Source organism: Cimex lectularius, unplaced genomic scaffold (genome assembly GCF_000648675.2).
Source record: "Cimex lectularius strain Harlan isolate CLEC.00 unplaced genomic scaffold, Clec_2.1 scaffold223, whole genome shotgun sequence".
Lineage (NCBI taxonomy): Eukaryota > Metazoa > Arthropoda > Insecta > Hemiptera > Cimicidae > Cimex > Cimex lectularius.
The window spans coordinates 257,158-401,336 of NW_019392771.1; the positions used below are offsets into that span (position 1 = coordinate 257,158).

The 144,179-nt window shown below is 35.2% G+C and overlaps 5 protein-coding genes across 15 annotated transcripts in view; 3 read left to right on the forward strand and 2 right to left on the reverse strand.

The window, feature by feature from the left end:
• Positions 1-56,678: 56,678 nt before the first annotated feature.
• LOC106666696 (trypsin V-B-like) lies at positions 56,679-58,184 on the forward strand. 4 transcript variants are annotated; one of them, XM_014394054.2, is made up of 5 exons: positions 56,679-56,849; positions 56,964-57,163; positions 57,221-57,361; positions 57,527-57,729; positions 57,793-58,184. In XM_014394054.2, the coding sequence occupies exons 2-5, from the start codon at positions 57,047-57,049 to the stop codon at positions 58,124-58,126; spliced, it is 795 nt and encodes a 264-aa protein (XP_014249540.1). In that variant the 5' UTR covers positions 56,679-56,849; positions 56,964-57,046; the 3' UTR covers positions 58,127-58,184. The 4 variants fall into 4 exon arrangements, with proteins under 4 accessions (XP_014249540.1, XP_014249538.1, XP_014249542.1 ...); XM_014394052.2 differs by lacking the exon at positions 56,679-56,849 and having other exon boundaries at positions 56,864-57,163; XM_014394053.2 differs by lacking the exon at positions 56,679-56,849 and having other exon boundaries at positions 56,866-57,163; positions 57,221-57,343.
• A 440-nt stretch (positions 58,185-58,624) lies between these two features.
• Positions 58,625-62,978, reverse strand: LOC106666828 (COP9 signalosome complex subunit 8). Of its 2 annotated transcripts, XM_014394305.2 has the most exons (5): positions 62,605-62,978; positions 62,464-62,534; positions 59,427-59,608; positions 59,100-59,370; positions 58,625-58,766 (listed from the first exon to the last, which is right to left on the reverse strand). In XM_014394305.2, exons 1-4 carry the CDS (start codon positions 62,662-62,664, stop codon positions 59,126-59,128), a joined length of 558 nt encoding a protein of 185 aa, XP_014249791.1. In that variant the 5' UTR covers positions 62,665-62,978; the 3' UTR covers positions 58,625-58,766; positions 59,100-59,125. The 2 variants fall into 2 exon arrangements, with proteins under 2 accessions (XP_014249791.1, XP_024083345.1); XM_024227577.1 differs by lacking the exon at positions 58,625-58,766 and having other exon boundaries at positions 58,857-59,370.
• Positions 62,979-64,534: 1,556 nt separating this feature from the next.
• On the forward strand, positions 64,535-71,013 carry LOC106666807 (retinoblastoma-like protein 2). Its single transcript, XM_014394269.2, has 2 exons — positions 64,535-64,839; positions 68,333-71,013. Exons 1-2 carry the CDS (start codon positions 64,792-64,794, stop codon positions 71,000-71,002), a joined length of 2,718 nt encoding a protein of 905 aa, XP_014249755.1. The 5' UTR covers positions 64,535-64,791; the 3' UTR covers positions 71,003-71,013.
• A 7,237-nt stretch (positions 71,014-78,250) lies between these two features.
• Positions 78,251-111,813, reverse strand: LOC106666765 (protein abrupt-like). 3 transcript variants are annotated; one of them, XM_014394186.2, is made up of 8 exons: positions 111,622-111,813; positions 103,051-103,413; positions 102,716-102,913; positions 87,495-87,773; positions 87,161-87,419; positions 86,663-86,725; positions 80,779-81,080; positions 78,251-80,413 (listed from the first exon to the last, which is right to left on the reverse strand). In XM_014394186.2, exons 2-8 carry the CDS (start codon positions 103,249-103,251, stop codon positions 79,943-79,945), a joined length of 1,773 nt encoding a protein of 590 aa, XP_014249672.1. In that variant the 5' UTR covers positions 103,252-103,413; positions 111,622-111,813; the 3' UTR covers positions 78,251-79,942. The 3 variants fall into 3 exon arrangements, with proteins under 3 accessions (XP_014249672.1, XP_014249673.1, XP_014249671.1); XM_014394187.2 differs by lacking the exon at positions 111,622-111,813 and adding an exon at positions 103,573-103,920 and having other exon boundaries at positions 87,164-87,419; XM_014394185.2 differs by lacking the exon at positions 111,622-111,813 and adding an exon at positions 103,573-103,918.
• Positions 111,814-129,288: 17,475 nt separating this feature from the next.
• The window catches only part of LOC106666769 (voltage-dependent L-type calcium channel subunit beta-1), a 218,199-nt gene continuing 203,308 nt past the window's right edge, over positions 129,289-144,179 (forward strand). Inside the window, exon 1 of one of the 5 annotated variants that reach the window (XM_014394201.2) lies at positions 129,289-129,706. In XM_014394201.2, the coding sequence (XP_014249687.1) occupies positions 129,617-129,706 (90 nt within the window). In that variant the 5' untranslated portion in view covers positions 129,289-129,616. The remainder of the gene's footprint in view (positions 129,707-144,179) is intronic. The other 4 variants (XM_014394195.2, XM_014394193.2, XM_014394194.2 and 1 more) reach the window with 4 other exon arrangements.

The window sequence follows — 144,179 nt, forward strand, 5'->3', positions numbered from 1 at the left end:
GGCAGTCGAAGGTTTTACTTAGTCTTTAAGACTTAGTATTAAGACTTAGATAGGATAAAAGCTGTCGTTTATTTCCTCCACTAATCATTCTGTTCGATATTTTCAAATTCCTTATACGTGTAATGAATGCGCTTTGCCTTATCTGCCCTTGAAATGAAATGCTATTCGCTTACCTTACTACAACTTTGTTCGGTTTGGATTGCTTTCAAGAGAACGAATACGGTAAGGAGAAGAGTCTTTACGATCGCCCGTCAGCATTGATTCTGCTATCTCCTCAGAAGGAATCGCATGGGTATCCGAATATGCTAAGTTACTTGAGCCTTCTGTGATCAAATCGGAAAATAATTAAAATAAGCAAAATGTTCATAAACACACAGACCAACTACCAAAGATGGCGAAACGCCGAAATATATCTGACAGACATACCGATGGCGAGGTGTTCATCAAGCAGACGTCCTTTTACTATATCGTAATCAAAGAATATATATCACCTATATTTTGAAAGTAGTCTATTTTTTCTGAGATTTAATTGAGTTCACAAAGTGCTTTATTTTCACGAAACCTAGTTTCTACAAACATTTAAAACCTCACCTACTTCTCCAGTTGTCAGACATGGATTTTCTTCAAATTTATGAATTCATTTCCTTTATTCTGAATACTTTATTTTTATTCCCACCTTGGATTTTTGTGCTTTTATATGCTTTAATGTGCTTGAAATATCATCTTTGTTGTTTGATTTGTACTACATAACTAAAGATTTACAAAGAATTATAAAGCCTGAGTGTACACCAACAGAACCTCCTTTTTGACCAAAGAAATATACCCAAGTACTGTAAATAAAGAGTAAATTGTACGTTTAAAAAGTGTCATTGCTTTATCTGAATAGTTAATGCAGCATAGAATCATTGCTTTCCATCGACTGCATAGATTCAGGCTCACTCAATGCTGTCCGAAATTTACGAAATGAGAGAAAAGAGGATTAACTCATTATCATTGATATAAGCATTGGACAATACGCCAGTGCCTTTTAGGAAAGACTTTGGCTATTAAACACTGTGATGGAGTGATTAAAAGGCTGGGCATTATCAACAAAAGAATAGTCATCTGACCAGACCTCCAGGCGGCACTAGAGTTAACCTCTTTATCGGTAGGAAAGTCCGGCTTTCGGAATTGTATAACGAACCTGTGAGACCTTCAAAAGACATTGCCGTTGTTTGATGCCATGGTATAACGAGCAGAGGAGTAACGAGAAGGCCATTATTTTACTTGATGAAGGATGTTCGATGAGGACAGTGTCTGCCCTGAACCTTTTTGTGACCTATCAAATTGCCAAAAACGTAGATCCATCAAACAAACAGTCCTCCGTTCAATGGGAATGTACTATTTCTGAACAGAAGCATTCGAAATAATTCGTTAAAGAACCATCGCAAAACTTAGCGGCATAATTAGTAAATCAAGGTCGCATTAGAATGATAGTAGGTCTGCTGTCTGAACATTGCAGACTCTCTCTCTCTCTCTCTTTTTTTTTTTTTTTTTCTCTCTCTCTCTCTCTCTCTCTCTCTCTCTCTCTCTCTCTCTTTCTACATCATTCTGTCTTTATCTCTTTGGGTGGATTTGCTTATAAGCATACGGCCAGTGTCCCGTGTTGCCAGCGACACCACCCGCCCGACCCGCGCGAGCCGACCAAAGCCACCCCCGAGAAGAGACCTAGAGCGCCCACCCTGACTTCTTTTTTTTACAATTGGGAACTCCGCCCTCTCTTACGGGTGCATTGGGAGGTTATAGATAAAAACCACTTACATCGCTTTACAGCACTGTGGAAAAGTCCACATCCTCCCCGCAACCCGGGGCAAAAGGCGCCCTGAGCACTCCACTCCTCCCCCCGACGGCCGCCCGGCCGGCCCGCCCCTCTGGAGGCATTTGTACAGATGCGTAGTAGCAGAAAGAAACAAGCCTTAACACATAAACAGTGGAACAGGATTCCTTGTCCGGTCTGCTGTCAGGACACTGCACACTCCAGATGGACGCCATCCACTCAGTAAATATATATACTCGGAGCAACAGAAACAAGCCTGTGCAGATATTTCCAGGAAGAAGTACAATAAAGAAGAGGAACATGTTTTCTATTGGTGCAAAAAAGGTTTTTCCTTCGCCTGGGAGTGTACCAACTATGGCACATGGAAGCCCTTAAAAAGCTTTGGGTTCTGGCAGTCGAAGGCCTCCCTACCACCTTGCAAACCGCGATCAATATTGGTGTAACTAAACCTTGGGTCGCAGAATTCTTAAGTCTAGATGAAACGTGTGGAAAAGTGGTAATGAGTGTAGCATAGGAAAATATCATTATGGGAAGATTACGTCAAAAAGCTGTTCAAACAAGAATAACGTTCTGATGATTGTGACGAGAAATCTTGTAGATTGGTAGGCTCAGACAACAAACACATCACTATCAGTTTAGGATTAAAGTTGTTCTGCAGGTAATTACTTTCACGCCCGCATTATTTTAAGTTAATTTAGTTTTCGTTTTAAATTAATGCCTATATTATTAACAATTCATTCAAATAGTTTAACATTTTATGCCTGAACTACCGTAGCATTTCATAAAGCCAACGTGTATTGAGAAATAAATGAGAAATCCTGTTTTTATACGCATAATATAATAAACAATAACGGCAGATCATAGACGTAAATAATATCCTAAAGAAAAGAAAATAAATTTCAAATAAGAATAAAGTTGTCTAAAAGACCATTATTACAATAACAGTGAGTCAGATAAAATCCCTTGCAATAATTTTTTCATTTATTCAGGTTTGTTTTAAACTGACAATAAAAAAGGTATTATGACTAGTATAAATCAACTAATGGTTAAAAGCTAATTTAATTACTTTTTGTAAATTATTGCCAGTGAAAAAGTAAGTTTAAAAAGTTGTTTGTTCTCAACTCTATGCTTTGCGTTGTTTGTTATGATTGAATTCCAAATTGAAGTTAAATCATATTTATTGTTTCTTTATGATCGTTCATTAAAGATGTAACAGGAATATAAGGTTTGTTAGGCAATGATCCATAAATATATGCATACGACTTTGTTTTGATTTTTATTTGTGTTAGTTTAGTTTAGATTTAGATCATACGTGGCGTGACCGTATTAATTTTCCTTTTCTAACTTTCCTTTCGCAAAAGAAACAGTTCTGCAGTAATTTGATACCTATTTCGATTGTTAGGTCTAAAACATAACGCAGATTGATCTGCTGTGGTGGAGGTGGATGGAAATACCGGAGTATTAACATCAGGATTATCCGGATTTTTCGAAACTGGAGAAATGATAGGAAATGGAAAATGATGCGACAGCAGTGTTGAATTGGAAAGGTGAATCGCATAAATATAGCTACACCTATATGGTTAAAGGCTTCCGCAACTAGACCCGCACACATGCTGTAAAATGAAACTCGAAGCCCGTTTTAAATATTTACTTTAAAAGGCCTGGCAGAATCCATTTGAATGTGTGTGTGTGTGTGTGTTTTTTTTCTCGTGTAGACTTGTCTCGGCGGATTTCATTCTAAATTTTTACTACACGAAGAACCTGATCCGTTAAACTGGGTCTGGCTCATCCTCCGCCGTTTTATATAAGGGCCAACTTCGGCGGTGTAATGGGTGAAATCTGCTGGAGAGGAGCCACATCCTGCCGTAACTCATCAGGATCCACCTGACACCTTTTTTAGAAATTCTACTCATCCCGTTTCGGGTCCCAGTTCCTCTCAGACAATAGGCATATTTATGAGCTGTTCTAAACCGGACCATATTATCTACCCATTGGACAAACAAACAAAAATATTTATTCGTTTTCTATTTACTATGACTATTAGCCCATTTTTATCTTTGACCATTTTTTAAGGGACAAATTTTACGGATGGGGTTTTCAATGTTCCAAACCCGTTCTAATTAGGTTAAAAATTAAGTAATTTAACCATTTTGGTGTGCATGCTGTTTTGGTCTGCCAGGCCTTTTCGTAGTTCACTTGTTCTCGAAAAACAGTGAAGTGAGTAAAGGCAGTACGATCCACCTTTTACGAACTTACTGCCTGGAACCTGATTAAACTCAAAATCACACAAGAGAAATTATACTTATTTACGATTATTATCATCTGCTCAGTTCGGATTGTAATGGATTACTATTTTCAGTTTTAAAAATAGATAGTTCAATTTTTTAAATATATACAACTAAAAAAATAGAGAAATTGAGAACTTTCATTTATATAAAAGGAGGACTTAACCAATTTATCCGGTTATAAATTTTGCTTGATATCCAATAGACAATGCAAGGCAACAAACCACACTACACGGAGGCTAAAGAAGATAGATAGACCTGGCAAAATCGGCAACAACCAACGGATGAATTTTCTTATACAGAAAATGGATATTCTGTTTATAAGAAAAATGTACTGGTTTTTCTGTTGTCCTTCTTTAAAACGAAATGCACTATAACGCGTTTGATATGCTCAACTTTCTACAATCCTCTTCCTAGACCACAGTAGTAAATATAATAATAAAAATGTGTATTTTGGCCTTTTGGGCCAGCTCTAGAAAGTCTAAACCCATTGTGGAGAGTTGGAATGATTCTCAGAATACCTTTTAACAACTATTGATTACACCTATTAATAGTTCGATTGATCAGGGATACGTGAAGCAAGAAAACAAAACACAACAGATGGTGACCAAAATAGCGAAGATAAGAAAGATCAGGATATCGGAAACAACAAAACTGCATGAATTTCATGTTGTAGTGCAATTATTTGGTGTAATTTTCGTATCTCGATAAGCATACTTTTTCTTATTTTCATTTTCAAGGAGAATATACCAGCTTTTTCTATTAATTTTAAAAATTGCGCCAAAACGAGTATTGCAGGCCAAAGCTCCACCCCGCACACCTCAGCACAAACTTGCACATTAGCCTTTAAAAACTAGTTATTACTATAGCAACTATTAGTATCATTATTTTGAGATAAGGTATAAAAGTAAAGTGAGGCCAGACAAAAAACAGCTTTGTATTGTACAACATCTGCAAATGTGAATTTTCACGTTCTGTTTCCGGAATATCTTTGGATATATGATTATTTGGAGGTCGTGAGATGCGGTCTGGTGTGACGTAGGTTTTAGAAAACCATTTTCTTTATCGTGCCAACATTTCGATCTTGGGCACTTTCAACACGACAGACAAGAATGACACGTGTACACGGAAAACAAATACTTTGAGCGCTGAAGATAATCTCAATAAAGATCAAAATACAGATATCGTGAGATGCGGTCGGGTCTCACGATATCTGAATAACTATAGATTAACGGTCACTAACCTCTACATAAAGATCAAAATGTTGGCACGATAAAGAAAATGTTTTTCTAAAACCTAGGTCACACCAGACCGCATTTCACGACCTCCAAATAATCATCAAGTAATGGTCACAAAACACCACACATTTGGATGTGTGGTTATTGCTAATTCTGGAGTCTAGCCATGCCATAATTTTCGATTTCCTGTTACTCAATTATATGGAAACGTTCTTTTTGTAATTTATAACGTCAGTTGTAACGAAATTTATTAGATTTTTCACACTCGCACAATATGATGATTAGAAACGTCCTTACTAAAGGTTCATACCTAACACACCTAAATGCAAATTCTAACAATAACCTTCCTTGACCCTTCATTAATGTAGGCAGTCATTTGATTGGTCAGAGATGTAAGAAGGGCGAGGCAACCAAACATTAAACAGGGTGAAATACCGGAAAGGAGATTACAGAATCGGAGCCAAATCGGAAATGAACAATTACAAGAAGTTTTCCAAGCTTAAAATATAAAGTGTTTTCTCAAGTAAATCTGTTAAACTAAATAATTCAAATTCCTCCTCTCAGGAAAACTTTTATTTCAATTTTGTTCTACACCGTAAAGAAACTATGTATCAAGCATCTTCCCACGATCCGGGTGAATTAAGTCAAACAGACCCCGGTATCGGATTTATGCAACTCCTCGTAGGCTGATTTGTACCGCTTTGCCGTATATAAATCGTCGAGTGACTTGTAGCGAGAAGAGGATACAAAAAGGGGGAAAAATGTTGCCCGGAACGGCCAAGTGTGAAAAGTTCTCAAGAGGCCAACGTTATCTGTACGATGAGAAAGATCTGTTAATTTGTTGGCCGGATTCCTAGGGTCACAACTCTCTCGCATCGATCCGACGCACCAACTTGTAAATCTAATTAAATTCCTACGGTCGTCGACATAATTTTCATCCTCCAGGTCAGACAGATGGGTCAAAAAGAATATAGACATCGACTTTGATTCTGTGTTTAATAATTCATCAACTTTCGTCCTTCTTCCATTAACATGTTATTGTTCTTCTTGTTTAGGTTTAGACGTTTAATAATTTGATCTTACGATAGTGCTTTTAAAAATACAAAATTATATTTGTCAATTGATAAGGTAAACAAATTGAATGGTTACGTATTATTTATTCCCAAATTATTTTTTCTTGTTATTTTTTGATTTTTTTTTTAAAGTACATCACGTGTTTTTCGATTCCGTTACAATATAGCACAATTTAATATATGGAAGGAGAATATAATTTGGAATCAACCGGTTTCGAAATTTATGGGTGGTGTGAAATATGGCTGTATTTCTAATTTGGAGTCGCGATAAATAAAACAAAACAATTCGGACGATGTCAATTCCTAATAATTGTAAAAATTCAAATGACAAACACGTTCATAAAACCTAATTTTAGTTTTTACGCTTTTTAAAATAATTGTCTGATCAATATCACAGATAATTTATGACTAGAGAAAGTATTTTAATTATTTTATTCGATTAAAAGTCTTAACTGTTCGTTTAAATCAAAGGACAATATTTTTTTAATTGTTATACACAACAGCAATCCAGTACAAATATCGTGATTTTATTTTTAATCAGTTATTCGTCAATATTAAAAAGGCATTAATAAAATTTTGTTTAATTTTAGAACTTATTCATTCAAACTGTAAACGGTTCAAAAACTAGCACACGTTTGTACTGAGATTATGATAATAACTGTAGATCAATCTGGCCTTGTACCATGGTAATTTCTCAGCGAATTAATTTAATTTCACAAACTACGCTTATAAACGGTTCTCATCGTAGGCCTGATTATATATAAGTTGGTAATGCCTTGTTTTTCATGGTCTCTTATGTTATAAACGTTAGTACGCAATGCGCTATTAATAAAAAGGAACTTTTCTTTCGGATCGCTCTCACTTGAAAAGCCCGGTTTAGGATGAGAAAGTCTTGTTTTGTCGGATCGACGATCTAATCGATGGGCGAATCTCCGAGGAAATTTCCTACAGTTGATTTTTTTTCTTTAATTTATTGCCATAGAAATGGCATTCCGACGTGATGTGGGTACCGCACCTTGGGGGGGGGGACAAAATCGGTTAATAATTATATCGATTAGCGGCCAGATAATAAAATGTTGGGGTATTAAAGTAAGATATGAATGTTATAAATTCAATGCTTTACTCGTTACTCGCACAGCGACATTAAAATTCTCTTAAAATGGAGTTCCGCAATTTTCTGTAGAGAACTCGGAATTACAACCCACGGATTTCCGGAATCTTATGAATTTTATATGTAGAAATCAAATCTACTACTAGAAAAGTCAATTCTATTAAATCAGAGTACATCTACATATTTCATCATTTGTTATTTATTATTTTATCATAAAGTACTGTTTTATTTCAGTTGAGTTTACGTCCATTCGAATGGTCAACTCCTTTGAGGACCCTTAAATGGAGGGTTTTATTTTTGCACTTCATGAACTTCTTTTGTAAAAAGTTTCTCATGTGGTCTGCGGGTGATGAACCAGCAGTCTATCGAGGCTATCCTTCCTGGTTTGATTTGTCAGACGCGTTTCGGAATAATGCCATCTTCAGTGGTTCGTCAGGGATGTAAGCAAGCAGACTCAATACTGTACAGTATATAACAGCTCTGTAAAAGGCAATACCAGAATGATTGGATAGGATCAAAATACAATTGTGATATCTTCTGTGTTTGCTGTCCGACTAAAGAAAAATCTACTTACAATTTAATGATTTACACTTCACTATTCACAAAAATTTTAAATACTCTAGTTCATTCGGTTTTTTTTTCCCAACCTTCTGATGGTGTTTCCATTGTGTACGAGTTTGGTCGCTTTCACATTTCTGTGCTGGCTGAGGCGAGACTTCTGTTTAGCGGCAAATCTTTGTATTTCCGCCGAGACCTCAGAGATCTTAAGATCACTATGTTAATTCTTTATATTCATATTATATTATTATTATTATTTTATATTATTATTCTTATCTTAGGTGCATTGACCATCTTACGTCAGTATTCTTGAGTGTTTGTATAATTTTGGTATTGCTGTGTTAGGTATATCCCCATAGATGAATGTCCACATGGTCTACAGGACTTGTTCGTACAATAATATTTTATTTGTAACATCACTGAAACAAGTAGACTCCACAAAATTCTTGCCAAAGACCATGAACCTAGGCGAATCTTGGGGACTAAAACCGAAAATGGCCCACAGACTGTACACGGCAGTATAAGTCCCAAAGTAACCATGGAACATTAATCTGGTAGAACAAAGCTCAGCAAAAACAAGCTACCCAAAAAGAAAGCAGAAATAGCAAACCTATGTATCACGGAGGCAATGAGAAGAACCCTCTAGAAACTCCGCTAAACCTTCACTTGAAACATTCATACAAGGATAAGCTAGGAAAATTTCATTTATACTCCAAAAATAAACAAATTTGATGGGAACTAAACAATTCGGACACATAACCGTAATACATAAAATCAGACACCCATTCGTAGAAATGGGAAATGAAGATTATAGGAGGACTATAGGATCCCGGAAACATTCTTTACAACATCCTAACCAAAAATCCTCAACAGACTATAAAAGAGAGGAAGAACGCAGGAAAGCATCAGATACAATGATGTGGTAAATAGATGGCCCATTATTGCCAATTACCTTTAATTACCTTTGGAAATATACATAGTTTTACAAGATAATAGGCAGGGTAAAAATAAAATGCCGTATCTTTTGTATGCATACACACACCACACACACACACAACTCTCTCTTTCTTTCTCTCTCTCTCTCTCTCTCTCTCTCTCTCTCTCTCTCTCTCAAGCCAATTAGGCCAATTAGGTCGAATTTAATGTATATATATTTATGTTTGTAAGCATATATGTATGTTCTGAGTTAGAATGCATAAGTTTTTAATAGAGAGAAATATGAAAAAATATTGTAAAGTAGCTTGACCCCGTTCGCGCAGCCAACGTGCAGTTGAACAGTTGAACAGTTCTCATAATGACAGGAATTACTGCTATTACTACTTTACTTTTTTATTGTGTATATATTTTGTAATTGAGTATCTAACTACTGATCCTATCGAAAGCTTTAGTACGTACATTCTGGTTTACGTTTTCTAATTCTTTGGATTCGTTTTAAATTATTTTAGATGAAAATATAACTTTTCCTATCTTTGTAACGATGAACTAGATTATCGACCTGCTGGATACAAGAAGTCTTTTAAGAGGATCTTCCGAAGATCCTCTGAAAAGACTTCTTTTCCTATCTTATTCCTATCTAATATAAATGAAACTCCGATATATTAGAAATGTATTCAAACACGCGACATACTTTTTAGTTTGGAGTTTTGGACTGGTGGCAATAGTTACAAGTTTATCCGAGGAAAATCAAAATAATGTCCAGTGTTTTGATAGGCTAAATAATTTTTCGTCTTTGAAGAGAGGTCGAACCAGGGTTTTAACCAGTTTGTCTCTGTCCGACTCGTCTAATAGCCACGAACCTCCCAATTACACAATCCCGACATTTGATCGATGGACTCAACAACTTTAATCCCCTTCCCCACTATACTGAGGGGGAACCCATGTGGGTCGTTTTCTTACAAACAACCACTATTTTAAGTTTTGACAGCTGTTCGCAACGTAAACTCGAAAAAAACTCAGAACTACTTTCGTTCACTTAGTAGTAATCTTGTATTAATTAGACTGGGCACATACATAGACAAACATTTAGACAGATAGATGAGGAGAGACATAATATATTGAACAGGAATAGAGAAATAGGAATATAAAATATTTTTTTGGTTATTATCATAAAACATAGTATAATACAACATGATATAAAACATATCACAATACAATTTTTATCTCTTTCTACCCACTAATAATCTCTGGACAGTGTAGCTTTAGGCCAGTCGCCATATCAGTGGTTGGTTAGGGTTATAAACAGGGTGAGGCATGACATCCTAACTTAACATGGTGTTGAAGCGGGACGACTCCAACAGACGGACCCAGCGAGGATAGGCCTGCCAAAATGATGATAAACGACGCATCTACAAGTTTATGTTTTAAGGGATGAAACAGTTGTTGAATTGTTAATTTAACAAATTTCAATTAACATGGGCCGTTTGCTATGACTCTCACTGACGTTGTATCGCCTCATTCTCCTTCCCCAACAAGCAGTATTAGAATAAGATGTATTATATAATTTTTGGATGTCTTTATATATTCATAACTGCACGTGTTTTTAAAATCTTTCGAAAAACATGAACAAATTAAGTGTCAAAAAAGAAGGAAAACTAATACCCGACCATCAATTAGGTTGACAGTATTTTACTTACACCAAATCACCATAGTCATTACAAAAACGTCTTGAAAAATTGTTAGGCTGTCATCCTTAATGCGGTCCTAGAAAAACGATGTGTTAATTTATAAACATGTAGAAAAAAACTTTTAATCTGTCTCTATCCATTTTTATTCGGATATCTTTAATTAACTACACTTGTGTTACATCCGAATAGCAATGTCAGAACTACCTAATGGATATTTTTGGATATATTTTGAAAGATTCTTATGATGTATTTAAGATAAGATGTAATTAATCAAACAATCATAAATTAAATTATTTATTAAAGATTACCGATTACTGTTTGATATATAAGCACAGATGTACAGAGTTAAGCCTATCTAACACTTCTCGCAGTTTCCTGGCAATTCTAGGTTTTGCGTAATTTACGCATCGAGAACCACGGGGTGTTGGTAGTTCGGAGTCAGACCTCGGTCTAATCGATCCAGCTACCCAGGTTGGGCTACAGGGGTTATCAACCGCTAGGTAGCTTCTAGACCTAGATCCAAACCTACTCACTCTTAAATTTTTTTTCCTATTTACATACCTACATTCCTATTCTACTAAGTTAGGGTGGTATTCCTTCATCACCCTTTAACTAATCTAATTGAGGACGATGGTGTTCAACATTCCGCCATCAGCCTTCCCATACTACTCATTCACGCTAATAAATACATTCAGGCTCAATATAAGCAAAGAGAAACAAGACGAAATTCTACAAAGTACTATTCACAGTAAAACAGTCCTGTTTCCTCTAAATAGCGAAACAGGGGACCCAAATGCAAGCTGTCGTGCACAATCCCTTATATTAGTTGATATACATTAAGGTGCTCCTACACTATCAAGCGGCTTGATCAAATGCTTGAGTAAATCGATTGTATCAAGCGTGGTTGATGGTGTAGAAACATGATTGACGCTTGAAGCAAGCATTGACGGTGATTGATAGGAAGTTTGAATGTCTCAAGCAGATGATCAAGCGGCTTGATAGTGTAGGGCAATTTTCATCAAGCATTGCGTCAGTCACTCGGTGGAAGTAGATAATCAAAACTTTCTTCGTCCATTCTCAAAAAGTTCCTGTAGTCCTCTGGTTCCGATTCACACAGAAAGTTTAGTAGATGTTCATGAGTGAAGCGGTTTCTCAGTTTGTACCACTCCATAGCCCATCGTCGTTTTTTCTTTTGCTGTTTTTTCTGCTTCAGGGCAACCAATGTTAAGACTAGGAAGCCCAAATTTGTATTTGAAACCATTCAGCACCGAAACAAAACAAAAAATCAAACAGCGAAACGCACTGCTCCACTTCACGGCTTCTACTGATGAGGGTCGAGGGAGTTTTGACCGAAAGATTGAAGGGTTGATTGAAGCACGCTTGAAGCTCCCATCAATCGGAGATTCAAGCATTTGATCAAGCCGCTTGATAGTGTAGGGGCACCTTTACTTGTCCTTTATCTACAGCCAAAGAGTGGCACCCTTCGATTAAGTGGGACACATCAAGTACCCATTCCTTACATGTCGTATGATCCCATCGTAATTTACAGCTAGCCATAGCAAGTCGGTCGTCCGATATTGGAATGCAACAGTCCATACTTTGTATCTGGTGTTTAGTGACCTTTATTGGAGATCGTGAGATGCGGTCTGGTGTGGCGTAGGGTTGGAAAAACATTTTCTTTGTGATGCCAACGTTTCGATCTTTCGATCTTTATTGATTATCTGATCTTTATTGATTTATAGATGATATCAATAAAGATCGAAACATTGGCACGATAAAGAAAATGATTTTCTAAACCTACGTCACACCAGACCGCATCTCACGATCTCCAAATAACCAATACATACTTTGTTAGCTTTGAATAAAGTGATATTCGTTTTTGCACACACACATACGCGGGCTTTGGTCCAAAAGTATGTTTCCTGTGTCAACCTCGCATAGCCGATCATTAATGACGTAACCCTTCTTCTACAAATCAGATCGTCCTAGGACCACCTATCAGCAGTGCTCTTGATATGTGAAATCTTAATCATAAAGACTTTCAATAATAGTGCAATTTATGAAACACTCGTCTTAGAATTTAAAACAGAAAAGATCGGAAAAATTATATTTTTAAACCCCTATTCTATCAGTAAAAACTACTTGCCAATATAAGCACATAATGTTCAAAATACAACATCTTAAAACTTCCTAAAAAATTAACCACTTGTGTCGTGTAAAGTTTAAATCTATCTGGTCTCTAATAAAAGTGAAACAAATGTTTCTAAAAAGGGAAGGGAATATTTTATATTATGGCCGCAAGATCAGATTGTTGCAAACGGGATGGAACTTTAGTGGGTCAGACCGCTCCTCGGAAAGTGACGCCACCCAACTCTGTTACGTATTTGAATATAAATACTTATTGATAACCCCGCACCACATTTCCAATAAATAAAAAGCGAGTTTCGACTAATCTTTGACGTAAATTAAACTTTAAACTAATTGAAAACAAGGAGGGGCCAAGCCATTAATAACTCCCGCTCGATCCTACGAAAAAGACTTCATCAAACATCCCCGTCCCAGATAAGCTCTCGTCGCTTTTTTGACCATTGAGCAAGAGTTATTTTTCATTAACTTCCCTTGGCAGGTAAAATAAATCTTAACCGATTAACGTCTCATTCCGCTAATTTAAATAAATTGCACTTTCGTTTTCACTTAATGCAAACTAAATTCCAAAACCATATATTATTTGTATGTCTTGTAAAGATAGTTTATATATACGTTATACTCCCCTATAGCAATATTGCAACACGTTGAAATATTTATGCCAAAGTGGTAATAAAATCATAAGTACATGCGTGCGTGTTTTTAGTAGGGTATTTCTACCAAAAGGTGCATAATAAACGACATATACAATTAATTAGGCAGCAGACATACTAACTAAAAACTCGAAGCAGCATACGGGCAAATCTGTTTTATGGCATAAATTACATTATCAAAGATTTAGAATCTTGTGCAACTATGGTGCACAGCAAATACTGGGAATATACCAGGCATGAGGTAAGGAAAACGACTACCCGAAAAAACATACCCTAGTGGAGTAAGTATTAATCCTATCCAGCCAAACTAAAAGCTCTGATGGCTTAAAAGGTGGCCATTCACGATCGCTCCTAGCAGTCCAAACGGAGCGACGCCCTTCCAAAAACCACGTCAATGGCAAAACTGAACTGGCGTGCCCGGCTGTGCCGAATATTCGACCGGTCAAAACCGCCTTTCTGTCACTGAGCAAACGTCTCCGTCGTACATTCTCAAAAAGTCAAAAACGTTTATTCTTTATTGGTAATGACATCCAATCGAGATTTTATTGTTGAAGTGATTGAATTGTATGAAAGTTTACCATGTTTATGAAAGTAGTGGACAATGATTATATTACCACGGTAGAAATAAAAGAAATTCGATTCTCAACCAGTTGGTCGACGTTTTCAAAACAAAGGATACAAATGCAATGAGAGATGCGGTATTGATAACCCCTAACAATGATCAGAAATCGTAGTAGAGAACATAAGTTCTTTGTAGTTCATCCCTGTAGCGAGAAATCGTAATGTCGTTGCCAACCTTTCATGTAGTGATGATTTCTCTCATGACTGTCTTTGTTTTCTAATCAAGGTGTCAATTTTCTAAACAAGCTGGAGAAAATATAAATAAGACGTTAATCTTTTTTTTGGAAGGTTTTGGTTGAAATGAAAAAATAGTGTCACGAGGGGATTCGAATCCACGACATTCGGCTAAATACGCCACTTGAGCTATCCTGACTTCGATAGTTCGATCCACTCGGGCACCAACTCCCCATCTCAATCTACAACCTTTCGAATTTTCTCTCTTTTTGCCATTTTTTGGTGTCGGAGAGGATCGAAGTCACGATCGCTCAAGTGGTGGCGCATTTAGCCGAAGGCCATGGATTCAGATCCCGCTCGTGGCACTAGCTTTCTCATTTCAACCAAAACCTTACAAAAAAGATAATTGAAATAAGTAATTTGGTCAATAGAACACAATATAATGAATAAATAAGACGTTTCATCCATCCTTAAATAGTTCCTCCAATCAGCGGGTTCAAGGGAAAGTTCTTTCATCAAATTGATGTGGGTATTAACGGCTTCTGTTCAGGAGCCACTTCTTACACCATTTTCTCTTCGATTTTTTGCTTTTAATATATAAATAAACAGAAGAGTAGCACAAGAAATCGTCATCCATTTTGAGAAGGTAATTCACTAGTTGACGTTCTGAGCGACTGGCTGTGGAGCGGTCGCGAATGCCCCCTCAAATTTCAGGCACTCCAAATGGAGCTGTACGGCTTGGCGCGGTTCCATTTGGAGTGATCGTGAATGGCCACCTATATACGGAGATATTCAAAACAAACGGAACTGGCACCAGTTACTAACTTTTTACAGACTGAAACGATCCAGACACGAAGCTACTCAAAAAAGATCAATATCGCTAGTTCATTCATTAAAATCATGGAAGGATCATCATCCCTGTTTTTGATCTTTGACAGTTGATGAGTCAAGCGATGAAGCTACTACTATAATTGATACAAAAGATTACGAATACATATAGGATTTGGCGTTCATCTGTTTTTACAACTTCAAGCTACGCTTTTCAATACTAGGGGTATTCACGATGTTTGTAAGATATTAACCCGTGTTAACTCGAATAGAGAAATGACCAGTAAGATCGTGAATGCCCCCTTCTTTTCTTAGTATGTTAAATGTTAATTTTTCCGCAATAAACCAAACCGAACCAAAAATAAAGCTATAACAGCCCTTGAAGGCTTGTTGTAGTATGTTTTGGCTTTCTTTTGTGTTCAACTGTAAGATGCCAGAAGTTAATAAAAAAGGAAAATTAATCAACTCTTTCATTCCAAATGCTATTTATGCACTCGAAAAGTACTAACAAATGACACGCTTAAATAGCTTATATCCTAACGTGTGTAGAGATTAGTGACCGTTAATCGATAGTTATTCAGATATCGTGAGATGCGGTCGGGTGTCATGTAGGTTTCAGAAAAACATTTTTTTTATCGTGCCAACGTTTCGATCTTTATTGAGATCATCTTCAGGGCTCAAAGTGTTTGTCTTCTGTGTAATTGTGCCATCCTTGCGTGTCGTGTTGAGAGTGCCCGATAAAGAAAATGTTTTTCTGAAACCTACATCACACCCGACCGGATAGGGGATGTTTCTATTATAAATGAGAGTATAAGTACAGGTCAGAAATTAACAAAAGAATGTATTGGTCTGATTTACTTAATGCTTATTTAAGAATAAAAATACGTGTAAACAAAAAACACCTGTTGGTTGCCTGTGCCATGTTAGTTACCCTAACGAATAGCAATTTGACAACATTTTCGACCTAACATCTAACATCGGCCCTGGCCTGTTAGATCGAGCAATGTTAACAAGCCGATTCTTACAAGTTTACGTCATCATTTTTCTTGATCTAACAGAATCTAACAGAGTTAACGGGGTTAACACAAAGAACATGAAAACCCATATTGTCTTTGAAAATCAGCCGAAACAGTGCAACGGTAGCGACAGAGTTCCCTGAAACTGATTAGTAACGCGTTAGTAACAACGACTAGTTACCTCGTCTGCGATATCCATTCAGTTACATTGGAACTGGCTCATTCCTGATTGGTTAGTAACTCGAGTCAGTAATCCATTACTTTTGAGTAGCTCTGAGCTACACGGCTCATAAAAATAACACTTTAAAAAAAGAACTATCAAAAGTGGCCAATGTCGACTACGTCTAGAAGAAACAGATACAAAAGAACATATTCAACGCTACTGCTCGGCAGTAGTTAGGAGCCTAGGAAAGGCAATATAGACCTAAATGTCATACCCCTCAGAAGAGAAGAGAATTCTATACTTCATAAATAATCGTAAATCTTCCAGAAAATCCTATTAAGCGAAATCTGTAACAATAGATGAAAGTTTAAGTGCTAAATGGAAGAGTCCAATTGGTACGAACAAAGAACCAAGTTTTCATATACTCGAAATAGCGCACTTCATACTGGTTAACAGACCCGAAACAATAGTTTGCTATTGGTTATAAAACTCTTGACTTGAGCATACAACGATTAACATAATTTGCATAAATATACCAAATATACCCAAAATTAATAGCTACAATAAATTAAGGAAAAGATTATTTTATTATGTAGTAGATGGAATGAATGATCAAGTATTGCTACAGTTGAACGTAAGTGTTCGATATGGACGATTCATCAAACGAAAATTTTTGATATTTTAACCCTTTCTATTCATGGTTTCTAACGAAAAACGAACTGTACGTCCAAATGCATTGCATTTGTGAAACTAAGATTAAATTGCGAACAATATATAATATAAATTGGTCCATATATCTCTCCCCTGGATCTCTTAGCCGAGATCAGGCTATCTCGTTTTATTAATAACCCGTACTCCATTAAATCTTCGTGAACGCTTATAGGTCTTTACCGCACAAAACGAATTAATGTTCAAAAAGACGTAATGGAAAATAAAATTTTATAGATAACCACTATTCTATATTACATGTGTTATAATTACTAGGCCTTTAATCAATTAAAACATGGCAATATGTTGTCCGGGATAAAAGTTGACAATCGCACTGAAATTTTTGTATGTTTATACGAAACGATATGACTAATAACTATCGCAATTGACCTCACTTCCTTTTGGGACAAATTTACGTTTAATAGGCTCAATCTGCTTTTTCTTTAATTTTCTAATAATTAAGTAGTTAAGTTTTACTACTTTAGTATTCCACTAGCATACTCAGTTCCGTGGTTAATAGTAGGCTGTTGTATGATTTTTGTGTTTAAGCAGTTTTTTACAAGCTTCCTTTGATTTTGGATATCATTTTATATTAGCACCTTCCCTGAATCCTACCGAGCAAAAATGTAATTCTAATAATTAGAATAATCTGTTCTGGTCTTTTTGGAACAAATTCTAAATCTATTTTTAAACAGATCTTTTTTTTAATCCTTTTTAAAAAGATAGTTCCTACTCACAGTAAGTTGTTTTGCAACGTCCGGATTTCGAGCCTTTTAGCTCATCATCAGGTTGAAGGACTTCTACAACAATGTCTCTCGACATGAATTGCCAAAGAGAACCCGCTGATACCTCCGCCAACGCGACGTTCCAATTAGCAGGTGATTTTTTTAATGGCGCTCAATTTGAACGTGCGAAACGCGGAAATTATAACACAAATAAATATTAAAATAATAAATACTTAATATTACTATAAATTATTATAAAAATAATAACAATTAAAATAATTAGTTTAATTATTTGGATGTTTGATATTATTTATGTACATATTTAAAATGGGAGGTAGATCAAAATCTGTTATATTATTAATGCATTTATCACCATGTTCAATTTTACATTTTTTAATTTCAAATTTCTCAAACCAATCTAATTATTTCCCTTTGTTGAAACTATGTAACACGCTTGTATTTAGATTTGAATTGAAATATGTTTTGTTTCTTTTAGGTGGTCCTTAAATTCCGAAAATTTGCTCGATTTAGGCAACTGTTCTTTTACTCTTGTTTTTATTTCTCTACCGCTTTGTCCTATATAATCATTACAATTGAGTTGGTAAACCCCGCTTTTTTCCAAATTGTCTACTTTGTGTTTAGGTTTTGAGAGGATGTTTTTAAGTAAACCCGTACTTCTAAAAGCTATTCTAAAACCTTCTTGTTTAAAAATTTTACTAACTTTTTCCGATAATTCACCAATGTATGGCAAACAACGGAAACCTAATGATTCATTTGTGGAGGGGTGGCTGAGTCCTATTGTTGATTCGTTTAAAGTTAATTTTTTTATTATTTTAACTAGCAACCTATCAACAAATATTTCTTGATACCCGTTGTTTTTTTTCTAAGGTTTTAATAGTTTTTAATTCTTTTTTATAGTTATCAGGTGTTAGCGGAAGTTTTAACATCTGGTCTATGAGCCGAATGAAACCAGCAGCCTTTTGGGACCATGGGTGAGAAGAATCCGCTGGTATCATAGTGTCTGTAGTTGTGGGTTTTCTATATACGTCTATTTCTATTAGGCTGTTTATTATGGATCTTTTTATTATTATTATTTATTTTTATTACAATTTGTAATTATTATTTACAATATGTAATTTGCGGATACATGAACTTATGTACAACTATTTACATTGAGGGGAGAAAATAATCAATGTTATCCTCCCTCTTCACTTTGTTTATGTTTTTTTTTTACAGTTTACGCGGAAAGGAGGTCGCGAGGCCATTTCCTCTTAAGACGCCTTATGGGGTTGTAGGGATGGGTTCTATCGGACAGGGCTTGGGCAAGACTATTTGGATGGTGGGAGAGTTTTTTGTGAAACTTGGTAAATTTTTGGGGAATAAATTTTTGGATATAAGGAATTTGAAGGTCGGTGTGCAAGATAGCATTTGAGACATAATAAGGAGCATTTACAATGAATCTGAGGACTTTAGATTGAAAGGATTGGAGACGTTGGATATGGAAGGTTTAGCGGTTCCCCACAGTTCTATTCCGTACATCCAAATCGGTTGTAGTAGTTTTTTGTAAATTGTAAGTTTGGTTTTTGTCTATATTTAGACTGTCGTCCTATAAGTCTGTGCAGTAGACCATACCGTCTGTTTAGGTTTTGTCGTGTCAGTCGTGTATGTTGATTCCACGTTAGTCGTGAGTCTAGGTGGAACCCAAGGTAGCGAACGCAGTCGGATTTGGAGATAGGAATGTTGTTGTAGTATATCGTGAGAGGAGGTTTGCTTCGGAGTGTAAATGTGACATGGACGCTCGCTTTCGTTTATCTTCATTTTCCATTGTCTACACCAATCTGCTATACATGAGATATGTTCCTGCAGATCTTCCGAAGCAACCGCAGGATCGGAATTGGAGGATAGTACAGCTGTATCATCGGCGAAGGATGCAAGTAGGGTGGTAGGTTTAGTGGGAATATCTGCAGTACAAACGATGTAGAGGATTGGTCCGAGCACACTGCCCTGCGGTACTCCCATAGCCAGAGAGCATTATTCGGAGTAATCTGATCCTTGTCGGACTCGAAAGAACCGTTCTGTTAGATAAGAGCGGAGGATTAGGTAAAGAGTATTGAGCGCACTGCCCAAACGTGGTTCAAAAAGTTAAAAAAATTTACGAACTGCATCGGCCGCCATAGCCGCCATAGTACAGAGCTAAAAGTGAATACTTGACTATACTACTAACTACTACCAGTACATATAGTATACTAGACTGAGGCATTGACTCTTGGCAGAACGTTAAGTAAACAACTAATCCTCTTATGGATATAGATGGATGTTAATTAACGGTATTAAAGCAATAACAAATGAAATGCCAAAAAAATGAACTTTTCTGTTTACCTGATAATAAAATACAATAATCTTATAGTGTAGGTATAGTGGATAATCTTGTAGTGTGGCTATAGTTCACTGTACATACATAAAACTAAATTTCAAAATACACTTTGTGTTAAAATTTATAACATTATAATTTTAGTACTGGTTGTACAATATTTTATCAAATAATTTATATTTTAGTCCGAAAAAGATCGATTAATATAAAAAGAAACGTTTGAATTATCTTCTTAAATACCACCAGAGGAATCCAGGTTAGAGGAGGTTTAACTTCGGCCTCCATGTAAGCCGTAAATCCCAGCGGGGTCCTTTTATACGGAGAGCTTGAGCTCGTAATTACATTTAAATCAATATGCAAACCCTCCGTCCGGTAATTTTATAGCATCGTAAAAACGTTTTATGAACTGCACGTCACCTTTCTGACGGAAAGGTGGCCTTCCAAGGACATAGGCCCCACAAATACGCACGTTCATTTGTTTCAGTGAACGAAGTTCAAGTTTAAAGTGGTACGTGAAGAAGAGCTACGGAAGCCCTGACTTGCAACCAAGAATGTTTTATTGCAAGTTAAACTTTTTAGAAACTAGATTTTCTGACATTTCTATCCAGTTTATAATAAACTTATTAACTTCTTGGTAAAAAAAAAAAAATAACAGGTTCGATTTACTAATTTTGAACATAAATCACGTTGGGATTCATGGTTTGACAAGAGATACTGAAAATTACAAAAATTAATCAGCCAAAGTTGGAAGAATAGGATCAATTGATTATTTTGATTAGGTAATAAAGTGAAGTTTTTATTCAGCATGGATGATTCAAGTTTTATTGCCATATCATTAAAGGATCCGCTCTGTTCTTGTTCAAACTGTCCAGAACATGATGTACAGGTTGCCCTGTCAACATAAGTCTATACTTTAGGAAGTCATTCTACATAACAAATTGGACAAAAAAGTCTCTATTGTCCAAAGTCAGGTTCTCAATTTTATTCAAGATATTTCACCTTTCACTTTACTTCAGCCATAAAATCCCTCGTTTCTAATAAAATGTTACTCCTACTGTAAACTGGATTACACCAATGAAAAGAACATTGACAAACCTATGATACTGCTTTTTTATTGTAACCCTAAGCAAACAAAATATAAAATGACCACCTTTTTTGAGGAATGCGAGCCTGTCATCGTTTCCTGATAGGTTTTATTGCTCTCCAGTGTCCATCCTGCTTCACATATCTCATCACTGCACAAGATTCCTGAATCCTTTCTAGGGGGTTGTCCTTTTTATTGTAAGCTGAAGTAAACAAAATACAAAATCCTCAGGAGTTAAAACTTTTACGAGTTTGCAGTTGCCGTTGTGTAAAGTTAAAGTAAAATTTTATTGGTTCTATGAGTAATGGCAGAAAAGCTTATTACAGAAACGTTCCCCCTAATTATTGGTTGCAAATCATTTACTTTATTTCTCAAAGGTCAGAGCATGTTATACTACTGAATTTCACAGGTCGCCTCAACTTTCTGCGTCAAAATCTGGGCCCTAGAATGAATGATATTTCATTAAGACTTCAGAGTAGGTTCCAATTGGGTTGGTGTCCATCAGGAAATAGAAAAAGTGCGACCAAACGTATGGTCATAGATGGTTCAATGGCCTAGTAACCTAGATTTAACCGTTAATTTTACATTGGTGGTAACAGACCTTTGTAATTAAATATTTAATGCTTACTGGTAGGGAAAACCTTTATGTAAACGCCATATCTGTCAGTATTTACACAACAAAAAAAAGCTTACTTGTCCTTTTTGATACGAACTTTGAAAAATCGTAAAACTTTATCTTCTGAAAATGGATACTAATCATTTTTCAATGGCCTTTCCATTGGTTTATTAAAATTTACAGTAGGATATTAATTTATGATTTTATGAGATGCGGGGAACATTTTGGAATAACGTTCTGAAAGGTTGAACGTCTCGGATACAAATGAGAATCACACTTTGGACAATATGAACTTTTTAGTCCTATTTGACATGCGCAATTACCTACTGAAATATTGACGTCTGTTAATGGGACATCCTGTATATCATGATTTAATAGAATTTTCATTATTACATTACATAAAAAAGATGCAGAAGATTTTGCGGCCTGATCCTTGACCACCACCTCTGCTACTAGAACATCTTCAATCTTACTTTTCATACTCTTCCCTAGGACTAGAAGATTTTAAAAACTAGTAAACCAAATTAAGAGGGCAATTATAAAAAAAAACATCAAGAATGAAAAGAGATGACTGGAAAGTGCAACCGACAATTAATTTTCAACAACAACAAAAGAATAAGGAAAATCGTTGTATTATTGTTATATATATATATANAATATATACATATATATATGTTTAGTAAGTTGAAAATTAATTACAATATCCGGACTGATGGTGTGGAGTAATGATGACAGCTAATCCTTATTATACGCAAGTCCTCTTAGTTCTGAGACATGACGGACACTATTTAAATTCTCAATATCATTTTAAACAACCTTAATAGGTTTATGCCAGTATCAATTTGGTTAATTACAGCACTAAAAACCAAAGGCAAACTGTCATTTTTCTGGAACCCGTTTCTTGATCAGGGCCCCCCAGAAAAGCGCAATTTCGTTAATGGGCCGTTGAGCAATTTTCGAGCGTGGGTCTGGCCTGTGTGGTCAGTGACAAGTCTGGAATTAATTAGAACCAAAAAGCGGACTTTTTCCGTTCGGTTTTGGACGTTTTTGCACGATTTTCAACTTTTCCGTGAAGTACGAAGAGCATAAAATATGTAGAATGTACACGGCGTCCCTAATTCTCCTAATAATATCTGAAGATCGTTAAAACAAAATTTCGCAAAAAAAGAAGGTTCCAAATCCTATCGACAACCTATAAAAACTCAAAATGTCAAACGCTATTAATAAAAAAATTAATATTCTTGACCTTTGTGAAACAGGAATTAATAATAAACACTGGATGCTATACTTAAAACTAATTAAATCTGCGTAAACCACGCGATACTAATTAAAAATATTGTAGAAGAAAGAATAAATTAAAATGTAGATGAAACATATACATGGTTGTCATAGTTATTCCTTCGTCTAATTAAATGTATTTTGTAAGTTACTTAACTGCTTCCCTAAAATTGACCATATAATTGATTGATTAAGTTCAACTCGGCACATATGCACACTCATACACATACGTACAAAATTGAGCTTATGGTTTCTCGCGGCTTGACATTCCTAGCTAAATTCACTAATTTCGTGGTCCGCTTGACCAATTAACACATTACAATTAATTAAGGTTTTTAGTTGAGATGAAAAAAAGCTAATGGGACGAGCGGGATTCGAACCCACGATCTTCGGCTAGATACGCCGCTGCTCTACCACTTGAGCTATCGTGACCTCGATCCACTCGGACACCAACTTCCTATCTCAACCCCACCTTATGAATTTTCCCTCCTTTTTGCCATTTTTCAAATGTCGTGTAATCGGATCGGACTCTCGACGACAAATGAAATGGCCACGGAGAGCTTTAGTGAAGTACTTCATTTTAATCATTAAATTCACTAATTTCGTGGTCCGCTTGACCAATTAATTGAAAAATGGCAAAAAGGAGGGAAAACTCATAAGGTGGAGTTGAGATAGGAAGTTGGTGTCCGAGTGGATCGAGGTCACGATAGCTCAAGTGGTAGAGCAGCGGCGTATCTAGACGAAGATCGTGGGTTCGAATCCCGCTCGTCCCATTAGCTTTTTTTCATCTCAACTAAAAACCTTAATTAATTGTAATTCCTAGCTAAGTAACGTACGTAAAGGGTGGCTTGGTCAACTACCGTTTATATAGTCGTTTTATTTTTATCGTCCGTTTTATTCAGAAATGAATAATCTTTTATGCAAAAAAAGTAAAATAACACACTTTTGGCATTTGTTCAATAACAGTTTTACGTTTATGTGTGCAACGGTTCACGGTTCGATTTCGGCAAGTATCCAGCAAGCGGCTAATTAAAACTATTCCTATTTATCATTATGCCATAATTGGCTGTTTGTTGTCGAGAAGTCCTAATAGCCGGCTTGAAAAAATAGAGGTGAAGGGAAAACAATGCGTTCCGAAGCTGAGAAGATGACTGGTCTTCGGCTGTATAGCGGCCATTCATTATGCAAACCATCTTCTGACTCGTGACCCACCACACAATGCAATACTCCCATTTCATACTTACGACATATTTAACTCTTTAATGTTTTCCTTCATTTCGAAAAAGCTATTGCGTCTCTGGACATCGAATAGAACTTTTCAAATTTTACACAACAGTTTTTCGTTCAGCTCAATCTTACTTCATACCTGTACTTGTATTATTTTGTTTATTATAGAATAATAATCACTTCGGCTTATCGCTCATTCGATTCGTAAATAATGGTCATTCTCACAGGCAAGGAGACAAATGTTGAACTTATTAATCATTAGTTTGGCCTAAAAAACATAATATTGGGCAGAGTATATAATAAACGGGATAAAAAGTTATAAACAAATTGCTACAAAAGAAAAATTAATTCTTTGGATAATTTATGTTTCTAAAGATTTGACAGTCAGGCATTAGGATTTTAAAACACAGATAAATGGAAAGTCTTCGAAACAACCAGGCACAGTGGCCTTCAGGGTTAAACAGGAAGTATAATAAATCTGACTTTATATAAATCAAGGATCCTATATTGTATCAATCATAATATATAACATCAGTAATATTCCTGTATAATACTGACGTAAAAAAGAAAAAAAACCATAAAAAATGTAAAATCGAAAATTGATAAGAAAAGGAAAACATCAGTATCTGAACAAGGAAACAATACATCTAAAGCCAAAATATACAAAAAAAACATAAAATGAGACTACACTAACATCCTAACTAAGAAGCCATACAGCTAGATAAAAAGGTAAGCAAGGAAACAAAATTATTTTACACAATGCACCTCTTGGATTAAAACGTATGCAAGGAAGTGGAAACAAAATTAAGCTAGTGCCACAATGAGGATTGTGACAATACTCCTGCATCTTAACTAAAAGCAATCTAAGCGGATTACGCAAAGAAGCGAAGCCCCTATTACGCCAGTATGCTGAAGAAGAGCCATCTAACCAGATCAAACGTAAGCAAGGAAGCAAAGAACAAGGGTACACAAGCACCCTAGCGAAGAACGGTAGGAGAGAGAGAGCATAAAAAGAATGCAAGGGAAGAATCTATCTTAACCTACGCAGAAGCACAAAATAACACTTCACCAGTTCCCAACGAAAATAACGTCCAGACACATGAAAAGGTACCGAAGGTTACAGGAACATGCGGAAGGAAGAAGCCCTCCAACTAGATCAGAATGCAAGCAAAGAAGCAAAAGCAAGGTTATACGAATATCCCGACTAAGATGTCATCTCGCAAGATACAAGCGTACTCCAAGAAACATCTAACGAGGTTTCAGGAGTATCCTAACGAAAGCATTCTATGATCAACAGCTACCCAAAGATGCAAACCAAGATGACACGACGATGTCATCCAGATCAGCATTGAAGAATAAATAACACTACAAGGGAATCAGAAAAAAATACATCCAGATAGGTTACAGATTACGCAAGAAAAGAGAAAAGACTTGAAGGCACCCATTTTAGAAACTAGATCATACATTACAAAAGAGAGAAAACAAAGTATGCAACCGAAAGTTCTATCCAGTTCTGTCTTAAGGTAAGCACAAACAAGACTACACAAGCATCCCAACGAGAATGACATCCAGATCATCTAAAGTTATGCATGGAAGCAAACTCAAGGTTACAGGAACATCCCACCTAAGAAACCATCTAACTAGATCCGCATGCATGCAAAGACCCAAAGAAAAGGTATACAAATATCCCGACTAAGATGTCATCTAGCAAGCGTACGCGAAGAAACATCTAATGAGGCTTCAGGAGGATCCTAACGAAAAGCATTCTATGATCAAGCGCTACCCAAAGATGCAAACCAAGATGACATAACGATGTCATCCAGATCATCATTGAAGAATAAATAACACCACAAGGGAATCACAAAAAAGACATCCAGCTAGATCAAATATTACGCAAGAAAAGAGAAAAGAATTAGGCGCACCCATTTCAGAAACCAGATCGTACGTTATAGAAGAGAGAAAAAAATGCAACCGAAAGATCTGTCCAGTAGAAATGATAAATGGTGGAGTGAGTGTGATGTTCAATTCTTTTTTAAAAAAGATAGTTCCTACTCACAGTAAGTTTTTAATTTCAAACATTGGGAATTGAACCAGATTGATTTGTTAATCTTTGAGCATGAAAGTCTCAATTTATAATAAAGATTTAAAAGTACTAGTTTACTAACAGATTTTAAGTAAGTGGAGGTGATGTTATTGATTGTGTTATAATCCATTACTGCTTTGACTAGCAAATTAATAGAAATGATAAATGGTGGAGTGAGTGTGGTGTTCAATCCTTTTTTAAAAAAGGAGATCTGTCCAGTTCTGTCTTAAGGTAAGCAGAAAACAAGACTGCACAAGCATCCCAACGACTATGACATCCGATACATCAAAAGGTACGCGTCGAAGCAAACCCAAGGTTATAGGAACATTCCAACTAAGAAGCCATCTAGCTAGATCCAAATGTATGAAAAGAAGCAAACACAAGGTTACAACGTTCTAGCTAAGAAGTAATTTAGCTAGATATACACGTACGCAAGGAAGTACAGAACGAAGCCCACGAGCTTCCAAACGAAGAATCCAAAAGAAGAATGGGAGACCAAAAGATAAGCAAAGAAGCCAAACCTGCAATGAAGGATCTACCACAACGAAAAATGTATCTATTTATGTTACTAAGAGTGCATCCAAATTCACGCAAGAAACAAGACTATGACTACACGAGCTTCCCATAAAATATGCCACCCAGGTTCGCATAGAAGAATAAAAACTTACAAGCGCATCACAGCAAAGACGATACGAGCATCTCAGCGATGAATCAAACAAGTATAGGAATACGTAAAAGATGACAGGATGTAAAACCACTAAATTTGTTCAATCATTATTTAGCACATTATCTATACAATGCCACTTTCTTTAAGCTTACAAACTGTCTGCTCACCTTGACCTTCTGCTTGGTTTACCTCAAATCCTTTGAACTTTAGAGGGTAGTGCCTTCCCCACACCATACTCGTACCCTTGAGACGGGTACCTTACACTAGATAGATCACACTGTATACGAGGACGCAAAACCAAGACTACCCCGAACAACCTGTGTCATCCAGCTAAATCCAAAGGTACGCAAGGAAGCACTGAACCAGGATACAAGAGCATCCAAAAGGCGATGCTATATGAATCCAAAGTAGATCCAAAAAATACACAAGCAAAAAAACTTCAAAAGCATCTAAACTAGGAAATCAATAAAAGATCCAAAGATGGATATGAAATTAAGACTATACAAGCATATCAACAAAGATTATATACCTAAAACAAAAAAATACGCAAGAAAGCACAGGACCAGACTACTAGAGCTTCCCTACATGGAAGGTAGAAGCACTATCTCAGCATGCAGTGAAACACAAAACGAGTACACGAGCATCCCAGCAAAGATCCATTCAAGCCATCCAGGTAAGCAAGGAAGCACACAAAAATAAGAAGCAAAACCTAGAAGCAATCCAGTTATAAAATCTGTGCTTTTGAGGTGTCCAAGAAGTCCAAATCATTGAAACTATTTTAATGAACTTTGTTAAATGATTTGTTAAATGAAATAAGCACTGAATATTAATTTTTTTGTATTTATGAACATTTATAAATAATGATAATATGAATAAATAGTGATGTATAATAATGACCGGTAATGTATATAATAAACAACAACAAAGTTCTAACTTTCAGATCGAAGTTGTCAGCATATTCCGCTAAACGCGTTTTTACCTTAACAAGTTGTGACATTGTGGATTAGAGTTTTAATTGTGATATAAAGTTTTATTAAGAAACAAATTTTCTGCGGAACGGAATGAGAGAGAACGTGCGCAACGTTATTCTGTGAAATTCAAAAGTCAAGTCTAGAGCATGCTACTACAAGTCACGATTTAACACATTTCGTATTACATAGTGGAAACCACATTCTTTTCTCCTCGAGAACAGCCGCGTTTCCAAAAGGCGTGCATAGCTTCGAAAAAGCCAGTTACTTAAGCGCCTGAGGTCATCCCATCACTTAGAAATGTATAAATACGCCCGATTTGGACGTGAAAAGGGCCAATTCGCCTCCTCGCTTAAATCGCCCAACATCTCGTTTAACATAATGAGATTTAGCACGATTATTATGTCGACGCTTTGACTTTCTTAAATTGTTAGAAATAAGTAGGGGTTTAGTGCGCGACTTCTATACGCCTGTCAAAATTGGTCAATTTCAAAGATTTTTACACTTCTATTTTGTAAAACCAATATAAATTTAAAATTATAAATTAAAAATTGCTATTCCATATTATATTTATACATACAGGGTGTTCGGCAACTCGCGTTACAAACATTGCTACTGGTTTCTCCATTTAAAATGGAACCAAAAGTACTAATTAACAATGGTCCGAATCTCAGCAGTTTCGGAGTTATTCCACTTTTTCTGATGTTTTAAGATTTTACGACCTTGCTTCAAATAAACAATTATAACAAAACTAAACGGTTTTGGTCAAATCCGTTGATACCATTGAAAACTACGTTAAATTTCCAATAAGATGTGATCAATACTAAAATTGTAAACGTTCGTGAGATAAACGTTTTAGTAATGATAACTTTGAAAAAACTTTTTTTTTCAAAGTTGAACAACTTACTATGGTGATCCTAAACTACTATTTCCAAACCCAAAGCAAATTTCAGAGAACGTACCGCATTTTATATCCTTTTTAATGGTGTAATTGATTTCTTAATTACTTTTTTCAAAGTTGAAGAAATAGATGAAGGAAAGGTAAAAACCGTGGTTGACGGATTGGTAAGGTGGAAAGGTCGAAAGATTAAAAAAATGAAAACTTAAAGAAATTTTGAATGCATTTATTAAACGTTTTTAAACTTGGGTTCCAAACCAAAGTTATGTAATTGTTTACTTACATAAGAGTAAATCTGCGTATTCTTCATTAGAAAAATAGCCATAGTGTTAGCAAGATATCACATAGATAACTAAAAACGTTTTGAATCTTAAAACTCTTTTATTCTGGAAAATAATAATACTTTAAAATAACTAATCCTTTAATCAAAGTTGCAATCGCATTGGTTGCACTATTGCGGTTTTGCACCCAAATTTTAAAAAAACTTTTAATAAATTCATTCAAAATTTCGTTAAGTTTTTTTTTAATTTACCACCGTCAGCGGTTTTTACTTTCTTCCATCAATTTCTTTATATTTGAAAAAAGTAATTTTAAAACATTAAACCACTAAAAAGGATATTAAATGCAGTAGGTTTTCTGAAATTAGCTGGTCTCTAGGTTTGGAAATAGTAGTTTAGAATCAGCATAGTAAATTTTTCAACTTCAAAAAAATTATTTTTCCAAGTTCTCGCAGCTAAAACTCTTATTTCCCGAACGTTTACAAGTTTAGTATTGATCACATCTCATTGGAAATTTAACGTAGTTTTCAATGTTATCAACTGATTTGCCTAAAACCTTTTCATTTTGGAGCTATCATTGTTTATTTGAAGCCAGGTCGTGAAATCTTAAAAAATCAGAAAAAGTGGAATAACTCCGAAACCGCTGAGATTCGGACCATTTTAAATGGAGAATCTAGTAGCAAAGTTTGTAACGGCTACTCCCGAACGCCCTGTATACATGCTTTAATAACGACTACGTTACTGACATCTCTTTTTAAAGACCTAATTATTTTTCATTTCTGGATCAATAGAATTTCTGAAACTTAAGATAATTACTGTCTGAAATTTATATCGGCCCTTCTTATAGATCTCTTTAATTTGATCAACCAATAATTCGCCCAACAAGGGAACATTCGTGATCTCTTATTTTATAGTGTTATACTGTTGACCTGTCTGTTTATCTCCACCTAACTCCTTACACCTACACGGAGAGTACTGCATTTTATCTCCTAAGGTTAAGGTTGTAAAAAAGCCCTGTGTACGACCTTGCACAATGGGACCAATATTGGTCTATTGAACAATTGCTATTACTAAGCTAGCTACAAAGAAGCTGCTTTGTATCAGTTCCAAACATTTTTCTCAGATATCTTTCAAGTTCGGGCTTTTCCTCATCAAAGAGAAGGAACCTCTTCCTTCCCTAGGGGATTTCGTGTCTTCATAGCCCCGTTTTTATAATATATATATCAGATGAAGTTCAGTTCCTTCTGCGAGGTTTTCGTGGTCTTGCCACTGACGTTTATAACCCTCCCCACCGAAGATGACGATCTGCATAAACACACTCTCACTGATCAAAATAGCTTTGATAGGCGGACCAGTTCATACCTAAGGTTTAAGATTGAGAGTAGCGGTTTACGACTTGGCACAACACGACCAATCTAGATCATTATCTGTACTTCTATAGCTTAATCTAAGGTGTTTTACCAGACTCCAAATCTTTGTTGAGGGCTTCCTTGGTTTCCTTCAAGCCTTGGCGTTTTCTTCTTCCAGGCGCAAGAATCTTGCTTCAACGTTCTTTCTTCTTCCTGGAACAGGTTTGTTTCTTCTGATACACTTTATGTCTAGGCCTACGGAGTGTGCAGTTACAGAAGTCCGACTATCATTCTAATCTTGACACCTCGTAGATTTAATAGCACTGTCGTAGTTTATGCAATGGTCCTTTAATGTACTTTTTAGCGTGCCTCTGTCTTGGAAACCCAGTGTCTCATAGATCAACATTTTGGCAAATTTGTGTAAGCAAAAATGTTCAGGGCTGATACGGGTCCTTATCAAAGTTTTTTTGGCAAATAGATCGGCCTACTCATATCTCTCTTACTTGATGCAATACCAAACGGCTATAGACATCTCTGCCATTGAGGAAGTGTCACCTGGCTGTTGGAGTAGATAACTATTCCTTTGTTGGCTGTACCCAGGCTTTTGATCTGTCTTATTTTCATTCAAAGCAATTCTATTGACGTAGAAATAGTAGTAATTTTATCTCCTAACTACAAACCTACCCAACCCACGTCTAATATCCAGGAGCATCTTAAGCTCATCAGAGCAAAGTGTGAAATATGAAAGTGATCGAGTAAAAATACTCCCAAATTAGGTTCAGGTAGAATAATCAGTCTTACTAACGTCGATAATTTAACGTAAAGAAATTGCTAGCTAGCAATGAAACCCAATATAGTCGGCAAGGACAAGTTCGAAGATTTTATGAACCGACGTCAAATGTCAATGAAATACAGTACAAATAATAAAAAACATTAATTCTGCTTAATTTGGATAATTGGTGCAGAGCTATGGGGTACCCCATGTCATCTAATATCAAATTTATTCAAGCTCCAATCAAAATCCTTGAGAAAGATTCTCCAAGCACATGAACGCATCTCTAACCTAACTACCCTCAATGACCTTAACATTCCCTTCTTTAAAGAATTGATTAGTTCTCGCTTCCTCAAGTTCTCCAATCTTTCAGCTCGAGACCTCTCTAAGTATACACTACCTCCCATCCGAAGAATCCTCCAGGACGCCTCAAATGACGATTGTCCCGAGACCTCTTCGACCTTAATCCGATAATCGATAATAATTGAGTGCCAGCGTTGATTTTTATAGCATAAGCAACAATTTGTACTGTTTTATATTCAGGTGCATGATACAAACAAATTTTCTTTTTTTAATCGACAATTTGATTAAATTTGCAAACTGTCCTAGCCGTAAATAAAATATGATACATTTTCAGAATGATCTTGGTAATTTTTGGTTAAACTTCACTTGCAAGTCCAGATGCTTAATTCCGTGTGGATTGAGACCTGCGGGCTGGCTACCGGCGGGTAAAGATCGGCTCGGGATTTGGCGATTTGTGTTCTACAGATAAATTAACTCTGGTACAAAAAAAAATCTTCTCATCAAAGTTTGTTACAAGCATAAATAAAAAGTCATTTGTCAAATAGCATGTTTTTAAACGTCAGTGCAAATTATTATACCGTTTATATTTCTCGTGCTACTGCTGTTGTTTTGGTTGTTTTTGCCTTTGTTGTTATTGCATTTATTTATACCGTGGGATAGTCTTAATATTTTTGTCTAATTATAAAGTCAATGGTCATTACAGGTCAATGGTGAGAATTAATTAAAACAATAAATTGTACAATTATAAGTATAACATTTTTTGACATTGTTATTATTTGACTCTTCGTCACCAAGGTGCCAAAACATTAAAAATGTCGTTAAAAAATACTGAAGACAACTTACAGGAGTTTCAACAGGTAGATTAACCTAATGTGCAACGTTGACGTCAGGTTTGATGATTTGAAGCCCCGGGCGGTGGGTCACTCCTACACTGTAATTGACCACCTGTATGCACATTAACATAAATTATACAGTGCACTCCGGCTACGCGACGGGACCACAAACTGTAGCCATAGTATCATTTTTTTTCTTTTAATAAAATACATGCACAATGATCTGTTCAATTTAATTACAACATTATGCCAATTATGGCAACAGCAATATTCTAATTTAGTGTGTATTTTGTCGGATTGTTAATTGTGAAAACTTTTAACAAACGCACGTTCCTCGATGTGTTAGTTTAATATTAAGAAATGTATTCGTATGATTAAGTATGAGACCCGATGATGAAAAGTCAACCAAAGACAAAAATGAACGAAGAGGCTAACAACATTAGCATTATTCCGGATTAATAGAAATGGTGAATGATGGAACGAGTGCGGTGTTCAATCCTTTTTTAAAAAAGATAGTTCCTACTCACAGTAAGTTTCTAATAATATCATTAGTACATTACAAACGAAACCTAGAATAACAACAAAATACATCCATTTAAAATAAAACCATCCATTAAAAAATTTACTCATTTTGTCCAAATATGTAGGTATTTATTTGAAAAAACATCAAAATGTGTTGTTACAAAAATCTGAGGTGATAAAATAAAAGTGCATATAAAAATGAAATAAAATTAGCACAATTTCATACCTAATATTATGTAAGGCTCTAATATAAGAAGAAGAAGAAAAATAACTTTATTCTCGGACTGGTGTCCCCTAAGAATAATTTACATGAAATAAATAAAGGAGGTTCCTTCTATGAAGTTAACAGTAAAAAAAAATCGAAATCTTGGCACAATGTATACCAATAAGGCAGGCCAGAAGAGAAAATTACGAGAATATTAAACAACAATAACAAATGTTAACGTGAGGTCTCTGCTTGGAGGGAGAGGAGGTGATTATACAGGTGGGATTTAAAGGAGGAAAAGGGGGCAGCGTGACGAATAGAAAGGGGAAGGGAGTTCCAGAGTTTAGGGGCTCGGATCAGAAAGGATCTTTCGAAGGTATGGGTTGTATGTTGCGGAAGGATAAGGTCGATTGGGGATGAGCGAGTCTTACGAGTGAGATGTGAGGAGCTGAATTGGAGGGATTGGATGATGTAAGGAGGACGACGAGTGTGGATGGACTGGAAAAGAAAGCAACGTAGGAAATACTGTGCACGGAAGGAGGGGAATAGCCAGGAAAGTTGGGAATACAACCCCAACACCCGGGATCTCCGTGGGGTGCCGTACATAAATCTTACGCAACAATTCATAATACGCTTCAATCGCGCGTTCTCCTCCCCTCCGAGAGACCACCGTATGCCACAGAGCTATAATCGAAGAAGGGAAGTATAAGGGAAGATACAAAAAGTTTGCGGGTGGAGAAAGGTAAGAGAAGCCAGGACCGACGAAACAGGCTGAAGGAGGCAATGGAATGGCGGGAAATTTGGGAAATTTGAGAATGCCAGCAAGGTTTTGGTCAACGACTACTCCTAGGGTTTTAACCGAAGGGCAGAAGGGAATGGGATGGTTATTTAGCATGATAGGTGGGGAGGGGATTGAGGAGTTGCCTGACCCGATAATTATGGCGGTGGATTTGGACGGATTGAGGACTAGGGAATTTTTATGGGCCCATTCGTTGAAGGAGTTTAGGTCTTTTTGTATCTTGAGAATGGCCGCGTGAAGATCGGAAGGGTGGAAGGATATGTATATTTGGGAGTCATCGGCATATAGGTGATAGTTACAGGACTGGATGGAGTCGGGCAGGTCATTGATATAAATGGAAAAAAGGATAGGAGAGATGCTAGAGCCTTGGGGCAACCCAGATTTTAGAGGGAGGACGGAGGAGGTAAGGCCATTGGGATATAAAAATAAGTAAACAAGAAAACTTACTAAACACAAATTTTTTTTTATTTACAATTAATTACAGTTACCTTTAATACGAATTACATACGAAAATATAGAAGTTTTATTATAATTGCTTTAAATAAAATTATGCACTTTTAACTTTCAATTTTGTAAGATTTCGAGATTTTTCTGCTTTTGTTGGGCGTGTATTTCAAGATTATTATATATTATTTTATTTCTTTTGTATTTAGAATAAAAAATATCATATTTAGTAATCGTATTAAATGAAATAGATGTATAAAAAGTAACAAGAAGGAAAAAACACAGTAATGTAGGTTAAAATTAATAATAACAATAACAAAATATATATTTTTAATTTGCATTTTTAATTGGGAAAACAATGCGGACTCGTTTTAATCCCGTAAATACGATTTTTTATATAAATAAAACATTTAGACATTTTCGGATAGATTTATTAGGACATTTTTTTTCCGCCGATGTACAGTATTCTATTTAAAAATCCATTATAACTCTAATCCATTATATTTTTTTGCGGTTTTAGATAGGATAAAAGTATGAATTGAGACTCCCCTTCATTTTTCATGTAGTTTGTTCATTTAAGGTCGATTTATTTTTTTTTTCACATCGATTCAACATAAGTCGAATTCAAATACTTAATTTTGAATGGCCTTTTTTGGCGAGAAAGGTGAGCAGTGCGTTATTAAAATCGGTCCAGTAGAACCGGAGATATGATTTTTTTTAAATAGCCGGAATGCTGCTGTAGGTCGAAACCACTTTATTTTGCCAAGGATATTTATATTTTGGAAAGGACTGGAAAAACAGCCAAAGTAGAGAGAAAAGTCTGATAGCTTATTAAATTTCCTACCAAATCCCATAAATTTCGTATTTTGTGTCGTTTTCTCGACCAATACCTGATCTTACCCAAGACTCATTCACCGAAATACCTTGGCTGCAGTTCATATCCCACCTTCTTTTTCAACCGGGGTTGGGACTAGCCACAACGGAGTTAACAATTAATCATAACTATTGCTATCCGGGTATAAAATGGTTAAATAGTAAATTCTAGAGCGTTAGAACAGCATTCCGGCTATTTTCAGAAAATCATATCTCCCGTTTTATCGGACCGATTTTAATAACTCAGTGCTCATTTTTCTCGCCAAAAAATCTAGTTTCAAAGAAAATTTTGAAAAATAGGGGTTCTCATTTAAAATTAAGAATTTGAATTCGACTTATGTCGAATCGAGGTCGAAAAAAATAAATAGCCTTACATAAAAAAAACTGCATGAAAAAGAAGAGGAGTCTCAATTCATACTTTTTTACTAGAACCTCAAAAAAAAAAAAAATGGGGTGGGCCCATTAGCTTGGACACCCTGTATATGCAAATCCAACGTTATTTCAATCTTTATTAGTTTTCGTGGTCCCTTGACCAAATAAATTATTTTCAATTAATTAATGGCAAAAAGGAGGGAAAATTCAAAAGGTGGGGTTGAGATGGAGTGGATCGAAGTCACGATAGTTCAAGAGGTAGAGCAGCGGCGTATTTAGCCGAAGGTCGTGGGTTCACATCCCGCTTGTAACACTGACTTTTTTATCTTATAACCAAAACCTTAATTAAAGATTAATTAATTGAAAAGTTATTTCAATCGTTGTAAAGCCTAATCCATGTTACCCAATGTCAATAACGTCTAGGCTTTAAGTCATTATAAGAGAGAAAGCAAAGATAAAATTAACAAAAAACATTCCAACATTTTATTTTAAATCTCTATTTCTAATGTATGTATGTATTTATGCAATGTCCTTATAAGCTTTTAAAGTCCTTTAAGGTTTGTTGTAGATCAGTGGAGGCGTTTCAAAATTTTTGATTTTATGGTAAAAGAAATTTTTAGGGTGCAAAACGCGAATATCAGCTTTGTTTCTTGCAAAAAATTAACTTACTTTTTTAAATTCTAAGCTCAAATTGGCAAGAATGTTCTAACACATGTCTAATATATTTCGTCCCAGTATCACTAAAACAAGTTTCTTTAAAATATATAATCCCACGTCCTTATTAGAAAAAAAACTTTTATCACCTACTTTAGATTTAATCTCTACTCTTGTTCTTGTGTCTTCAACTTCTTACAACCAGCTTGATAGTTGATCAATCTCAAAGGCGTGATTGTACAGCTGTACAGAAAATTAAGTTATTCGCTCGTACAAATTTGGCGAACACCTATAATTACCATAATGATTTTAATGTTGTACAGTTCTGTAATAATTAATTCAGTAACTCAAGCTTTGAACGCACAATTAATTCGCACAAGAATTCAAAATTAAAATTCGGTTTCGTTTGATTCCGCTCATTACGAGTCAATTAGCTGACCTAATTCTAAAAATAATTTGATTAAATATAAATTCCCACATAATTATTTATTTAATGATAAGTAATTAAGACAAAACCGTTTTAATCGCATAATCAGGAACTTATGATTTAAATTGTTGGCTCTGCTTTACTCACAGGGCTTTCCCAGCTCATTTCGCCATTTCAATTTTAATTGAACTTCGAAAATTTGAATTTTTTCATCTGGTTTTAAAAGCTTAAAACGTAATGTTCTGACAAATGACACTGTAAAAATAGGTACGGTAAGGAACTCTTTAATCTCTAATTAAACTTAAACTAGAAGACTTTCTACAAAAATCTAAGCTTACAAAACAACAACCAGTCTTACACAGATTTAAAAACACTGATTAATGCTGTACAGCTCTAACATTGATTAATGCTGTACAGCTCTACCAATCACAACGCCTTAAGTGCTTTGCCTTTCCCGACTCGCCTTGCACCCTTGTCGGGATAATTATCTCAAATAAAAGGGATTAAGACAACACGAATAGTGTAATTAAATTTCAGCTCAAGGGTTATGAAGCAAGGTTGTGTGTTATTTTTAGGTATTGATGAATTATTTATGACAATCCAAGATATGACGATCCAAGATAGGTCTGGACTACGTTTTTCTTCGAAATTACATTTTCAACTGCTTAATCGTTCCCTGTCGGTCACTGATATTTACATCAAAGGTTATTTTGCGTTGTAAATTAAGTTCCTAGCGTTTTTCTATAACTCGATTTTATCACTGTTAAGTTTTGAATTTAGTCATTATTGTTCACACACTAAAAAGGAAATGCTTGTTTTTTATTTGTCAGTTTTCTGCTTACCACGCGCTTTATTATGTGCTTCTTCAGTTTCCTTTTTTTTCAGTTTGCTTTTTCCTTTCCTTTAAGGTCACAACTCAAAAACTGACGTTCTTGGAGACGGAAGTACATTTACTTGAAACATGGCAACAAATAGTGTAAAATGTTCAATGTATTGTTAATTAATTTTGCTTACAAAGACCTGAAATTTTATTTTATTTAGCTTCAAGAATCGCTGGGAACCTATTTTAAGACTTATATTTTAAAAAAGGGTTTAATCTTTTTACATGTTTGCTGGTAATACAATTTGTACACCTTTGTAAATGGCGGAAAATTAACGATTACTTGGATTACATACTTAAATTAACCTACTACTTTAAACTTACTTAAGATACTTGGATCTTTTTTAAAACGAGAAGGAACTGATTGCAGAGAAGATAATTATTAAAGCTGTAGTTTTGAGAAATATCACCTGAAATTCACAGATTTTTCACCATTGGCTCGCCTCACCCTGTCCGTCCGAACTACAAACACAAATCTGGTAAGACCAGCATGATTTGTTGATCATAATAAAAATAAGATACAAGAAATACATTAAAAATAATTTCATTCATTGGTTTTGGCACGATTTAAGTGGCAAGTTAAATCTTCAAAATAGTTAAAATTACATAGTAAGAGAATCAAATAGATTACACGACATTTGAAAAATGGGTCAAAAGGTGGGGTTGAGATGAGAAGTTAGTGCCTGAGTGGATTGAAGTCACGCTAGCTCAAGTGGTAGAGAAGTGGCGCATCAAGGCAAAGGTCGTGGGTTCGAATCCCGCTCGTGCCATTGACTTTTTTATCTCAACTAAAAACCTTAATTAATTGAATGATATTAATTGGTCAAGCGGACCACGAAAAATAGTGAATTACATCGTAATCTTCATTCGAATAGATAAATGTGCAGATTACGTAAATTAATTGTTGATTTCAAAATCATTTTTTTAAATTTATTTACCTTTTTTCTCATTTAATCCTATTCTAATATGACTACGTTGTTGCTGTCGGTCTCAGAAGGAAAAATAGTAATTCAGCGAAAAATTAACTTTTAAAAATAACACGAGAGCACCATACATCAAACATTTCCGATAAATCGTCGTGGAAAGGAAAACTGCGATTCTCTTTTTAAGCGGTCGGTACGAGTCGATATCTTTTGAGACTTATTTGGAAGCACTTTGATACTTCATCTGCAATCCGGATCCACAAACATGGAAAGTTTTGCAATCTCGGCGATAAATTTCAGACCTCTTTTAACTTTTAAATATCCCTTAACACAGGAATTTACATCGGCATTTATTAATGGATAGTAAAAGGATAGTAAAAGTGTGGTAGAACAAAAAAACATATAAATAATTCGGCCAGAGCATTTTTATCTTCCTCTCCGAGAACCCCACTCGATAGCCTTAAAAAGTCAGTTACGAAACTAAAACATTTTTTCCTTCTTTTACATAAAAAATTATTTAACTTAAAAATTGTTACTGATGTTAAGTAATATTTTTCGTTACCTGCGACATTATTATGAGTATTATCAATCAATCGGAATATTTCAGTTTTAATATTAAGAAGTTTTATTTTCCAGTTGGTATTTATAGATTTATGGGCCACGTCCTTCTTCCCAAAAAAACCTTTGGCACATATCTGACAATGTGTTGGTGTTTAAGCTGTAACCTTCAAAATTCAACTCATTATCTTCTTTCGCCGTCGAGAATAATATTTTTGCAATATTCTAACAAGACATTTTACTTATTGTATTTCAGTAGAATAGATCGGACATTTTGAAAAGAAAGGTGAACTTAGTTTTTAACATCACTAATTTCGTGGTCCGCTTGACGAATTAATATATTACAATTAATTAAGGTTTTAGTTGAGATAAAAAAGTCAATGGCACGAGCGGGATTCGAACCCACGTTCTTCGGCTTGATTCGCCGCTGCTCTACCACCTGAGCTATCGTGACCTCGATCCACTCGGACACCAACTTCTTATCTCAACCACACCTTTTGAATTTTCCCTCCTTTTTGCCATTTTTCAAATGTCGTGTAATCGGGTTGGATTCTCGACGACAAATGAAATGGCCACGGAGAGCTTTAGTGAAGTACTTCATTTTTAATCATTAAATTCACTAATTTCGTGGTCCGCTTGACCAATTAATTATTAGTTTTTATACGCTCCATGGTTGCGTACCTCACACCTCCTCGGAAAACCGTACAATACAGTCCGGGAAAGTTCAAAGTTTTTTAACTTTTTTTTTGCTTTTGCTGGTTCTAGGCGACTGAATTAATAAGCAGCAGGATGCTTGATTAAGGACAATCGTCAATTAGCGGCATTTGGTCCTGTGGGTTACACCGCGACTAGCGATCTGGAAAACGTATTGACAATTTGCAGGCATTGGTATTTTTAACATGGATATCCCTTATTCAATCCTATTATTTAGACTTTATTTAGATTATAATTATTTTAGACAACCAGTTTTAGGTTAGACGTTACACAAATGATATCTCGTTGTACACATTGCTACCGCTCTAGAGCGAAAAGAGTACTGTTCCACTAGACTTCTATATGTGAAGCAAGCTTTCGATCGAGTGTCTCAATGCTACTCTGGAAGCTTAAGAGTGTATTTCCTCATTCCTACCAGATCCTAAATCATAAAGATAGTTTCAAGTCGTCATCGCTCCTTTCTATCAGCGAACTATCGCACAGATACAGGAGTACCGCAAGGAAGTATCTTAGGACCTATTCCCTGCACAATATACATCGCAGACATTTCTACTCTTTCTGAAACTATCTTTACTACCTATCCGGTTGATACAGCCTCTGATAAAGATCCCGTCAGAAGTCTGCAAACATATGTCACACCCCTTGATCAGTGGTTCATCCGGTGGAAAATGACAATAAACTTACAAAAATGTGAACATGTCGCTTTCACAATTCGACGAATAATCTCTCGTTCTTTGTGTTACATTATAGCAACTCTCCCATTAGCTAGTCTAATCAGCCACCTTGGGCACACTGAAGAACGACTGACACGCTACAGTCCTTTGTACTTTACTGGGCACACAAAACTAATCTACAAAAGGTATCGAACTTTGGAATTCAACCACACTTTCCAACCTCCAACCTATCTATTCCTACGATCCAAAATCCTTCAAGCAATCAATAATACCATTCGCAACGACCTTTATATCCAATGTTATTGAAGTAGCCAAAAACAGCATCAAGAAATTTCACAAATAATTATCCTGTCACAGAAATTCTCATGTCAGAAACCTTTTATCCTGCACCTTTCCAGATAATCCTCCCTGACGATTGAAGAGTCACTGACCTCGCGATCTCATAAGTGACAGTGAGAGTGATTAACATTTTTGCGTCATCGATTTCTCGATTCGATTGCTCCGTTGGTCAGACTTGACTAAGCTTATGACACCATTTACCTTACTTTGTATGTAAAAAACGAGACCAGCTTCTTGGAGAGAATTTAAGGACTAGAAATGAAAAATTTACTACGGTTGTGATAAATGCAAAGATTCACAAATGACAATGTGCAAGTAACAATTTTCTTTTTCAAGTTCACAGGTATAAAATCAGGTAAGAATTTGAGAGCTTCCATAATTTAGTATTGATGCAAAATCAAAGAGAACTTCGCAAATGCAATCGGGGAAACTCAATGGGCACCAAAAAATGTACGAAGCGCAAGAAACCAAACCTTTCTCAGAGAACGCTTATGACGAATTTGATGAAGGAACTTGGCCTTTTGAAGAAAACACAACACTCACCAAAGGCCTTAAAAAGTGAAACCAAAAAATGGAAAATGAGAAGGCAAAAACGAAATAAAGACTCGCCTTCAAAATCAACAACACCCCAGGTATCAATTAATTTTAAACGCAAACTAAACCTATAATAATAAACAAGTAACGAGCCAATAACATGTTAATGACAATACGCGTTCAGAATACTTAAGAGAAAGAGATAAACACGCATATTTCTTACCAAGTTTCTGGACTCCAGATTCAATGGCCATCTGAAAAAGATTGCGCAAAACAAGGAAGAAAATCTCATAAAATTGAGTAAGAGTCTAAGTATTCTCAACTTGAGGACATAAATAAGAACCTACAGAACAGCCGTAGAAGGAATACATTTCAAAAATCAAAAAGCTTACTCTTTTATGACAACTGCCTTTGGCTACAGCTAGAATTATAATCTCGTGGTTCAATCAAGCTCATGAGCAAATCCTTCCATAGTAAATTAACCCCAGTTGATGAGTAATTACGGAAAAACTATCAAGTTAAAGAGGTCGATTTTAGTTCAAGGCAAATAGAGGGCACGATTTTTGGGGAACGAAGTGAAGACGGTTCAAGAAGACTTCAAGGATCACCGGCGATATCGTAGAGGGCTAGCAGTTCCTAATCAAGAAAAGTTAATCGAAGGAAAGTACGATATCAAGAAGAAATCATGACCCGAGAGACCTTAGGTTGGCCGTGATCTATGGAAACGTCCGACGATTAAATGGTAACTGGGAAAGAGAATAAAGGAAATGACGGTTGGATTCCATAGTTCTTCATATCTTCACGACTATTTTTTTTCTCTTCTTCTAAACGGGATTTCGACACTTGCAAAAGCAAAAAAACTGTGGGAATAGTCGAGAGTCACCAGCGCCATCCTTGCCGCGCCGAGATCCTGGAGAAGCAACGCGGAAAACAAATTGGGCCTAGAAACATTACCATGATTCTTCTTTTATGTCCTACCGAGAAAAATGTTAATCATAATGATAAATTAATCAATGATTTGGTCATACAAAACAACTAATTAATTTACTAAAAAAAAAACAACGTCTTATTATCACGAGAATCACATTTTCGACTTAATTAAATTGTTCAAAATTTTAAAATCCGTACTTCTAGGCTTCATTTTAATATTCATATTACATATTCATCATATTTAAAAATATAAAGTAAAATATTCTAGAGATATTTAAAATATGAGCGCGTTAAAGAATTTGAAAAAAACCTGCATGAAAGCACAACACATTCTGCTTTATTCTATTAAGGATTGTAATTAATTATCTCATTTATAATTAAATTGCCTGCTTGGCTAATTGAATTGTTCCGTTGTTTACGACAAAAAATTAAATTTTGTCGGACACAAATTTAGAATAGTTTCTGAAACAATTATTCTTCATTCTTTAGAAACCGCATGCCGTTCATGAGAACAGAAGTAGGAATGCGATTAATGGCGAAATTATTGTCTTAACTATTTAACTAATCGTTTCCGACTTGTTAAACGCAAACCCGTTTGTCGTCCATGTTTTGAGAGAAAAAAGTCCAGTTAATAAATTAGATTAAGTTTATAGTAGAAAACTTTCTCCTTGTAAGTTTAGACTGTACAATGGATGCCTCATAAATGTTATCTTCTTTGGATGACCTTTACGCAGGTTCTGCCCAGTTAAGTTTCTTCTTCCTGTTATAAATTGTACTGACACATCCTCTTCCTAATACTTTCCTGCAAAGTTGAGCCGATACGATGCATTTATTTACATAACTTCGATTTAAATACCATCTCGAAATCGGATCCCTGCCGATTTTCGTTCACATCCTAATGATACATTATGTCAAGTTTTATTCGCCTTTGGAAAAACGGAAGATTGGAATGTTGCTAAAGCATAAATATGAATCAGATTTATTGTTGCAAGGTGACATTTTTACCCATGAATTGTGAGATCTCTGCATGATGAACCTGTAGTTTTGTTTCCTATCACCCCAATCTCCCCATGTTGTTTGATGATTTAGTCTTCCTTTTAAGCATTTAAATTTCAAGCGAAGACAACAGACCAGGATGATCAAAAGTGACCGGAATGCGAAGTGCGAACCGCTGATACACGTCGTGTAACCTCAAAACAGCAAGATGCAATAACTTAAACAAACATTTTCACGGTCTTAAAAAGTTGTTGTTGTTTTTAATATTTACACTTAATTAGCTTTTTTGTGAGTAAGCAAAGTAGAGAATTCTGGCTATTATGAAGAAGGACCTGGTTTGCTATTTTCATCATCAAATGCTGTTCTTTATTTCAATATTCCCAGTGGTGGGTTTTTGTCTCGCCTCACCGTGCTTCTAACCTTGCTAATCCAAACTGCAAGAAAAGACATACTCAGAAGAACGTTACAAGAATGTCTAGTCACCACAAAGCTGATTTTAATCCAACCGCCTTTATGCTAGGAGGTCACGAGGCTATCGCCGTATAAAACAGATGATTATAAGGGTGGACGTTGATGAATGAGCTTGGGCTAGTGGATTAGGGTGGAGTGATAGCTCAGTGTCCAGTGTAGAAACATGCTCGGGTCAGATCCTCCACAAATGATATGTTTAGGTCTTGGAGAATGAGGATTGGTGTAGAAGAAGGGAGCGTTGAGGATGGAACAGTGGACTTTAAGTTCGCTGGATTTAAGACATTTATTGTTAGAGGATTTGGTCGTACCTTAAAGCTTGACTCAGAAAGTCGCGGTTAGTTTGTTATGCATGCTTAATGTGGGTTTAGGTTTGAGTCATCCCAATATTTTGTTAAGTATCTGTCTTTTTACTGTAGAGTGTAGGTTCCATTCTGCTACCTTGAACTTTACGAAGGTAGCGAACTTTTTGAAATGGAAAAGATTACCTTGTTGTTTACCTGCACTGGTAAGAGGGTCTGACGTCTGGACACAAACGTCATGTGTTGGCTTTTTGCTCGTTTCCAGGCGTTCTTGGAGCGCTTCCTTGGCTAAGATAGGAGTGTGTAGATAGGATGTGATTTGTGTGCTAGAATGTGTAGGTATGTTGGCAGTGTATTGTTAACAGAATTGGTCCTAGCATACGCGATGCCAGGTCTGTAGAAAAAGGACACATGTAAGATTGGTTTTTAGAAGTCTACGTGTTGATGAACGTGTCTAGCTTTATAGTTTCCGATCATCCTTGTCAACGTATCGTTGCTTTGGCTGGCATTTCGCCCTCTTCAATGATGGGTTTATAGTGTTGTCTCACCATGCTTATACCACTGACCAGCCAAATTGTTTTTCTAGCTTTAATATTGAAGGCTATGATGAAATAACATACTAAGGTTGATGGTCATGTATTTTGGTTGTATATGATCATCCTGATCTCTTATCCTAGCTGCATCTTTACCATACTTTGTGGTGGGTTTGTTGTTTTCCCTGACCAACCAAACTACATGATTTCTTCGTGACACACATCAGAGTATTGTTGTTGTTTCAGTTCACCTCTTCGATAATGCCATGTTTCTATTACTCTCTCTATCGCTTTTCTCCCGCTGCCTACGTTTTCTGTTAGGCCTATGTTTGTAGTACCTGTAGATTGTAGTTTCCAATTATCCTTGTCCGCCCATAATCGCTGCTTTGGTCAGAGGCGTTTTGTCATATCGCCATCCTCAGTGAAGGGTTAATTATCTTGTCGCATGCATGATTGTAAGTTTATAATGTGTTTCGTTCTTTCTCCTTTCTTATTACCCTGATAAACCAGACTACATCATATTGATACAATCATCACAACGGTCATGAAACAGAAGGAAGTGTACAGTAATTAACTCGTTAACTATGTTGGTTCATCAATTTAAAATTAATCATCTACATCGACCATACTACATAAACTTTTTGAGATTTCTTATTATGGGCCTGTGGGCCAGTGGACCTTTCTGGTCATCCTTGTCCACCTACCTCGCAATTTTGGTGAGACAAGTTTCTGTATTTCGCCCCTTCTGGGGTAGCTTTTTTTAAGTGGGTTGATCACATAACAGAACCTCATTATTAAAGTTTCACAATACAATTTGTATGCTCGGAAACTAGCAAAAACACCGTATGTTTTGAGAACCATATTTTCTTGAAGTCTGTAAAGCATGTTCGCATATACTCATCTAACATGCTAAACGTAAAAAATCTAAAACATCTAACATGAGGAGAAGCAAAATGATAAAAACGACCAAATTATACATTTTGTTTTATTCTTGGATTTCTGGACTTCTGCAGGGTTGATTTTGGTCAGTCATCTTGGTCAGAGGCGTTTCGGCATTTCACTATTTTCAGTGGTGTGTTCGTCCACACACGTGTTTAACCCTGACCATTTACTAATTTACTACTGTTCTATTTTTGAAAAGTCACTGAAGACTATTATCGTCGAATTTAAGGGCGTGGAGATAAACTTTATTTGTATCGATAATCTTGGTCCGTTTATGCTCACTGCTTAGGTCAGAAACGTTTAGGCATTTTATATTTTCATTGATGGATTTGTCCAAGTTACGAGTTCATAACCTCACAGACTCTCTCCCATGTTTTACAATTTAGTATGAATAATCAGAAACGATCAAAATGCAGGATTATTTTTAAAGCGTTGTTTACAATACAAGCAAACCGTATACTAGAAATTAATCAGTTTGTTAAAAGGTTTAAATATATAATGTAACTTAAATATTTATATCAAGTAATAAGAATCTGAACTGTCTTTAATTTCCTATTCCTTGCTAACTTGGACCAAGAAAATTCGTGATGCAGAGAGACAAGCTAGTAAATTTCCTCAAGTATCTAATAACGTTTCCTTAAATAATGCGATTCGGGAACAGTTAATTAAGAATAGAGAAGGTTATCCGTGTAGAATAGGTCCTTATCTCAGCCGAAGTAATAATGGTGGGAGTTTTGGTGGAGCAGAGTTGTGCAAGAAGTCAAAAATCCCCCAGGGGAGAACACGACGTCCATCTTCCCACCGACATACAACCCCCCTCGGACAGCCGAGGTCGCAGGTAGACGGACAATCGCCACGTCGTCCTTCGCCACATCGTTTTTATCACACCGACGATTCGAATTAGATAAGGTCAGTTATAATAATCCGCCCAAGAAATGAAATCGTAAAGTCGTGCTCGGGACAGTAAAACAAATAGCGAGAGGGCATCAACGGCCAATTATTGACGAATGATTCAGGAAGCGATAGTTGATATTCTAATCGAGATAACTGTAAAAGCATGGAAGCAAAACCAGCAACCATTTCGCTTGTCGAGTTTTAATTAAACTTAAGAGTGAAGATTCTACACGATCGACATTCAACATTGATCTTTTTTAATATATATAACTTTAATAAAATCCAGTCATGTCGAATAAATACAAGTATAATTATTGTTTATAAATTATTAAAAATCAAGTTTTTTAAACCGTGAATTATTAAAGTAGTTACATTTAAGCAAGGCACCTGTTCTTAATTTATAATGGGCAATTTTATTTTTTTGTTTTACAACTGAATTCTTCGACGCAACAAGTAAAACATATAATATTTATATATAAAAAAAAATAATAGCATGAAGGCTTGAACAGCTACCATCCGTTAGTACATCAATACGATGAGCAAGATGGACTCCGTCCTAAGAGACCGATGTCAAGTATTAAGGTTGTCGCGGGGCCACCGACTTCATTCTTCTGTTGGGATTATTAGGTAATGTGGTGGATGGCAGGTTTTTGGCGAAAGGGTTTGATGATGCAGTAGTTTGGAAGGGAACGTTTTATTGCGTGATGGGGTTAGCTCGGTAAGAAGAGAGACATTCAGGTCGGATGGTGTTATAGCGGTCCGGTGGAAACACCGACTCTAAGCGCTCCTCGCAGGAAGTGTGTAAAAGGAAAAATAAAAAAGACCTTAAAACATTTGATGTCAGAATACCACCGAGGATAAGGACAGTAATTGTAGACAGATTGAAACCAGCGTACATTCTATCTGAAGAAGAGCAGACTTCTACCAACCACCTTCCAACGGCAACGCAGCGTAACAATAACTCTCTGCAGAACCTTCGCCAATGCAAACTATCCGTTCTGGTCGCCGAGTGCATCTTCCTGTTCGGTTCCCCGACGACGATATTGGGATATTGGGGGGGCTGTATAGTGGTCCGGTGGAAACACCGACGCTAAGCGCTCCTCGCAGGAAGTGTGTAAAAGGAAAAATAAAAAAGACCTTAAAACATTTGATGTCAGAACACGTCGGGGTCACCAGTTTAGTGACTGGGAGTTTTCTAGCCCTGACAAGGGCCGGTGTTGTGTTGAGAGAAGCTGTGACGAAGGTATGAGACCGAGACCGTGCGAGTGGCGCCTTTGGTTGTGGTGTGTGACAGAGTAAACCGTTGGCTGAGTTCCGGAGGGCCGTGAGTCGGTTGACGCCACAGAGGCCGAAGGTATGGAGTGCAGCAATTAGCCGAGGGCAGCGTTTGGCGATTATAACCAAGTCGGCTGTTTAGAAGGCGAGATCAGGCTAATGCTGCGCGTACTCTTGCTGTCGGCGACGGTGTTCCATTAGTGATAGCTCGTCGTGCTGACGAGTCTGGTGTCGTTGATTATTAGTGATGTTTGAGACCTGGTAGGGCTGACGAGTCTGAGGTCGTTGAATATTAGTGATTGGTGAGCTCACGTCGGGGTCACCAATTTAGTCAAACAGCACCACAAAACTCCCTGTCACTAAAGTTGATTGGATACATAGAAAGAGGCGTTGAATATTGTTCTCAGGATTTTGGATTGAAGGAATTGGATTCCATTGAGGTTGGAAGGCTTAGCAGTCCCGTAAAATTCAAGTCCATATGTCCAAACGGGGGCCGGGAGAGCAATGTAAATTTTTCTTTTGTTTGTTAGTGAGAGTTATGATCGTCTGACGAGTAGTCGTTTAAGCATGGAAAATCGTATGTTACAGTCCGTGCGCTTAAATCGTGTATGGGGGTTCCACGTCAGTCGTTTGTCAGGTAGAGTCCGAGTTATCTATATGGTAGTATGTTCTTGAGTTTCCATGGCAATTAAGAGTTATTTTATGATTTTAGCATTACAAACAATACCATCAATTTGGCTTTCAAACCCATCATTTTACTACTCATCAACTTCGCAGATTTACAGATTTCATTATTTCATGTCTCGAACAGAAACTATACGTTACTGAGCTGTTTCTAGATGTTTCTCAGACCTTCGACAAAGTGTGGCATAAGGGATTATTATACAATGAAGAGAGATTATCAGGGTACGGATCAGGGTACATCAGTAAATCAGGGTACGGAGATTTCTGAGATGGAAGAAGTGTTTGCAGGTGTGTCACAAGGGTCAATACTCGGTCCGCTGTTGTACACAATTACTTCTGATATGCCCACAAATGAGAATACATTTACCGCGACATACGCAGATGACATCGCCATATTAACAAGTCAACCCTCTTCTACACAAGCTTCACTTATGTTAGAAAACCACATATCAACAAATGAAAAATGGAGCAATCTTTGGAAAATAACCCCTCAGTCACAACTTATCACCTTTACACTCCGCCGTGAAACTTGTCCCACCATATACTTATACAATGAACCTGTTCCTCAATCCGACGAAGTTAACTATTCAGGACTTACATTTGATAGAAGACTAACTTGGAATCCACACAAACAATTAAAAACGACGCTCAACAAACGATGCTTTTTACTACCTTACTTACCTAAACATGCTTTACTACCTACTCATCCATCAAAACATATTACAGTTGTTTTCATAATAAGTTACAAAATAACACTAACACACAAATACAATTACTCCATTCCCCCCAATCTCCATCTTGGGTCGATTATTGACACGCAGACTCTCATTTTCCAAGCACAAAAAGAAACGAGCAAAAGTTGCTGAATTATATCCTTTTAGGATAAATCATTTAAAATACCTCTGACAGACGGTTTAGTAAACCATGCCAATAAATTTTATACAAGTATAAAGAGTTTTTCATTTCATATATAGCTCTTCTCAACATTGAAAATCCCAGTCAGTAAAAAAGCTTTTGTACTAGATAAAACGTCTGGCTCTAGATAATACTGGAGATTGCACAACAAACGAATATTGGCTGCGTAAGGTCGTACAGAGATCGTCTCCTTTAAACTTTAACCTTGAGTAGGAACCTCTTGAGTTCATTCGTCTTGACCACATTTCAAATTGTGGTTGAAATTTCTGAGGTGATAGACCTGCGAATTCGTAGTATCGGATCATCCTGGACTTGACTGACTGATTAATAAGGGATTTTAGCAGGGTGAGAAAAGAAAACAAGTCCACCACTAAAAATTACGAAATGCTGAAAATCATCTGACAGATCAAAGCAACGACAGGAATGGGCAAACTACAGATTCATCTTATTGTAGACACAGGATAAATCTCACAATATTGTCATAATAGTTTGGTCATTTATGATCATCCTGGTTTGCCTATCCAGTTTTGGACTGTCAGATGCATCATCTTCAATGTTAATTACGCTCAATTTGGTGTGGTGAATCTCAAGATTGCGAAATGTTGAAATATGTTTTGTAGACTGTAACATCAAGTATAGTCTAATCTTCTTGCAGACTTATTTAATTTTGAATTTCATTTGAATTGTAAGTGTAAAGCATAGATTTGTACCTTAACATACTTGCACCGTTCCTGTAAGCTCATCCGACCGATCATAGTAATTCAGGTATACTTCATCTGAAGATGTCTACAGTATATATACAGCTGTATAGAAGATATCCACAATTATCTAACTATACATACAATAGAACCATTTGTACGATTAATTGTCGCAAAGGTTTTTCGATCATCCTAGTCTGCTTAATCTCCCTGTTTTGGTATTTTGTTTCGTAGAGTTGAACAGCTCTAAATATTGTAGTACTGGATTTTGTACAACATACCTATATTTGTCTCGTAAAGCCGTAAAGAGGCCGTCTACTTTTAACCTTATCCTTGGGTAGGTCATCCGGAACTTCTTGAGTTCAATCGTCTTGACCACATTTAAATAGTGATTTCATTTATTTGTGATTGAATTCTACGAGCTGTGACCTGTGAATTTATATTATCGGGTCATCCTTGTCTTGAAAGGCTGATTAGTATAAGCAGGGTGAGTGAAGGCTACATGCCCAGCACTAAAAATGGTGAAATGCTAAAAGTCATCTGACACACCAAAGCAGGGGGGACACCAAAATGATCAAAGATGATAAACCTGCAGGTTCATCTCTCATCGCTATTCTCCAGACCTGATCAAATTGTTCCGATTTTGGAGTTATAGATAGTTCAGGATATAGACCCAATTGTAGATACCGTTCCGCATATGCTTTAGTTCTCACACTATGGTTCCATGTCGCAAATCCTATCATTAACCTTTTTGATTTTTCGTTCTTTTTCTCGATACTGCTCAGCCTACAGCGCTTGGTCAGAGATATAAGCAGAGTGAAGCTAGACATGATATTACCACAGATGATGGATAAATACTTCATATAACACACCAGACAAGCGAGGATAGGCAAATAAAGATAGGGACCGTTTATGTTATAGGTTCATCATCCTATATACCTTAACACGAGATTTAATGAAAATATTTCTAGTCAAACGAAAATACCACAGCCCTATCACTTATCAGCATGATTGGACCTAAACAGCAGACTCTTTTTATTTTTAACAGTACATTTTTCATATCCCCATTGCTAATCATTAAGCAATATGATGTTTTTCAATTGAAAAACTGGAGCAAGTCCGATAATCAGGTAAGTATTTACATACATCTAGCAAGGACAAAAGGAGACAATATCCTAGACCCTTTGTCCATCGCGTTTACCATTATTTATTAATCTTAACACAAATATAAGCGTGCATTGATTAGCATAAGTGAAAGGACTCCTCCGGTTGGTTTTCAACTGGAATGGCTCAGTGTGCAATTTTGCAACATTCACTTATTCACACAATTTATGGCTCATAATGAAAACGAGAATTCTATCTTTATTAACGTTCAAACTATTATTAGGTCATAAAAAATCATTTTAAATTTCGTTTGTATAATCTAAGAATAAATAAAGGACACAATGTGATCTACAAAGAGCCTTTCGTACCCAAATCAATAGTAAATAATCCCTCTAATTGCTGAAAATTGTATGATATATGTTACAAAACCTTGCAAGCCGTGTGAACTTCCATCGAACTATAGGGCTATTAATCTACTCAGCGCATCCGGTAAGATCTTGGAAAAGGTAATACCTAGAAGAATAGAAATGCACCTAGCTGCTCAACTTACTATCAAGGAAGAGCAAAAATTCGCCTTACTTCCTGGCTACAGCATAGTAGGTCAGCTTGCTAGGGTAATAGACCATGTCATTCAAGTTTCAACACAAAAAAAAACTGCTCTTGTCCTCCTAGATATGGAATAAAGGCTTCGACACCTATTGCATGATGGCATTATTTACAGAAAAATGAATATGATTTCCCAATTATTTAATTAACATTGTGTACACATGCTTGCAAATAGACTTTTTGGGTTGCTCCCACTCTCTTTCTTCTTTTTTTCATTATTAAACCTGGCGTTCCTCACGGCTCAATTCTGGGCCCGACACATATTTTTCTGCTCTCCTACACCTAAATGTTATTGCGCACTACCGATCCTCCTTGAGGGTAAGTGCGATTACCAACATTAATACGGAGCTGGAATGAATAAAGCGTTTCTGCACCAGTTATAAATTTTTTTTTATTATTATTTATTTTTATTACAATCTGTAATTATTATTTACAATATGTAATTTGCGGATACATGAACTTATGTACAACTATTTACATTGAGGAGAGAAAATAATCAATGTTATCCTCCCTCTTCACTTTGTTTATGTTTTGTTTTTTTACAGTTTACTCGGAAAGGAGGTCGCGGGGCCATTTCCTCTTAAGACGCCTTATGGGGTTGTAGGGATGGGTTCTATCGGACAGGGCTTGGGCAAGACTATTTGGATGGTGGGAGAGTTTTTGTGAAACTTGGTAAATTTTTGGAGAATAAATTTTTGGATATAAGGAATTTGAAGGTCGTTGTGGAGGGTAGCATTTGAGACATAATAAGGAGCATTTACAATGGATCTGAGGACTTTAGATTGAAAGGATTGGAGACGTTGGATATTGGAAGGTTTAGCGGTTCCCCACAGTTCTATTCCGTACGTCCAAATCGGTTGTAGTAGTGTTTTGTAAATTGTAAGTTTGTTTTTTGTCGATAGTTTAGACTGTCGTCCTATAAGTCTGTGCAGTAGACCATACCGTCTGTTTAGGTTTTGTCGTGTCAGTCGTGTATGTTGATTCCACGTTAGTCGTGAGTCTAGGTGGAACCCAAGGTAGCGAACGCAGTCGGATTTGGGGATAGGAACGTTGTTGTAGTATATCGTGATAGGAGGTTTGCTTCGGAGTGTAAATGTGACATGGACACTCTTGCTTTCGTTTATCTTCATTTTCCATTGTCTACACCAATCTGCTATGCATGAGATATATTCCTGAGATCTTCCGAAGCAACCGCAGGATCGGAATTGGAGGATAGTACAGCTGTATCATCGGCGAAGGATGCAAGTATGGTGGTAGGTTTAGTGGGAATATCTGCAGTATAAAGGATGTAGAGGATTGGTCCGAGCACACTGCCCTGCGGTACTCCCGCAGCCAGAGAGCAGTTACTACAATTAATTAAATTAAAAATTAGTAATCCAAAACGAGTTACATTCTTTTCATTAAACTTAGGCCCTTGCTTACCCATAAAATAATGCCCGAACGAAACTTTTACTTGGTCTGAGACGGTAACCTACATACGCCTCAGAATTAAATTTAGTCAAGCATATAAATAACCTTGTAGACAAGAGCAAAACGCAATACGAGTTCTATTTCCTTAGCCCAAAAGGAAACAGTGATGACCGTATCAAAAAAAAACTCTAATAAATACAGCTATATGCTATACTAATAAAACTGTATGAGTTTTAAACATGCCAAACTATCCACAACTTCAAGCCAAAATAAACTCTTGCGGCTTGTTGCGTGGCTGCGCCAGGAGTTTCGGGTTGGCTAGGCCAGACCACACGGAGATCACATGAACTGAATTATGGAGGCAATGCAAAGAGAACTCAAAAAATTTTTTTAGGCAAATGGGGGCCTCTCCAAATCCATAATCCATGGGTACCTACTCATCATCAGTCTACTTGAACCACAGGCGTATAAAGCATGGTAATTTACCTACTCAATAACTACACGTAATGTGATAAATATAGTTCAATTCTGTCACTAATTGACAGTTTTAGTCTTTGATGATATTATGATATTTATTATTATGCATATATTTGTTACTCCTGTTTATTGTTACACCCTTATTACCATGTGGTTTTTTTTTGGTATAATTTATATCTATAAATATACTAGTGCAACAAATGCAGTATTGCTAGTGTGTTTTTCTTGATTTAGAACTTCACTACAGATATTATTCATTCAGAATAAGACATTACTCATAACGACATGACTTATAAATATGGGGTTCAACCAAAGTATGCAACTTCTATCGAATTCAATCCTTCCAGTCCAAAACCCTCCGTTGCACGGCCGAATAGGATCGGATGATCCAAAAGCGAAGAAACGAATGAGCATGCGTCCATTAGAACCTATTCTTTCGGTCGTGTTGGGCCGTGTACGGCGGAAGCACTTTCCGATCCAAATAAAGTTGGATTTTCCAGTCCTATTCGGCCGAATTGTTACTTCGACTTCAACTGTCAACCACGTGACATCAAACGCTCACTATTGTTTAACGCCGTTCTTTGCTTTTTGCTTACCTTTTCGTTTCGTTTTCATTTCGATGGATTGCGAAAAATTGATAAGTGCTGTTGAGGAGCAGGCTCTTGGGACATGCGTGATCCTATCTATCATCGGAGGGATGTCCAGCGTAAGCTGTAGTCAAGGATAGCTTTAGAAATGGAACTTCCAATATTTCAATTCCAATCCGGACTTCTTGAGTTCAATCGTCTTGACCACATTTAAATAGTGATGTCATTTATTTGTTGAATTCTAAGAGCTGTGAACCTGTAAATTTGTATTATCGTCCTTGTCTTGAAAGGCTATTTATTAAGGGTTATAAGCAGGGTGAGGGAAGACAAGCCCAGCACTTAAAATAGCGAAATGCTAAGTCATCTCACAGACCAAAGCAGCGAGGGTGCACTCCAAAATTATCAGAGATGTTAAAGCTTGGGTTCATCGATCATCGCTTATCTCCAAAACTGATCAATTTTTTCACAATTTTGGAATTATGGTTGTTCAGGATACAAACACAGTTTTTTCTACCGTTCCGTACAAGCTTTAGTTCTCTAGCTATGGTTCCATGCCGCAAATTACATCATTCAAAACTTTACTTTTCGTATTTGTTTCGATACTGACTGCTTATAGGGCTCGATCGGGGTTACTTGCAAGTTGAAGCTCCTTCAAATCGGACAACCAAAATTCCCACTCCCTACAACTGTATAACCTGGGATCCAGAAGTTTTGGAATTTAGAACCACATTTGAGTTTATGATGTTCGGGTTCGGTGCTTTGGTGGCGGCGCGACTAACTGAAAATATAGCTATGTTTATGTTTGTATTCACTGTTCAGAAATCAGATCTCTCAATTGTAGACTTTTGCCATTTGTGTACCAGACCGGATGTCCCTTGTCTATTGGTATGCCAACAGGTTTCTCCTGTATCAGAGAAGAACGATAAAGTGACCGCAAGTCACAACTACAAATCTTGAATTGGAACCGATCTATTTTTATGAGAACCCTTAACGAGTTTTGGGTGATAATGTGCCGGGGCGAAATCGCCCAGAAGCTCCGTTGTTGAAATTTGTCTTGGGCCATTAGCTGTCCATTTTATCTATAATTGGTTAGAAACACGACGAGCACGAACACAGGGCCGTTTTGCAAACCAGTGTCTTGAACGGATGACCAAATCTGATGTGATTTATACTCTTGCGAAGAAAGCCGACCCCGCGAGTCCTTCGTGAGTTTATAACGCCGTTTAACAATGAAGACATATCCACAAAAGTGTTCTCACCCAGCCATAAACACTTCGCACATACTTCCTCAACATTAATTTTCCTGTTTCTTGTCAAGCCAGTTAAATACTGTTCCTGTTCGTTCTAAATCTTTTGTTGAAAAATTAAGTATGTACAAAATATGCATTTATAAGGGAACTTTTTTCCCTAAACTACATAATCAGAAGAGACTGACTGGTTAATCCTTACAATTCAACATTAAAAATAAAATAAAATAATGCTAAGTAAAAAAAAATTGTTAAATCAAGTTTCTTGGCGTGAAAGTCTTGTACAATGGTCCATTGGTGGCTTTGTTAACACCTCAACATCCACTCTGTCATCTAGGCCCTTGCTCTTTCATACTTCTTCAGGCGTTGGTTTGTAGGAAATGTTGGAATATTTTGTTTTATTAAGTTGAGCTAACGAAATATTTTTGAATGGAATCTCACCAATCGGAATACATCAAGGTCTAAAACTTTAGGCCAGTGTGGACGACGTGATTTCTTATCAGAAAATAGGTGTTGACTAATTTCATTGAAGTCACACTCTACTGGGTCCCGGAATATACAAGAGTATTGCAAGAAAGGGGCTGCAACACTACTGACAGGTTGTGGTATAGGTCTTTGCACTATCAACGAATTCTCTCACTGGGCACAAACAATCCAAAAAACTCCAGGCGAGATTTAGAAAAAAGGTAACAAATTTTGCAAAGAGGCTGCAGAGACCCAAACATTAAACCTATTAATAGACTGCAGTACTACATACACAGGATCTTTGGAAGAAAGGCAGCCCCAAGTTCAGGAAAAAGACCTAATATGGTACATACCAAAGATGAGGCCCAGAATGTAGTGGTAAAGGGGCTCCATACACCCTAGCAATGCCACTTTGGCTGGTTCGATCTTCCAAGCTGATATCTATTCAATCCAACTCTGTGCAATTAAGTAAATAAAAATAAAATAAAACATATCCAGATTTACCAATTTTCAAAGAGTCAGGCAGCTATAAATGCATTAAGTGATTTTTTTTTTTTTTTTTTGTGCTAAATCACAGCAGAGCCACAATTCCTTTTTTTGCTGTTTCTGAATTTTAAATTAAAACCCTTTTTTATAATTGTACATAAAAGTTATTTCTGTTCCTTTGCTACTATTCTTTGGATGGGGAAAGATCCACCAACAATTAAGTGTTAATTTTTTTTTTTCAATAGCACAATATGGTGCATCATAGCCATAAATACATCAAAAATTACTAGTTTTGTTAAATTTTAAAAACATCAATTTCTCTTGTCAGGTACATTAATTGGTGATATTACAAGTACATGGTGGATTAATTTTACATTAATTTTCTAAAACTAGCCAGTGAACTGATGTTTTTCACCTTCACATTGAACAAAGTAGAATAGTTATCAAGTAAGCATTTAACAATATTTTGATTAACACGTTAACAGATTGACATATGTTGGGAGATAATGTTAATGAAATTGTTATACGCATTGTTTATAACTGGTGTTGGTTTCCAATTAGGTACTTTAAACTATCGTTTTGATACAGCAGCTCATAACCTTCAGCCCCGGATCGCCGACGGTGAAAATGCTCAAATTGAAGAAATGCCGTATGTTGTCAAGCTGATAAGTTCAACAGGCATTTGTAGTGGTGCTATTATCAGCGAATCTTGGATTCTGACAGCAGCTCATTGCATATCACCTATCGGTACTGATGTTAAGGTCAGTTGTTATATTATCTATGCCCATAGTAAAAAAAACTTACCTGTCTTGTTATAGATTTTTGCTGGTAGTGACAAAAAATATGATAACTTAACACAAAAGCGATATGCTCTAAGCATACATAAACATGACTATTATGAAAAAGGAAAAATATCTCAGTACGATCTGGCATTGATTGAGGTATATAAGTACATAAAGGCATGTTAAAGATGTATAATTTTAAATTCAGTATATCTATAGTATTGTTATAGTCAAATCTTAGTAAAAAACTTATGTATAAGACTTTTAATTTTGTATTATGAACTAACATGCAACCAAATGATTTATCACCATGATTAACTTTAACAATTATGTATTTTCCAGGTTACTCCTTTTAAATTGAATGAAAGAATCGGCATAGTGAAGTTGTCAGATGACATGTGGCCACAAGGTGACACTAAGTACAACAGGTCATGTTTAGCAGCAGGATGGGGGGTACCGGAAGTCGGCCAGAAACTCGTGGCGCAATTACAAAAGCTTAGAGTCACCGCTAGTCACGGTGACAGAGGTTGCAAATGCTGGCCATCGTAAGTCGATCGTCAATTTTTTTTCAAATTGGCCAAAGTATGCTAACATAAACTGAATTCTAGTTTTCAGAATAAAAGGTTGATATGCCTGCACGAAAAGTCAGGCAGTGGGATCTGCCTGGGCGATTCGGGAAGTGCCCTAGTATGCGACGACAAAGCCGTAGGCATAGCTCACATCGTTTACCTTGTCGATTCTTGTGATCCATTAGCCTTTAAAAAAATTGAATTTAAATGCACAACGACCGCTGGTGTTTATACATATATATGTCCTCACTTGAACTGGATACGCCGTTATGTCCCAAGTGTTCCTATGACACCGGCTAGTTGCAGAGGAAGTAAATACTCACATAAAGAACTAATAAGTTTTGTGCTATTAAAAGTGTTATTATTAATTTGAAACTAGCTAAATTCTAGGTTTATAATTTGATTTTAAAATATTTGAAATAGTTATTCAGAAATCGTGAGATGCGGTCTGGTGTGATGTAGGTTTCAGAAAAACATTTTGTTTATCGTGCCAACGTTTCGATCTTTATTGAGATTATCTTCAGGGCCTGGGATTTACAAACATTGTTTACATTTAACATTCCACATTTAGGATGTGGAAAAAAGTGAATTTATACAATGTAAAATATATTTTTTTTTTTACATTCAATCAAAGTATTTCTACTACTACTACTATTTCTGAAACCTACATCACACCAGACCGCATCTCATGATTTCTGAATAATTATCGATTAACGGTCACTAATCACCACACATTTGAAATTGTGTGCGCATTCAGTGGTCACTGGTTGTTACAGGATTTTATGTGCATGATATGCTACAAGATCTATATTTTTGATATATATCTATATATTTGATCTTGAATTTAAAAAAATAAAAAAAACGCACAAAATAATTTCTAAAAATAATATATTTTATTTCTATTTAATTTGTTAAATCGTGATTGCTTTAATGAATGTCAAGATTCTAGTCTGTTTTTGTTGATGGGGATGGTGAATCAGTAGTTCGGTCGTTTCCATAAATTTTCATTTGGTCTGTAACAAGCATTTTGGCACAAATCACGATTCAAGAAATGACAAACCCAGCAATGAAGATGGCGAGAAGATGAAACATCTGACAGGCCATTTGATATGATGAGGATAGTCCGTTCTGTTTAATTCAATTTTTACATAGGCTTACACAACCTCCTCACTTAAATCAGTATTTTAACATACTGGACACATGAACAATGAACAGATACACATGAAAATGTATTTAAAAAACTACACATATTTCATATCAAATCAATGTTAGATGTAAGGGATTGACATTACCAAGATATATTAATTAAATTAAGCGGAAATAAACATATAATCACAAAAACTTACATAAACTTTTTGGTTTTAAAATCAACTCAATTTTCCAAAAATGAGACAAAGTTTGTTAATTTATGCAATTGTTGTTCTGTCGATGTAATGTTTACGGGGATGCTGGTCTGTTGAACCGGGAAAATGATATTGTCCTCAATGTTCCAACCATTCTTTTTAGCCAGTTCGATGGCTTCTTGAGTCGTCATGCCGAGAAGAAGAGACAACATTTCAAGATTAAGAGAGGAATACGCTTTGCACACCAACCCGATGCATTTTTCTCTAACTTTGTCTGCAAAAACAAAACCAATTCAGCACGTTTTAATTAACACAAGAGCCAATGCTCACCTTTCAAGCCGACCATAATCGGTTTGACATTATCCGTCCATGACGTACTACTAAGGGCTGTGTACACTGCAGGGAGTTCCCTCTGCCACATCGCCTTACCCACATTCCAAATGTGGCCCAATTCGGTATTCTGTGATTTTATATTTTGTGGTATCCTTTTCCATAAAAATTTGGCATTGCATCTAAAGGTATGAACAAATTAATATTGAGAAAAACAGAAAAACCAATATTGCTGTTATATGTAACATGTCTGGCATTTCAGAAAGCATTTACTACTGCGATTTCATCATTTAAGGTTTATTTTTGAGTCTAAAGGAAGATGAATCTGTTGTTCGATCATTTCTGGTCAATCTTTTCTGTCTATACTTACTATTTTTAATCAAATTCAACAAATCCACTACTGAGTAAGGTGAAATTCTTCAATACTAAATTTAGGCAAGCAAGCAGTTTAGCGGATCCATTCTGTGGTAGCAGCAGTCTTTATGTGGTGTAGATATATAAAAATTAGAGTTGCCAAAAAGTTTGGAAAGCATGAAGAAGTGAATTGCTCATAAACACAAGGTTATCAAGCAACATGGCAGCCCAAATGTCTATGAACTTGAAAGGCTCAAGAAGCACTATGGAAAATTAATCATAGTTAACCACCCAATAACAATAGTGCATGAAGGATTGGCAACCGCAATGGACCGTGAGTACAAAAGGAAGACACATCTATCCTAGTGCCAAAATACAGAGTAAAAACCACTTTATAGATGTAGACCATCCACACATCGTACTTTATAGGTGGTCATGGAGGTTTCACAGCAAAACTGCATAGTTTTAACTTCAATCCAAGCCCAAGTGCAGAGAACAAGAAAGCTCTGCTCTATGCATATGGCTAATAATACCGTTTTATTCAGTTTATAATAATAGAGCTTTCATATAACAAATGATTGTGGAAGATAGCAGAAAGTATTTGCACATAAGATAAATTTAGAGCAATAAAAAAGAAGGTTCTTACAATAACAAAATATAAAAATTGGCCGATAAAGAACTACAATGAAGGCCTTACACACTATCCAACATCCTGACTGGAATCCTCCAAAAGGAGCACACTGGGCGCCACTAATGATCTCTGTTCATCAGTAGTATACGCAGGGTGGTAAGAGAACAAAAAACACCAGACTGAAGATACTGAAATGCCAGAGCCTAAATTTGTACCAGCTGAAACCTTGATGTGCCATTCCTGAATTTATCGTTTCCCCGGAGGCTAATCGAATGAACTAGTTATAAAAATTAATATTTGTTGAAGATTATTAGTAGTTCTAGTGTGCTCCAAAAGTTACCGATATGACGTGCCGAACAGTTTTCTTTATTTATCCTCTTCAAAAGATCATAATAAGTGTAAAATGCCAAAACTCGGCTGACAAACAAAAAAATAAATAAACAAAAAAATTTTAAAAAAGCTATGAACAAGAATAAGACCTGAAGGTCAAGATGGTCAGAAAGGACTACTAAAATTATGAGATTTTTCTTGAGGCCTGCAGAAAATGAATCCATAGTTGGTCAATCTTTTCTATCTAGCAATTTTGGAGTTTTAACCAAATTGAACAAAACCACCACAAATGAACGTAAAATGTTTAAACATACCTGCTGTTAGACCAAAAAGAAGCAAGATGCACACCAGGATGATTAGGAATGAACAAACTACAATGACAATTGTAAAAAAAAATTTACATTTGAAAGAAGATGAAACTGTATTTTGGTCATTCTTTTCACTGTTTTGGTTGTTTCGGTGTGCCAATTTCAACATCTAGTGACCGATCTACAGCAAAACTGTGAGATTTATCCTGAGCTCAGTTGGAAGGAGAGATTATAATTAATTTTATAGCCTACCAAATGCATTTATGTGTTTGCCATCTTGTGTTTCATCACAGTAATCATCAAACTGGAAAAACTTAGCATTAACGATGGTAAATGCCTTGACATATCTAACAAAACAATTGAATAGGCAGTCCAGGATGATCAGAAATGGCCAAACTACTATGACCAAATTATGAGATGTTTGAGCTCAACAAGACAATGAGAATATAATTGATGTTTTAGCCTATCAAACACGTGTTTCATAGGCTGAATGTCAATAAAGCCTTTAGTTCCAGATAATTTTGGTGTGAACCCTTGCTTCTTGTCAGTCAGATGACTTTTAGCATTTTGCCATTTTTAGTGCTGAGCTTGTTGTCTTCCCTCACCCTGCTTATAACTCATACTATTCAACAAGACAAGGATGATCCAATAATACAAATTCACATGTTCACACCTCATAGAATTCTATCACAAATAAATGAAATCACTAGTTAGATGTGGTCAAAAGTATTGAACTCAAGAAGTTCCATATGACCTACCGAAGGTTAAGGTTAAAAGGGGATGGCCTCTTTACGGCCTTACGCGACCAATATTGGTATATTGTGCAATCTACAGTATTATGTAGAGCTGTTCAACTCTATGAAACAATCGACCAAAACAGGGAGGTAGGCAGACTAGGATGATCGAAAAACTTAAGATCGTTAAGATCACGAGGTCATCGATGTGTCAGTTGGCTGTGTGGAGTATCGGGAAGTGTGGAAGAAGGAAATTGGCTTACTAAGGGATTGAGATGACCTGTGAGCGAGGAGTGGCATTTGTTGTATCTTCATTTGATGGAGTGAGAATTATAAGGGATGGTGAGATCATGGTGAAGGGTACGACTGGACACATAGAAAGGAGCATTTGTAATGGAGGATTTTGGACTAGAATTTCACCATTGCGTTCTCCCCACAACAAACATCAAATTGCACCAGTCTAACTATGAAGATGGTGAAATGCTGTAACCAAAACAGTTAAGGCAAGCAGACCAGGATGACCAGAAAACCCTAATTACTGCGATAATTAATCACACAGTGGTTCTTTTGTATGAACAGTTATCTGACATGACTGCATCATCAACAAAAAGAGTTAGAAAAACAAACATCATAATAACAAGGCAAGTATGATAAGTTACATGACTATACTTTACACTTACAAATCAAATTGGTATAAATAAATAGCAAGTAGTTGTCCGTAAAGTTGAGGTGTTGATACTCCTCCCTGTGCCTGAAAAAACAAACTTAAGAAATCTATACAACTGGAAAACAGCAGTAAATATTAAGCAGTACTCCCTTACTTGCAACTCTTGTTTTTCCAACTCTTCAGCCAACTGGTCTATGTTTTCTAATGAGATCATTTTCCGAGTTTAGGGTCTTTCGAATAAAACCATAATAATCCCTAGTGTAAATTTGCGCCTGTTGAGTTTAAACACGAAAGTCTAGGATATCCTAGCATTCCAACAAAACAAGATCTTAGCGAGAAGGTTTACAATGTGTGATGGTGGAAACCTACGCGCTACCTATGAGCTATGGTATGCGCCGCTTATACGATTTTCACCATTTTCATCAATTCTCAGTTATTGACTCCAAGAATTTTTATTTGTTTATTTATTTCACCAGAGACCCGTTTAATCGAAAGCTAATTCGCTATTTGAAACCTTTAAAAATTTTAACGAATGAACCAAACGTCATAGAAAAGGAAGTAGCATGACTGCTGATGAGTCATGAGTCGCTAGTTTATCTTGAAGTTGTAATTTAGCGGTTTCTTCCGATTTTGGTCTGCCATACGTTTTAGAATATTTAAAGATGCCTTTTGCTGTCTTGCCTCACCTTTTTATCCCAGACCGACTAGCACAGATATGAAGAAACGAAACCGTCAGATAAAGCCGACAATGAAAGCCCATATCTGGTATCAGATGACTCCAAAACTGAATATGGTTCAGGGTGCTGGTATTTACGAAAATAAACAGAAGACTAGAATTCGTGGCTACCGTACCACGGAGATTAACAGTATTTTTAACAGAAGAATAACCATCTACTTATTGAGGACAATTTCTTCGTAAAGTCCGTAGGCGTTTAGATTGCATTAGAGCCCTCAGACATCGGGAAAAATAAAATTACGATAAATTGGCCAAGGAAAGTTTGATGAGGAGACTTATCTGCCCTGAACCCTTCTATGGCGTACCAAACGCTGGACCCATCAGACAATGGATTTAAAATAACCGCTTCCTACAAGGAAATGTAGCCTAGGACAAAGGCATGCGAAAAGTCATCAGAGGAGACGCAGAAACTAAATCTATGATTTAATGAGACAAGTTAATAGTTAGACTGCTGATTTACTTTATATATTGTTACATTTTTATTGTATATTTCTGTATTTAAATATATTTGTAAATTGGATTAATTATGTAAATTATGTATATCTACAATTATGCATAAAATCGAATGTTCGTATGTTTGTTAATCGTAAAAACGTAAACTACTGAATTCATTTCCATGAGACTTTCATACTTTGTTTTTATTAGTGCCGGGCGGGTTTACATACTATAAAATGGACATATAACAAATAATGAGCGTCATTATTTAAAAAAAAAAGAGAAATAACACTTTTTATTATTAACCCCGGGTTATAAAGCTAGTCTGTGTATACAAAAAGACTCAGAACGACTAGCCCAGATAGGAAGAGACGACAGACAATACCAGCAATAAAAGCCAGACCATATCAATTATCAGATGACTCCAAAACGAAGTTTCGATCAGGGTATTTACGGCCCTCCATAAATACCGTTATCATTTTTAAAAGATTTTTTTAAATATAAACATTTTACCAACGGTTTTATTTAAATAAATCCGATGGAAAGGCGTTTCTCTGGTTGGCTGGGGACGCGAACGCCCTTTTCGCGGTCGTCCGTCTTTCTTCGGTCAATTTCATCGTGCACTACGTCCTACATCTTTCCTACATCTACAATCTACACTGTCATTGACTAGTTTTGATCAATTTAGACTTAAGATAAATGTGGTTAATTATGCACGGGAAAAATTTAAAATTTCGTGGAAAAGTAAAAACTATTTCTAGCGCCTAGTTCTCCTTGGTTGCTTTGACTATAGTTAGGTAAATTAATTACTCTAACAAAACAACTAATTCTAATTATGTTGAGAGAAGATTTTTCGGAGGGAAAGGCGTTGCGGACGTGGCGCTCCATGTGGAACCCTTTCCCCGTCCCGTGGCCAATTCGTCCGCCCGCCCTCACTCGTTCTTCGCTGACCAGCCCTGATAAAAGCATAACCATTCTGTGACGGTTGATCGTGGAAAGCCCGCGCTCCCGAAGTCCGGACTAGTTTTCCTTTGTAGGCCTGAGTTCCTAGTCCTTTCCATTTTCTGGTAGATGGAAGAAGCATAGCCAAGGAGAGAGGAACTGCCCAGAGAGGACGAGACAGTCGGAACAGAAGAGACCTGCCAAGGATCCAGTGGAAGTAGTGTTAAAATGGGCCTCTCCGAAGAGACGGAAAGGAAGCTGCAGAAAAACCACCAGGTACGCCGACCCTCTCACTTTCATCTCAACATTTTGTCCTTTTTTCCGGTCTGGGCTCACGGTCCGTTTTTTAGTTCATTTCCCACCCGGAAAACGTATTCGGAAAAGTCCCGCCTTTTCCCAGGACGTCCGTTAATATTGGCCTGGCGTTTCCCGGGTCGCATTTCTCCATCAGGATCAAGTCGATTCTCTCATTTTCGTAATTTGTCAAGCGCTTTTATGCAAATAAATCCGATGGAAAGGCGTTTCTGGTTGACTGGTGACGCGAACGCCCTTTTCCCGGGCGTCTGCCTTTCTTCGGTCAATTTCAACGTTCCTTTATCTTCTGCCCAAAGTTATTGACCAAGTTTGATCAATTTAGACTTAATGCACTATTTTTAGAACCAAATAAAACCACATAGAATCGATTGATTTTCGCAACCCTAAGCATTGGGGAACTACGAGCAAGTTATATTTTCCACTTATTAACATAAATTTACCATCCCAAAACCGGAATAAAGAATTTTAATTAACATGAACATACGAAACATAATTGTAATGTATTTTTAACCCTGAAGGTAACACCTTTCATTTTTTGAGTTCACTCTAGGTCGAGGCCTAAATCACTTTGTAATTTATTGAAAACAACATGGTCTCACTGAACTACTGTAACCAAAAGATTTGTTCATCAATCATACTAAACTGAAGAATTGAAAACACCCAACACCACAGTTTACTATGAAAGATCAGACTAGACCAAAAATCTTTTATTTTTCACCATTGTTCACTCTCAACTGAGGCCTAAACAATAATTTTTTTTAAATTTGTCTAATTTAATTAAAATAAAAAGCCTTGTTCTACTATTGGAGCCTTTTGAAGATTTTCTCATCATTCGTACGAAACTAAAGAATTGGTCATCACCCAACACCACAATTTAGTATGAACGACCAAACAAGACCAAAAACCAATTTTTTTTGCTATTGTTCAGTTTCGACTAAGGCCTAAACAGTAATTTATTGAAATGTAACTAATTTAATTAAACTAACATGATCTTATTGCATTGCCGGAACCTTCTGAAGATTTGCTCTTCATTCATACTAAACTGAAGATTGGGACCTCACCCAACACCACCGTTTAGTATGAGATCAGACGAGCAAATCTTTTATTTTTTCACCACTGTTCACTCTCAATTGAGGCCTAAACAATATTTTGATCAGATTTGACTAATTTAATGAAATTAACGTAGTTTAATTTAACTGCTGGAACCTAAAGATTTGCTCACCATTCATACTAATCTGAAGAATTGGGAAATGGTCAGTCAAGATCAAACACCTTTCATTTTTCACCATTTTTCACTCTCGACAGGCCTAAAAGTCATTTTTTTTAAATTTGACTAATTTAATTAAAATAAAAAGCCTTGTCTGTTGCACTATTGGAGCCTTCTGAAGGTTTTCTCATCATTCGAACTAAACTGAAGAATAGGGACTGCACCCTAAATACCACAGTTTAGTATGAATGGCATGACAAGACAAAAACCTGTTTTTAAGCTATTGTTCCTCTCGACTGAGGCCTAAACAGTAATTTATTGAAATTAACAAATTTAATTAAACTGACATGATCTTATTGCACTACTGGAACCTGCTGAATTTTGCTCATCATTCATACTAAACTAAAGAACTGGTACATCACCCAACACCACAATTTAGTATGAACGACCAAACAAGACCAAAAACTTTTTTTTTGCTATTGTTCAGTCTTGAGTAAGGCCTAAACAGTAATTTATTGAAATGTAACTTCTTTTTTTGCACTGCTGGAACTGATTTGCACTGCACTGCAGAAGTTTTGCTCTCATTCATACTAAACTGAAGAATTGGTACATCACCCACTCAATTTAGTATGAAGGACCGGACAATACCAAAAAACATTTTTTGCTATTGTTCAGTCTCGAATGAGGCCTAAACAGTTGAATTGAAGATTGAAATTTGACTATTTAATGAAAATAAATATTCTAGTTTCTTGCACTATTATTGGAACCTTCTGAAGATTTTCTCATCATTCGTACTTAACTGTGAACATTTGGAACCTCACCCTAACACCACAGTTTAGTATGAATGGTCAGACAACAACAAACACTTTTCATTTTTCTTCTTGCTCACTCTCGACTGAGGCCTAAACAATAATCGTGGATGGTTAGGGATGGTTTATTGTTGAAATAATTTATTGGAATTTGACTAATTTATTGAAAATTTTATTGCCCTGCTCAAACTTTCTGATGATGGTTTTACTCATTTGTATTTCAATCAATCGGCTTTTGTGGCACAACAGGCTCAATAACCAATCTGCATAAGAAATCTGAACAAAATTATCTTTTTTTTAAATAATTTTGTACTGACAGATTTAGGATTTTGTGGCCTGTGAACCTAGTTTCACTCCAATGATAATTTCAGTTAAAGATCATTCATACTAATCAGTGGTGTCCAAATTTTCCACATTTTAATATGAATTATTAAAAACGACCAAACAGAAAAAAATTTGTCAGAATTATTTTTGAGCCTCGAGAAATGTAGTTTGATTAGGACTTGGGACTTAATAGCACAAGGTTTCAATAAGACCATGTTTGTTTTATGAAATCCATATTCTTTGCTTTCTTGAGAGAGACTCTTAGTGAGGGTAAGATCTCCTTTAAACAATATAAAGACTGAGGAGGGGCTGAGTGCTGGTTGAAAAATTAAAAACAAAAAATTAAAACTGGTGGAAAAGCTCAAGAAAGAAAAGAATGTTTATGCAAAAGAAGAGAAAACACCATAATAAATTTATGTTGAGTAAAATTGCGATTTAAAAAAAATTGTTTAGGCACTGCCCAGAGTGAACAATGAGGGGGAAAACAGTGTATTTGTTGTTACTGCCAGAGTTAAAAGAGATAGGTTTGTTCTTCATGATCCAGATTTTGCGTGGTAAACATTTAATTTTGAATCAATTTCTGAGTGAGAATGGGCGTACTCAGAAGATAAGAAGTGATCATAAGAAGTGTTCATCATCTCACAGATTTCAAGAAGAAAACTGATCAAATTTTGTATAATTTGGTCATCTCTGATCATTTTAATCTGCTTATTCTTATTGCTTTGGCCTACGAGAAATTTTGGTTTTATGGCTCCACCAAACTACAGGCTTAACACCCAACTGATCTCAAGATGAAAACTGACAAAATTTTGAACAAATCTAATCATTCATTCAAAAATCAAATCAGTCAAACACATTTGAAACAACTCCACTTGGGAAAATGTGTTTCAGTTTTTCAGCATTTTTAGTTGCTAGGGCAAGGAATAGACAAAATGGGAATGTTTGAACAAACCATAGTAAAAATTATATTAATTAATTTAGAAAAAATAAAGTTTTAGAAATGATGAATAAAATAATGTTAAGTAATCAAGTCCAAAGAAACTAACAAAAACATAGTAAATTTATGATAGATTGTAAATGTTTATACAAATTGTTGAGAATTGTTACTTTTCAGGACCTCTGCAAATCGCTGAATCTGGACAAAGGCACATCAAATGAGACTTGGAAGACATTTAAAAAAGTCTACGACACAATTGTTTTAGATGGCAATCCTTTACACTGGCTTGGATGCGCTTTGTACATTTCCTGCAAGACGTCAACGACACCGAGCGTGAGTAAAAGCCATGTCGTCATCCAGGGGAATCAAGTGAGCCTGGATCGGCTCGTACGTGCTATTGATCTTAATTTACAAGAGTTCTTTATTAAAATTCGAAAATGGGTGTCAGTTCAAGATCTACAGCCTGAATTAAGGGAAAACATAATAAAATTAGAACAAGTCTTCAATGTGTCTGTGATTCTCTTTAAAAAGTTCCAACCAATATTCTATGACATGTTCCAAACAGTATCGAGCGAACAATCAAAGAATCACAAGTCAAAGAAATTGCGTCAGCCGCTTCCGAGCATCAACAGGGTGTTTGAATTCACCTGGGGCCTTTTTCTTAGCGTAAAGGCCAATTTTCCAAACATCGTAAACGATCTTGTAAACCTGTACCCACTTTTGCTTTGTTGCTGTGATTTTATCTACGCGAATGCCGTTTTGTCTGGACGAAAGGACATAATCAAGGAAGGCTTTCAAATCCAGTACAAATCAAAGTACAATGACATCTCAGAGGTCCCTTGCATAATTGACAGGCTTTGTGAACTTCATGATGGCATTCCGATTGATGTGAAATCTGTTAAAGAGTATTGCTGGCGTAAGCAAGTGAAGGCTTTCTTTGATAAGTCTATACTGAAAGGGAATGCAGATTTGCTATCAGGTGTTTTGGACATCAACAATTTTGACCAGAACTTCAAGTCTATTAACAAGAATTACGAAGAGTTTGTTCTGAGTTCTTCGAGCTTTGATGAGAGAGTCTTCACAGGATACCAAACAAATGGCAAACTAGTGACAGATTCAGTTTTAAATTCAAATGAAAAGGATCCTAAGCGAAAGTCTTCCGATAAATCTAATAATGTAATAATGCCTTTTAAAAAGAACTTTACCTTTGATGGGGAGGTGCCTTCAGTGATATCTGTGAAGCCAGGTCCTACTCTCAAAAATATTCTTTCTTGTCGGCCTCTGGGACCTGGAGAGTACCTCAAACAGCTGAAATGTACAACAAAGATGGAAGAAGTTGTTGTCAGCCTGTCTTTAAAACTAGTAAAAAGTCTTACCAGGCTGAACTCAGATGAAGAACTAAAGTCTAATATAAAAGAAAATGAATATATTGTCAGTTTAGTGAATAAAATGTTTTACAAACTTTTGGACTCAATTTTGGCTGAGGAAATAAAAAAGCCGGACTACGACGCTGAACGTTTATTGAATCAAGAAATAGTGATAAACACCCTTTTTGCCTGTGCTTTTGAAATAATATCTTACACGATGGAATTGAAGAAAAATTTTCCTTGGATTTTAGAAGTTTTAAATGTAAATGCGTTTCACTTTTATAGAATTATTGAAGTCGTCGTTAGGAACGAAGACTCTTTGAAGAGAGACGTCATCAGACATCTCAAAGTGATTGAGGAGACAATTTTAGAAAGTATGGCTTGGAAAAAGGATTCCCCACTTTGGACAGCCCTTATTGAGTCGACACAGCCCATTCCGACGTCCGAAGATGTGATTGTATCGTCGGCAAATGAAGAAGGCAGAGAAAATGATGACAACCTGGAACTCAAAATCGATGTTCTCGCCGGAAAATCAATTAATTTGGTACATTCTCCTGGTGCACCTTTGGCCGATAAATTTCTTTCACCGAATCGGAACAAGAGACAAATCGGTGAAACAGTTCACGAATGGGAACCGGCAAATAAAGTACTAAAGATGGCTAATGAACAAAATGTGCATAATGTGGAGAAGAGAGGGGTGAAGCCAAAGAGGACTGGATCAATTGCGCTTTTCTTCCGAAAATTTTATTATTTGGCTTCTGTAAGACTGAAGGATATGTGCAATCAATTAAGGCTAGTCGATTCGGATTTGAGAATGAAAATATGGACTTGCTTTGAAAAGACAATAGTTCAAAATGTGAGTCTTATGTTAGATCGTCATTTGGATCAAATGTTAATGTGCTCAATATATGTTATATGCAAAATAGTCTCTCGGGAAATTTCTTTTATGGACATGATGAAATGTTACCGTAACCAACCCCAAGCCAAATCTCATGTCTACCGGAATGTGTTGATCAGACCTAACAAAACTTTAGAAGAGCTCAAAACAAACAATAATGCGGACGAACAGGAAGAAAAAGGTGATATAATAAAATTCTATAATGAGATATATATCCAAAAGGTCAAGGAATTGACTAAGAAATTTAGAAACCAGGGTGAGAATGACAGATTAGTTTTATCTCCAATTCCCACCAGGAAATGCACACCTGTCAATTGTCCGAAGAGAGTGTCTGAATCACTTCCGATCTATCTCAGCGGGCATAAAAGGTACTTGTCTCCAAATTCTAATCCTCTCAATTATTATTTCGCCAAAAGCCCTGCTAAAGATCTTAAAGCTATCAACATGATGGTGAGCCATGAAATGATACCGAAATTGGGCAGACAACTGTTAAACGACAATGCGCCAAATGTACCGGCTGGGTCATTGGCCACTCGGAGGGTGAGAGATGTGTTCGCCGAAAGAATGAATATAATAAATTAATTTTAATTTTACATATTATTCATATTTTGATTTCAGTTTTAATGCTTTCCCAGATATTTTATTTTGTTGTATGGCATTAGTTTATGTTAATAAAATTAAAGTTTATTTATTTACTACTAAAAAACACTAAATAAATAAATTGATATATCAATATATATNAACCTTTCCTTTCTGAAAACATACGCTTCTTCATTATAAAACAGACTATTCCGTGTTTTATGAACGTGAGTTAATTGATTAATTTTTATTACTATTATTTTTATAATTTTAGAGTGTGCATTTATTTTTTATTATTTTGTAAAAGGCAGAGTTTTTATTCCTACTATAATGAACTAAGTGCAAGAAGAAAGAAAGAATTATTCAGAAATTTATGTCAGCACCTTGTTTGTTAGTTGTGTGTTTGCAGTTGAAATTAAATATTTATCTCAAATTGGTAGTTTTATTTTATTTATTTAACCTTTTTAGAGAACGAGTAAGAATGCCAACTGATTTTGAACAACAACAACACAATTTCTGTTTTCTATTACGATTTTTGGAGGAAACAAATTACACGTTTTTTGTGTATCATGGGAGTGAATTTATTTTTATAATTCCAAGGGAGGAATATCAAATACTCAATCATCGTTGTGTATGCGTAGAAAAGAATGTATTTAAGGAATGACAGCACTTAGTGGCTTTTTGGCTAAAATCCATTAGCTGAAGCATGCATGACTGCAGCTGAAACAATGCAAGGCAAAAGTTTTAGTTGCACCTATGGATATGCGTAGATTTAACAACAAACAAAAAAATAGCGTTTTCTATTCTTCAGGAAGAGAACCACCAGGTTATCGACACATCATTGTGCACTATCGGCAAAGCATTCCAAAGTTAATTTCTGTTTTAAGCACTCATTGTGAATCCATGTTTTACCCACTGATATATTCCTTAGTGAACCAGGATATGACTGCAAAATGACCCACAATGCCACGAGAAAACGAAACAGTTGTGAACTACTAACAATGTATGTTTGCTTGCTATTTGCATATATCATTTATAAGAAGTACTAGAAAAAAAATGTACAAGACATTTATATGCGTAATTAAAAAAAGATGTTTTGTACCCAAGGATGGGTTATTTATTTTTGGAATTGGATTGTGCACTAACACTCCACGGATGGTGGCCACCTGTCACCCCCATTTATTTCTTCCCTTCTTCTAGATTATTTTTAGAATAGAACACGGCTAGGGGGTTGTTTTGCAAACTTTATAAGAAGAAATAAACATGTTCTGGGGATAAAACTATCCCGCCAAAAACACTAAGTTGAAGGGAACATGTTACAAATTATTATCTGTTATTGTTACTGTTGTTTCAATTTCATAAATATGTTGCATGGGGGAAGACTCGTTATGGAATGATGTCCGTAATGAAAGTATTAATTAAAAAAAAGGTATTTGATTGACATATTTCTAGAAAATAATTTGGTTTTTGACTAATAGGGTGCCATTGCAAAGTGAGATTATATGAGTGTACTAATTGGTACTTTTTAAAGGCACATTTGCCTTTCTAAATATTTGTTTCTAACACTATTTTATACTCAATTCGATTGAGATGGGAAGTTGGTGTCCGAGTGGATCAAGGTCACGATAGCTCAAGTGGTAAAGCAGCGGCATATCAAGCCGAAGATCGTGGGTTCGAATCCCGCTCGTGCCATTGACTTTTTTATCTCAACTAAAAACCTTAACTAATTATAATATATTAATTGGTCAAGCGGACCACAAAATTAGTGAATTTAATGATTTAAAAATGAAGTATAATTCACTAAAGCTCTCCGTGGCCATTTCATTTGTCGTTGAGAATCCAATCCAATTACACGACATTTGAAAAATGGCAAAAAGGAGGGAAAATTCAAAAGGTGCGGTTGAGATGGGAAGTTGGTGTCCGAGTGGATCAAGGTCACGTTAGCTCAAGTGGTAAAGCAGCGGCGTATCAAGCCGAAGATCGTGGGTTCGAATCCCGCTCGTGCCATTGACTTTTTTATCTCAACTAAAAACGTTAATTAATTATAGTATTTTATACACTAGACAAATAGGATGATTAAAATAAATTTATTTTTCTAATTTTTTCTTGTGGCTTCTGTGTGAGATGTACAGATTCCCATGGAGAGCAAGGTGTATATTTTTTGTGGAGGTCATCAATATTTTTCTCTTTGTGATCAAGTCTATATTCATATTAACATCAGGTGTGTTGATCATTTGTCAGCACTTGAATGTATTTCTGTCACTTAAATTGATCCTTTGAATCTACCGTTTCTTCAGAATTCTATCGTAAGTAAACAATTATTTTAAAAACCATAACATGTTTATAACTTTAAAATTACATTAATGTGTAGATTTTCTAATGTACGGCTGGGAAGGGGGTCTTATAGGTTATTTCTTGTTTTTAACGTTTACTTCTCCTATTCCAGTTATTTTAGGAAATGGGATTTTTTGGAAAATAAGAGTTTTTATTGCAGTTAATCTTATGGCATATATAAAAAGTTTGGTGATAGATGTATTTTGGGTTAACTGTTTCATGAGAATGTATTCATTAGCGCGAATGTGTATGTAGTACAAGGGTGTCAATATGTTGTTATCAAATACTCCATTGACCTTCAGAGTAGTAGACAGGATGAGTTTAACTTATGCCTGTCCCTTATATAAAAATTTAAACAGCTAACTATTTCAAATGGCAAGATACTCGTCAGTGTACATGTAATGTATGAGACATTTTCACATTATGGATAGTAAATCGAACAATGTAAAAACTAAACTTGGTTAGTTACAACTAAGCTTGAACTTGTGTCATGGTTTTTAACATAAGTGTTAATATTGGATTAAAAGTATAACATTACAATCAATTTTGGGGATTGTTCATAAGCATGAAGAATCAACAAAACAATTTTTATTTAAACTGTTGGGGCTGAATTCTGCTGTAATGAATAAATTAACATCCATAGCGTCCTGTACATCGATGTTATTTAAGGAAATTTTGTGAAGTTTTAACATATGTGAAACAATTAATTTAGTTGAAATTAAAATGATAAATAATTAAATTGGTTCTTGGTTGTAGAAGTGATTTTGTAAAAAAAAAAAATAATAATATCAATTAATTATTCTTTTAATGTAAGGTCTCCTTGTAAGGAAAAAGTTGGTGTCACGAGTAGGATTCAAACCCATGACCTTAGGCTCAATATGCCGCTGCTCTAACCACTTGAGCTATCGTGACTATTATCTGCTCGGACACCAACTCCCCATTTCAACCTACAACCTTTGAAATTTTCCTCCTTTTTGCCATATTTTCAAATATCCTGTAAACAGGATTCAATTCTCAGCGACTTATGAAGTGGCCACAGGAAGCCGTTAGTGAAGTAATACTTCTTTACTTATTATATGTTAATCCATTTGTGTTTAGTGGTCTAATTGACCATTTTAATTATTTAATTACTTATTCTGTTATGTAGATCTTGATTGAGATGAAAAAGTTTGTGCCTCAAGCGGGATTCGAACCCACGACCTTTGGCTCGATATCTGGCTGGTCTAACCACTGCTTGTGGCACTAATTTTTTCATCTCAACCAAGACTTTACATAAAAAGAATAATTAATTGAAATAATTAAAATGGTCAATTAGACCAATAAACATGGGTTTATAAATAAGTTCTTTTGTGAACAACTTGAGAATGGTTGATCCAAATTAAAAATTGTTTGCATTGTTTGAATCTCACTGTCCTGGAAAGTTAAATCAAAACTTTTTTATTTCATGAGAAACTAGACAAAAAATAAAAATTTATGGGACATGGTTTTTTCCCTCAAAAATGCCCTAATGAAAAAAATATAGGAAGGAGGAACAGAAGTTAAACTCATATGTAAAGGTTTATTACTACTGGTCAAATAGTATTCCGCGTATTACTTCTGGTCAAATAGTATTCCCTGTATTACTACTGGTCAAATAGTATTCCGCGTTACTTCTGGTCAAATAGTATTCCCTGTATTACTACTGGTCAAATAGTATTCCTCATATTACTGCTGGTCACATAGTATTCCTCGTATTACTACTGGTCAGATAGTATTCTTCGTACTACTTCTGGTCAAATAGTATTCCGCGTATTACTTCTGGTCAGATAGTATTCTTCGTATTACTACAGGACAAATAGTATTCCGCATATTACTTCTGGTCAAATAGTATTCCCTGTATTACTACTGGTCAAATAGTATTCCTCGTATTACTGCTGGTCAAATAGTATTCCTCGTATTACTACTGGTCACATAGTATTCCTCGTATTACTTCTGGTCAAATAGTATTCCTCGTATTACTACTGGTCAGATAGTATTCTTCGTACTACTTCTGGTCAAATAGTATTCCACGTATTACTTCTGGTCAGATAGTATTCTTCGTATTACTACTGGACAAATAGTATTCCTCGTATTAATACTGGCCAAATAGTATTCCTCGTATTACTTCTGGTCAAATAGTATTCCACGTATTACTTCTGGTCAAATAGTATTCCGCGTATTACTTCTGGTCAAATAGTATTCCTCTTATTACTGCTGGTCAAATAGTATTCCTCGTATTACTACTGGTAAAATAGTATTCCTCGTATTACTCCTGGCCAAATAGTATTCCTCATATTACTTCTGGTCAAATAGTATTCCTCGTATTAATACTGGCCAAATAGTATTCCTCATATTACTTCTGGTCAAATAGTATTCCTCGTATTAATACTGGCCAAATAGTATTCCTCGTATTACTTCTGGTCATATAGTATTCCTCGTATTACTTCTGGTCAAATAGTATTCCGCGTATTACTTCTGGTCAAATAGTATTCCTCGTATTACTTCTGGTCAAATAGTATTCCTCGTATTACTACTGGTCAAATAGTATTCCTTGTATTACTACTGGCCAAATAGTATTTCTCGTATTACTACTGGTCAAATAGTATTCCTCGTTAAAACTATCTAGTTTTAGACCCAATAGCCTTGATGGTGAATACTCTATTTTTATGAGGGGCATCTAGCCTTCCTCCTCCCCACTGATGTAAGAATTAAAAAATATGCTGAAATATAAAAAGTAGGTAAAGAAAATTGCTCTGCTTGAGAACACCTCCTTTTTTTAGCGAAGCCTGGCTCCATGTTGATAAGTCGACATTTGCTTGAAATAACATTAGTTAGTGGGTTCCATTGTCCACACTTTATAGTGCTCCTGTGGTTTATCGTAGCTGGCTCACCGTGATAATGAAAAGTAATGAGGATTCAATAAAACTTCTGCCAAAAGAGTAAACATTTACAAATATTAAGTAAATGATCAAACATGGATTATGGCTTATTACAATAAAATAATAATTGATGAATTTTAGGATTTCAAATTTACTATATTCCCATAACATGTTATAACATTTATTTAATGGTCAATCCACAGAAACTTACAATGAAAAATTCAAAACACCAATGAAAAACTAAAGTCTCAATATCAGAAATATATGTTTAAATATATTTATAAAAAGCTGTTGCAGCTAACAATAAAACGTAATTTATAATACACGACCCGCATTAAACACAACGTAATGTACAATTTAATAAACAGTTTGATCTCTCGGTTTGATTGTTTATTACATGAAAAAAAATTAATGTAACATTAAAACAATTTCTGTTATTCAGTAATTAATTGATCTACAGTTAAACATCAACTCATTCTATAATCTATAAATCTAATCACATCTATTTCATATTCTTTATTGAATATAACAATCGAAAGTTGTCTATAAATTCGTTTAAACGAACAGCAATAATATAAATTCCAATTGTTACATCCAAGTAAAGAATAAACACAAGAAACAAGTGCATTTATTTAAATAGTTCACTATAATTTCTTTTCTTTTTTTTAATATTGTATTAACTACATTCAACACTGCTGCCGCTAGGGTTCATATAGGAACTGTATACAGAAACTACCGTTTCTTAACTATTTTGACACGTGCTCAACCAAAAAAGGCACCAAGTCCCTCAACAATGATTATTAATAAAATTTGAAGTTTTATATTAAATAATTTCTTCTAGATATCACAACTATTTTACTATTTCATTTGAAAATTAATGGGAGGGGGAAGAAAAGACTTAATCGATTATGTCCTGTTGAGGATCGACACTATAGATAGGAACCACATTTTACAAAACAGCATAGTCATTAGATGCTCATTAGCACATTTATTTTCTATTGATGAAAGAAAATATTTCCTAAAGACAATACATTATGGCATGTAAAGTAATCATTGCAAATATGGCACAGAGCAAATTTTTGCTTCATTATAATAAGCTCATTCACATATAACGATAATAATAATACAAGTCACTCGGAAGTATGGTTTGTACATAAATGAAACAACTTTTTGATTTATACTTTATTTCTTTAAGAAATTTAGTATATTCACATAGATTTAAATTTTAGAATTTCAAACAATATAGTCCAGGGCATTAATCAAATAATGGGTTTTCTAGCTTGATGGAACGTGTTGAGACAACTGGAAGATTTTACATTTCACTAAATCATTTATATTTTACTTCCAGAGCGACTTCGTTTAACATTAAACAGGTTTTAATTTTAAAATAACAAACAATAACTTTTGTGTGTGTATATATTTATACATATACACACCACAATTGGACTCAATGTAAACATTAATCAGTACAATATTAAGTTAAAAAACTTACATTAAATTAAGTAATCAATAAAATTTACTCCTTTCCTTTCACGTTTTTTAAAATATAATTTGTTTTTGATTTGATCAAATTAATTTTAAACAATTAATTGTTTGTGGTGAATTAAACACTTTTATTTTAATTAGAGCTATAAAATATTTTTCATGAAACATTCGTACATAGTCTATATATATTTATATAAGTTTATGTACACTCCAGACATACGCACATTTTAAGCAAGCACCAATAATTATTTACATTTCTGTACACTAAAACATCTACAAAACTATCTAAAACACACTTTTATGTTCTTTTTGCAGTCACGAATTGTAATTTTTTTAAACTATCGGTGTTTTATCAGAGCAAAAACTACTATTTTTGTCAATTTTTTTTTAATAAAGTTATTTTTTTTTTATCAACTAAGCTTACACTATAATTCTTTTCACAACTGTACGGTATGCCACGTATTTGTTTATAACACGGTTTGTGTTTTTAATTTATATAACAAACAATAATAATAACGATTCCAGATAATTAATATTTTTCACACAAAATATTGTATTGTTAGTGACAAATGGGATTATGCCAAACTTAATCACTTAAACCAACAGTGCACAATCAGTCTTGAGAACACTAATTCCCTGTCTAGGAAACATTGTTTTATTTATTTATTTATTCTTTTTTATCTCTGTAAAAATTATCAAAACTACCAGTCAGTCAGGCAAAACCGATTTTAAGGCTAAAATTGAATCAGTCTTATTTTTTTTTTTTTTTTAATTAATCGGTTTTAGCGACTGGCTTAAAAATTTTACCGGAGTGCAAACTATAAAAATATGTATATGTACCTATGGTTGGAGATTTTTACTGAATATAAAAAGAAATTGCTTATTAGAGTTTATTTTTGTACTTTAGGTAAACGACGGGAAAGTAGTTTACATTTTCCTCTTAAAAACAAAAATATATGACTATAAAAATGTGCACTAAATCTACTACCTGTATTCCAATTGTACATAAATGCACTTTAAGGTTAAATGTAAGACTGTTAGGTACAGTGTATTATATCTGGGCAGGATTTTGGAAGCCTAACGCTTACTCAGAAGTTTAGGTTTCCCTTTCTAGTTACTAAAAATAGCAATTTTAATTTGATGCACGTCTGGACGAGTTTTTCTTTTGCTTCTTTACATATGAAAAAAAGACTAAATTATCAAATTTTGTATCAAAGTTACTTCCATTATAATTTTTTTTCAATATAAGATATAGCGATTATATTTTTTAAATTGAATTATAACAACAAATATATCAGTTCTGCTATACTCTTCTTAATTTCTTTAACTAGTAAATATAAGTACTTTTGTTAAAATCTTTATTTAATCTAGTGAAAAACTAAAACTGATGTTATTAATTTCCTATTTAACATAACTGAAATGTGGTTCTTCACATTTCATCTCTTTAACTCCCCGGTTTTAAGTGACTGTGCTGGGGGTCACAGAATTTTTAAAGAAACTTCTATTTTACATCTTAAAATAATATTGCTCTATTCTTGTAAACCACTTCCTGACAAAAGAGGTAGATTTAAAAAAAAAATCCTTTGTATTAGTGATAAATATATATGCATATACATATTTATTATGTCGATATAACAGTGAATATATTTGTACTTTCATTTCCTAATTATCTAATAAACAAAAATAAATTTAAAAACATTATACAATCAATCACCTGAGATTGTCTTCTGGGACAACATCGTGGGAAAATGTTTTGTGAACTTTATTTGTGTGTCCAGAGGTAGAGAGCAAAATATGTAAGCATTGTCATAAAGCTTTATAGCAATTTGCCTGAGGTAGTTTGATTGGAATAATTCAACTTCCTAATTTAATAAGAAAATAAAAATTTGTTTACGAAACAATGACTAACAAGAATCAAATGTAGATTTCACAGACTGACATAAAACTGAGGTAGTTAATAACTATATCCAAACATTTTATAATTAACCTTATACTAAATATTAACCCGTTTATTGCAAATGTTTTACTTGCCTGAGGTAGACTATGAACTTTTTATAACTACATAACAATTAATGGCACTACTGGGAGTTTTGGGGAAGATTCTGACACGATGCTTCCTGTTTTAAACAACACATTTTGTGGCCAATAGTTGTGGCCCTTTTATGAAGCTTAACATCTTGTTAACACTTATGTGTATCTATATGTAAGCGGAATGCTAAAAACAAGGCTACTCGGCTTTAATCGGTTCAGGTTCATGTTCTTCCTCACTGAAATCATCCTCTGGCTCAGAAGATTCTTCGACCCCTCTGTCATCCATCAATGCCATCCTTCTTTGCTCCTCGGAGACCTTGGCTGCCATCTTAGCCGCCTGCTCTGCCGACAGGTGCAAACCTGCAGAATTTTCTGCTATGAATTGCAGATATGTGTCTAGGATTGCAGAACCTGTCGAAGGACCCCGAGGATCCTTGTTGTTGTGGTGTGGCGGCATCTGGGGCGGGGGTGGTGAAGACATGGGATGTCTGATCGGTGGTGACAGGGGCCTTATATCGACACTGCAGAACCTCGAGGCGGGTGTCGAATGATTATTGTGAACTGTCAAATCCTCAGGATCGTCAGAAGACTTCAGTTCAAGTCTCACTTCTGGTCTTCTAGGAGGCCCTGTCGGTGACGCCCTTGCCCTTAGTTCAGCAGCAGATACCTACAAAAATATCAACAATATTATTTTTAATGTTCCTTCCCATTCCAGTTCAACAAACTGTGATGAACAAATATGGAATAATGGAATCTTTCTTTAGATGAATAATTTTAAATTTATGTTACAAAACAATAACAATGTTGTACTTTCTCTAAATTTGTCATACTTCACTATTTAATATTAAAAATTTTCTCTAATGTAAAACTGAAGAATTTGAAATAAGCATGCAAATTTTTCTCGCAAAAGTGTGAATATTGTACAGAAACCCAACTCTTGTGTATCAATAAACTTAAATTATAGTTTTATTTTTAAGCAGGTACTTCTCAAGTGTTTAAAAAGTTTTACATAAAAAAATTATAAATGAATACCTTAACACCAGCTTTTGCAAGCAATCTTGAGGCAAGTTCTGGGTCGAAAGGTGAAGGCATCGGGAGTACCGGTAGGTCCTTGGTGCTGATCCCCCTGTGCTGCCTGCTCATGTGCGAATGCAGTGAATTCCTTGACTTGGCTACCGTGCCACATAGGACGCACCTGTACCCAGGACAGACGGTGTGCTTGTCCTCTAAATGCGTCCTCAGGGTGTGTGCCGACCTGTATATTTTACCACATTTTGGGCAAGGTCTAGGGTCAGTGGCACGCACCCTCATCATATCCAATCCACGCCTTGACACTAAAAATAGGAAATAATCTTCAACTGAATCGTCTTTTCTTTTCTCCTATTGTGTAATGGGGTGAGGGAAATTATAAGGGGTTCTCGAATTTTTGCAACTTTGGCCAACTAATTAGACTTTTTATTCAGGTTAATTTTAAACAAAAGAACAGTTAGTCAATCTATTAGGTGAGTTTCAGCCTACTAAGAGTTTGTGTTAAGTTGTTATTTAATGAAAATGTTAAAAGTTAGAAGAAAAATCAGTTATTTGATTGAAAACAGGGTGTACAAAATAATTTGTAAAATAAAACTATTGAAACTTGTTTTCCCATTAAATTATTAAAATATTTAAGTGAAATGTTCAACATATAGGAGGTAACAAAATAAAATAAAAATAAAACAAATCCCAGTATTGAAAATAGATCGAATATGACACCAAAAATCAAAAAGTTTGTTTCAAATTAGATAATTTAATTTGAATAATCAGGCTTTTGACATATGGGCTATTATTTAATATCTTGTTTCAATCCAATAATATTTGTATTTATTATTGTCACTTACGAACTATTGAAAAAATGTAAAAAGTTTTATAAATAACATTTCAGTTAATACTTATAATATACTATAACAACAGCAAAAATAATTTAGTTCAACCATAGATTCAATATATAATATGATCAGTACAATTTCTGTAGCGTACACACACAACGAAAAAAAAAATGAATCAAAAGTTTTTCTTTTAAACGTCTTTATTATTTATTCTAATCTTTGTAATGACATCTAATGAAATGTTTACATTTATTTGTATTATAGATTACAAATTGTAAAATAATCAGTCTTAAGATTTGTCATATTCATATGATATTTTCATTGGTTGGCTGCAAAAAATTCACAATATTTTTCTTGCAGATAGCATGTGTTAAACTTTACCGCTTAAAAGCTAAGCTAATGTCTGTTTTTATAAATTACTAATAAAATAGATTTTTTGATAATTTAAATATTTCTAGTTATAAGGAATGAAAAACATGTTCTGCGTTAGGTACAAAAGGAAAATCGTTTTGTTTAGTGTCGAACAGACATTGAAATAATTCACAAGCTTCACATTCTAATTGTCTATTATTATTTTTTATACAATCTAGACAAATTAATCTATATGTATATATAATATTGTAAATTTATCTATAACAACTAACGAGGATACAATTTTCATCGAATTACTGTACAAGCAAAACTTTGTACACGTAGAGAAAAATCAATTTAATTCTATAAATACATTATTGAAAACGTATTTTCAGTTAGTCTTAGAAATTGAAAAATCCAGCTGGAAAAAGTAAAGAAATTTGAAGCCTCTTCAAGCAAGTGATGTAATTTTTTAAAAATAATTAGTACCTTAGTTTCACAATAAGAGACAAATATAACAGTTAATATAATAAATATTAGAATCACATACTTGTATTTGTGAGTTGAATATGTAGTAACAATTTATATCCAGTCTAAAAGCTCAAAGTATATAATAAAATGTAAATTTTTATTTATGTAATAACATTTTCATTAATCAAGCATCTTTCTTAAAGTTGAAGCAATTTTCACATTATAAGTTGAATTACTGAAAATTTTTGTTGCACTATATATATATAAAAAAAAAAAAAATTAATTTAAAAAAAATTGCAGAATACAGTGGAGTCCCATTAACCTGAATACCTGTCTAATCTGAACATGTTTTGGTAGGTGGATTAAAAAAATGTTTGAAAATATACTTTTTTTTTGTATAGTATGTATAGTAACTATTTTTGCTTTGTCAATTGCAAACTCTTCTGCCGATATTTTGCGAAATTTCATCCAAAAGTTCTATGATTTCATTCTTTCTGAACTTTTAGATCTGCCCATCATTATTGTTTCTGTCTTTCAGACGTATTTCGACTTGTTGCCTTAACCAAACTAAAGACGGCAAGAAGTCAAAATGCACCCGCTAAAAACAAAAATGCAAGGATAGGCAGACCAAAATGACCCAAAACTACTTAACTACTCAATCACCCTTGTCCTTCTTTTTCAAAACTTCCAGCCTATTTTTCAAAGTATACCACTTGTTATGGTATTTCTACCAGACCTGTTTTACATGTTTCTGAATTGTTAATCCAAACAGTGCTCATTCCCAATCAGTTCGGACTAGCAGGACTCCACTGTATTTGTAACTATTTTGAGCGATAATCTGAAAACAACTTAATAGAAGTCACAATTAATTAAGGTTTTTAGTTGAGATAAAAAAATCAATGGCACAAGCGGAATTCGGACCCACGATCTTCGGATTGATACGCCGCTGCTCAAGTGGTAGAGCAGCGGCGTATCAAGCTGAAGATCGTGGGTTCGAATCCCGCTCGTGCCATTGACTTTCTTATCTCAACTAAAAACCTTAATTAATTGTAATATATTAATTGGTCAAGTGGACCACTAAATTAGTGAATTTAATAGAAGTTGATGAAAACAAAGAAGACATGAAAAATAAAAATGTTAAATAAATCAAGAAATATTTTTTAAAAAGCCATAGCAATTATTTAGCAACTTTTAGGGTCAGCGTATAACTTCTACACTGTAACAGTTTGGTTAAGCTAATAATATTTAATTTATGAAATAGTAATGTCTTCTCATAGGCTAACTTTTAGAAAAATAATATAATAATATGTACACATTTTGATCAACAACAAAATTAACTATAGAACAGAGGTATAGTAAATATAGTATTTTAATCAATAATACACAAATCACTAGAGGTATCAAGTTTTGTGCTGAATGTGACTAGAATGCTACATTATAAAGTATTTCAGGTTATTTGATAACATTGTATATATTGTTTTTGCAGGTATTGCAATCTAGGAGTAACAAAGTTGTTAAATTGTAATATAAAAGGTTTAAATTTGTTACTGCTTTACAATTGCACCACAATATAATTGAGTGTCTGTAATATAATCTACAAAAATAAGCACTTTGTGTTAAAAAAATAAAAGAAACTTTTCACTAGCCCGTTTTCTATGTAGATCACAAGCATGTTCTAAACATAGGGTGTTATGTGGGTCCATTTAAGGCTCTTCATCTTCACCCATATTTTGGAATGTTTTTCCCTCATGTGATTTCTGACAGAATTTGGATGGGAGAAGAGCCTTGCACACGAAGGCACGGGGCATGTAGGGGAATCACGAGGGTAATGCTGGTCGATGTGATTTCGTATTGTTAGCAGGTCTGGGAAAGTGTCTTCACACAATGGGCAACTGTATTCTTGCTCATCTGGAACCCGACCCGTTTCGATAAGTCACACATAAAGAGTTGTTAAAACATGCATGTTAAAATTAAAAAAAGAATAAAAAGGAAGGAGAGGCGATAGAAGTATTGGAGAAAAGTATGAGATTAGGAACTTTTTTTAAGAAAAACTTTTTATAAAAATTTATGATAATTATTGCATTTTATAGCCAAAATAAATTAAAAAGCAAACAGAATAAACAAGCAAGAAAAAAAAATTTGGTCAACAAAAATGAAATGCCTAATTTTGCACAAGTCCTTTATGCATTTATATCTTAAAATTATTTATTTTTAGTGTTTTATTTTGAGGCCTCTTCATCAGGGGCTACATACAAATACTATTACCAAAACATAAAAAATATTCATTATCGAGCCCTTTTTTTTATAACAAGTCAAAATTATATTCCCTTCTAATTCTGTATAAAATATGGAAAATAAATAAAACAGGATGGCATATATATAATAAAAGAACAAATACCAACTGGAATACTTTAGGAATGTTTACCTTTTTTTTAAAGGAAAGAAATCCTGAGAAAATTTTGACAATGATGGTGTATTTTTAAAATGATGCTAGATTAGGTGAGAAAAAATATCGGTGAAGAGATATCGATAAAATTGAAGAAAATCTAATCAGCTCTCATGAATTTTAGATTAAGCAGGAAATTTTTCAATTTAATAAAACATTTACATATGTTTGTAATCCAACCGACTTACAGGACACATATATTTATTATTAAAAAAAAAATTCTGGTGGGTAGAACTTGTTAAATGAAAATGAAATTCAACTATGATAATTCATTACTAATTGAATGTTTTTAAACAGCGATATCCCTGCATTTGTAAGATTAAACTTGAAAAACAGGTTCTTTACACTACTGACAAAGAATATGTCTTTAAAATCCCCTGATGGTTCATACTTATTAAATTAAATTTTCTACATCCTGTGCTGAGCTCATGGCAGTTATATAGCAAATCTTTTTATCATTATTGTTGACCAAAATAAAATGGAATAAATTAATATTTTAATCATGAAGTAATGTCTGCAGATTCTAATGCTGAGTAAATTAAGCGGTAAAATTCTGCAAGTTTAGTAAAAAGACTGAATATAACATGTCAAATTATGGGATTATGCTGGAAAGTGAGAATTAAACCTGTTTTCAGGAAAGAAAAATAATTAAGCCTTCAACTTTGGAAACACCATCGTTAAAATAAAACAAAAACTGTGTGAAATATATGTGTAAAATTTAATCTTTCTGAGTTCCAAGGGACAGAGGGAGATGAAATGAAAGTCTGTGTCAAATGGCAAGTAATTTCCAGTAAAATGTTTCTAGAGAACGCACATACACCATTGTGTTATCAAGCTTGTCCATGCTGCCTATATGCCAAATACTGAACCACACCACACCAAATACCTTTTAGACCCACCAACCCTTAGATGCACTAATATCGCATTTACAAAAGAAAAGAATAAAGCATCATTAATAGTATTTTGTTTTTGAATAATGTCATTATTAAGGTTGCATTGGATAAATTGAGTTGTATGTTTTTCGTTGTCTTATTCCGTGCGTGGCCAATAGATGAACTTGAAGATACTGTCGAGTCTTGAAGGTCTTGGAACAAACGTAGCATGTCTCCCACCTCCCAGTAGCTGAGTGTACGTTGGCTATATGCTGCTTCAAATTGCTGTTGTTGCTGTACACTTTGCCGCACTCTGGGCAGACGGGCTTGGTGGGAGGGCGGTCAAATACGTCTTCCAACCCTGCAATCCCCACCGCCCTGCTATTTTACTAAACACACACCTTTTGTTTTGTTTTCTATATTACGAAAAGAGCAATTATATATAAAATAACTAGAAATATTGTTATATTAGGTACATTTTAAAAGAATTTAGTTAGATAAGAGTTGGTTAAATCAAGTCCTAGTGACACTATTGTAATTGCTCTTTTCTTATTTATTTAAACCTTTTATTATTTTTTCTTTTTGTAATATTAATAGCCCCTGATGTTGAATTTAACATTTACATTTATATTTTGTATATTTGAATTATTAAGCCAAACAACAGTTATTATAGTAACTCATAATGCCTTTATGGACCTGAACACAAAATGCAACATTTCATGAAAATGAGAGGAGAAAAGGTTAGAATCAGAATTAATCACAGCTTAATAATAATGCTTGTGTTCAATCTCAGAAACCAACATAAAATGTTCTGTTTATTTAAAAAAAAGCATTTGTCAAACCTAATAAAATAATTTGTTAAATGAAAAAAAAGTTAATAAATAATAATATATAAAATATAAGAAACAACATACCGAAACTGTTATCTGGTCCACTGTTGTGCATCCCAGACGGACCAGGTAGTAACCCAGGGAGTCCTGTTCCCAAACAATAGACACAATTGATTATAAACAAATGGAGCGAAAGGGACAAATATATTTCTAATAAATTATATTTGTACTATATCAAAAATGAAGACACATAAATAAGAATAGTAAAAAAATAAAAATAAAAACATGCAACAAAGCAAGCAATTTGTACAAATTTAATTTGATATGAAGCTGAAAATTTTTACTCTTCATAGTGTTTTCTCTTAACATAATAAAAAATATTTTCCATTAACAAACATTTTCTTAGATTCTCCCGTTTGTAAATATTTTTACAACTGTACATGTAGAATTTTTTAATATTTTTTATTTACTCACTAATTATTGTTAAAAGCTGTTTACATATTTACATCAATGAAATATTAACAATAACATTAACATTACACAACGTGATCAGTTTTTGAAAGTTATATGTCAAAATACAACTACCTTGGAGTCCAAGCAATGCTGCCGAAAAGTTTGGAGTCCTGTTTGGGTCCATAACGAGGGAATTGTGGTGGTCGCCGTACTCTGATGGCTCAGTTTTTGGTTGAATGAGATCAGCCATGGAATGTGGTCCATTCATGGTGGATATGGAGAGACCTCTGTCGGACACTGCTCCCCGTTCTGAAAGGCCAGTGTCAGATGAGTTGCTCTCTTCACCTGTCGACTGTGCATGAACTGACGAATCAGAGTTCCCTTTAGGCTGGAAGAGAATAAATGTTACAATATAAATGTTTAAAAGAAGTAGTAACAATGATTTTTTTTTAGTCGTAATCACCTGATTGTTGGATGATACACTGTTATGCGTTGACTCTAACGCTTGAGACAGAAGACTCTCCCTCGCTTCTGAATGGTGGTGGTGGTTATTGGTGTTCAATGAGGATGCCGGAGAGGGAGAGAATCTATTACCTATCACAGAATTCTGGGCTAGTTCTGAACTCCGGCTCCTTTTGCTAGGTGGTGGAGATGCTCCTCCATCGCTAGGATTTTGTACTATCGAAGACACATTGGATTCATTATTGTTGTTATTTGCCCAAGGAACAGTAGGATTTGAACCCTGGAAAAAAGAAAATTATTAATTCTTTCACTCTGGTATAAACTAAAAAATAAATATTTCTAAAAGTTCTTACATATAATGTCAATTGTCATTTTATTTTATTTTATTTAATCAGCAGTACAATTGTGTGAAATTTTGGTGAAGTGTGCAAAGTGATGAACTTGCATGATTGATCTTTGATCATCTTGTCTGCTGATCATTTACTGTTTATATTTATTTTCTTTTTGATTTATTTTGTTGAGATGCATATTCAGTGTTGGTCTATGTGTTATTTTGTCAGTGGTGTCCTTTTATTACATTTTTACTATATGAAGGAATGTCTTTTATGGAAACAAGTCAGAATTTATTCGACGCTAGTTCCAGTCAGTAAATAAGTTCTTCTTTCACATTTTACAAACATATAAAAAAGGACTTAACCGAGAAAATAACATACAGACCTAACAGTGATGTGAGTGAAGATGGCGTGCTGAAAAGCGCCTGACAGACCAAAAGAGTACAGCATTACAATTTTAACGTATATTTATGAAATCTTCAACGTCTCTCTCTCGCGCGCGTTTTTGTTATCCAGTAATGTCTTTTGAATTATTTTTTATCTGAGAAATAAGAAAAATATTGATGACAGAAGGTCTATAATCATCACCGGCAATTTTAAAAAGGAATAAAGTGATGGATTAAATTATTTAATACGTGGTTTTATTATTTTAGTTTTGCCCGGCGTGCTGTAAGTTTAAGAACTTTCGTCTTCAGTGTGATCATTACTGATCATCGGCGTTTCCAAAGAATATTACGTTGGTCTATTTAGAATTGCAATTTTCACTGAGTACCAATCAAATTGATGGATGTCGATTGCGAACCTCACAAAATAATAGCATATATGTTTTCATCTGACTATTATACTTATTTGTTTCAGTACTTTAAGCATGAATGGATGACATAACTGCGAATGAATCGATACAGGCCCAGAAACCGTATAACTGAGGAACGCGAGGGTCGCCCTGTTAAAAATCTGGGCATTCCTAGTTGGACGACGAATTTGCTCAATTTGCCCGTCGAGGGAGAAAATGCCCAAAAATCAATAGTGCTTCATCCTTTTGAGAAACAAAACGCATTCCATTCTATGTTTCTTACTATTTGTATATTTCCTAACTCACAGAATTGCTTGATTATCTGGTAAAATACAATCTAATCTATTGTCAATGCAGGATTTCACCAGTAAAAAAACTTTATTTATTGATAAGACTCCTTTTTTTAAAATTATTGACGATAATTAAATAAGATGAACAAGATTACTATCACAGATAACTATCATTTATATTTTCGTGAGATTTCTTGTTGAGGTCTTTACGGTGATGATCCTTGAAGTTTGGTCCTTCCAAACATCCTCGCCTACTTATTCCCGATAATTTAGCACTTCAGCGCGTCATTCAGGGGTATAAGCAGGGTGCGACAAGACCAATGATGGCACATGGCCAAAACGAACCTGACAGAACCAGCGAGGATAGGTGAAGGTTAAAAGAAGTCGGCGCCAATATTCGACTCTCCCAGGAGTAGGAGACTCAGCCTGTATAAATCTTCGCATCGAAGGAGGACATGTGCCAATGTTTTCTTCCTGTAACATCTTCACAGGCTTGTTTCTGGTGCTACATGTCTATACATGTGCCTCCAGAATCTGCAATGTCCAGTCAGCAGTCCTGCTTTCGTTCTAGTACTAGTTCTAGGTTTCGTAGTTCTGCTATGTACGGGATGGTCTTTTAATGAACTTTTTTGTATGTCTCCAGTCCTGCAGTACAATCCCAATGAACCGATATTCTTAACCCATTGCCTAATTGATCTACGTTTGAGGTAATTCGGTATGCTAATTTAGTCTGTCGAAAGCGTCAGTCAGGGATATATGCAGGGTGAGGCAAAAAAAACCTAGCAATATTGGCGCAATGCCGAACGAACCTGACAGAACTAGCGAGGATAAACCGACCAACTAAAACTACAAATTTATATTTTCCCTTACGCCTACTTCTTCGTTTGTGCATGAATGATAATTATTTTCATAATCAGAGATGAACGCGCTCGTACAAGTATTTTTTAACATATTTCATATTGATCTGTTACAATACAATGAAACATCTTTTATCTTGCTTTCATTGATTTTTTGCATCAATTAAATTATATTTGCTATGTATTAATTATTACTTTTACTGATTACGCCTTTGGTTTATATATTTCATCCTTTATTAGTCATGATAAGTAATGTATTCTCATTGTAATGATATATTTTAATATTTCCACCGTTGGAAGTTGTAATAACAGAGAAATTTAGATTAATTGAACAACATGTACAATGTAATTAAGCCTTATTATTTATTGCTCGAATAAATTAAATGTAATTTGTTATTGACACATTTATTAAGAATTACTTGTCAATGAATTCTATTATACTTTGGTGGTACACTACTTTTTCCTTCAAAATAAAACGGGATTTGAACAAATGGTCTAAGCTTGTGGTATTTTGTATTGCTATCTCACTAATAAAATCAGAACCAATGTAGTGTTAGAAATAAAAATATTTCTTACACTAAGTAAATCACTGAGGAAATATTTTCAATTAAACTTCTTATATGTTTTTTAACAGATTAATTTTTATAGCTTGGGCTTATGGTAGAGTATGCCTCTTTTTTTTTAATCGATCAAAACCAGATAAAACACCAGGTCTGTTCGCCAGGCTAAACCAAACTTCATTTTGTACCTATCTCTAATTTTCTGCCCTGTACCGTTCATGCCTTGCAGTATGAGATATGAATACTTACATTACTGATATATGGCCAGAGTAGGTAAGTCGAGATTCGTGTTTCCATGGAAAAAAATTAGGCCCAACAATGTTGCTTAATTAGTCGCCGCCAGCCCATGGAGTAAGAGACTGATGACGAATTTCGAAAGGTGACTTTATGGGTTGCCTTTCAATGAAATTACAAAGGGTCCACTCAGTAATATTCTTATTAATGTATTTTTTATTACTCTCAAGGAGCTAAGGCTTATATTTCTGAAAGACTGACGGATTTCAGTTGTTCCATTTTGCCTAATCAATCTTCAGAACATTTTTGCTGCTAACCAAAGCTAGGCATCTTTTCTGGCCTGAACCGTACACTCTCAACTGAAGCTGAACACACCTCTGAATTTTTTATTTGACCTTCTGGAACCAACTCAAAGTGAATCATTCGAAATTCCACAACTCGCATGACCTTTTCGGCAAACGTTCCTCGTCTTGGGAAAAGAAGAGCTAGTTGGCCGGCCATAGTGTCTTGTCGCTTCTAGACGGTGTTAGGGTTGTTGAAGCAGATCAACTTCTGGTAGCTGTGCTCCAATTATTAAAGATGACTTCGTGTTAATGCAGCATGTAGCCCGAGTTGTCACCCATTACTTGGAGGGATTACCACAATGGATTGACTAGCATATGTTCTCCTGACAGGAGTCCTATAGGTCATATGGCACATGATAAAGAAACGGGTTTCTCATTGTTAGATGCGTCCAAATAGCGTTGAACATCTTCAATCCATTCTTGTCACAAAACTTACTTACTCGATGCTGCGATAAAGCCCATCTAGAGGCCAGAGGAGATGATTTTCTGGTTTCTAGGTGAATTTTCTTTCAAACTACCTAAATTATTTTTTAAACTGTTAATTTCTGATCTCGTTTAATGTGGTTTACATTAAAATAAATGTGTTGTAATTAATATAACGATTTTAAGAATTCTTAACAGGACACTGCAAACTAAATGGGCATCTGAAGAAAATTGGCATAACTGAACACGGCAAATGCAGATTCTGCAAAGAAGCAGAGAAAACGCCAACACACCTACTAACAAACTGTGGTGATACACTTGCCAGCAGGAGAAAGTGTTTTGGGTCGTCCATTGCAACCTTAAAAGAGATTCAACCTCTGGCACCGGGCCTACTAACCAAATTCAATTCAAATTGAACTAGAAATCACCGGCGTTTTGTAAGGTGGCGTTTAGGTAAGATGACAAAATGGTTATGCAGCTTAAAGAGCTAAGCGGTTTGAATCGCATGGGGATTGATACCAAACAGATTGATATGCTTAAGGTTGAACCTGTTTATATTGAGTTGCCAAGTCTTAAAAACAATCAGATTGATTCACCGTTTCGACACGCTGAAAAAGCCTTTGATGTATTGGAAATAAATACCTAAAACGGTTAAAAATTGAACGATTAGGGCATTTTTGATGTCGCGATGAAAATATCGCCTCAATCCACCTTTCTATTCTCTCATAAAGCACTACTTGCTCTGTATGAATAGATCTCATGTTAAGTGGCTCATTCCATTTGGCGGAAAAAGTGTCCAGAGCAAATTGAGCAGCATCGACAGTGGCTGCGTTGTAAATGCTACGCAAGTCAGCTGCAACAGCTTTTGTTAAAACTGGCACACGGGCACTACCGGGTCTGTCTTAACTCGCGGGGTTTTTGTTTGAGTTATTCACATTGAGTGAAGACAGACCCGGTAGTGCCCGTGTGCCAGTTCAACATGAGTTCGCCAACTCGCAGACCAAACCCCATCATCTACTGCAACAGCTTTGCTGGACTTTCGACGAATGACGCACTTGATAGACAATACAAAGCTCTATTCTTGTCTGAAGGTAAATGGCTTCTTACACACAGGCAATGAAGATATCCTGCAAATCACGATTTTTTAGCTCTGAAATTACTGACAGCCAAAACTTTGCCCCTTCAGTTATTGCTATGGATTGGATACAACAGATCTTAAAGGGCACAGTATATCACCCCCGACTAATACATCTACATATAAAGTCTAAAACTATGTAGTTTAAAATAAATAAAAAACAAGTGAGTCCGGTTTTTTGAGAGCATATAACGAAAGTTAACTAGTTCACCCATATGTGCAAAAAGTAAAAAATTTAATTAAAACTATTTGGCGCCTTATGCTTCGAAAGGAAAAATTCACATACTTTTGTTCCAATCTAGTAATAATCACAGTAATTATTGATTCATGTTTTAAACTTTTAACTTATCAGATATTGTGTTAGGTGTTCACATAAAATTTAATTATAATTAAGCGCTTAGTGCTGGAAAACAAAAGTTTATTCAATAAATTATGTATTTTATGTTCTTATAAGTCAATCATAGATATAATTATTGATTAATATTTAAATAAATGGAGTTTGGAAAATCATATGAATGAGGTCAATAACTGGTCAATTTTCAACCGAACTGTAACTATCATAATCAATCAAAACCAGGGGAAAGAGGTGGAAAAGACAGTATATAATAGAAAAGGGCTTTTGAAAAGCCGAATGCCTGGCTAAAAAGTTATGACAAATTAGATTCGTCGTATTAATTAACAGGCAGGAAAAACGTTACGTTGTTCCAAGGGCAAAAAAGGCAGCCGCCTATGCCCACGCGATATTTCAGCAGTGCCGAATGTTATTACTGGGCACTCTGATAGAAATATTATCGGTAGACCTCTTGGAATTTTCCAAATTAAACCTTGAAACTATAGAATTCCCATGGAGCGGGGGGCAATGACAATATTACCGAAAAGCGCAATTAGCAACTTGGGCCACCGCCTTGAAAGCGTTTATTCAATTGTAAGCACTTATAACTACAAGCGATTCTGATTGCTGAAAAAGGCTATAGCCGGAGGTTCACTTTTCCTTTTGAGGTGTGAATGCTTCTTCTCACGAACCAGAAAATGACCGAGAGAAAGAGATAGATAGAGTGAGAGGGAGGTGAGGCACGAACAAACATCGCATAATAAACAAATTGAGGAAGTCAGCCGTGTTTTTTTTCCCAACCGTACAAAATTTTGATATGGCCTCTTTTGAACTGGGAGGAATAAAGAAAACACGCTCCGTCAGTGCTTCATATCGGTGGGTTGAGGGGCATATTCGGCTGTACTGACAATCGTCAACAAATATTAATTTTGATGACTAGTTCATTCAATTAGCCTCCGGGGGAAACGATAAGTTCAAGGGCGGCACATCACCGAATGAACGCTGATACACATTCAGATCGAATGATAAAGTTTTAACTGGTGGAAATTTAGGCTTCGGCTTTTGAATATAAAACGCGGAACGATTGTTTACGCAAATTAAATACTTAAAAGAGCGGAAAGTCCATATAATGCATTATACAAAGTGATTTAATTGTCGAAAAAACACTAGGTTGAAAAGAATAAGAAGAATATGTTAACTTTAATATGGGAGGTTTAAGTAAACTAGACAAGTGAAAAATTGAGTTTTTAAACGGTTTAACAAATAGTAATAGTTAAGATTTCTTCCCGAAATCTTCAGAATATAAACTTATAGTTTGTTCGTTTCCGTACATTTCGATGTGTCAGAAGCGTTTCGGAATATTTCAATTGTTAGTTTGGCCGTCTTGACTCACCCTGCTTATAACCCTGACTACTCAAAATGAGGAAATGTGTCAAAAGAATGATAACCTAAAACAGCGTGAACAAATGTTGCCATATAATGCAGGCAACAGTAAATTTATTCCAATCTGGGTGGTGAACTTTTCCAACATCCTGGAGTGTCAGAAGCGTTTCGGAATATTTCACTTGTTAATTTTGGCCGTCTTGAGCTTATAACCCTAACTACTCAAAATGGCGAAATATGTCAAAAGAATAATAACCTAAAACAGCGTGAACAAATGTTGACATATAATTCAGGTAACAGTAAATTTATTACAATCTGGGTGGTGAACTTTTCCAAACATCCTGGAGTGTCAGAAGCGTTTCGGAATATTTCACTTGTTAATTTTGGCCGTCTTGACTCACCCTGCTTATAACCCTAACTACTCAAAATGGCGAAATATGTCAAAAGAATAATAACCTAAAACAGCGTGAACAAATGTTGACATATAATTCAGGCAACAGTAAATTTATTACAATCTGGGTGGTGAACTTACAAAGTTGGTTTCCAAACATCCTGGAGTGTCAGACGCGTTTCGGAATTTTGACATATCAGTGATGTTTTTGGCTGTCTTGACTCACCCTGCTTATTTTTCCTGAACATGAACCAATATTTTTAGTCGTTTCTGGTTATCCTGGTCCGCTTATCCTCGCTATTCGGGGTCTATCGAACAAGTTTAGTCATGTCGCAATCATGCCAATAGCCAAAAGTCTAGTGTTCTGTTTGTGTCTGCTTTTGGCAGTCTTCATTCGTAAGTTCCTGTGTTATTACTAAATATTGATACGATGTGGTGAGCTTTTCCAGAACATGAACCGGTAGTTTGGTCATTTCTGGTCCGCCTTTCCTCGCTATTCGGGGACTGTCGAACAAGTTAGACATGTCGCAATCTTTAGTAGTGGATTTGTTGTATTGTCTCTTCCTGCTTAATTCCTGACGACGAAAATACTCTTACAGAGGTATTAGGTCAACAAAATGAACCTGTACAACTATCCGACCATCCTGGTTCGTCTATCCGCTGTTTTGGTCTGTCAGACGCGTTTCTGTATATAACCTTGTTAACTCAAAATATTGAAATGCAGAAACGAAACTCATAGCGAAAGCATCTTGGACAAATTTTGATATATAATTCAGGTAAGAGTTAATTTCGTCAAATGTGCAGGGTGATAAACCTAAGCTTGGCAATTTTCGAAAAGTCTGGTGTACTGTTTGTGTCTGCATTTGACCGTCTTCATTGGTAAGTTATGTTGTGTTGTTACCAAATTTTGATACATTGTTGTGAGGTTTTCCAGAACATAGCCGTTTCTGGTCCTTGTATCCTTGCTTTTCTGCATTTCGTCATACTCTGTGTTGATTTAGGCTTTTCTTGACTACACCTGTTTATAAATCTGACAACTCAAGATTATGAAATGCTAAAACGAGAATGATAGCTCGTATAGCCATATAAGCAAGCCCAATGCGAGGAAATTTTTTAAATTTATTTCCCGTAATCGTTTAACAATTCCTTTTCTTGTGAGATTTTTCAGGTCTTTCATGAACATGTAGTTTGGTCGTTTTCAAATATTCCTGGTCTGTCTATCATCGATTTTTTAGAGAGCGCGTTTCATTCAGCTTTTAGTCAGGGATATAATCACCGTGAGGCCAAATACCTCTGCAGAGTCATGTCCCCAGGATGATGAATCCAACAGACAGAACCAGAATGTTCGGGAACGACCTATTTACAGGTGAATCTCTACCATACATGTAAGAGTAATATGGTTGCTCAGGGATATGAGCAGGGAGAAGCAAGACAACCCTGAAGATGGCCAGAATGATAGAAATGCGAGGATAGGCAGACCAGGATGATCGGTAATGACCAAATCAGATATACATTTGATTTTTAATACATAATGTATTACATATATACATGTATACCCCTATAGAGGGTAGTTCGACCTAATAGTTTAATATTTTAACATTTCAGTTTCTTTGCTACCCTATCTTTAATGAAAGTATCTCTTTTCAAATTTTGAACCAATATCTTATTTTATCCTAGTTGTTTATTTGATTAGGCGTTTGTATTTGCTACTGTCCATCAGATAGTAAAAATGTAAAAGTTTAAAACAAACATTTTATTTAGCGTTTGTTCAATATAAGCTTTTAATATTTTCTTTACTGTTGCTTCTTAATTATATTATTTCCTGACGGCAAAAGCAAAGGTTGGACTGCAATAATGAAAAAACACATCCCAAAAACAGCATACCGACTATACAGACGGTGATGTACAATTTCCTAGAATTTAATCAGCCACGTCCTTAGTCATCAGAATTTCCCTTCGAAAGGCTTATTATTTATTAGTTACACTTTTGTTTACTTTGGGGCTGAATTTATTGCTTCCTTTCAAGCGTGTTGGGTAGTGAATGGATAGCACAAAAACAGTGTAAAAAAAAAAGTACAACGTATTCAAATGGTCGATGAATCACACTTCTTAGCGCATTTAAGCAAACCCTTGTTTCAATAATAATGACTTAAGGAAATAAACAAACGCAGACTTTTGTCCGTTCCGATCTGAATTCATTATTGACTTTATATCTTATCACTACACAGGGGAATAAGGTAATGATGCGTAAACAACGCTCGGAAATGACTAGTTGAGTAAAACTACATTTTTGAATAGTTATTGAAATAAAACATATTCGAATCATCGACATTTCATATTTAAGAATAAATACTAGAACATATGCCTTTTACAATAAAACTAATTTAATTTTATGATCATGACCTAAAATTTTTATATTTCCAGCTCAGCGATAATCAAATAGTAAAAAGGGCAAAAATAAACGCTACTTCAAGGTTTTTCGTAACTAAGACTGAATTCATATTTCGAAAACGTCATACTGTAAAAAGATTAACTTATGTTTTATTTTTTTAAATAAATAATTATACTGTTTCACTATACATCGTTTTATTATGGTTCTTCAGTCCAATCCAATGCAAAAATACACTTTTATAAAGTTCAAAATTTACTTAATTAATATTTAATTAAATGATAGGGTCTGCTATTGCATTGTTTTTCTTTATATATTCCCATTAAAGTATATTAATTTCCAATTAAGCAAACTCAAAATATAACAAACTAAATATATATTTCTCGTTGTCTCTTAAGTGATTAACCATATTATTAATTGACTTTTTGTACAGTTTCGATTGAGCGGGACTTTGTTTAAGCGAAGTCCTGAGTTGTCTCGTGTGGACAGTGTAAATTCCTAAACCACTCCTAGCTGACTGCTTTGGTAAACATTTGGTAACTTAAATTAGGTCAAAAATCCACTATAAACTCTAGTATATCCTTAGCTAAATTTACGATATAGTTCATTTTTTTATGTATAAATTTTCTGAGGTAACATAAGGAACAGTTTGACAATTATTATTGTTGACGGTAAATTGGGAGGATTATCATTAATAAAAATAAGTCAAGAATCGTTAAATTTAATTAAATTAACACCAGATATGATTAATTATAATGAAAAAAAGTAACTGTTCAGTATAGAAAATTTTCTCTATCTTTCCTACATCATTGATCATACCTTGGCTCTTTATAGTGAGCGTGGTGAGGTACCCGATATAAACAACTTACTGGAGATGTCTGATGGACACTGGCCGTGAGGAATTTGAGCACTCATCGCTCTACATATATAAAAAAGGATTAAGGTTGACATGACATGGTGCTTTATAGTGTGCGAGTAGGAACCCTATATAGGAAACGTATTTTTAGCAGATCTGACTGTGAGCGTCCAGTTACGATTATTGGCAGAAATTAAGGCAATACACTAGTTTTAATGAAAGTATATATTAGCGCGAAAGCATTGTTAGAGAGGTCCGGTGGCGGGAATGTCTCAAATCGACTTTGTTGTGCAACTTGCGGATAATATGATGGAAGAATTCTAGTACTCCACCGCCCTACTGGTCTAAACGGGATGTATATATATATATATATATTAAAAAATATATATATATATACATACACACACCTCCATGCCGTAATTTTACTTTAAATTATATATTATGTAATGTTTATCACTTTTCNATATAATGATATTAAGACTTGGAAGGGGAATACAGCATCAAATTTTTGATTCCCTGCTCGACATTTAAAAAGAAATAAAGGCATTCTATTGTGTTTACTAAAAGCACAGTTTTAGACTAGTGAAGACGGTATATCCAGTAATCCAACAACCATAGGGCATTTCAAAATGAGTTTGGGCTGTTCATTTTCAGCAATAGGTTTGTTAGTATTGCCTCATCCGGCTTACAATCCTGATAAACCAGTGAATATGGCAATGTGCCATAGACCAAACATGGATAAACAGACTAGCACGATGGTTAGCAAACTTACTGAGGTTAGCAAGAAACCTCACAATAGCCTTTACTGAACTTTCAATACTAAATTTAGAGTAGTAGTTGGTTGGTCAGGGTTTTAAGCAGGTTGAGACAAGACAACGAACTGAAGATGTAGATGCAGAGGCGTGACCTAAGGATCAAATCAGGATCAGACCAGAAGATCGGAAACGTCCAATCTTTCTACAAATCATTACCCAGCGGATCTCATGAAGAATTCTCATAATAACTTATTTACATGGTTTTTATGGGGTGATGATGAAATGTCAAGAACTCCATCTACTTGAGTGAAAGGTGTAAACAGGAAAGAATGTATTTAATAAATGTGAGTGTGAATATATGTTTAGAATTAAAAGTGCAACTAATATGAGTTAAATGTCTATAAATCCGTTGCATAAGTACAGATGAGAGGTCTAAACCCGTAATGCCAACAACGCCGGAAGTAATTTAATTCCATCAAGGAATCCTCATGTATAATTAATCGTGAGGATGTGTTGTTAGCAAAGTGATAAAACAAAGATGTAGAGTAAGGCATTGTCGCCTACAGTGGGATACTGAATTGAAAGATATATAAGTAGATCTAAAGAGATTGTCCAGAGACAATGTATCGTACAATTTAAAAAAATGATGGTTCTACTCACAGATTTGTTGTGTACAAGGATTCCAACGAGAAGCTGGTTTTCATACCGCTCTATTTTTAAAGGGGCGAAATACATGTACAACAAAACTGAATATTATCCTGATAAATACTGTAAGAAAATAATTTTATAATGATCAATATTTATGTCAAATATTATTTAGGACATGCCTAAAATAGGGGGTAAATCAAAATTTATAATATTATTTATGCATTTATCTCCATGTTTAATTTTAAATTAATTAAAAGTGAGCAAGTGTAAATAAAGGACTAATAAAATGGATTCATTTTCAAGTGTTTTGTATGTAAGCAATATAAGCATAAAATGTATATAGTAAAACTAATTCTGTAAATAAATTTACATTTTCAGGAATAAATTAATTTTGTCCGTATCTAAATTATGCGACATTATAAATCAAATTGAAATTGTGATTTGTTTCATTTAGCTGGTGCTTAAATTCAGAATTCAAATTTTTTCTCTCGTTTTAATTTCTATAGCGCGTTGCTATATATAAAATATTGCAATAATTACAATTAAGTTTTTTAACCCCGCTTTTTCACAAATTGTCAAGATTATTTTTAGGTTTGAAAGGATATTTCTAAGTGAACACGCACTCTAAAAGCTAATCAAATCCCTCTCGTTTCAAAATTTTACCTACTTTTTGTGTTTCCCAATGTGTGTCAAGGAACGAAAAAATAAAGATTACTTTTTGGTACAGTGGCTGTGTTTGACTGTTGCTTCTTTTAAAAATAATATATTTTATTCTTTTTACTAGCAATAATATATATTAATAATTATATAATAGATTTTGATTTACTCCTGTTTTAAACATGTACCTAAATAATATTTGACATAGAAATTCAGCAATAATTTAAAATTATTTTCTTACAATATTTATTAGGATAATGTTTAGTTGTTGTATCACATTTTTCGCATGTTGAAAACTGAGCAGCATTAAATTGTTGGCAAAAGACCTGTTTGTAACTCCTGATGATGAGCGTTTAATGCTCGAAATCCGGCTGTGTAAACAACAAATCTGTGAGTAGAACCATCATTTACAAAAAGTGAATCTACGTACTCACCCCACCTTCATTATTATGTATCGTACTGTCTAGACACTGTCGTGTCAACAACTGAAAGCATTTCATGTATCAATTTATCAAGTTTGAAAACAAACTAAAAAGTTTATTAGATGTGAAATTTTAGCAGAGGGAGTTCTCCATGTTAAGTTGGCTGCTTTAACGTAATGAATGAATCATATACAAGAAGCCGCGGAGTCTATCAATCGTAAAACTTTATCAGTTGAATACATTACCGTATCTTACTATAACACAAAGCGTCCACATTGAGAAGTATCGGCCATCATTATACAACAACTGTCTTTAGCCAAGAAATAGACTTCTGAGTTTGTACCGTGTGGACACGCCTAATAGAATTCGTGCTAGTATCCGTTAATTACGCGCCGTTTCTTGTTTTAGTTTTGATTATACCTTTCTTCTATAATTAGTTGTCTTGATGGACGTACTGAAATAAAATTTTTTAAGGCCGACTGGTTGAATCGATGCGTAATTCAAGGCAAGTTCAAGAAGAAAAGAGAAGATCTGGGCACAAAATGTGAATAATTATGTTCTTTGGGCCAATTAGCTATCGGTGGCAACTCGTCTATTCCGTATATGGGTATACCGAACCCTCATTCATTAAAATCGGTTAAACCATTGAGTCACCTCGTTATTTACACAAAAAGGCAACGAAAACAAGAAGTAGAACTTTACCTTTCCTTGACTTAGAAACGAATAGAGATTTTTCCCATTCCGGTTAAACTATAACTTAAGACGGCACAAGTGATCAGACCTGATTTCACAATCTTTTAATCATACACAAACTTTTAAAATAAAATATTTCAGTTTTGATATGCAAAACACGAACATAACCGGAACAGTTTTATAAAGCATTTACGTAAATAAAACCGATCTATGTACTAACTGTAAAAGAATAATGTCAATATTTTCTAAAATATTAAAGAATGGTACTTGATGAGTACAGTCATTTTTCAAACAAGAAATCAGTATGCGTGTATTTTTCTCATTCAAATTAATGTAATTGATCTAATTTTATTTTAATTGTGTACTTTAAACATACGTACAAATTTATTTGAAAAGGAAAACAAATCAAGAAAGGGAGAAATACATTATTGTACTTTTGAACTTGTCCATTGTGTCTTTATTTAAAGAAAAAAAAAATTAGGATATAATATTTGGGGAAGAAGAGGACGATTCGGTTTATTAAATCTACTTGATAAACAAAGTCGACATTAAAAAGCCAAGTTATTTCTAAAATTAATAATGAAAAATAATTTGTTTACCCCGAAAATTGAAACGTGTTTGACCACGAGCATACAGCACTACACAAACAAATCTCTACAATCCGGGCGTCAACCTTGAATTTAAACAGCAAATGCGCAATTTAAAAAAATAACAAATATTTAAATTAAACTATGGAGAACTTGGGGAGATTGGAGGTTAAAAAATAACGACGAAATAAATCAGATCGGAGTCTAATGTAAGAAAGAATGTACCAGAGTTTTAATCGGATTGCAAACAACTACAGCGAGTTTTATTCAGTTATTCTTTAACTTAATTTTTTAAAAATCCAAATTTTGTCTGTCAAATTGACTTTTTGAGCCTGACAGAGATTGTGAACGGCCAATAACAGAGACAAGATACACATTAGCGGACTGTTGACGCACTTCCACGCTTTTAATTACAGTTCTGTGATTTTTATTTCACTTCGAGTCATTAAGAAAGAAGAATTAGGACGAGAAAATTTTAATTAAATATACTTTCAATTGATAGGATATGCGTGTACTCATGTTTGTTAACTCAAAATAAAAAAGACAAGTTTTATGGGCATTTTATGATCAAAGTAAGCAAATTTATCACCAACAAATCTTCGTTAAATAAATGAAATAAATGGCTTAGTTACTAGTTACTTATTTTTTTAAACTTTGTGATAAGCGAGTTCACGTGTAAACACAGAATTTGACGAGCAAAATTAATATGACGATAATTCTTTAAAATCCCGTAGTAAAATGATGTGCTTGCAAAAATAATTACCTTTATTTTATTTTATTTATTTAAACTGATACTTCGAACTACTTACTAAGCATTGAGCTTGGCCTTTAACCGACTAACATAGATAAAACATTAACTTAAAAACATTATAAGTTTTACTAGGGGCTTTCTGGTATAGCGTTTATAATTACCTTAATGTTTATTGTGAAAATTAATTAGTTAACATGATCTGATCATATGATAAGTGGTAGTTTAAACGGTGAAAAAAACAGTGTGTTGTGGCGTGTGTGTCAAACGCTTGGGATTATCTTTTTGTTGTTATTGCAACTGACTCCAGATGTTTACCTAATTCGCATTGATTTCGTTCGTAGTGCTTTAGGAAAGTTAAAAAAGTAAACAAAAACTGAATTGCTGTACTCACAGTAAGTAATTTTTGTTGTTCTTTCGCGGGTACGTCGGCGAGTCCTCGGACCTGGAGGGTTTGGGCCGTTTTAAGGAAATCGCTCAGCTGTTCTTGACCTATGTGGACCTCGCCGTTGTACATAAACCTGAGAAGAGCTTCCATATCTTGCTCACGGACATCCCTCAGGATGACGATGGGGTGTTGACACGGGTTCGCCTGGAACAAGGAGAAGAATAATATTCGATCCACGAATTTTAAGATTTAACGTTTGGCGGGAAGAGATTTATGTCTTCCCTAAAATGGCGCTCTTTTCAAAATAAATTTCATCTTAAGACGCGTCATTGTATCCTTACCTTGAGCAACGTTCTGAAGTAGGGGCTGCACGCGGAAAGGACGACTTTGTGCGCCGTAAAGGAGCAACCGTCGCAGGCGAGGGTCACGTCCACGAAGTCTTCTTCGTCTCGCAGATGCCTGAACGAGGAAAGGATGGACGAGTGGAAGTCGTTCCATCGGAGCGAGTACTGCTGTTCGCTTCCTCCGAGGCCTCCCATCATCACTCCCAGTAGATTACTTCACACACGCGCTTATCCGCACTCGATAAGAAAACATAAAAGAAAAAGAACGACAGGGTAGAAAGTTCCTGTTCATCTCGCTTCGCTCTCGACTTCCGACTGGGGGCTTAGCTCCTTCGGCACAATCACACGGCGTGTCATGTTCTGCAAAAAGATGTCTCTTTCAAAGATCAAGGAGGAGGATTCCGCGCTAGGACTCAGAAGGGCTTGTGACAGCCAACAGGCGTATTTGTATTTATTTTTATCGGGTTTTTATCCGGCATCCTAGAATACGACGGGGTACAAGACATAACACATTCTTACCTTTAAACGGACGATCGCCACGATTCGGTAATCCAAAAGCTGCACGACCCTCGAGAATCTCGTTACAGTCCGACAAAATATTCTAACGCCGAGACACAGGACACTGACACAGATCACAGCACACGTACAAAAATAGGAAAATAACAAAAATAAATTCGATTCGTCTTTCCAGGGATGCGAGACGTGGTCGTCTGAGGTTTATGACTGAACGTCGGGACGAGAGAGTGGAGTGTGAGGACTCGCTTTTGCGCACGAGGGCCTACTCTGCCAAACTGGGGGAAGGTGGATTGATGCTCGATACACACTCCCTCCTAAATTTCCCCCGACGGACCCAAAGCCCCACCGAGCACCGACTACGTTCACCCCCGCCCATCATCAGGATCCGCGAGTGTACGCACACCAGCCCACCACATACATATTACGTTTCAAAATGTCACAGGAGAGAAACACAGCGCCGCCCGACGACGCCACACCGTCGACCGCCACCACTCAAAATTAAAACCGATTATTTACGTTGAGTGATTTTAATTTTAGACGCTCCCCTGCGCACATCGCGCATATTTCGATCGTCGATTTTAAATCAACGCCTATTCTTGCGAAGTGGTTTGTCGGGAAGCGCTTCTAAATTATGTAAAGCCCCCGCTCGCCCTCGCAGCGTTAACGCCCGCTCCACTCTTAAAAATATATGCCTAACTATATTAAATGCCCCCCGCACAGTGGGGAAAACACCGGAAAATGTAAAAACCTCCTAAACTACCTTAGTAACAATTTGTTGAAGTCTGAGGAGATAGTTTAGTTAAACACCTTTTTTATATTTTTGCAGACGTTTCGACCATTATTCATTTCGCCTTCTCCGCACACTTTCACGCTCATCTGGAGATTGTAGAGCAAATTTGTAATCTGCAAATCTGTAAAAAGTACAGCAGACCAATCGTCCAAAGACCAATGGCTGTGTTCTCGAGAAAATGCGAGCCGTGAGGCTGTGTGTTCTGGTCCTCTTACGGGGCGAAAAGTCATCAGTACTGATTTAATCTTCGAGCAGTGCTTTCAGAAATTTGGACACCTCGAACTTACTACAGCTGATGAATCGCACAACAATTTACAATTTAAGCTGTAAATATAAATTTTGAATCAATGTGGTGTGACACCACAAAATCAATATGATACCACACGAATAGCACCACACTTTATGTGAATATGAAATACTTGGTTCAAAATTTATATTTACATCTTATATTGTATTTTTTTCCAATCAAATATGTTTTACCCAGGCCCTGAAGATGACCCGAATAAAGGTCGAAACGTCGGCAAAAAAATAAAAAAGGTGTCTTTCTAAACTACCTCATTGTGGACCGCTCCTCACGACTTCAACAAATTAGAAAACAACAGGTCATTAAGAAACACATACCTTAGTAATACCAGCTACATACACTGACAGGCAAAAAATTCCACCCAACTGATTTTTTTTTCATTTTCTCAATAAATAAAGAAAAAAATTCTGCCCTCATTTTGTCTAATTGTTTTTATCAATAAATATTTTTTTATGCTATGTTTTACATTGGGAATATCAATTAGACGTAAACACACTTAATCCTTAATCCAAAACAAGGATAAATGATTTTTCTATGTTTACTTTTTACGGAATTTAAAATGTTTATTCAGTCTCATTTGAATTCTGAAGTAATAAACCGTTTAGTTTTCATCTTTGCATTGCAATTTTTAAACTTGAAAATGCCACTTAGTGCTGAGGATGTTGCGCGTGGTGTGGCACGTCTTGATGATGGACGTTCCACTAGGTATGCGGCTATTGCCATCGGAGTTCACTACGAAACTGCGATACGCCGTTAGACGTTTTCGATAAACGAGGTCCTACAATATAAGGTCCGGTTCTGGTCGCCCTAGGGTAACAGAACCGCAGGATGACCGTTTTTTGATTTTGAGTATTTTGTATGTATCAAGCGATTCATCAGCTCCAGGAAGTTCGAGGTTTCCAAATTCTAAACGCACTACTGAAGAAGGTTAAATCTTTATGGACTGATGGCTTTTCGCCCCGTAACAAGACCAGAATTGACCAGAACACACTTAGTCGCACGGCTCGCATTTGCTCGAGAACACAGCCATTGGTCTTTAGACGGTTGGTCTGCTGTACGTTTTACAAATGAGTGTAGATTTGTTCTACGATCTCCAGATGGGCGTGAAAGAGAGTGGAGAAGGCGAAATGAAAGGTATGAAGCCTGTAATTTTTCCCAGAGTCAACCTTTTCAGCGTAGCTAAGTGATGGTATGGGCGGGGAGTTCAATGAAGAATCACACAGAGTTGGTTGTTGTTCGTGGGGGTCTTTGACGGCCACTCGCTATGTGGATGAAATTTTGGAACATCATGCGTTGTCTATCCTCGATGAAATCAGTGACAACTCTATTCTAATACACGATAATACTCGTCCACCTGTCGCGTGTTACACCACGCGTAGTAAAAACGTACCTTCAATTGCTGTTACCCATAACATCATGGTCATGGCATGGCCAGCCTGTTCTCCATACTTGAACCCCATCGAACATTTTTGGGATAACCTCAAAAGACGAATCAGATCACGTCCATCACTACCTGATACACTCTACGTGTAGAATTCGTGAAGAATGGGCTAACCTCCAAAAGAGACATTTCCAGCCTGGTAGAATGTATGCCGAGGCGTCTTCAAGATGTAATTAGGGCATGAGGAGGAAATACGCGATATTGAAATGTTAATTAAAAACTGAAACAAAATTAAAACAAAGTTTATCTGCCCGTCTTTTTTATTATTATTTTTTTCCTTTTCCTTAGCAATTTACATTTTTTTACTTGTTTAGACAAAGGCTCAATTATTAAACGTTAAAAAACTTTAATTAATATATAAAAATATATACAAAACAAGTTATATTACAAGTGGGTGGAATTTTTTGCCTAATAGTGTATTTATATTGCCAATCCCATGTGCCTGTTTCAGGATGTAAGCAGGGTGAGGCAAGACAAGAAAACCAACAGCTGAAATGACCAGGATGATCATAAATAACCGAAATTATTAAGAGTAAAACATAAGTCAATTTTGTGTTTTTGCCTCGCTCTGCTTATTTTCCTTGACAACGACAAAAACGAAACTGAAAGAACAACTACTCAGTAAAACAAGAGCAGGAAGATCGGAAACTACCAAACTGCAAAAACAAATTTCTTTATAAATAAATATACGTCCTGACAAAACCATAGCTACAAATTATAGAATTTTGTCAATTATTACTCAATTATAAAATAAATATAAGTGACATTTATCGACAGATGGATTCTCGTTATCTCTATTGTTATTGGTCCTTTTTTATGTCTTTCCACGATTTGTTATAAAGGAAATTTTATTAGAAACTTTCTTCTTTTGCCAACTAGTTTCGGATTATTAAATCATCACCAGGACAAAAACAAAAATGGATTATTTTGACTAAATTTGCACATCATCAAATACTTCCATCCTTTTTATTATTAATACTTTGTTGAATTCGTGAGGAGCGGTCAAGAAAGTGAAAGAAAAAAAACCATCTTTTTAAAAACACTTTTTAATTTTTTTTTGCCAACGTTTCGACCTTTATTCGGGTCAACTTCAGAGCATAAAGTGCGGTGTCATTTTATTCTCAAGGTGTCATATTGGTGTTGTGTGAAATTGTTTTACTAAACTACCTCATTGACCGCTCCTCACGAATACAGCAAATTTTTAAACAACCGGTGATTAAAAAAAACAAAACACGTTATTATTAATGTTTATTTCCTTTTATGTGTTGTATATCTTTATAGTTAAATAAAAAAACATTATTATTATAAATGATATTTGGTCAGTAGTAAGTTTGGTTGAAAAAATAACTTAAACTGTTATATTGCCGGAGACGCAGAATTGAAAGTTAACAAGCACATAAGTGTTAGTTTTTGTTTCTGATAGGTTTATCAACACAAGAAATACTTTTGATAGCTTTGAAAAACTACTAGGTTATTCTGACATTTCTTGTAATTAAATAAAATTCACATTAGAACCAACTCAATAAATATTTTGTATAGCTTCGAAAAACTACTACCTTATTGTGAGATTTAGTCGGATTAACCTGGTCGGCCTGGATGGTTTAATCAGACCTTCTGTTATTTCACTGTCATCATTGGTGGATTTTGTTATATTGCCGCTATTTGCTTATAACTCTGACCCGCTCGTAGTAGTATTACAAGTTCATTAAAGGCCATTGTGAGATTTCTTGTTGCGTTTTGCTGAAGTACTTATAGGCTGGACATTTCTGCATTTCCCTGTTTCCAGTGGTCAGTTACTTTGAAATATCACGGTTAAGATTGTTTTGTTTTGAAAATTAAAATTAATATGGCATTTTGATGAGATTTGTGAAATGTAGATCACATAGTCCGGTCGATCATGATCCTCCTCAGATCCTGGTCCGTCTATCCTCCCCTTTTTTATGTCAGACGAATTTCTCATTTCGCTATTTTCATTCGTGAATTTCTGTGCTCTGTTTTCCAAGTCGTGGTCCTTTTATTCGATTTTAAATGGTTTTGTCGAGCGTTTATCGCTTCCACAATGTCAGTGGTGGTTTTGTTGTCTAGCCGCACCCTGCTTATAACCCAGGCCAACTTTTGATAAGTGATAGAACGGATTGGTTAGCGAACAAATTGCAAAAACATTATTACCATACGACGAAGGACCAAGAAGGACCGAATTTTGGTAGTTTTGGATCCTGGATGGCGAAATAAAGAAACCAAAAATTTAAAATACCAATATGATCGTAAATAATCAAATGTTTAGGAATAAACAAATGTACAGACGTGAGCTTTAACCTACAGTTTGTGTTTTTGTTTCGCCCTGCTTAACCCCGACAAAAGACTTACTGGAGATGGTGTAAAGTCAAAACGAGTCAGGCAGAATAAACTTCCCGATATTGCAATATACGAAGAGATAAATTGCAAACTAGATCGCTTTGTACATTATTACCTGATTAGAAAATAAATCCAAATTACATTCGGTAAAAAAATAGCCTGTTCCTTTGCATTACAGATGCCGCAGAATTGAAAGATGAAAAGCGCGATTAAACGGCAGTTTTTTGGTTTTTTGTTGTTTATCAGACTAAAATAGGAAAAGACCAAATTATTGTCTTATGAAGAATTTCCTATCTGGTCTGAGTGATTATGAAGTTGTAGTTTTCTGGTCCATCCTGGTTGACATCTTAAGTAGTTAGGATCTATGCAGGGCAAAGAAAGAATAAAGGACCCATCGATGTAGAGCAAAATAATTAAAAAAATGATTAAATAGTGGTTTGTTTGTAGGGTTTATCAGACCAGAATCGTAAAGAAATTACTAGCTCGCTGTGATATTTCTTTTTTGTTGAGTCCCACAGGGTTTTAACATTTGGTCCAACCATCCTCGCTGTTTTAGTGTGACTCGTTTCGACATTCTGTGATGGACACATCGCGAGAAATCAAACCTTTTAGCACGTACTGCAAAACAAAAAAAATGGAGGCAAGTGGAGCCAGAAATCAAAACAATAAAAACAGAGGAAAATCAACAAGATTGAGAGACGTTCATACTCGCTTTTTCATTGCATATTTTTTGGAAAATGCTTAAAGAATATAATTGATAATGTTAATAACATTTCATATTTATATATAGTTATTTTACAAAATATTTTAAAAAGTTGGTATTTGAATTTTATCCATGTATTTTCAAGCTAGACTCAATGGTACATGTGTGACTATTGTTTTTCATCGTCCACACGCTTATATGTCAGGAAAACCCGACATTGTAAACTACGGACATAAGCTTCTCACAGAATAAAGCATAAACTAATTTGATCCAAGGGAGATTGTACCTCTAATCCCACGACAGTGGATTATCGATCGGCTTACCTTCTCTCATTGATCTACTTGAAGGGTCAGCGGACAAATCTATTAGTAACGATAGGATAATCAGCGATAGAAAAATCGCAGAATCCATGAAAAATCTTGTCAGACTTTTTGAAGCTTGAGCTAAAATTACTCTCACATTAACAAAAAAAAAGATAATGACAATCTTTATGGATACTCCATTACCTATCAGAAATAGTTGCCAGTAATATGCTAATAGTTAGGTCGCTAATAGTTTTTATAATCCTAGTTTGATAAACGACCCCAAAACATCAGTTATCTTGACTTACCCTGTTTTTAGTCCAACTAGTGTCAAATTTCAAAATGAATCTAACAGACCAAAACAGCGAGGGGTTGACCACAAGTTTATAACCCACTCCGCGGTATTCGAAAAGAAATCTCTCAACAGGCTAGTATTTTTGTTAATACCGAAAAGCTTTTTCTTAGACTCGTTTTGATCTTCAACCAATTTCATTTAATGGCCAAGGATATAAGTACAGGCGACGCAAAAACACAAGTTCCATAGGACAAAACATAGTTCTTACCATGTTTATTTCGTAACAATTTCGATTATTTATGCTCATCATTTAAGTTGTTGGTTTTCTTTTTACTTTGACTTTCCTAACTTGACTTACCACTGAAGATGAGGCCAGGAGGATCCACACCCCACTAAACTATAGGCTCTTCATTCCTTCTTGGTCCGTTATCTTATGTTAATATGTTTTTGCATTTTGTTAGTTTCTAATTTTCCCGTTCTGCCTATCATCCTTCAAAGGTTAGTCTGGGTTATAAGCAGAACGAGGCTAGATGACAAAACCCACCACTGGATATTGTGAAGTGCTTACACACTCGACACACTCATTTGAAAACGTATAAAAGGAACACGACTAAGAAAAATAACACACACGTGTCTGACATACAAAAGCAGCGAGGTAGGTGAATCGATCAAACTACATAATTACAATTCAGAAATCCGATCAAAATATCACAGTAATTTTTCTCAAATTGATTTTTCTATACAAAACCATCTAAATATGGATAATTCAAAGATACCGACAACCGAAAACAGTGAACTGGCAGGCTAAACCAGCGAGAATGGGCGGACAGGAGGATCGGAAAGATCCAGCCTACAGGTTTTTAACATGAAATCCCACAATAGCCTTAATTAACTTTTAATACCACTGCGGGTAGTGATCGGCCATGGATGTAAAATGCGGCAAGATAGCTAAATCCACCACTGATTACAGCAAAACGCCGAAACGTTGATCGAACTATCATGGACAATCAGGGCACAAAAATCTATTTTTAGGTAGATGCTCTCCAAATTATTTGTTGTGTTTGTTCTAATTATAATTTTATTGTAATTGAGTCTTATGACCCTTCTAGAGTTTTTACTGTTTATACCTGCATCTGGACCAGTGGATTCCAGGTGCGACAAATCTATCAAATGGACTAAATGGAACACCTACGCTTTCTGTCATCATCGTCTGTTGTCAAAATTTATTGCGTCTTTATTAAAGCTGAAAGCTCTTTATTTCACACTATGCATTTTTAATTATACTACATCACGAGGCCATGGCCACGACATTTTAACAAATTGAGGAACTTTTATGTATCCCTCATTCGTAACACTACGGAAAAACACTATGGTGTCAATTTTACCGATGAACCTATCCGGGAAAATAATGGTTTTCCAAACGAACAATAACCTTTTCAATTTCGTTTATGAAAGTTTCTTGTCAAAAGCCATTTTTTATTAAAAACAGAGAGGATTGACGAGAAATTAAAAATCTGGTCGCTCTTCCCTGTTATCGGTTGTTCATTTTAAAAATTACCTTAGCTTTTCAATCGCCCATGGATTAAATTATAAGAGATTAAAAATTGCGATAATACTTTCGCTTATGAGCTAAGCGGAGGTGCTTGTGACTCCGGTCAACGACAGAACAACCTCCGATTGCACCTGGAGAAGGGTGGGGTAAGGTCATAAGATTTCGGGGTACCAGCTACAATATATTCACGGCCGGTAAAAAATAAAGACAAAATCCAGTCAACAATGGACAATTAATTTATATGTAACAGATGTAAACGATTTGATGATTTTAATTCTGGATTTTTAGACCTCATCTACGATTGTCTTACCGAATTTCCGGAAACGTGGCTTGAAACGCAAAGACGTCCTCGATCCTGTTTGTCATCCTCAGATTGTCGGTTGGGAAGGCATTCGATTCTGGCTGTTTTTCTAAAATCTAAGAGAACTTTAGGCTCTTTCACAATTAGAAGAACGAACGACAATTCTTAACAAAACAATCAATATAGAAATTGTATAAACACAAAGTATAATAAAATATGTGTTATTCAAATTATAACATATGTATCGAATTTTCTTTTCAATTTCTATAGTCCTCTTTTGCAAACACTGTTCTTCGTGGAGGAAAATATAGTTACAAAAAGAAATCAGTAAAATCAGAAACAATCGAACAACAGGTTCTTCATTCCGCTGACCTCAACAAGAAATCTCACTACAACCAAATTTTTGTTAAAACAGTTTTAATGCTACTGCTATAAAAGTAGTTGGCTGGTCAGAGTTGTAAGCAAGGCAGGCAAGACCACCAAACTCACAACTCAAAATGGCAATATGTAAGTAAAAACGTGCGGACATACCAAACATCGAAACAGGTAAGAGGGGGAGGACTATTGGTCATGCCGATATACTCGAACTTTTCACTCGAGCATCAACTCGAGCAAAGCAGCGAACACAGTCAGATTAGAGAGCCAGAAAACAACCTCCCTCCAGGTTCATATCACCTAGGCATGAACAAATCACAAGGAAAGAAGGTATAGCTAAATGACTGCTGGCTATGTCCGATTGAACATTTTGGTCTGCCTAGCCTATGCTATCTGACGCATTTGGGTACTTTGTGACTTGTAGTTGCTAGTTTTCTTGCCTTGCCTCTCCCTGCTTATAAACATTAAAAATCGATGAAGAGAGACAAGGAGGTTCAGAAATGACCAAAACTTCAAAAATTCATCTCATAATAGCCTTTCAATTCTACTGCTATAAGAGTAATTAGTTGGTCGGCGTAAGCATGGTGAAGCGAGACCATACCCCGCCACTGAAGCAATCTGACAGACCAAATTAGTGAAACAAGAAGATCGAATGTAACCAAACTATAGGTTATGTACTGGGGAATAGCTCTGGGAGAAGTAAGCCACAAACCCACCACTGAAAATGGCGAACTGCCGAAACCTACCTGATAGAGTAAAGTGAGTATAGAAAGACTTTGAGTGCTAAGAACCGACCATAAAAGGTACATAAAACCAGAAATGAATAGATCATAAGGTAAGGAGTTGATAACTTTAGCGACCATTTTTCGATTGATCATTCGGTCTGTTTTTCCTCGCCTTTTGGAATGTCATTTTCGGCATTACGACACCTTCGATATGGTTAGGGTTATGAACGGACAGGATGAGACAAGGCAGTAAAACTCAAAAACAGAAGATGACTGAACGCATCATACAGGATAAAACATAGAATCAGGTAGGTCGGGAAAGACCAAACTGCAGATCATCGTTAGTGATTGGTCAGTGGTATAAGCAGGGAAAAGCAAAACAACAAAACCCACTAATGAATAAAGAGATATGCCGAACAAAATAAGCGGCCAACGAAAACATGAAGGTCGACAACTACCATCTTGAAGGAGCAATCTTGAAATATTAGGCTAATAAAAAAAACCTGTATGACATTCAAAAGATGTTTCACATTGCTTTTTGTTTTAAGATCAGAAAACTAAAGAAAAACTCTTTCTGCAGCTGTATATTTGGTGAATGGAACGTTCTATTGAATAGTGCATTTCCGCTCAACTTCCATTCTCTGCTTTATACAATCCCGGCTGCCGATCGATGATTCCTCATTTGTCTTATATTTCTTACGGGATTCTTTGAGCAGATCATTTATTCTAATTATACCCATTGGTTGGCGCTAAGCTCCAAATAAATAAATAATCGTGAACGTATACTTTCATTAATACCAATAAGACAACCGCCTTGTCTCTAGCATCTCCAACCAACTATTGCGCCATGGATGGTAAACAGAGATCGATGTTGCCACTTCTTCTTCAAGCCAAAAAGAAATAATATACATTTTATAAATTATTTAAATTAAAATAGGGGTTGCAAATTTGACGTTGGGATTTTAATTTAAACGTAATTTGCATTGTAACTGCCATGAAAACCCTGAATAGCCATTTTGATTCTACAGAGCTAGAGAAAATATTCTTAATACAAGGTCATAAAAGATGTTTCAGTTTATCTGAATACAGGTGTAAATTTTAAGCCCATCAAAAAATGGAAAAGAAAATAAGAAAAAACAATAATTATGTAGTCATCAATAGTTCAGAAGTTACCACGTCTTCTTATCTGAACATTTATTTTTATATCGATAATATTTTTCTAGTTTGTTCATTTCTAAACATCACTATTTACTATCAGTAATTGGTCAGGGTTATAAGCAGGGTGAGGCTAGACAACAAAGCACACCACTGAATCCAGTGTTAAACGTTTAACGTATAAACTAACGACTGAAGAGAACGAAAGATCATAACGCGTCTGATACTCAAAATTAAATAGTATAGGTGGACCCGAAGTATAACTAACCAACCTTTAACAAGAAATCGCACCAAAACAGCGAAGACATGCGTGGTCGGACACGACAGTTTATATTAGATTTACGACAATGAGTGTAATTTAGTTGGTAAGTGTAATAATCTGTAATAAGTGTAATAATAACTTTGAGTGAGTAGAAATACTTTGATTGAATATAAAAAAATATATTTTGAATTGTATAAATTCCCTTTTTTCCACATCCTACCATCCTACATGTATTTGTTAAATGTAAACAATGTTTGTAAATCCTAGGCCCTGAAGATGATCTCAATAAAGATCGAAACGCTGGCACAATAAAGAAAATGTTTTTGTGAAACCTACATCACACCAGAACGCATCTCACGATTTCTGAATAATCAAAGCTAAAAAGTTAAATCCATTATATTTCGTGGTCCGATTGACCAAATAACTTCTTTCAATTAATTAAGCTGTATGTAAGGTTTTGGTTGAAATGAAAAAGCTAGTGTCACGAGCGGGATCAGTGATCGGGTCAGAAGTCACGTGGTTAGAGCAGCGGCGTATTGAGCCGGACGTTGTTTGTTCGAATCCCGCTCGTGACACTAGCTTTTTCACTTCAGCCAGAAACCTTACATAAAGATTAATTAATTGTTAAGGTAATTGATATACTCACTCAGACTCAATTATTTATATTAATATGTACGATAGTCTTACAGTATAATAATAATCAGGATTTGTCGAGCTGGAATGTATTCTTTAATAATAAAAATCCTTCGTATTAAAAAGATTTATACTCTTCCCCCACACAAGAACAAACTGTCTCACCTGTTTTCCATGGATCGTTTACTAACTCATTTGACAATTTTGGATCCCGCCTGAAGAAAATATGTTCCCCTAATTGATCGTTTTTGGAAGCGTTTAATATGCAATCTCTTCAAATATAATCTCTCTAACATTAAACCGAATATTTATATTTATAAACCGTCTAGGCGCCTAAATCCTGGAGGAAATGCCATTTAAACGGCCCACCAGTTAGAAACAGTTAGTTGTATCATGCTAAGGGCGATTTTTGTTCTCGCTACTCCTTCAAAAGCGTTCAATTGATCTCAATTGTTGCCTTTTGAAGAGGGGCAGATGTTTCTTTCCCCCTTGACTAAAAAAATATAACAATAATCAATTTATTTTATAACTCATAATCCATTTCTGAATGATTCCTCTTTCTTTGGAACGATGGAGGAGAGGGTTGTTAACAAGTTGATAATTTAAATGTAGTCTTTAATTGTGAATGGAACGTTAATAATAATATTAATAATACTTTTTTGACAATTATTATAAATAACAAAATATACTCTTTAAAAAAAGAACATAAGTATTTAGAGCAATGGGATATCCGTCTGCTTGTAGTCGAGGTTACTGATAGAATATTTAAAAAAAGTAATAAAATAGCCAATAAAATATAATAATATTTCCTGTGCTTTATAACATAATTGGAAAGAAAAAAACAAAAACGAAAAAAAATTAATTAATAAAAAATATAAATAATAAAACCAAATAATCTGGTGAACATAGAACAAGATGGATTTATATGCGATTAATTAAATAAAAATTTCTTCTAATAAATCAAAAATTGAATTCTTGTACCAGTTCCCAGCGGTAAAACCAGGCGTGACGAGCGAATTTTATTAGCTGCAGGATTGGCTCATTTAAAAGTTTGATTGGGCTTTCTTCCGAGAGCACAGCACTACCCAAATAAGAAGCACGCATCTCGGACAAAATGTGGACAAAAGGTTAAAAGTCAAAAAGTGCACGATGGTTTCTTTTCCCTTGAATTGCACAGAGCGCACATCTGTATCCGTCTGGTAGCCAGCCTATCAAGGGGGTAGAGTTAAGGAACGGAAGTTCTCCTCGGAGTATGTAGAGCCAGCGGAGATCCCTCAGTTTTATGTTCTTCCATGTTTCTCATTCGTCAAGCAGAACAGATCGAGATTTCGGGTCAAGCCTCTTGTACAAAGAAACCTCTCTGTTGTCAGCGTTCGTTACAAAAACCTCTTGTTATCGCTAGTCCTCATATTGGAAAGAATGCACTGGAATTCTGCCATCCATTCAAAAATGTCTCAAGAGAATCGGAAAGAAGGATATCTATCTGACAAGGAACTCCAGTGCTCATACCAGAAAATATTTTTATTTATTATCTCCAGAGCCGTAATTCGGTAGCGGTGGCCAGAGAGTTTTAGGGTTTTGTATATATATTTAAAATTCTTTTTAACATGTGCAGAAATAAGGGATCAACATGGGTTTCTAAATATAGCATGTAACAATTTGGAGTACAAGAAGGCAAGGAAAACAACTGCTTGATGAAGTACCTCAAAGATTTTTCCAGATGATCATAAGGTTGAAAATCCCAAACTTGACATCCGTACGTGAGAATGGAACGGCAAACCGAAAATTAATAGCACCTTTTTAGATATATTAATTGAAAAAGGAAGAAATGAAAAAGAACAAGGATGCAATATTGTAAAAACATCAAACTTATTAGTTTATACTACTACTTACTTATACTAATACTTACTTTGTTTATATTACTGTTCGTACCAGTAGGTGTTTTTGCAATTTAAATAAAGCTCTTTCAGCGATCTGAATAATAATAACCGTTATAACAAGGTTGACATGGTTGCTAATCCTATTTGTTGATACTGTCCTCTAAAAAAAAAGTAATATTTTAAGGTTAAATTTTATAATGTTAGAGAAGCTGATATATTGATAATACATTTATTGGATCAAGGCATTAATACTTTTAATTAATAAGGAATGATTCACCTGATTTTCTCTTTAGACTAATTTTTTTCAGGCGAATGAACCCCCTTTTACCTTTTCTCAACTTATCAAAGCTGCCTTAAAATGTGTAATAACGTAAACGTTTGTTATTCGTAAATTATTCTTTCACGTGTACAACCTTAAATTTATGCTCACCGATCCCACAATAACAAATTTGACATTGTAAAATTACACATTAATTTTGTTGTATATTGAGGGCGAAATCCCGTTGTATGAGAGTGCTCGTGAGAATCTAGAAATTGGCTGAAGGATTGCTCTTTGCCACCCCCGGCGCGGGGGTTGGGAACCAATAGGATCAATATAAACTCTCTCCTTCAACCCCTTACTCTCATTACAATTGCTAATAGACACCAATTACTTTCTTGGCTTCAACGTATTGTAAGTTTTTCTCTCAGTGAGAATAAGAGAAAAGAAAAGATAATAATAACAATAATTTTTCAGAAGGGCCTTAGCTTGTCTAAAGTACGTTTAAAACAATACAGAAAAGTGTAGTATTAATAAAACGCTATAATTATTGGATTTTGGTCGTTTCCGATCATCTTGTTACTCGCATGCTAGCGATTTTGATTTGGCAGACGCGTTTAGCCTTATCACCATCTCCAGGGTTTAATTAAGGATATAAGCAGGTTGAGGCAAGTCAACGAATCCAACCTTCTAGATAACGATAGATATTCAGAAATGCGTCTCACATTACCCCACAGATTTTAAGAAGGAAAAAATCATCTTTCAATAAAAATAACAGTATTATAAAACTGAAAAATGATTAACATAAGGACAAAAAATTTGGGTAAATGAACTTGTAAGTATTATGAGTCAGTTCAGAAGGCACCTTTCTATTTTTATATTCGGATTGCTGATGATGATGCATGGCGTCTCAAATAAAATCACCCTGATAATATGGAACTAGCAAATCTTATTATTAATGGCGACGAAAAGAGGATTAATTAGTTTGATTTCTTAGTGTTATAAATTCATTAATACAGGCCAATTTTCCAATTAATTAAACATATAAGTAATTGATCAACTAAAATGAGAATAATTTCAAAACTCTTTGAAGATACTTTCAGATATTTAAAAAATTTGTATGATTTACAATGACAATTTTTTTAAACTCACAAACCTAAGCCGATTTATTCGCAAGATATTCCAACATGTAAATATGAGATGATGAGTTATATTTCTGTAGCTTGGCATTTCCGATCATTCTTGACCGCTTATCTTTGAATATAAGAAGTATCAGGCAAGACATCAAACCTCTGAAATAAATTTGTACTAAAGGAAACTAATACTGGGTTTGTTTGTGTCGCCTCGCCCTGCTTACTTCCTTGACAAACCAACCAAACACGTTTACCGAAGTAGAAGAAGAATATTTCCTCACCCTGATTAGACAGAACACTAAAATTGTGAAATTTTCTTTTGAGGTCTGTGAGATAATGAACTTTCTGGACCTTGGGCGTTTCAGCATATCCCCATCTTCAGTGTTTTGTCAGGGTTATAAGCAGGCTAAGGACAAACTCACCTCTCGTCCGCGTGGTAGGCAGACCAATACGAACAGGAACGAATAAACAACACGTTCTAAAATATGTTTGTAAGAAAATAAAATTATCTATTTTTAGTAGTAGATTGTTTGTCTTGCCTCGACCTACTTACAACCCTGCTAAATCAAACGAAATATCTTAAAAAATTAAGAAATTTTTTCTCTCTGATTATACACAACTTAAATTGTAAAATTTCCTCTTTAGTCTGTGAGGTAATGAATTATCTGAAATTATCGTTTTAGTACATCCGCTTATTAAGTGTTTGGTCAGGGTATAAGCAGGGTGAGACAACTAATCCGTCACTCATCAATGAGAGTATTACAGTATCAATGTAAACCACACATTCTGCAATATGTTTACATATTTCTGCTTCTATTAATATCATTTAAATATATACAAGTCAGTATTGATTCATTTGCTTCGATTTTCAATATTGCCAGTTACATCCAGGCTGACCTTTATTTTTATAACTTATCTATTACAATCCATAAAATCTTTAAAAAGAAAACAAAACATCTGTCAGGAGTGTTAAAACATATCACTATATCATCAAATTCAGTAGTAGTGGTTTTGCCAAGTCCTGCTTGCAAACTTGAATCATACCAACAAATTTACAGAATTAGAAGAAACATATTTTTCTTATTTGATTTGTCTTAATACTAAAATTGTGGAATTTCTTTTTGGGGCTTTTCGATTCTTGACCTGCCCTCACTGTTTGATCTGCCAGACATCTCGCTTCTCTTCAATAGTATTACCTCACCTTATATCCCTGACTAATTGTAATAAGGTAAAATCGACACTGAGAAATAAACTATATCGATCAAACTAGGGTGAATAGGGTTTTTTTATGCTGTGTCAAATAAACGTGTCTGGCAGGCCAAATTAATCAGAAAAAGTCAAATCACAAAAACGTTTCTTTGTTTGAAATGAATTTAATTCTAAAAAAGGCTATTTTAGTGTTTTTTAAACAATTATGTTAATGTTTTTCTTCATATTGTTGTGTTTTTAACTTTATTACTCTTGTAGTAGAAAATCATTAGCCAAAATCGCTTGGAGAAAATTTGATGGTGTCTTTACCGGTCAGTGGTGTCTTTGTATGCAAATAGGCAATTCTTAGTTTCGGGAAGTTGTCTAACCCTTCTTCAAAAGCGACGATAGTCAAATAAAAATATATTTAAATGAAGTGACGGCGGTGGGATAAAAGGACCGTGAAGTGTATTTCATTCGAGGGGGTTGTTTTTGAAAGGGAGAGTGCTATGGGGGGCGGTGATTGTAATGTTAGTGGGGCCACTCCCAGTATTCTAGTATCGATCCCGTTAGTACTTTTGTAACTTCTTACTGCGTGGCGCCTCTTCTGGGTGCCTGTCTACCACCCCCATCCCCTTCAGTCGGATACAAACACCCTCACCTTTGGGATAAACAGTTCATAAAAAAGGGGGGGTTGCCACCCCCTTTCTTCTCGGCGCTACTTCCACGGGGAGATCCTCCACCGATTTTTAATCGGTGCGGTCTGCCCTCCTAACCCCCGACATCAACCCCACATGTTTTCACGCTTGTTTACCTCCTTCGGTTTAGATAAGGATATGTTGGACAAACCTTGACTTATTTGCGATTTAAATGGCAATAATCGTGGCTAAATAGTATATTCGATGTGCCATGTTAAAGGTAGCTTGTTTTCCCGGTAGAAGTCACGTAAATGAAAAGTACACGACTTCAATTTCACTTGTTTTTCCGATCTCAGATTAGATGTTGAATTATACATATTAATTTATTGGGTTAAAGGATTTCATCCTTGATACCTTTTATATATTCAATAAAGAAATATAAAATGTATACATTTTAAAAACATTTTCTTTTGTGGAAAAAGGATGTTACTTTTATTATTCTCATAATACTTGAAAAGGTAATGATAGAATGATCGATAACAATAACATGAGAAGCAACGGAATTATGAAAAAAACTTTTTAGTAATGTGGACAGTAATAACACTCAATATGGGGGATTAAGGGGCGATTGGGTTCGAGCTAATCGTCTTTTAAGGCGATGTGTTGGGTTCTCGCGAAGGGTTTGGGCAGTAGGATTAGGATGGATCGGATCAGCTTGGTGTGGAATTTAGGAAGGATCAGTTCGTCTACAAAAACAATGTTGAGGTCATGGGGCATAATGAGGTTAGTGGCGTAGTAAGAACGTTTTACAATTAATCTGAGTTCTTTTGATTGAATGGATTAGATGACACGTAACAATTACACTCTTTGGATCTAAATTGGTCGCAGAATATGTTATATAGAGGCTGTTGCGTTTTAAGGGTCAAATCAGTTTAGCGGCCCCAAAATTCGTCTTTAGTTGTCCTAGTTTTATGCCAAGTTGTTGCCTCTTATATCTTGTGAATGGATTCCACATCAGTCTAATGTCTAGGTATAGTTCTAAGAATCTGACTAAGAATCTATAAGTGGAAGTCGGTAGCTCATTGTTGATGTAATTTAAAAAAATGTAAATGGACACACGATACATTTTTCATCATTCAGTTTGTCATTCACTTATTGCAGAAGTCTTTGATAAACTCAAGGTTTCTTGGATGTTAGTAGGTGCTCGGATAGGATTCGGGTAAGAAGATACTGATAGGTGGTAATGATGATCTGGGATTTAGTTCTGAAGCATAAATTGTGTACAGGATGGGACCAAGAATGCAACTTTGTGATACGCCGGCTTGTATTCTTAATACTCGCTGTTGCACCTCACCGGACAGTTAAAGAGGTTTCTAGGATAGGGTAATAAGTGGTGGAACGCGTTTAAGTTAATTAAAGATGGCCAGACCCTATCAAATGGGCACGCAAGAAATACTCTTTATTTCCAGGAATGCATAAAATGGTGTCAACGGTGTCTTGTCGTATCGTTTAATGATGGGGACGGAAGCCGAATTGGTGAATGATTTTATGTGAATCGCTAGAGGCTTAGCCAGCTAGTACTTTTGATTTACAGTTTCCTACAGCCTTTTTTTTAAAAGGCTCACGAGGTGAAATTTTGTCACCCGAGGTCTCGGACACAGCTTGTGCAGAACCTGAGGCTGTTCCTGGCTAAGTTAGTGTTGAGTCAAATGAACAGACCGTGAGTCAATGGCAGTAAGAGTCAGTTGAGAATGAGTCACGTGTAGAGACCATGAGCCAGTGACAGTCGGAGTCAGTTGAGATGAAGTCAGATACAGACACCTTGAGACAGTGACATTGACTTTAATAAAGAGAGTCAAATGCAGAGAGATCAGTCATTGAGTCAGAAGAAGACGGTGGTTAAATCTTCTTGAGAAAGTCGTCATCAGAAGAGGACCTCCGGCGATTCACCGCCTCAGCCCTACGCCACTATCTTCCTTCGCATGAAGGCTGTACCCTAAAGAATAAATCTAATTGTAAGTCAAGGGCACCATCCCCTTAAACTTAATAATTATTCATTTAAGCCATTGATCCCGTATAAGACCGCTCTACATCTTTGAGGGCGATATCCAGGGGCTCATAAGAGAGCTCAGTGGCACAATACGCATCTCTGAAGTACACAACTTACAATAACACCCGCAGTTTATTTATGCCAACAGTAAATACTCCCAACACTTTTTGTTTACGTTCGGAAACAAAATTTAGATTGTCTAAATCTAACCGACCTTCAACGGTTCTACAAGGTAAGCTGTGAAGTACTATGCCTAAATACGGTGAGAGGTTGTGCTCTTTATGCAATTCTCGAAGTCCGAAAATGTATTCCATTTTATGACGGAATGCACTATCCATGGGGAGGTGCGGTTTTTCATTTAGGGTCTTTTCGACTAAGAAGGGTACAACTGCTTGAGTTTCTGTTAAAACGTTACCTCCATTACAAGATATGCCTGGCTTGCTTGGAATTAGGAACTGATTAAAGAATTTTTTTTGAAACAACAACTTTGAAGTAACCTTTTTTTCGTCGTTCTTTATACAGCCATAGTGATAAGGGAATCTACATTCATAGACTATTTTTAGCAGAGTGATAAGTTTCGAATAGAATAGAGTATGATTAAAGATTATTTCTGAATCAAAACATCGCATATATAAAACTTCGGTTTTGCAACCTGAAACTTTTCCTTACTTGCGATTTAACTGGATTATATTAATATTGCATAATAGCTGAAAATAATCAAATTATTTCGAACGGTGGAATTGTGTTCCTGGTAGAATTCACGGAATGGGAAGTGTACAACTTATTTTTACTCGTGCATCCTAGATTTGTAAAACTTGAAATATTCAACGAAAACATTGCTATTTTATTAATTAATCTTTTTATGTAAGGCTTTGGTTGAAATAAAAAGGTTAGTGCCACGAGCGGGATTTGAACCCACGACCTTCGGCTAAATGAGCTATCGTGACAAGTGGTAGAGCAGCGGCGTATTTAGCCGAAGGTCGTGGGTTCGAATCCCGCTCGTGGCACTAACTTTTTCATTTCAGCTAAAACCTTACATAAAAAGATTAATTAATTGACAGATGTAATTTGGACAATAGACCACGAAATATAATGAATTGTTATTTTAATTGTTATTGTTATACAATTGGAATGGGTAATGTTAGAGTGATAGGAATAGAACTGCAATGAGTAAACATTATAAATTTTAACTTTTCAGTGTATCGAATACCTTTTCACTGAGTTTGATCGATAAACAAAAACAATCAAACATTGGATTTTTGAGGATGTTTTTTCAAACTTTCCACATGTTTTCTTCTTTCCGAGGCGCATTTATCGCCGATTTGTCGGGAATTCAAAGCCATCGGCCGGCTTAAAATTTCACTGATCTGTAATGAGAAATCTCTTTGATAGGAGGGAAAAAATAAAAATAAAATCTATTGAAAAGGAAATTCGTCTCAGTGTTCAATTAGAATTTTCCCCTTCGGTGTTTGCTTCCAGTGGCTTTTAGAAAAAGAGGGCATCGGCATTCTTTGTAACCCTCCCCCCTCACGCCAAAAAAAGCAAAGCGATCCGAGAGAAAAACCTAGGAAAAACGAGTTAAAAGTGCTTCTTTTAGCCTCAGATATCAAAGTTCAATAAAATCATTAAAACTTGCTGGCAAAGGTACGAAATGGCTTGGACATAGGCAACGGACAAGCTTATTTACAAATAATTTCAAGCCTGAATAATGTCAAAATAAAAAGTATTATTATTTTTAAAAAAAATTTTTTGCCTCGTTGTTATACATTAGACAACGAACCGACCTTCAGGGCCGTGCATCCTCCAGTAGCCAGATGCCACCAACCCTGCCGCAGCGAACGAACAGGGATTGTCAAAAATTAAATACAATAAAACAACGATTACTTAAGCAAAACTTTAACTTGTCAATAGTAATAAAGCTTAAACCATAAACCGTATGATTGTAAAAGAATTGCTTCACTTTTGCCAAATTTTGGCGTTTTCAAGACTAGGAAAGCATCTAAAGTTTGTACAAGTTGGCAAACAAAAACTAGATAGAAATAATTAAAATTCCATATCAGAATCTGGATGAAAAATGCATATTTTGACTTTGAATCTGAATTCCCAATTTTTTATGTATCAACCAAATTAGACAACACTATTAAAACAATAATAAAAAAACTGTACTGTAAAAACTGTATTAATTTTTGTTACGAATTAATTTTTAATAAACGGGCGTGAGATCACCGATATCAATGAAAGTTTGTTCTTGAGATATTAGGTCAAAAAATGTATTAGTCATGTATCTATCTGATTATTCTTGCCAATTGGTCCTAGGAACCAAGACAAAAAAATATTTTGCGTAATTTACGTTTTTAAAACTATGGTTTTATGCCTTTGTTGTGCATATATTTCAAAGTTATTTATTATATCTCATCTGATTTGTGTTTTTTTCTAAAAATATTAGCCTAAAATACGAAAATAATATATAGGATATTAAACGATTCAGAAAGTTCAACGGTTCCGGAAAAACTTCCTTGAGTTGTTACGTAATGTAGCAGCTATTAAAACTAATTTTAAAAAATAGAAGAATTAAGTATGCCGAGTTTATGAAATTCTGCTAGCCGGAACCAAACAACAAAATGATACATTAGTGAGCAGAAATTCTTGATTTTTAGAAATTGAAACGTGTTTACATATTCTGTCACATGGCTTAAAGTGATAGACATTGATATATTGACTGGAGGGTTTTCAAGTACAATGAGGATTTTCCAAGCTAGTTAGTTCGGAAGCTACGGAGATAAGATAATTTATTTTAATGAAATTGTTTAATAGATACTAGGCCGAAAAATATAAGACATGCGTCCGGCGATCTTACCAATGGAGCCCTAGGAGACTGTGTTTTCATGTATTTCAAGAGTAACATATATCAGTCGATTTGTTTTGCAATGTAGAATAAGAAAATAATAAGCAGAATCATGTAAATACACATTTTATGCATAAAAGTTTCAAAAACAAAAGTTTCCAGTAAAGTAGGGCGGGAAAATTTATTTTTGACAAAAACAATTCTGTTCCGTTTATGCACTCTTCAATGCCCTTAGAATTTTAATAGCAAAAAAGGAAATTTGCTGTTTGCTCAGAATTAAAAATATGTCAACCTAATTTCCTTTTTCACAAAGACCAAACCGTGATCCAGAGTATTCGTGAGTAGAAAAGTAACATTTCAAATTTTTAAGGAAATTGACTATGTAATTAACATTTTTGCTTAGAGACATTTTAAATAAAGAACAAAGAATCTGTCGTGCCGGCCTACAATCAATCGTTCTACAGTTTGTAACAGCACAGAAAGATTATGGGTAAGAGATAGGCCAGTTTAGTTTTTAAATTTTCTTAGTCACTTTAAAAGATAGAATCTTTTGATCTTGATCCTTACGAAGTTTGATTTTAGAACATTAGCGGGTAAAATAAAGCTTATCAAACTGCGGAAAGGAAATTTTCAAGATCGTACAGTCGTTGAAAATAAACATCTGAATCTAAACCTCACAAATAGTATCTGTACACTTGCATATACACACTGCTAATTGTCATCAGATGATAAAACTCCCTTTAGAAGACACATCCTGAAAGAAAACGAAAGAGTGACACGATGACTGCTCCTGAGGAAGAGGTTTCACTGTAGAACATATTTTCTATTCTCTGCAAATATAGTTGGACCCTGTGTGCGTGAGGATCAAAATTAAATTTCTTTTGTTTTGTTCAATCAGCGTAATGAAAATAACACTAGTCAATTTTGTCCATTACTGCTAACAAGAGATGAACGAGTTTAATGAAACTCTATTTGGTAGTACTAGGTCAAAAAATGTTAGACTCAACGAGCGTTCTTGCCAATGGGCCCTGGGATTCGGGTTTTTTAAAGTTATAATTGTGCTGTGTTTCAATGTTATTATATATCAGTTCATTCTGTTTGATAAAATAACATGGACCCACCCGCACACATGATTAAAAAATACAGACATTTAAAAAACAATTTAAAATGCTTTACTACATAGTGAACTGGCGATCAGAATTGCCATTAAAATAAAAACTTTAGACATACACATATTTACACAAACTCACTTGGATGTAAGGATGGCAAATATACGGATCAGCCAAATATTCCAATATTCAAAGATTACAATCTTTTCAAAAAAGATTTTACTATTTATTGCTTCTGACCTTTTTTACAATATGTAAACAAGAACATACTTTTGAACACTATGCTTTCATATTAAATCACAATAACCCAAATAAGTAATTCACTACTTTCGTGGTCCGCTTGACCAATTAATACATGACAATTAATTAAGGTTTTTAGTTGAGATGAAAAAAGTTAATGGCACGAGAGGGATTCGAACCCACGACCTTCGGCTAGATACGCCGCTGCTCTACCACCTGAGCTATCGTAACCTCGATCCACTCGGACATCAACTCCCCATCTCAACCCCACCTTATGAGTTTTCCCTCCTTCTGCCATTTTTCAAATGTCGTGTAATCGGTTTGGATTCTCGACGACAATTGAAATGGCCGTGGGTTCGAATCCCTCTCGTGCCATTAACTTTTTTTCATCTCAACTAAAAACCTTAATTAATTGTCAACCCAAATAAGATTAATCCATTCTCCACAATTATCCCGTACTCGATTGAAGAGGATATGGATCAGAGACCTCTTGAATGATTAATCGAGCTGCCAATGGGTAGCCAACTCTGACTCCAGTAATGCCTACAGTGGTAGATGTAAAAAATGTTTTTGGTATTTCGTTATTGATAAAATAACCCGTTATTTTTTATTTGGTCGTTAAGTAGGTTGAAATAGCTAGAAACTAGCCGTACTTCTCCCTTCAAGTTTAAAAGATTTCATTGAACTTTGATATCTGATAATGAAAAGAGCACTTTTAATAAAACATTTGTTGCCTTTTTATTTTCAGTAATATAGTGTATATTAAAAATATTAGCTTCCGACAGAACAGGTAAATTAATTATAAATGTATTATACTTCTTCCTGGATAATCTTTTACTTGGAGAACTGAGTATTCATATAGTATTAACATAAGTTGAAAACGTTGTGTGTCAATAATGTTAAATGATGTAACGATGAATTGAATTTAAAATGTATTGTAGTTTTATCTTCCCTATACGGTATGGTAATAATGGATACTAGGAAGCGGGGTTTGTGCTCCCCAGGCACTGCAGCCTTCTGGTTTATTGTACCTTCCTACATCCCTAAGTTCAGAGCAATAGACTCTTTTCTTCTCATTAGAAGTATCAGGCCATTGACTGTCGCTGATACAATTTTATTTCCTAGATTTTTTTCTGTATGTTAGGTTAAATCTCCATTGAGCTGTTGCTTCGCATTCGAAGATGATATGGGTGGCTGTTTCCTCCCTCCTCATTACACAGATGAGATCATCGTTGTATATGCCCATGTTGTGCAGATGTTTTCTCAGATGCAGTGACCGGTTAGTAGCCTTACCATTCCTCTTAGTTTAGCCCTCTCCAATTGCAGCATTGATTTTGCCAGTCTGCCACTGCGTTTCATCGTAAGTTTACTGTGTGTAACGCCACTAGAGTTTATCCACTTCTCCTTTTGTCTTGTTTGGATCCATTCGGCGATGGGGGATTCTATGTTTATTTTTCTTATCCCAAGTATAGGTCCGAGGCCTATGTGTGGTCTTGCAGAGAGCAATGTCACACTCACAAATTAAAATAAAATCTGCTGGTTGTACATAATGTGTGGTGATTATTAGTGACCGTTAATCAATAATTATTCCGAAATTGCGGTCTGGTGTGATGTCGGTTTCAGAAAAACTTTTCTTTATCGTGCCAACGTTTCGATCTTTATTAAGATCATCTTCAGGGCCTGGGATTTACAAACATTGTTTACATTTAACAAATACATGTAGGATGTGGAAAAAAGTGAATTTATACAATGCAAAATATTTTTTAATTTTTTATATTCAATCAAAGTATTTCTACTCACTCAAAGTTCTCACACTTTGAGTGAGTAGAAATACTTTGATTGAATATTAAAAAAATATATTTAGCATTGTATAAATTCACTTTCTTCCACATCCTACATGTATTTGTTAAATGTAAACAATGTTTGTAAATCCCAAGCCCTGAAGATGATCTCAATAAAGATCGAAACGTTGGCACGATAAAGAAAATGTTTTTCTGACACCTACATCACACCAGACCGCATCTCACGATTTCGGAATAATTGTTGTATATAATACATATGCACTGGTAGATATAAATAAATGAAAAAAATTGTTTTACGGTATTTCGTTATTGATAAAATAACGCGTTATTTTTTATTTGGACTTTAAGTAGGTTGAATAGCACGAAACTACCCGGTCCATTGTCATCGTCCAAGCCGTTTCGTACTTTTTCCTAACAGTTTTAATGATTTCATTGAATTTTGATATCCGATAATGAAAAGAGCACTTTTAATAACACTGTTGTTGCTTTTTTGTTGGCAGTAATGTAACATATATTAAAAATATACAATATTAACTTCCGACAGAACAGGTAAATTAATTATAAATATATTATATACTTCTTCCTGGATAATCCTTTATTTGGAGGGCTGATTATTCATATCTATTGTTGAAAATGTTGTATGTAAATGATGTTAAATGTTGTAATGATGAATTGAATTTGAAATGTATTGCAGTTTAGCAAATAAACATGTAACATAGATAACAAACCCCCTATGTTTTCTAAAGGTAAATTATTTTGCTTAAATAAATGCAAGTTTTCCTTCAAACGTGGTTTGTATATATAGATTATCTATTAGGATTATAGATTATCTAAATCCTTTCGAGACTGAGGTGAAAGGTTGTACTGTTCACGGATATTTTTGGTTTTCGATATAAAATTTTGTCGTTCATTCAAACAACTGTCAAAATATCTCTATATGATTTATCTCGTATTGCTAATCCAGTTTTACAAAGAAAACTGTCATATGCTTGATTTAATAACAGTCCAGTTATCTGAAATGATAAATTAAAGCAAAAAGTGTTTGTTATAATAGAAATATGATTTTAAGAAGTAAATTTTCTGTCATTAATTGAGAAATTTAGTAGGTATATATTTATAGAAGATTATATTTTAAAGGATTAGCCTGTGAGGCGTTTTATTATAGATCGGAAAGGAGTGTCATCGGTCCGTAAGTTCCAGCGAGCCGGGAGAGGCTATTTCAAAGGGGATTTTCAACATGAGAATGAGCTAATTAAAACGGCAACAATCATAAATTTGCTAATATAGATTTTCTTTCATGTGCTAAGATCAAAGGTCACCATAAACATGTTAATGGCCCAATAGTAGACCGTATTCTGACCCATTTTCTCGGATCGATGATTCGGGTGTTGGGCGGCATGGCCGAGGATTGCCGACCGCTCCCGACGTTCACCTGAAGCTCCGTGCAGTGCATCCCCCGTCTATAGATCCCTGTCGCACGCACCCCCACGGCCCAAATTCCCAAAATACGCAGAGGAACGCGGACGCATATCAGCCCGATTTCCAGCATATCCGGACTGCGATCGGGACCGTCGCGAACGGCATACGTGACGGGGTCATGTGGAAGTTCGGCTGAGTTCGGCGGCCCTAGACAAGCCTGTTGCTTCCACCTTGGCTGCCAGTCAGACTTGACCGTACCCACTGATTCGGCCGCTATGGCCTAAAGTTGTCATGACAACTAGGGACCAACATATTCAAGAATTTGCAGCCGATGTAGTCCAAGAAGACGATCCAGTTCCATCCCTTCCGTCCTCCAGCCAGGTAAAATACATTTCACCCTTTAATAATAAATAAATGCATTCTATATCGAATTCAACTCTAGTGTGCTTATGAAATATACATCAACGGACTGTATGTCGCAGTTCAGTATACTATGTCGTAATAGAGAACTTGTAACAACGATAAAGCCTTCCGGGTAGGCTTGACCTGTTGCTTGGGTTTAGCAGCTCCGGAGACCTTATCCATCGTGAGGTTAAGCTGCAACCGACCCTGCCCGAATAGACATACAACTATGGACATGAACAGTATCCATATTGAAAATGAGTCAGAACGGACTACAGTTAAAAAAATGACTGTCGTGTCGCGTGGGGCGGGTACGCACGTCAATTCTAACATAAAACAAACCAACAAATGGCTAATTTAAATTGAATAAATTTACCAATGGTTATCACATTGTTCCAATCCAGCTTAGATACAGTTTATGAATAATTTTATCACGGTTTACAAGGATAATTGTTTTAATTAAGCACACTTGAAACGCCATACCTTGCAACATTTTCAGATTTTTTGACTTTTCCAAAAGCATCAACAAACTTGAACCTGATTTTGGGGAATGACGGATGAGGAGGGACGAATACTTCAGTTTAAACTATATATATATATAGTTATATATATATAGTTTAAATATATATATATATTTTTTTTAGAAGTAAAAAATCGTCGTTTTATTCGGTTTGCTAGCAGTGGTGAAGAAAAAGGCATTCAGTCAATAATTAATCATACGTCGTTTTATTTTTATTTTTAGAATAAACAAAGAGATAAGACGTTTGTACGACCTTTGTGCAAGACTAGAAGGATCGAGTTTACAAATTTTTCTCCCTGGATCTAAAGTGATATTTGTATCCAAACATTTATCAAAGGCTCAATTTTTGATAAGCTGTAATAAACTATCCAAAAAGTGTAGTGGTACACCGGGAAAATCAGTAAAAAATATGTTATGCCCACGGATATTGAAGTTAAGGATAAATATGCTTTTCTGGAGCATATTTTAGGCCAATATTGGAAATAAACTACTTTCAAATCCTGAAAAGAGAAGTTTAAATTCGCCTTCTGAAAATTTTTATCGACACACTGACAGAGGTTGGACAGTAATGTCGCTTTGGCACAAAACAAGTAGCCAAATTACACTATACGACTCTGGCAATTTTTTTTGTTAATTATAAATAGTATTTAATAAAATTTCAAAAACCGATAAAGATTTTCTATAAAAGAGTATATACGATTTTATTGTGTTGACTTTTAACAAGTCAAACAAGTATAAAACCGGGAATTCTCAAACTTTTGCTCATAAAACAACGTTATTGTGGGATATATTCAGAAATATTACAAAAAACCATAAAAAAAGATAAATTGAAGTAGAAACTGTTTATTTAACAGATCCTAAGGAAAGGTGAATGAAAACAAACCTGGAAGTGTTCTAGAGGACCTTATTCTCGACAGTAGTCGTGCCATTTAGAGATCATAGAATTTTCTAATTGAGAATATTTTGCAAGGTGAAAAGTATATGTTAAAAAATTAATTAACCCCTAGATTTGGACATATTAAGGAACACTACATAAATCAATAGTCAGTACTAACGTTTTTCTGATTATTGAGACACTTTGTGCCAAAAGTCCCAGGAAACCAGTTTTTAAGGGTTAACCAGTCATGTAGCAAAATTAGAGGTCAAATGTACCCATTAACTGCTAAATATGCCTTGTATGAGTAGACTAACACTGGCAAGTATTATTTTTGAAAATTGCATTTATGACAAATGGCAAAGCTGCTTGGTTCAACAGTGGAAGTAAGATTTGGTCTTATTTTTATGATCCTCCTAATTAATCCGATTGCTTAATAAAACTCGCTCAAGTGACTGACATTTATTCCGCCAAATTGTACGTCATTTCGTTCCGCTGAGACCATTTCATTAGTTCATGCAAGAACGGCTAACAACATTTTATATCCGACATCGACGTTATCTTGAAAAGTTTACGAAGTGTCAGGGTGACGGTTGATCACTTCGACTGAAAAACTTGCATTTAGCTTATGTCAATGGTCGGTCAAGGGTATAAGCAGGGCGAGGCAAGACAACTAACGCGGTTTGGGGTTTTCCATTGCCAACAAACCTCTTCACACTTTACAAACGTATTTTAACGTCACATCTGACAAAATATTTAGCACAAACGCCATCTTTGATAGGATTGTTGTGTACCTTGACCCTGAACAAGCTTGGAAGAAGCAGCTATCATCAATAATGTCAAATTAATTTCACAATAAATTACAAATTCTTCATATTCTACTCATTTGATTCTATTTTGCGTTAGTTACAACACTAATTGTACGGACAACTTCAAAATATTCATACACTTAAATTTAAGTATTTAATATTAAATAAGGGAGCAGTCATTACGACAAAGATGGTTGTATTTTTTAGTTTACACTGACTTGTACTGAATAACAATAACCTGCAGTTAGGTCTTTTACGATCTCACTCGTCTTTATCATTTTTGTCTGACCGAATATTTCTTATATGGAGATGTAGAGATGACGAAACATTTTTGTTATTAAACAAGGTAAATATGTTTCAAGACAAAGGGGAGATTTTACTTGGTATGCATTTACGTTGGTGAGTTTGATGCTTCGCCCTGCTTATATCCCTTAACCAAACCCAAGGCGACTCAAGACTTTTTATGTATTAAACGGCTGCAGTTTTTGCAGTCAAATGCTGGACAAATTTTCAAGGGGCAGATTATAAACAAGTCGTTTCATATCATCAGACATCTTCAGTGTTCAATCAGGACTATTAGCGAGTTGGAGCGAAACAAATTTTTCAAAAATTGCAAAATTTCTTCTTAAGAGTTCTTTTTCTAGTCTTTTCTTCTTCTTTTTTCATAAAATTTCTTTTTTTTAAGTTCTCACCGACCACTGAAGATGGTGACTTAAAACTTTTTTAATTTCACAAGGTCCTACATTATTAAGATGAAGTTAACAAAACGGTGTTTTTCAGTTGTATAGTCTATCAACTAATAAACTAAACTAGTAGTTTGGTAGTTTCCGTTTATTCTAGTCTGTAAGGCAACCTCACAACTTTGCGGAGGTTTGTATCTTTAACTCACCGTTCTTACAATCCTGACCGACCACGGAAGAGAGCGAAATGCTAAAACCGGGAAGATAGGCAGACCTCGTTGACCGGAAATGATTGAACTACAAAATATAATGAGAAATTTGTTCATCTTGTCTGCGGGTGATGAACCTGTAATTTGGTCGTTACCGGTCAATTTGGTCTTTCTATCCTCGCTGAGTTGAGCTATCAGACGCGTTTCGGCATGTCATTGTCTTCATTAGTTTGGTTGACTTGCCTCACCCTGCTTTTAATCCTTATCTACTAAAATACAATCTTATTATTATACCAGTAATATTAAAAGTTGAAGTCTGCCGAATGAAAACGTTTCTGATCCTCATCATTCGCCTATCCTCGCTGGTTTAGTCTGGTGGCGTTACTGTATTTCGCTGTTTTCAGTAGACTATTATTATTTCACAGTTTGGATTTATGAAGTGATTATCTCTTAGTTTAGTCCCCTCTGGTCATCCTGGTCCGCCTATTTTTTGTAAATCAGACGCGTTTCAGAATTTCGCTATTTTCAGCCGTAAGTTTGTGCGTTATTAATTTTAAAAGAATTCCTTTTTATACAATTTCAATTGTCGGGCGTTTCGGCACTTAACCATGACCATTGGTGGTTTTTCTTGTCTAGCTTTACCCTGCTTTAATCCCTGATCAAATTTTGATAGTTAATAGTTAGTACAATGATTGACATACTGCAAAAATTCTTGGGTATAACCTCGATGGGGCAAAGTTTCACCAATCTACTATCCATACGCAAGGAATCATCCTTTGTCCTTCACTATACCGAATTAGCTAATCCGCCAAAATTATATGGTATTGCTAAAATGATGCAATTTATCGGAGAGACAAATTTTAATGAAAACACCTGCGCCGATCTGTGTGTTCACCTTTATAATCATGTGTAATTAACGATATATAATAGAAAAATAATTTACTTAATAATTCAATTAATTTTCAATGTACGTTACACCTTCCAATAAAAATGAAAGAAACATCCATGGTATTTTTTTTAAGTTGAATACGTCACGCAATTTCTTTCTGATTTATACTAGTATAAGTTGCCTGGAAACTAAAAGTACTTATTTCTGTAATTAATTATAATATATATAATGGTTCGATCTAGATGCTTATGCTCCTTATATGCTTTCCTAGACGTTAGAAAATTTCAAGTCTATAAATTGGTAAGGAAGTCAGTGTAGTTAGAGAGTGAAACAATTAATTCCCAATCCCAAAACTGTAAACTGGCCGCTGTTTGTTTCAATTTCCATTCATTAATGGAGCAATATAAACCACTTTGATCTAGTTAATCTTAAAAAGAACAAAGAAAAATCTCTTTGTGTCTGACAATTGAAAACGTTTCGATTTAAATCAAAATTAAGTTTATCACTCCCGAAAACGGGATATTTTGACATTTCTTAGAAAGCACCGTTGAAGTATACCAAGTGAAATTTTATTAAAATATTAGACAAGTAATATATTTATGTGCTTCTTGCTCGACTAACCTTCACAAAATTATGCTAGGAAATATTTACATTTTGCTTTGAAATAGAAACATTCCTAATTTCATATTTATATGTATAATGGTTTCTTAGCATTTTGGTTTTTAAGGCCAGTTTCGTCTTCTCGCCATCTTCAATGCTGCAATACTAAGGGGATTATAGCAATCAGTTGTAGTCAAAATTTCTTTGGGTGAATGAATCGATATGGCTGTCTTAGCATCAGCAATATTCAAAAATGTTTTTGGTTTTTAGGTGATGAGCTTGTTACTTAGCTTATCTTTTGCGATGAGTTCTTTTGCCACTTAATTAAGTAACATTTAGATTAGTTAACAGATTTTTATTTTAAAAAAAGGTTAGTCAGTAATCAATATTTTTAATCTCAAATGCACTAATTTCGTGGTCCGCTTGACCAATTAATATACTACAATTAATTAAGGTTTTTAGTTGAGATAAAAAAGTCAATGGCACGAGCGGGATTCGAACCCACGATCTTCGGCTTGATACGCCGCTGCTCTACCACTTGAGCTACCGTGACCTCGATCCACTCGGACACCAACTTCCCATCTCAACCTCACCTTTTGAATTTTCCCTCCTTTTTGCCATTTTTCAAGCCGAAGATCGTGGGTTCGAATCCCGCTCGTGCCATTGACTTTTTTATCTCAACTAAAAACCTTAATTAATTTTTAATCTCATTGAACGGTTGAAGTATTTTGAGCAGAAACTTATAATTTCTCGAAAACTTTTAAAGGTTTCAACTTTACAAAATTACAGTCATGAATCAATTGGCGTACTGATGTTATACTCTAGCAATATCTGCATCCAATTTAATAAGAAAGAATATATATGTGTGTCTCTGTCATTAAACTATAATAAAATAAAAAATAATTTTATATTAACATTTTTCTTTTAATATTTCTTTGAGTAACCGTTACAATGGCCAAAACGATATAATTATTGAAAACTTTTATAATTGGGATCAAATCTATGCATTGATACCTTAAAACAGCAAACCTTAAAACAATGTAGGCATCCTTTTAAATAGAAATGTATCTCTAAGTGATTAAACATACATTTTTGTGTGCCAGAATCAACATAAATCGAGCGTGTCACCCAAATGCCTGTAGAGTGGAAGGGTCGACTATTGATCATCAGATCCAACATGATTGACAATGAATACGTGTAACACTACCAATGAAAATACAATACCAAGGAAATATCAAGTTGATAGGTTCATTTTTCAGCTCCTGGGAATGAGATTTGAAAAGAAAAACTTTGAGAATTTTGAACCAATGTTGGTGACATAAACTCAAAGAATCTTCAGTGAACGACTCGTGAATCAACTTTTAATCTGACCAAGAACTTTCTTTTCACCTCATAAATGAACAAATGAGATTCTCGATTTCTTTTTGGTTAAAAGTGATATGCAAATACAAGTTCAGATTGTGAAGTTTCTACGGAGTGATGACCTGTAAGTTCGTCGTTTCCGATCCAAATTCTTCCCCTTTAATAATTAGTTTGTTGTCTTGTCCTTGCTTATACCCCTGACCAAACTCACATTATATACGTCTAGTAGTGTTGAATGGCAATTAAAAATTTTGTATTTGTGAGATTTCCTGTTAGGGTAGTTGATGAAACTATAGTTTGATCGTTTCTTGTGCAATGAAGAGCGAAGATCGGCGGACCAGGTTAATACAAAATGACCAATATATATATACAGAAGGTGAAATCACAATTAACATTTGCTGATTGTTCATCTTTTAAATAATGAGCATAAATTTTTATTTTTTCAACTTAAATGAATTTGTATAGTCAAGCCAAAAATAAATTGTTCTTATGATTTGTAAAAGTTGAGAACGATTTGCGTCTGTGGTACTGTTTATTATGCAGTATTGTTTACTTTTTTTAATTTGACCTTATTTACGAATCGTAGACTTTCTTTACTTGAAAATATTTACAAGACTTGTAAAATCCAATGTGTAATATTTACGTCAGCGTAATTCCACAGCGGTTGATTAGAAAAATGCGTCAGTTAGTCCGGTTTGCAGAAAATAAATAAACCGCATGACGGCAGGTGAGCATAACTAATCGTAATTTTCCCCAGTGTCACCACCTGAGGAACGTTTTTGGTATTATTTTTAATAACAGGTCTTCTATACTCTTTTATTTTTCCTTTTAAAAACTTTAATTGCCGTACCGGGGAATTTTATTTTTTTCTTCTGATATGCTATAAACCCTATGATTTAATTTAGGTAAATCTATTTGTGTATTGACTGGCAGTCTAATACGGTCCAATTTAAGTTGGAATTACCTTTGCTAATTCAATCAAACTTGATAAATTAATGTAAAGAGGCAAGGAAAGCACCCGGCAAAATTTGAAACAGTCAGTTTCCTGATTCGTGCTAAAACAACAAGGCCCTAAACAGAAAGGCAATACGAAAAATTAACTTTCCTTCACGGATAATCGACTACGTGTGTATGTCGATATAAACCGGCTTACATTGACCCGGCCACACGTGGACTTGCGTGAGCACGGCTTCTTCATTGAATCTTAATTAGTCGCTGGACGGAATTTCTAATTATGAATAAGCAATGATAAAAATCAATCTTGTTAAAGAAATATTATAGTAAAGACTTATTTTCAATGATTTTGTCAAACAGAATTTGAATTTTAGTGTTAGATTCGATATTTTAAATCATTTAATGTAAATGACGATCGCCCTAACTTGTTTTTCGAAGTCCATCGTATGACTTGTAGGATTTTTCTTAAGGATGGTGTTTTTGGTCAGTCAGACGTTTTTCCCTAACTTACCCCTCAAGGGTATAACATGGGCGAGGGAAAAAAAACTACCAATAGACAGATCAGCATGTTCTGAAATGTTCGACCTACACGTATAGCTTATTGTACTATATAATATTTCAATGTATAATTATTATTCTGTTTAATATTGTTCTGAATGTTTGTTAGTCTGTTTAGGTGAAAAAATCCATATTAATTACTTCGTCATATAAATTGTTTCTGCTGTTTAATATATTAAGGCTGAAATGTTTCGTCACCATTCAAATGGTTAGAGTTATATGCAGGGTGAGGCATTCGCCATCAAGGTGAAGCAGAGCAGAATGCCGGGAAACGACAAAATTATTTGTTATTAATTAATCTTTTTACGTAAGGTTATGGTTGATATGAAAAAGTTAGTGTCACGAGCGGGATTCGAACCCACGACCTTCCGCTCAATACTCCGCTGATCTAACCAGGTTTAGGCTGAGTAGGGAGTGCTTTAGTGAAGGTATACTTCATTTTAACTTATTAAATTCACTTGTTTTCGTGGTCTGCTTGACCAATTAATATCTTTCAATTAATTATGGTTTTTAGTTGAGATAAAAAAGTCAGTGTGACGAGCGGGATTCGAACCCACTTTATTCGGCTAGATACGCCGCTGCTCTACCACTTGTGCTATGGTGACCTCGATACACTCGGACACTAACTTCCCATCTCAACCCCACCTTTTGAATTTTCCCTCCTTTTTGCCATTTTTTAAAAGGTGGGGCCTTTTCTTTTTTATCACAAAAGCTCTCCGTGACCATTTCATTTATCGCCGAGAATGAAATAGATTACACGACATTTGAAAAATGGCAAAAAGGAGGGAAAATTCAAAAGGTGGGGTTGAGATGGGAAGTTAATGTCCGAGTGGATCGAGGTCACGATAGCTCAAGTGGTAGAGCAGCGGCGTATCTAGCCGAAGATCGTGAGTTCGAATCCCGCTGGTGACATTGACTTTCTTATCTCAACTAAAAACCTTAATTAATTGAAAGAAATTAAAATTAAAAATTATGAAACATAAGGATGTCGTGGATTCGAAGGCTATGATGTTTCAAATGAAAAATGAGTTAGTTTGAGCTAGTTTCATAATTACAGAGAATGATTCAATCTTTGATCTGAACTGTACGCATTTGACAAAAAAAGGTGAATTTGACCAAAGTGTGGTAATATCCCGGACTAACTGATGGGGGTTCAAACGACCTATACGCCGGACGTCAATCTACCAATCGAAATATCTTGAAGTAATATTTGCTTCGTCCAGCAGTTTATTTACCATTCAGTACAAATGAAAAACGACTCATTGTTGGTAATTTCGTCGCTAAAATGTTTTATCTTGTTTAATGTATAGAAACGTATCGTGAATCACCTTATCTGATTCTATTTGACCATTTATCTTGCAAGCATCTTCAGAGTGGTCAAGGTTATAGGCAGGGTGAAGAAAAGCACAGACCACTTTGTAATGTCGCGGTTGTGGACTGTAAGACACCCGAAACATTTCGCATTCATAATTCATCGATAAATTCTTTTTCTTTGTTTAAAAAATCTTTAATCACCATTTGTGGTTGCGCAGGGGAAATAAGTAAGGCGTGGCAATAAACTCATAAGCAAGGTTAGGCGTGTATGAAACGATCAAGTTCATAACGTTCAGTTTACTATTTGGTATCCAGTAGAGGTTAAAATAACGCACTGGCAACTTCGTGAAAATTAAGTAACCTATAGGGGTTGTGCATGGTTATAAGCAGTCTGAGGCAATAAACTTTCAAATCAAATCTGTTTCTATTTGATTTATATTGCAGGCATTTAATAATTTCGTCGCTAAATTAATTTTTCTATTTTAATATGAAAGATGTCTTAAATCACATTTCGAGGTGTGGTAGGGGCATAAGAAGGGAGTGGCAACAAACCTACTAGCGTAAAAAGACATACAATAATGATGACCTAACCTAACCCTATCGACCAATCTTTAGGTTATTGTTGTTCAAATCTATTACAATGTTGAATTAGTCGTAAAAATGATTTCCCTTTTTTAATAAAACGTTCCTAAATGGTAATTTATGACTATATTTATCAGTGTTGTCTTGTTTGCAATATAACTCATCCAAAAGAAGAAATTAGAGACTTTTTGATCAAAAATTGTATTTTATTTCGGTTGCTTCCATGTTTTATTAATTTCAGATCATTGACTGTGTGAGAATAAATGCATAAAATTAAAATCGTTAAAGCACAATGTTAAGTTTATTACAATTAATTAAGGTTTTTAGTTGAGATAAAAAAATCAATGGCACGAGCGGGATTCGAACCCACGATCTTCGGCTAGATACGCCGCTGCTCTACCACTTGAGCTATCGTGACCTCGATCCACTCGGACACCAACTTCCTATCTCAACCCGACCTTTTGAGTTTTCCCTCCTTTTTGCCATTTTTCAATATACTAATTGGTCAAGCGGACCACGAAATTAGTGAAGTTAAGTTCATTGTAGGATTGTTTTTATGTCTACGAGATGTGAACTTCTACTTTGATCTTGGTTTTAGTTATCTTCAGAAGCTTGTTAGGGTTAGAAGCAGGGTGACGCTAGACATTCGCTATCAAGTTGAAGCAGAGCCGAATGCACTGAAACGATAAGATTATTAGTTTTGTTTATTATTTGTTCATTCGAAGTGAAACACTCCATATCCAAACTTCTTTATAAAAATTTATTTACTAACCAATGATAGTTAGCTCAAAAGACCTTATGACGGACCTTATTCTACCTATTGAAATATGAGACAAATCCACTACTGAAGATGGTGAGAATAGCCGATCCAGCCGACAGCCAACGACCAAATTGCAGGTTAATTAAGCCCAGACCTCAAAAAGAAATTTCACAATTCTTTCAACAACAATTCGGCGAAAGGTTGTAATAAATACACATAGAGTACAGTTATGAGAAGGCCAATTATGTGATAACAATAGCATGATATAATCGTCAATGACTGTAAAAGGTTGAGGCATAATTGTCTTGTGTAACAATAAAAGCATAATCAAAAATTTTGGTTTTGTAAAAAAATATAATAAAAACTTGTAAAAATAATTTGATCAACTAACAGATTTATTCTCCGTTGTTATGTCTATAAAGCCCATTGCCTCGTTAAAATGGAAAACGAAACATTTACAGAAACGATACGAAATCTTTCGTACTCACGAAATCAGTGATTCGCCTGGAAAGAGTACAATCAAAAGAGCCAAGACCAGCTTTTAACAACATTCGGCGGTCTTAAACATTCCAGAAGGGAAACGAATGGGAAAAAAAATCCAGTCTAAAATTATCGCCGGCTCTCTACTCATCATGAATACACGGCGCGCCGTAAAATTTTATTACTCACACCCTAGCGTATGTTACCTGGACCATGGAACAGCCAACAGTATCGACTTATAAAATACCTTTGCAACATCTATCCAACACTATACTCTATTGTAGACAACTATTTTCATTTGATGTAATTTAGATACAAGAAACGCCTCCAAAAAAAGTTTTTTGATTTTATGATATTAATATACCTTTTCATTTATACTCTTGCAAATTTAAAACAAATATATGCAGATAAAATATCAAAATACCAAAAGATATTAATAAAATACAGGTGAAAATTGGGAAAAAATTAAATTAAAATAATAGTCTTATAATAATTAACTTGTCTAGACTGTTTTAAAATACTCACAAACTTCCGTATATAGTTTTTTATATACTGAACGAGGGATTTTGCCAATAAAGTTACAATGAGTTTTTCACTTGTGCTGGATTGTTTTCTTCCTTCTGTGGAGTAATTGTTATCTTGTTTCACACTGCTTATAACCCTGACCAAACACTGAACATGGTGACTTGACCCTGTTTTGTATTATGATAAACCGTTTTTACAGCGATGTTATTAATGAGGTTTTTTCACATACACTGAATAACAAATAATAAACTAAAGCCGAAGGTTTGGTAGTTTCCGATCGTTCTAGTCTGTCTATCCGTACTGATGAGTTTGTTGCCTCACACAGCTTATGTCACTGACCAAGCACTGTAAGTGGCGACTTGAGTCTTTTTTTATAATAAACCTTGGAAATAATTTTGACGACGAATTACCAATGAGGGGGTTTTCAACCTGGTATTCACACCGGCGAGTTTGTTGCCTTGCCTCACCTATCTTATAACCTTGAGCAAGCATAGAATATGGTGACTTGAGCATTTTTTAAATATTAACCAATGGAAATGATTTTTCGATGAATTTACTCTTGAGAGGGTTTTCAATGCCTAATCTCACCGGGAGTTGTTTTACCTTGCCTCACTTAGCTTATATCCTTGAGCAAGCACTGAACCTTTTTAGTATAAAGTAAACAATGGAAATAATTTTTACGACGAATTTACTTATGAGGGATTTTTCAATTGTTTTGCCTATTTTCGCTGGGAGGTTTGCTGTCTTGCCTTTCCCAGCTTATATCCCTAATCAACCACTGAAAATCGTGCCGGGACCTTATTGTATTAAACATGGCAAACCTTTTTAAACTATGTTACCTACCATTGAGGGTTTGTCAATTTGGTCTGGCTGTTCAAGCTGGTGGGCTGGCTGTCCTGACTCTCCCAGCTTATAACCCTGACTAACCACTGAGGTGGTTACTTCAGCCTTTTTTATATTTAACAATGGAATTAATTTTTAATGTTTTTTAATGAACTTAGCAGTAAGGGGTTTTAAATGCGTTCTGCTCATTCTCGCTGTGAGGTGTGATATCTTCCTTTCCATGTTTACAACCATAATCAACCACTGGAAATAGTGTTGAGACCTTTCTTGTATTAAACGAGGAAAACCGTTTTTACGATGAACAACCGTTAGGTCAATTAGGGACGATCTTTGTCAATTGTAATTACAATATTAATTTTATGAAAATACACTATCAATTTGCAATAAACAAATGATAAACCTATGGTCAATTGTTCTTGTCTGTATATCTTTACGCGTTACAGCATGATTCACGCAGCTTACAGTCCGTAATTGTTAATGGCGTGAATATTACGTCGATTTTCAAAGAGCAAAGTGCATTTCGCCCTCTTTAGCAGTGGGTTGGTTTCTTGGCTCACCCAGCTTATACCCCTGACCAACCACTGAAATGGTGACTTCAGCTTTTTTTATATTAAACAATGGAATTAATTTTTACAATAAAGTTAGCAGTGAGGGGTTGTAATTGCGTGTGGTTGGTTTCTTGGCTCACCCTGCTTATAACCCAGATCAACCCTGAAAAAAAGCGGTATACCGAAACGGTCCCAACAAACCAAACATACACGCACACACCTACTCTAGAAGAAATTCCATAATAAACTAAACGGCATACTTTCTTGTGCGAAGTAATTCACGTTAATTTTATGAAAATACATGATCAACTTTCAATTAGCAAATGATAAATCTGTGGTCATATCCAATCAATCACCTTGTCGGCATGATTTCACTGTTTCGTTCTGAAAGGCACATTTTGGCATGTTCATTAACAGGTTTGTCTTGCTCACCCTGCTTCTAACGCTGACGAACCACGGTGATATGCCGATAGAAAATAATAAACTATTTATCCAAGGAGCTTTTGCAATGATTATATTAATTTAATTAATTTAAACGTAATTGTCTTTATATCAGCACTGTTTTGGCTTGACAGTCGCGATTCGCCATTTTGCCATCTTAAGTAATAAGTTTAGTACTTTCAGTAATTTCATATATCTGATGTAACAATAAAATTCAAATACTATTCCACGTGAAACCCTATGTTGAACTTCTGGAAGTTATTCATGTAATTAATTTGTGTAGTGAAACTATTTGAAATTTGTAGTTCGAGTGTTTACGACAAATTTAGACAATTCAAAACGTCAAACCAACTTTACCGAACCGACAAAAATTCACCTATCCGCTACGATACAACATGAGAATTGCAAGTTTTGGAAATCCTTGAGGTTTATAAGGAATAGGACCAAACTACAGCACCATCATCTTGGATACACGAGGATATTTCACAAGATACGGTTTTACAAACTATTGCATTTACAGGAAATAAATATCACAATTTTTTTTAACTCACATTCGTGAGACTTTGTTTTTAATTTACACGTGTTTTGAACTGAATTCTAAAATAATTTATTGTTCATGTCTTTAAACTTATTGTCTTTAATTTTTTCTCATCTGTTCCAATCTTGATCTTAAGCCAAACCCTTCAATACTTGAACGTTCATTTCCTCAGGAAAATTGTTTATTATCAGCTTGTCCTCCGGTGAGCCTAAATCTTGTTTGAGAATAAAGATTGGCTATCCAACGGTCCAAACGTCAGGTTAAAAAGTCCACCTTTTCGCCCTGTTTCAAGCTGGCAGTCGTTGTGAAAATGAGGAAATTCTCATACCGTGGGGTGAGGTAATGGGATCAAGGGTGTTATCAGGGGGACGTCAGTCTTGCCTGCAAGCAGTATCCATCAGCTCTATCTTATCGCTTCCAAATACTAATGGTTCAGCCCCTACTGTCCCAAGCACAAGCATTAGCCTTATTGTCCTGCCACGCACTCCAGATTCGATTCCTCCAATTCATATCTGTAAATACAATAAATAAGCACTAGATCTAGCTATAAATTCATCGTGCTTTCTGAAGTAATCTCGTCTAATTCAATGGATGTGTGAAATTAGCTGTCGACCTAAACAATAAAAATATATATTTTTTAAATTGTGGTTTCTCGCCTATGTGAGACAAGGTCACGATTGACAAATGATCTAGTAAAGGCATGGAGTAGTTTAAATATCAATTATTCGTCATACAACAAAAATAGTGAATATATGTAACATGTAAGAACACTTTAATTGTGATTTATAATTTTAAAAAAATATTTTAGAAGTAAATTGTGTTTTATCATTATTCATGATAGCAATGCAACTCACACATCCCAGAGAGAGAGAGAGAAAGAGAGAGAGAGAGAGAGAAGAAAGGGATAAAAAAAAGTAAGAGCGAGAGAGAGAGAGAGAGAGAGAGAGAGAGAGAGAGAGAAACAGG

Excerpts from the sequence above, each read along its gene's own strand:
- LOC106666828 (XM_014394305.2), bottom strand. The coding sequence starts at position 62,664 with ATGATCTCATTAGAAAACATAGACCAGTTGGCTGAAGAGTTGGAAAAA. Across the intron at positions 59,609-62,463 it reads TATTTATACCAATTTGATTT|ATGCAATGCCAAATTTTTAT; the intron begins GTAAGTGTAAAG and ends TCATACCTTTAG. Across the intron at positions 59,371-59,426 it reads GATTATGGTCGGCTTGAAAG|ACAAAGTTAGAGAAAAATGC; the intron begins GTGAGCATTGGC and ends TTGTTTTTGCAG.
- LOC106666765 (XM_014394186.2), bottom strand. The coding sequence starts at position 103,251 with ATGATGGGAGGCCTCGGAGGAAGCGAACAGCAGTACTCGCTCCGATGG. Across the intron at positions 87,774-102,715 it reads AACAACAAAAATTACTTACT|GGTTCAAATCCTACTGTTCC; the intron begins GTGAGTACAGCA and ends TCTTTTTTCCAG. Across the intron at positions 81,081-86,662 it reads TGGACCAGATAACAGTTTCG|TGTCAAGGCGTGGATTGGAT; the intron begins GTATGTTGTTTC and ends TCCTATTTTTAG.
- LOC106666696 (XM_014394052.2), top strand. The coding sequence starts at position 56,909 with ATGTTAATGAAATTGTTATACGCATTGTTTATAACTGGTGTTGGTTTC. Across the intron at positions 57,164-57,220 it reads CTATCGGTACTGATGTTAAG|ATTTTTGCTGGTAGTGACAA; the intron begins GTCAGTTGTTAT and ends GTCTTGTTATAG. Across the intron at positions 57,362-57,526 it reads AGGTATATAAGTACATAAAG|GTTACTCCTTTTAAATTGAA; the intron begins GCATGTTAAAGA and ends TGTATTTTCCAG.
- LOC106666807 (XM_014394269.2), top strand. The coding sequence starts at position 64,792 with ATGGGCCTCTCCGAAGAGACGGAAAGGAAGCTGCAGAAAAACCACCAG. Across the intron at positions 64,840-68,332 it reads AGCTGCAGAAAAACCACCAG|GACCTCTGCAAATCGCTGAA; the intron begins GTACGCCGACCC and ends GTTACTTTTCAG.